At 62.3% G+C, this 138,096-nt stretch overlaps 2 protein-coding genes and 1 long non-coding RNA gene across 13 annotated transcripts; all 3 read right to left on the bottom strand.

The window, feature by feature from the left end:
* Positions 1-49,198: 49,198 nt before the first annotated feature.
* Positions 49,199-57,872, bottom strand: LOC116739481. Its single transcript, XR_004345599.1, has 3 exons — positions 55,141-57,872; positions 50,245-50,349; positions 49,199-49,593 (listed from the first exon to the last, which is right to left on the bottom strand). It is a non-coding gene; the product is annotated as an uncharacterized LOC116739481 (long non-coding RNA).
* A 5,933-nt stretch (positions 57,873-63,805) lies between these two features.
* Positions 63,806-89,246, bottom strand: MICALL2 (MICAL like 2). Of its 7 annotated transcripts, XR_004345846.1 has the most exons (18): positions 88,941-89,245; positions 80,828-80,876; positions 78,582-78,723; positions 77,642-77,799; positions 75,920-76,980; positions 74,055-74,323; positions 73,093-73,186; positions 72,102-72,256; positions 71,536-71,700; positions 70,893-70,957; positions 70,682-70,805; positions 70,478-70,568; positions 70,296-70,369; positions 69,636-69,750; positions 69,244-69,290; positions 65,957-68,891; positions 64,698-64,783; positions 63,806-64,089 (listed from the first exon to the last, which is right to left on the bottom strand). XR_004345846.1 is itself a non-coding variant. In XM_032605669.1 (17 exons), the coding sequence occupies exons 1-17, from the start codon at positions 89,081-89,083 to the stop codon at positions 68,797-68,799; spliced, it is 2,655 nt and encodes an 884-aa protein (XP_032461560.1). In that variant the 5' UTR covers positions 89,084-89,244; the 3' UTR covers positions 63,806-68,796. The 7 variants fall into 7 exon arrangements, 3 of the variants coding, with proteins under 3 accessions (XP_032461560.1, XP_032461559.1, XP_032461558.1); XR_004345845.1 differs by having other exon boundaries at positions 64,698-68,891; XM_032605669.1 differs by having other exon boundaries at positions 63,806-68,891; positions 75,920-76,675; positions 76,868-76,980; positions 88,941-89,244.
* Positions 89,247-98,551: 9,305 nt separating this feature from the next.
* INTS1 (integrator complex subunit 1) lies at positions 98,552-127,033 on the bottom strand. Of its 5 annotated transcripts, none has more exons than XM_032605790.1 (47): positions 126,696-127,033; positions 125,823-126,113; positions 123,358-123,554; positions 123,132-123,269; positions 122,725-122,884; positions 122,474-122,579; positions 122,192-122,384; positions 121,962-122,107; positions 121,726-121,867; positions 121,322-121,498; positions 120,656-120,764; positions 119,934-120,054; positions 119,429-119,506; positions 118,667-118,824; positions 117,935-118,031; positions 115,594-115,685; positions 115,354-115,414; positions 114,310-114,507; positions 113,905-114,034; positions 113,468-113,647; positions 113,226-113,375; positions 112,657-112,836; positions 112,474-112,578; positions 111,331-111,498; positions 111,144-111,255; positions 110,087-110,248; positions 109,313-109,459; positions 108,915-109,013; positions 108,546-108,670; positions 107,928-108,182; positions 107,272-107,431; positions 106,891-107,031; positions 106,551-106,725; positions 106,335-106,461; positions 105,478-105,608; positions 104,899-104,986; positions 104,580-104,806; positions 104,238-104,361; positions 103,162-103,295; positions 102,582-102,774; positions 101,958-102,085; positions 101,606-101,718; positions 100,747-100,860; positions 99,804-99,874; positions 99,363-99,454; positions 99,091-99,200; positions 98,552-98,912 (listed from the first exon to the last, which is right to left on the bottom strand). In XM_032605790.1, exons 1-47 carry the CDS (start codon positions 126,751-126,753, stop codon positions 98,797-98,799), a joined length of 6,579 nt encoding a protein of 2,192 aa, XP_032461681.1. In that variant the 5' UTR covers positions 126,754-127,033; the 3' UTR covers positions 98,552-98,796. The 5 variants fall into 5 exon arrangements, with proteins under 5 accessions (XP_032461681.1, XP_032461682.1, XP_032461684.1 ...); XM_032605791.1 differs by having other exon boundaries at positions 104,580-104,803; XM_032605793.1 differs by having other exon boundaries at positions 121,726-121,846.
* Between the last annotated feature and the right edge of the window lie 11,063 nt (positions 127,034-138,096).

The following is a 138,096-nucleotide window of genomic DNA, read 5'->3' as shown; positions in this document are numbered from 1 at the left end:
CTTCATGCAGTACTAAGTTCAGAGTCTTACTCTCTCTCCTTTTGGGTACACCATCCTGCAAATTCCAATTTGATACGCCCAGATTCTTGGCTCTCTCTGAGGTAGTTTGCCAGGTTACGTCCGGCTTCTTCCTTTCTGCCTCATGGTATGAAAAGTCTCCCAATGGCAAGTCACCTCATTTCTCCTCCATCTTTCAGGAATTTCTGTCCTTCACTGCCTGATGTCCAGTATCGTCAAAATCATTCTTTCTTGTATTTTGTCTGTTTTCTTTAAAATAGTTGTTCCAGGTGGGAAGATAAATCTAGTCCTCTTACTTTATCTTGGGTGGAAGTGGGAATCCTCAGACAGTTCCCATCACAGGAAAATCAGAGCCCAGACGTGGATCCTGGGGATGACAGTTGAACCCTGGATCGAGCCAGGCCTGAAGTTAGGGATCTATCCCAGACAGTTCAGCTCGAAGAGGCAACAAATTCCCTCTTCTCTTTAAGCTGGTCAAGCTGGCTTTCGGCCCCTTGCTACTGCCAGGTTCCTATCCAACCATTGCAGCACGAGGTGAGACATGCAGCTATAGGAGAGAGTGGGAGTGAGTGCAAGGCTGGGCCGGCTGGGACCGGTGCAGGGGCACAGAGTGCTGTGCTTCTGAAAACCCATCCTGACCAGGTGAGGAGAGTGGACGGGTCCCACGTTTCCCACTAGCAATCCTCCAAAGTTTTCTCAAAACACTTGGAATAAAGCCCAGAGTCCTCAGTCTGAACTGACATGGCCAGGCCTCTGTTGCCCCCTCTCTTGCCTCAGTGCCCCTGCCCCAGCCCCACAGGCTGCCAGCCCATGCCCACCCCAAGGCCTTTGCACCGGCTGTGCCATCTGCCAGGGTCATGCCCTTAGGTATCTGTGGGGCTCCACAGCACGCGCCCTAGATCCCCGCACAGGTCTGGGCACACAGCGAGGCAGTGCCCTTCCCCTCCTGGGGACCTTATGCCAAGGAGGGAACAAAAGGGGGGGTGGGCCCTTCAGAGGCTCCTGTGACCCCAGAACTTCCTAGAACAGGCCCACCTCCATGGGGCAGGGCCAGAGAGGCCTGGTCCCAGACCTCCAAACTGCCCTCCCGGCAAAATACCCCCATCCAGCAGAGAGGATGGGTGGGGGGAGTGAGGAAGGGAAAATAATTACTCCTCGGCCTCTAACCCTTTCCGGCAAGCGACTCAGTAATAAATAATCCCCACGTCCCTCCAGCGCGGTCCATCAGCAAGACCTCCTAATTACTTTAGGCTCACTTTGAAACCGCTTCCAGTCCCACTTTCAAATAAATAAAAAATTAACATGGGACTGGAGCAGAGACCCAGACGCAGGGATCCCAGCCCCCTCCCTGAGGTGTGCCTGAGCCGGGGTGGGCGGTGCCCCCGGGGAGCCCCATGCACACCCCCGAGGTGGGGCTCGAGGCTGGCAGTCAGGGGAAGAACTGGCTGCCCGGCACCCCTCCAACCCCGGGCCAAGGACCCACCTGTCACACCTAGGGTCTCAGCTGGGAGGCTCCCACCCTGCAGGCCATTGCCCAGGCCCTTCTGTGGTCCTAGGGCACCGTGGTCTCAGGTCAGGCCCTGGACCCAGCACCCAGCAGACGTGCTAGCCACAGCCTCTCTCCTCCCCGACCCACTTGGCCGAGCCTCTCCATCCAGGGCTCCGTTGTGCCCTCCATAAATAAGCCTGGGGGTTGACGAGCTGAGCCCTAAACGCCCCTGAAGCTCTGGCATTGAGCCCCTGCCCACCGGGGGGCCCTGACTTTCTCTCTTTGCTGGCCTGGGGACCCCACTGCCTGTGTCTGGGCCATGGCCAGGCCTCGGCTGCACCTCTGAGCCCCCCCATGGAACAGCAGCCTCTTTGGAGGAGTCTCCGGGGCAACCCGGCCCCTCCCAGCCCTGGATCGCCCGGTGGGTGGGCAGGGGCCTCCTCTGATAGTGGCCAGGTGGTGGACAGAGAGGCAGAGACCAGGCCCGTCCCCGCCTGCCCCAGCTGGCTCTGCTCAGGGCACATTCCCCCAGTCTCACAGCGCCCTGAGCTGAGGGCCGGAGGGAGACCCCGCCCAGACCCTGCCCGCTGGACATGGGGGAAGGGCCCCCGACCCACTGTCCCTGGCCTCGTGGAGCTGCAAGCCAGCTGCAGGGTGGGGACAGAGTTCGCCTCCGCCTGCGGGTCGGGACAGTGAGGGGCCATAGTGGTGGCCCGGACGCAGGGCTGGCGAACAGGGGCCGCGCAGGAGTGAGGCGGCTGGGGGCACGTGGGGCCCCTCGGCCAGACCCTCCGTGGGAGAATTAATTAAACACATCTCCCTCTGCCGCCACCGAGCGATTTCTGCTGACCTCACCAGGCCGATTAATATTTAATTAGCCTTTAGGAGGAAAGGAAAGCACTTATTAACCTGCTACGTCAATCTGTCAGCGCCGGGGCTGGGTCTCAAATGGACTGCTTGGCAGGGAAGGGGGAGAATGATGACCAGGCGGGCTGCGCTAAGATCTGAGGGCTGGGCTTAGGCCTCAGGGCCTGAGTGGGGGGGGGGGGGGGGGCAGGGGCAGGGGCAGATGGCGCCCGTCATCGGGCCGGGCGTCCTCTGAGCACCCACTCACAGGCCTGCTTCCAGCTCAGGGTCCCAGCCGCTCTGGCCCCAGTGCCTGGGGCTGACTTGTGGCGGAAGGAGCGTGGGGGGCCAGGATTGGGGGGGGGCTCCATGCTGAGGCCCCGGGAGTGGCGGGGACTGCGCCAGGCAGGGCCCTGCTGCCACAGGGGGTGATGCCAGATCTGGACAACCAGACCCGGCAGCTGCCTCTCAACGCTACCGTCGGGCGGGGGCGGGGGTGGGAGTGGGGCAGGGCTACGAAAGCCAGAAGAGTGAGCTTCGTGTGAACTCTGCTGATCTTCCAAGTCTAGGATAACAGACAGACTCCACGTTCCAAAAGCTGGGCGAGCCGGGCTGGAGCGAGTGGCCCACGCCAGCACCTGTGGCCCCAGCACACAGTAGGTCCTCAGCAGACTCCGGAGGGATGGACACACGGAAGGGTGTGGAGCGAGCCGGAGGTGGCAGACTCAGGAGGACAGCCCTGGCCACCACTGCTGCAGGGGCCTCGGCACCTGGCCCCACCCACTGCGGCTGCCAAACCCTGGCCACACCCCTACCCTCATGGTCCCTCCCACAAAGCCCCTGGACCTTGGCACGTGCTGTGTGTGCACCGAAAAGGGACTTCGGCTCTCAGCAAGCTCTGGGGAGGCCATCAGGGCCTGTGGGGCTGGAGGAGGGGGAACCCTGAGACCCCTGGAGGGTGTCCCCATGCAGACATTGCCCAGATGGGGGTTACGATCAGGGTGGGGGGGGACACCTAGGATGGGCTGCCACGGGGGGGCTGCCCAGTGCCCCTCTCTGCCAGCCAAGCACCCAGGTCCCTCCTGAGCCCAGAGCCAGGCACACGGATGACTCTGCCAGGACCTCTCTCCCCGATGCTGGCAGGTGGTGATGAAATTTTTAAATAAGACCAAAAAAATTAAAACTCCCCCGAGTTTTATTAACTAGCTAGGTAATTATAAACTGGCTTAATTAAAATCTACCCTCAGAAAGCACTGCTGGGCGGCCTGACAGGGAAGGAAGATGGGGGCGTGGCTTCCTCGTGACAAGACTCGGTTTCCCCAGGCGTAAAGTAGGGAGGATACTAACCCCTGACCCAGAAGGGCTGTTGGGAGCATTGAATGCAGAGTTCACCTGCTCAGAGAGGCCAAGGCCCCGCCCAGACGGCACAGCAGTAACTAGCAGGGCTGAACTTGACCCTGAGGAAGACAGGGGCTTCCCTTCCAGGCCTGACCCACGCAGGGGTGGGTGCAGAGGGTCCCGGAGACCCTCACAGAAAATGCAACAAGCATGCCAACGTGGTCAGCATGGGGGCCTGGGGGCCTGCAGAATCTTGCAGCCCAGGCTCATCCTCCCTGAGAAGGTGATGGCGGAGCCAGGCCTTGTAGGATGAGTGGGGCTCACTTGCTGAAGAGCAGCCGTCCTGGGGGGGCACAGCCGGTGGAGGGCGCGGCACAGGCAGGGCCCGGAGGTGTGGGTGGCCCGGAGGTTCAGGGAGGCTGCGGCTCGGTGGGAGCAGGACAGGGGGAAGCGCAAGGGGCCGGGGGAGGCCGGCTCGGAGGCCGGGCTTGGGGTCTGGGGCTCAGCCAGGGCGGGGAGAGGAGGCAGCCAGCCAGCGCCCTGGGGATATCTTGCTCTGGCGGCCTCTCTCCCTGACCAGGGCAGCCGTGAGGGCGGCGGCAGGGCCCGGGAGGGCTGGGCACAGCTTGTTGGTCCTGGGGCAGAGCTTCCAGACCGTTTGCCCAGCGTCAAGCCACTGCGGCGCTCATGGATGGGACCCTGCTGGGCCTGGAGGGACGGGACCAGGACCCCAGAGGCCCGACGCCCAGTGGGGAAAACGCGGCCGGGGAGGCGGGAGGTGCTGGGAGGACGGAGGTGTCTGGGGAGGAGTCCAGGGGCTGGGATGCAGGGAGAGAGACAGAGACAGAGAGAAAGAGACCCACCCCAGCGTGGGACGGGGAAGGTGCCCCTTGCAGAGGAGTCCCGGGGCTCCTGGTGGCCCCGAGGCTGGAGGAGGTTAGGCCCGCTCGCCCTGTCACCCCGCAGGGATTGCACGATGGGTCTTCCCCACCCCCACGCCGACTCCAGCCCTGAGAGCCCGGGGTGTCCCCACCACGGCCCCCCGACCCGTCTGCCCACCGAAAGGGAGACCTCTCCACGGCAGCCGGGGCCGCAGGGAGTCTTGGGGTCATTCAGGCCTGGGTCTACTCCTGGCTTGGCCACTGGCTGGCTGTGTGGCCTTGGGCGGGTCATCTGGCCCCAGCCTCAGTTTCCCCGCCTCCTAGGCTGCTGTGAGTACATTAGGCAGCCGGCGCACAGTAGGTACCCTCCCCAGGGACCCGCCAGCCACGGCCCCGCGCGTCCCTCAAGGCGGGGAGTCTGGGATCCCAGCCTCAAACCGCCCCCACCCCGCGGTCTCTTCCGGCGGCCGCCCCGCGGCTCATAAACCCCTGAGCTTTGATCTGTCCTCCTTCCGTCGAGCCGGAAGAGACGGGGCCTCCTCCCAGCCCAGCACCTCAGCGTCCAGCCCCCCTACACCAGTGCGTCCATTAACCTCTGCACTCCGGCCGGAAAGGGCAGCTTCAGCCCCCGCCTGTTCCCATGGGGGGCGCCCACAAGGTGGGGCTTCGAGGGCGTCCTGCGGGGCAGGGGCCCTGCCCCTGGCAGCCGTCCCAAAGGGCCCAGGGCCTTGGGTTACCGCGGATGGCAGGAGACCCAGGGCTGCAGTTCCACCTGAGAGGGTGGATGCTGACAGCCTCAGCTTGGACCCCCAGACCCTCGTCAGCCCCCAGCAGGGGCAAATTCCTTGTGGTCTGAGGGCCTCTCCTGCCCCAGGGGACCCCTTGGAGGTGCCATGGGAGAGACCCTCCAGAGTCCCTTTCTCGCCCCATGCCATCCTACCCACTCCCTGTGACCCCACCGCCCCCTTCCAGCCCCTGGCCGTCTCCCTTGGGGCTTGTTCCATCCCAGGTTGGTGGTAAGAAGCGCCCCTCGAGCCCTGCTGTCCCTGTGACAGAGGCCTCCCGCATGGGCCACTGGGGAGCTCGGCCTGGCGTCCAGCCCCACCTCGTCCTGCCCCTGGGCCCAGGGGACACCCCCGCTCCTCCCTGCTGGGTCCTACACGTGGCGGGCCCCCCTCTTCTCTGCCATCCCCCCACCATGGCTCTCACTTTGTCACAGTGGTTCTTGTCATCGTGCCTCCCAGGGGATGGGGCACCTGATCTGCGAGTGGAGTGGCAGGGTCACTGCCCTGAGGACGCATCACCCACTGAGACCCCAGACCCACCAGCTCATTCTCATGGGAGACAATGAGCTCCCCTTGCCTGGCCCGCCCGGGGCTGGGCTGGACCAAGGGCAGGGGCTCCCTGAGCCCCTCACTCCCCGTGTCTGACCCGGGTCTAGGCACAGCATCCGTAAAGCGGGGAGCAAGCCCCTCCCTGCTCACGGGGCCCGCGGCACGTCGTCCATGAACGAGCTCTCTCCCTGGGAGCGCAAGTCCAGGTGTTCAGCTTGTGTGTACGGGACACAAGCGGGGAACAAATAAACAGCCCCACTCCCGGAGCTTGGGGTCTGGAGGCGACGCAGTTGAGAAACCGACAGGCACCACGGAGGTTGTCACCAGGGGTGTGTGGAGGCCTGAGGAGGGGAGGAGGCGGGTTCAGAGCCAAGCTGGCGGCATCAGGGGACCATCACAGAGAGCCAGGAGGTGTGGGAACCCATGTGGGGTAAGGAGTCAGCCTGGGAAGAGGACAGGAGGCGGGAAGGGTCCTGGGCAGTGGAGGGGGGGCGAGCATGAGGCCGGAGAGACAGGAGAGAGGGCCGGGCCACTTCTCAGCTAAAGGTCCCTCTGGCTGCCAGGAGGAGAGGGGAGCAGAGGGGCCGTCTTCCTGCCAGGGCACCATCGTGGCCACGGGGTCTCCATCAGAGCTCACAGGGCCCAGGCCCTGCCCCCACCCCCGCAGACCTCAGGAGAAGCCTGGTCCGCTGGCTTTGCCTCTGTGCTGTGTGACTGTGGGCAAGGCCCTGCCCTCTCTGGGCTCCTGTCCCATCTGGGCCCCCTGCAGCCCCCCACCTTCTCACGGGGGCCCCCGGCTTGCACAGGCCCAAGAGGGCGCACGGATAGAGGAGGCTGCCAGCCCCCCCAGGCTGCAGCCTCGTCTCGGGGAGCACCTCCACCCCAGCCGCTGCACCCTCCACTCCCCTCAGGTCGGCTCCGTCTGCAATCGACACATTTCCCTCCTCCATATAATGCATGTTTTCCCCATTGGGTTTACAAATAACCTAAAATTTTACTGTTTTCTTTCCCTAATGAATTCTCCGAAACGTGTTACAAGCTCCCCGTTAATGAATGTGGAGCGGCAGCCCGGGTGCGCCCCGGTTTTCCGCGGCTGATTTAGCCTAGCTGCACACAGCACACAGCCCTGGCGCAGCCTGGCTCTCCGCAATTGTTGGGAATCCATTATATTGACAACATCCATTTGTGTAATTCCTGCATTAGGATTTTGTGCTAAACTGTGTTTGAAAGGCACCGCCGACCCTGATTACCTCTTTAATTGTGCTTAAAAATCCCGATTAATTCAGAGGCAAAGTCGACCACGCTGGGAAGGGGCCTTGCTGGGCCCAAGCAGGGGATGGTTCCCAGGTCCCTGGGGTGGCTGGTTCCACGGGGACCTTCCTCTGTGATGCTTCGAGCGTTCTTGAGAGCCTCCTTCAGAGCTGCCAGAGAACTCTGGATCCGAAATGGGGTGGCTGGGGGTCTGGGCGGGCGGAGAAGAATGACAGTGGCTCCTGAATGTGGAACTGGGCAGGCGACCAGGGAGCACCAGGCTCCCTGGGGAGAGCATGAGTACTGTGGCCTCCTCTTTACATGGGAGAAGGTCGAGGCAGAGACCAGGATGGCCCAGGGGGAAATCGACTAGAGGCGGAGGGAGGGAATCTCTGCCCCCCGGCGGTGCTCGGCGGAGGGAAAACTTCAGATCCCGAATCCAGCTCGCGTGCACAGTCGGGGTGACCCCAACCACCCAGACAGGGAGGCCCCTGGCTGGGGCAGGCAAGGTGACAGGCTTCTTGGGTCAGCCAGGCATTGGGGCAGAACTCGAAGGAGGGGCCTGTGGGGTGGCGGAAGCAGATGAGATGTGGCGGAAGCTCGGCAGAGACGTGGTCCAGCTGAGGCTGCCTCCAGCCCGACCCCACCTCAGGCGCTGTGTTCCCCTCTCTGGGCCCAGGGCTGGGGCACCCACGTCACTCGGTCACGATGCAGGCTGCCCCAGGGAGAGGGGTGTAAGTGCCCACGCATCTTCTCTTGGCCAGTGCAAGCAGCGCTCCGGGGAGGGGCACCCGTGAGCCACCGGCAGCTGGGAGTGGGGAGGGCCATCGTGGCCATCCTGGCCCTCACCTCCCATCACCCAGGGAGGAAACAGAGCCCTGAAATCAGGTCTGGAGCTCAGCAAGGCCGACGGCACCTGACCCCACAGGCTGCTTAGTAGAGGGCAGGCACGCACATAGGTGCACACACACGTGCGGGGTGCTCAGCGGCCGTCCTGGGGTGCAATGCTCCCATTTACAGTGTACAACTCAGGGGGTCTAGCCTGTTCACAGAACTGGGCAACCTTCAGCACAATGAATCTTAGAACACCTTCATCACCCCCCAAAGCATCCCTTTTTTCGTTAAACTTGTTCCTGAGTATTTTATTCTTTTTTTGCACACACATTTGGAAAAACCCTCTGGTGTTGGTTTCGGGAAGGGGGTTAAAACAGTCCCACGTGGTGGTGGAAGAGGCGAGGTTCAGGTAGAGGGCGAATCACCCACCAGTTAGCTGTCTTTTGCTGTAGAACATTTATCCCCAAACGTAGCAGCTTGAATCACACACACTCATTATCCCACAGTGTCCGTGGGTCAGGAGTTTGGGAGCAGCTTGGCCGGGTGGCTCTGGCCCGGGTCTCCCACGAGGCGCCGTCAGGTGTGGGCTGAGGCTGTGTCACCTGAAGGCCTTTGCAGGAGGCGCTTCCCCACGGCTGCTGGAAGGAGGCCCAGGTTCCCCACTTCGCTGACCCTGCAGGGCTGCTTGGGCTCCTGGCCACCCCCAGAGCTGGTGACCCAGAGCACCGGGCGAGCCTGCTGCGCCTCCTACCACCCGATCCCAGAATCCACACACCGTCTCCTTTGCTGCATTCTCCCCGCTGGAAGCAGGTCCCAAGTCCAGCCCACACTCGGGGGAAGGGACTCAGCCTCCACCTTTCTGTGGACGGATTTCAAAACCCGCAGAGGAGGTAGACTTGGGGAAGCGCGTGGGGAGGACCGTGACGGCACCATGGCAACTGGCGTCTCCAGGTGTTTCTGCTCCAGGCTTCAGCAGAAAACACCTAAGCCCAGTTCTGGAGCCAGAGGAGACCAAGTCGGGAGGCCTCAGGACAGGCCTGGCCCTCAGCCCTGCTCAGCCAGGGTCCCCGGGGCCCTAGGCCTCCCCTAACTCTCTGGACACTGACCTGGCTCACTGGGGTGGAGGCCCTGCCTCCCCACTGTCCCCAACAGGAGAGCGGGTCCTCCCCCGGGGTAGGCTCGCTTCTGCATCCCACAGGGATGGAAAACTTGGGCCCCTGGAGGGACCCTGTGTTTGGCCCTGACCCACAATCCTCTCCTCACATTTATAACCAAGTTTCCAGGCAGGATTCCGACAGTGATGGGTAATTAAACGGCAGGGCTCTGGGCCTCCCACCCGCTCCTGGCTGTGGCCGCGGGGTCGGACCCTCACCTTCCCAGGGCCAGGATGCCTCTTCCAGGAAGTCTCCCCCACACCGGCCGAGTTATTTACTTTCCTTAACAACCTTTTATGAGGGGCCTCGACGTGGCCTTCAGGAGAGTGGAGGAGGGCTCTGAGGTCGTCCTTTGGATGGGATTTTATTAACTGAAGTCGGCCCGTGGCAGGTGAGGCGGCAGCCCCTCCTCCCCCGGGGCCGCAGCGACCGCACACCGACCCTCCTGCTTCAGGTGTGGCATGGCTGCTCCCAGTTTAATTAAATCCTCCCTCCGCCCCCGACGGGCAGGAGACCCGTGGCAGCGCCTAACACCCAGTGCCGCCACCAGCCTCTGAACGGCAGACCTGGATTTTTAAATGAATCCATTTCCTATGTAATCAATCAAAATCAATCAATTGTATTCGATTCTACAATTAATCAATCGTATTGAGGTATAATTTCCACGTGATAGAATACTCCCACTTTCAGCGGACGGTTCGATGAGATTTGACAACCACAGGCTCCTGAAACAGCCCCGCAGTCAAGACGGGGCCCCTCTCCCCATGCAGCTCGGGGGGCCCCAGGCCGCGCGGACCACTGAGCACCTGAGAAATGGCTGGTGTCCGCCGAGGTGCACCGTGCGTGTAAAACACACTGGGTTTCCAGGACTTAGTCTGAGAAGAGAACCCCACAAAACAGCACACTAATGATTTCCATAGCGATTACCTGTTAAATGGTGACATCTGAACGTGAGTTAACACAGTGTATTATTGAAACTGACATCACCTGTCTCTGTTGCTTTTTGAACACGCCCACGAGAAAGTTTAAAACGGCATCAATGGGCTTCCCTGGTGGCGCAGTGGTTGAGAGTCCGCCTGCCGATGCAGGGGAGGCGGGTTCGTGCCCCGGTCCGGGAGGATCCCACATGCCGCGGAGCGGCTGGGCCCGTGAGCCATGGCCGCTGAGCCTGCGTGTCCGGAGCCTGTGCTCCGCAACGGGAGAGACCACGGCAGTGAGAGGCCCGCGTACCGCAAAAAAAAAAAAAAAAAAAAAAAAAAAGTTGAAACGGCATCAGTGGCTTGTGTGTTACTCCTGTTGGCCAGTCCTGGTACAGAGCAAGGTCCCCGCGCCCCAGCCCTCCCCTGGCCCGGGCACCGTACGCCTCAGAGCCCTGTGCTCCCGTCTGTGAAATGGGGACAAGGATGCTGCCGCGTGGGCTTGTCATAGGGGCTAAAGGACACCAGAGGTGATTTGTCTGCAGGAGTCCCGGCACTGGGCATGGGCACTGCACGCATGGGGGAACCCCAGCTGGGTCACTGCCCCGGCTTCCTGACCCTGCCGTCCTGTGTAAGTTCCAGAAGGTGGGACACGTCGGGGGGAACCCCTCCTCTAGACTCCCTGGAGGGAGGAGACTTGTTCATTGATGGTATTTTCAGGCGAGGCAAGGACGACATCTCCAGCAACGTCCCCCACAGCATCCGTCCCATCTCTCGCTGGGCCCCTGCCCCCTCACCTGCCTGCTGGTTCTGCCGGGAGGATTCTGGGGCACCACCTCACCCCCAGGCACAAGACCACCCCAAACAGACCCCGGTTTACACAACGCTTCTCTGAAGTAGAGCGCCTGGCTGGAAGGAAGTCAGCACCGAGGCCCCACAAGGAAGGGCCAGTGCTGACCACGGGCAGGGGCGTCTAAGCATCAGGGTGAACAAAGCGGTGACAGATCATAGCAGCTCGAGTAAAGAGTCCGCCCGTCAATGCCGACACACAGAAATAAACAGGGGAGGGAAAGCGCCTCCTTACAGAATGGCGCAAATGTAGAAAGAAATGGAATTAGAGGATTCACCTTTGGCTGCCAGCATAGAAATGATGGTTCCGGAATGAGTCGTGGATGGACGCTAAAGCCGTTGGGTGCGACGGGGAAGGAGAGAGTCAGTGCCTCCGCATATCTGCCCCCTGACAACTGCACTGATGGGTGTCCACGCGGCCTGTACCTCCTGGTATGCCGGCGAAGCCATCCCCACATCCATCACCCCAAAGTTTCCTCCTGTCTCTTGTAATCCCCCTCCCACCCCTCCATAGACTCTCCCCGAAGCCTCGGGTGACCACTAACTAACCTTCTCTGTCCCTATAGATTAGTTTGCATTTTCTATAGATTCATATAAATAGAATCAGGCAGTATGTACCTTTTTTGGTCTGGTTTATTTCACTCAAGATAATAATTTTGAGGTCCACCCGTGCGCTATTGCATCAGGCATTCATTCCTCTTGGGGGCTGAGCAGTGTTCCACTGAATGGATGTACCACAGTCTGTTTATCCACTCGCCGTGGATGGACACAGTTTTTGGCTATCACCAAGTTGTTACGAACATTTGTGTACAAGTCTGTGTGTGGGCATATGCTTTTCCTTCTCTTACGTAAATACCTAGGAGTGGAATGGTTGGGCTGTAAGAAGGACACGTATTTCACATTTTAGGACCTGCCAGACTGTTTTCCAAAGCAGCCGTACCATTTTCCACTCCTGCCAGCAAAGTGTACAAAACATTTCTTCCACATCTTCACCACCATTGGCCACGTCAACCTTCTTCTTCTTTTTTTAAATTAATTTATTTTTTGGCTGCGTTGGGTCTTTGTTGCTGCACGCGGGCTTTCTCTAGTTGCAGTGAGCGGAGGCTAATCTTCCTTGAGGTGCGCGGGCTTCTCACTGCGGTGGCTTCTCTTGTTGTGGAGCACAGGCTCTAGGCGCACGGGCTTCAGTAGTTGTGACTCACAGGCTCAGTAGTTGTGGATCGAAGGCTCTAGAGCGCAGGCTCAGTAGTTGTGGCACACGGGCTTAGTTGCTCCACGGCATGTGGGATCTTCCCGGACCTGTGGGATTGAACCTGTGTCCCTACATTGGCAGGCGGATTCTTAAACACTGCGCCACCAGGGAAGTCCCACTGCATGAATTTTAGAATCGGCATGTTGATTTCCACAGGAAGCCTGCTGGGATTGTGTTTTGGATTGCCCCAAACTGCCTCCAGGGAGCTCCGATGTGGTCACCGGCCCCTCAACAGCTATTTCTTGCTGGGCCCAGGGTGGAGCAGGGGGAGGGGGTGGAACCCCAGGTGCAAACCCTGGCTCTGTGCCCCCTTGCAGGGCAACCTGTCATTTCCTTTCTCTAAGCCTTGTGATTTGGGGACAGTGGCACTGGGGCCTAGGACTGTTGGGCCTTAAGGGTGGGGATGGTGTGGGGGCAGCAGCAGTGGGTGTGACTTCCCAGCCGGGCTCTCTGCGCTGCCCCTGCAGCCAGCCACCCTGTCCACAGGCACCACGCCAACTACAAACCGTCTGCAGCCACACCTGTTCAGTGAAGACGGTGCTTGTCAAAGACACCTCGTTTAGGTAACTGGACCCTTTCCCCAAAGCCCAGTATCCCAAAGTTCACCTGCATCCTCTGATGAAAACAGGTGAAGCCCAATAGGGGGACCTTCCCCGTGTGCCGACTCGCTCCTCCCTCATCCACCCTCTGCATCCAGCCCTGCAGCTGGACACCTGCCTGTGGCCAGGAGAGCCCACCCACCCTGGGAGCTCCTCCCCCGAGGCCCAGCTGGGCAGGGAGTGCGCTCCCACCTTCCAGACGCGAAGCTGAGCCTGGGGTTCCCATCACACGTTGGTTCCCCTCCTCTGGTCCCCCCTGCAGTCCTCGGAGCCAGGTGGGATCATCCCATCGTACCAAAGGCCCAGAGAGGTGCAGGCGTTCTCTCAAGGCTGCTCAGCCTGCGAGGGACGGGGCATACAAGCCGCCTGGCTCCCAGGTGACCCTGTGGCTGCCTAGAGGGTGCCTGCCCAGGCCCACCTGCCCCTGCCCTGCTCACCTGCCCTGTACCTGCTCTGTCTGCAGCTTCTCACCTCAGAAGAGCACCCCAGCTATTTACCATGGACTCATTTAAGTTGGTTAATTTTTAATAATGTTGAAATTTCCATGTGAATAATTCAGGTAAATTATTTATTAAAGTGCAGGATAAAGGGATCAGGAGAACTACCAGTCGACAGTGGCCCAGGAGGGCCGTCTCCGGGTTGGACAGGGGGCGTGGCCCGCCACACATGCTCCGCCCTCCGCGGCCCCCGCTGACCGCCCAGTCGCCTAATCCTGCAGCCTGGTGGCCCCTGGCTTCCCTCCCGAGCCCCCCAAGTCCACCTCCACCAGCTGCCTTGATGCCCCTGCAGCCCCCCGAATCCATCCCCAGTGGCCGGAGGGAACTTCCTATGCACAAATCTGACTGTGTCTCCCCAGGGCGAGCCCTGCAGCAGTAACCCCAGGGCTCTTGGAATGAAGCCCCAGGGACCCTGCGAGGCCCCTCAGGTCAGGCGATGTCGAGCTCCACCTGCACCCTCATGCCACACACGTGCCCACCATTCATGGAGGAAGGGACCTCCCTGGACCAAGCCCCGGGGACACCAGGCTGGTGGGGCATTTTCTGCACATCTGCCCTCCCCCGACGGGGGTTCCCTGAGCAGAGCAGGGAGATGCAGGGTTGGGGCCAGGGGCGCAGAGGCCGCCTGGGCGTCAGGAGCCACCATCCGTCCAGAGGCTCCAGCCCTGCGCCCAGGAGCTGCCCCGACACTGCTCTTTCCGTCCCACCCTCGTGTCTACTGCCTCCTCTCAACTGTCCCTCCAGAGTCCACTCTGCTTCCCAGGATGGTTCTAAAGGGTAAATCCGATCCAGTTCCTTTCCAGCTTGGAGCTTCCCCGTGACCCCGAGCACCTCTGGAGAGAAGGCCGGGCTGCTCTGCCTGTGCCCAGGCCCGGCCCCGCCCCACCCACCGCGCCCCAACGCTGCTCCACCAGGAGCACGGCCGGTCCAAAGGCAGAGGCACCGAAAGCGTAAAACAACCCAATTCTAAGGGCTTAGCTGGGGGAGTGCACATGGAGAAGCAGGCTGGCGGAATGTGTGCGTGGGGTGCGGACCACCGGGGCCGCAGAATATCGGGGGGCCTTGCTTAGAAGAGTCTGGAGTTCAGGGGGGCTCTGGGTGGGGCGGTGGGAGTGAGTGGGGAGACTGGAAGTGGAGGAGGGGCCGTAACCTGCCCTGGGGGGAACAGCCAGCCACGCTGCCTCCGGGACCCGCAGGGGTGCCTCGGCCCCTCTATCCAGGGCAGCCCCGAGCCTGGCCCCACGGAGCACCTGCTCGAGGCTGGGCATTTTCTCCATTTTCTGTGATACCTCGCAGGAACCCTGCCATGGAACAGGATCCTCCCATTTTCCAGATGAGGAAACTGAGGCCCCAGGAGGCAAACAGAGCCAGAACTGGCATCCAGGTCTACATGACGCCAACCTCCTGCTCGTGACCTGGCCCCCGCTGACCTGCACAGGCAGAGACAGGGGTACCTGGGAGAGCCCCCCGAAGGCCTCTGCATGGGACGGCGAGGGGAACCGAGGCAGAGAGCTGGGACCCACGTGGCCCCGACCAGCACAAGGGCACCTTCCAGCGCTGGCTTGGCCTGAAGCCCAGAAGCCGATCCAGCCCCCTCGCTTGGGATCTAACTTCGTGGGGGGTTGGGCTGACGGGTATCCTCGTTTTACTGGGATTCAAGTTCACAGACCCAGCCCGCCCCCTCCCACCCATCCCGGGGCCAGGGGTCTGCTGTGCCAGGCAGTGCCCCCACAGCCCCTCCACCATCCCTGAAGCCCATAGGTGCCCCTTTGGCCGCTACTTTAACCATAGCATCCGGGCAGCAGCTGTGCCGGGCAGCTTCACACTGACGACAGAGGAGGGGCTCTGGGGGGACATGCAGTCCATGCAGCGGGCCTGGCAGCTTGAGGATCACTTCCGAGTTGAACAGGTGGTGAAACCCGGGTGACCGGCCCGGTGAGGGGTGCCCAGGAAGGTGACAGGCAAGCCGCAGACGTGGCCCAAGGAGGCAGCTCCACCCCGGAACCTGGCCCTCCTCTGCCCATAGAGGAAATCCAGCCCCTGAGGTGTGTTCATCACTCAGACAAACGGCCCAGGTGAGCGCCAGGCAGCCTCACTCCTCCTGTGTTATCCCACCTGCAGGGTGAATTCCAGGGTCGGGGAGTGGGGAGAGGGGTTCCCAGAGGGTGGGGCTCCCTCTCTGTGGTCTGGCCTCGTCCACCAGGAGTCCTGGGCCCACCCCACGGACCCTGTAGCCCCGCCCCCAGCCCCACGTGTGCCCCTGGCCCCTGAGGCTCACACATCATCACTTAAGGAACCTCACCGGGACCTGACCTTCCCTGAGCTTCCAGCCCCTCACGGGGTCAGCGGTGAGCCCCCAGGGCCGTTCTGGGCCCCATGTGCCATATTGCAGCCCCCAGGGCACAGCCCAAGCTATGGCTGGAGGCAGGAGCCTGGTGAGTGGGCTGCCAGGGAGCCCAGGCTGGCCCACCTCTAGGTTCTTTGATTTCCACTGTGAGCCGGCACCCAGGATGCTGGGGCAGGGTGGGGGTGGGGCAGGCCCTTCCTCAAATTCCATCCCCCAACACCCCACCCCAGGGAGGAGGTGGAAGAGAGATGGGGGGCAGCTCGGGGCTGGAGGACCCTCGTTCCCCAGGTATTGAGGACCGACCCTGTGGGGCCCTCCTCGAGACCCTCACTCTCCTTGGGATGCCAGCCTCTCTGCCACAGCCCGGGATGTGGTCAGCTGCTTCTGCAAAGGCCCCCCAGCCCGTTCCAGGCTCTGCGTGCGCTGAGCCCTGGGGCTGCCCTACCATCACCTGTGACTTGGGGCTTCATCAGCCCTTAGCCGTCAAGGTTACGGAGCACCGTACCAGGATGTGATCGTGTAGTACGTCATATACCAGGGGTCGTATAGACACTTGAGTCCCGTGTCCTGACACCCCAGTGGCTTATTTCTCATCCACGTGGGTCTGCCCTGGGTGGTGCAGGGTACCGGACAGCTGGGGCCGGGCGGACCCTCAGAGAGCAGCCTTGTGAACGGGGCTCTGCTCCACGCAGCACGCAGGGATCCAGGGCCTCGGTCCGGCCGAGGGAAGAGAGGGCACTCCGTCCCTGGGCAGCTCTGAGCCTCAGATGCGGCATCTGTAGAGGGGGGATGAGCCCCCGCCCCTCTGGAACAGCACGGTCTCTGGGTCTCGCTCTTCCAGGGTCCTGCGGAGGCTGCAAGGGAGGGCTCTCAGGGGACCGGGGCAGGGGGAAGGGGTGGCTAGAGCCAGACGGCAGGGCTTCCATCCTGACTCCTCCAACTGCTGACCTGGGGCCTCCCTGTAAAACGGGCATAACTGCCTGCCTCACCGCGTGGGGGTGAGGTTTCCATGTGCTATAATGATCATAAATGCTGAAAATCAGAAGTATTAATAAAACAGAGCGGCAAAGTGATTATTGCTGTAACCACACCTGGGCACTGCTCCAGATTGATTTCTGGTAACAGGAAGAGATGCACCCACCAGGCCCATGGCAGGCGCTCCGGAAATATTCGTCCATCTGGGGAGGGTCCAGACCTCCCAGGTGGTCCCAGCTGGGGAGAGGGTCCCAGCTCCACCCCAGGGACCCAATCCCCCGTCAGGGCTGGACGGTGGAAGTCACACTGACCTGGGACGCAGGCGGGGTCAGAAGGGGATGGGAACTCCTGGAGACCCAGCCCCGAAGAAAATCACTCCCCATGCAGGGCCCAGGTAATAATAACAAACCATTATTAGAAATAACGATCAGTGGAACAATCAAAATTGAGCATTTGATGATTTACATGTTTTCCTTATTAAATTTTCACCCACCCTAGGAGGGAGGCACTGCTGGTACTTCCACTTACAGAGATGGGGAAACTGAGGCCCAGAGGTTCAGGACCTGCCTGAGGTCGGTCACACAGCTGGTGCTGAGATTTGAGTAGGTTTCGGGGAAGGAGCCTGCAGCCTGCTGGGAGGGGGCTCCCGGGATGACTGAGGAAGCTGACCCTGGAGAGGGGCTGATGACCCGGGTCACAGGGGCACGCGTCACCCCCGCCTCCCCACCCCAACTCTGTGGGCAGGGCCGGTGGGAGCCCACAGCCAGGCCCCGTTGAAAGACACATGCCCGTGAAAACGCATCTTATATGTTTGATTTAATCGCGGAGCACTGATCCCCCAGAGTGGGACACGACCCTGGTCATTTTGAGGAAATGAATTGCCTGGGAAAATGGAAATTGTCACTTTATTATAGGATTAAAAAATTCAATCCATTTGAATAATAATGGGAAACACGGCAAGCCCATGTCCTTCTCTCTCTCTCTTATTAACAAATGAGGTTTGACCCTCTCAGGGTCTTCTCACGGAGGGGGTGTCTCCAGAGAAAGGGTGTGGCTCCCGCATCCCAGCCTCCCCCGCCTCGGGGATCACAGAGGCCTCTCCAGCCAGGGCCACCCGCCTGGTTCCCTGGACACCCCCGCTGGCTCCAGCCTCCTGCCTTTGCCCGGGCTGCCCCTGTCCCGGACGCCAGTCCCCGCTCCGGCCGCCCGAATCCTCCCTCTGGGCTGATATCACCTCCCGCAGGCCCAGCCTGCTGGCCTTGGGAGCCATTCCTACACCCGAACTGCCAGGCGGGGTCAGCACACACGCCTCCCACCTGTCGGGGCGCCGGGACCCCACTCCTGCCTCGCCCGTCAGGGTGTTCACCTGCGATGGGTCACAGTGTCAGGACCGAGAGAGTCTGTATCACACTTGTGTGTTTCCTACTGTGGTAAAGACACATAACATGAAGTTTCCCCTCCTAACCGTTTGCAGGTGTGTGGTTCAGGGGCATCAAGTACATTCACACTGTCGTGTAACCATCACCACTGTCATCTCCAGAACTTTCCATCTTCCCAGACTGAGACTCTGCCCCCCATTAAACACTAACCCTCCATTGCCCCTCGCCTATATTGTACCTTCCCTATTAAATGATTAGGTCTGTATTATATTTCATACGTCATGTGCTACGCGATGTTATGCTATGGGACAGGGTCCCCAGCCAGCCAGCAGCCAGGACCCCGAAGTGACAAATCCTCGCTGGAGACGTAAAGGAGGGCTGCCCAGCTCTGAGGGTGCAGGACGTTGGGGAGACCCCAGCGGAAGCCGGGCGCCTCCCTGGTGGTGGTAGCTGGGCCCCGGCCCCAGAGCAGGAGGGCCTGCCTGCGGAGCTCAGGGCTGGACAGTTGGCCAGGTCGTGTCTGCACCCATCACCCCCCACCACGGGGCGCTTGCAGGGAGGGGCAGCACGCAGCGAGCCGCTGCCTTCACCTGGGCTCCAGGAGGCACTGCTGCCCTGAGGCGTTGCCACCTCCACCCCGTGACCTCACGCCACCACGGGCAGGACCCCCAAACAGGGCTGAGAGATTGCTGCTGCCGTGGGGACAAGAGGGGCTGCGGAGAGAAGCCAGGAGGCGAAGTTGGAGCACGAGGAAAGGGTGTCCCGCCCCGTGGAAACCTGCTGGGCTGGTGACTGCAGAGGGTCTGGGGGCAGACGTGGGGGTGGGGCAGGGGCTGGGTGGAGAGCTCCTCCCCCCCCCACAGAGGTGGGAGGTCACGCCGCCCTCGGGAAAGGAGAGCAAGGTGACTCTCAGGTGACCACATGCTGCCCCGGCCAACCTCTCTCCTTCCCGGAGGGGCAGGGGTGTGCTGGGCCCCAAAAGCATTGGGATGAATCTTCCTCACTGGTGTTTCCCAGGGAGAGAAAAGCCACGGAAAGCTCCGTGGTTCACGCTGGGCTCCAGGCTCTCTGGCCAGAATGATGATGGAGACCCACACGGGGCCTCGAGTTCCGCCTCTGTAGGGGGCGTCCGCTCACCCGGCCGCCTCCCACAAGTTTGCCTGGGGGGGTGGAGGTCTCCCTCCCAGCTCTGACCACGCTCACCGCACCAGGGCCAGCCAGGGTCATCTTTGGCCCCCGCATGGCCTGGCATTTACGCACTGTCCTGGCCAGGCCGAGCGCTGCCCCCTGGCACGACCCCGTTGCCAGCCTTCCTCTGGGCAGGACGTGGGGTCTCCATGGGGGGAAGCGGGTTATTGCCTTCCAGGGCGGGCTGTCCGCAGGGGCTGTGGGCAGGCGGGAGGCATCCGCCTCCGCCAGAACAAGATAATTAAAAGAGGATTCGCGGCATCAGGCCCGCCTGTCACGGGGGTGGGCCAGCGCGTCACTCTTCCCGGGCTGGGCTCACACGGCAACACTGTGGCCGAGGGCGGGTGGGGAGGGGCAGGAGGTGGCGCCCGGAACCCCCAGGGGGACCCCAGAGACTCAGCTGGTCCCCCCAGGGATGGAGTACAGACAGGGCCCCCTGGGGGCCCCCCACCCCCGACCCTGTCCTGCCAGGCCATGCCCTCGGCCCTAACCCCACGCCTCCCGCGGGAGCCTTCCCGGACTACGCTTGGCTTTCTGGCCACCCTGCCCGGCCTCTCAGAGGTGGTCCCGGCCTCAGCTCTGCTCCCCTCTGCAGGATGGACAGGGTGAACCAGTGTCCACTGGCGCCCGGCCTCCAGCCCCTCCTCGGACCTCCTTGTCGGACGTGGGAGGAGTGACATCAGCCCCAGTGGGTGCCAGTGGAACTGGGGCTGGACCCTTTTCCAGCCAAAGCCACTGGTTCACCTGTCTTTACGTCCTGAGCCAAGAGCAGAGGGCTGGGCACTGGACCTCGCCCAGGGCGGTGCTATCCTGGGCTCCTGCGGCCGCTCTGGGCTGCCCTGTCCTGCCACCCACACCAGGGTCTCCAGCCTCCTGTCAGGCCCCCGTCCCCCTCCGGGACCTCTCAGGAATCCTTTTAGCTCCTGTTACCAGACTCGGCTTTTGGGGGCTTCAAACCAGAGACCAAAAAATACACAGAGGGGTGAGAGGAAGCATACGTGTATTTTGCAGTCAGGCCATTGGCTATATTCATGTGCAAAGAATGTATTGAGCACCTACTGTATACCGGGGAGCATGGTAGGTACTGGAGTGATGGTGCCCCACAAGGTAGACGGGCCCTGTGCCCAGAGCAAGCAGTCCACAGGGACAGACACACGAAGAACATATCAACCTTGGATAAACAAATAATTGCAAGTGGTAGAAACACAGAAAATCGTCCAGCAGAGGCTCTAAAACTGCGGGTCAAGGTCCCCAAACTTAAACCAACAAAAACAGCATGAGGCTGACGAACTCTGTGGGTCAGGAATGTGGACGGGGCGCAGAGCGGACGGCCCGTCTCCGCTCCAGTGTCAGGACCAGAGCTCGAAGCCTCGAAAGCCGGGGTGACTCGGTGTTGGGGACCCAGCCGTCTGGAGGCGTCTTCCCTTACATTTCTGGGGCCCCGGCCAGCTACCGTCTGACCGTCTGGCCTCTTGGCCAGGATGCCTCCAGGTGGCTGCTGAGCATCCTCACAGCATGGCTGCAGGGTCCCGGGGACGCACTGGACCCCTGCAGGGGGGCTGGGAGGTGGAAACCGAGGCCCAGAGAGGCAACCCAGCCTGCCCAGGGTCACACAGCGAGACATGGCCGGGCTAGAAATTGGGACCCAGAGCCACGTCCCAAAGCTCCACGCTCCACCCAGGCGCTCACCCCAGGGAGAATGCCCTGACTAGCTGTGTCCTGGGCGCAATCATGGCACTTGGCAAAGTCCCAGATAACTGAACGACACCCAGCCTGGCCCCATGGAGGTCACTGGGAAGGAACAAGCAGTGCTCGTGTCTCTGGACCCCAGGCCTGGACTGGCAGAGGGCAAGGGGACGCCAAGGCCCCCTGAGACTTGGTTTCCCCAGGTGGAGCCTCGCTGGCCCTGGCTGTGAGGACAACCCCCAGGTGTGAACTGCATTAACACAATCAACCTCCCACGGAAACAGGTGCTGGGAGGGGAGAAGACAGCCCTGCTGCAGAGGTGCTCAGCTCGGGCCGACTGGCTCCAGAATCCTTGTGCCCTGTTCAACCTCGGGGTGGCCGTGGGGTCAGAAGATGTGGGCCCAGGAGCCCCAGCCCAGGAGCCGTTGGGAGATACACACACACACACACACACACACACACACACACACACACACACGCTGTCCCTGCTCAGATGAGATGGGTGGGTGGATTCCTCCCACTGAGATGGGTGGGTGGATTCCCTAAACCCAGCACTGCCTTCAGCCAGGCTGCAAGCTTCTAGAAGAAGGGCATCCCCAGGGGCCCCCAGGAGCATAAACAAGCCTGGGGGTTCCCGTGGGAGTGAGCCCGCCCCCCCAACCCCCTGGCCTCCTGGCCCAGGGCCATCCTAGGGCTGCAGCCAGGACGTGAATCCTTTCCCCAGTTCAGGCTTCTACTTCCCCTTATGTCCCGAGTGCCAGGATTTCCAGGTCCCAGAGCCCCCGCTCAGTCCTGATGCAGCCAAGACAGGTCCTGGGCCCCAGCCCTGCAAGACCGTCGCCTAGAAGGTCGGGCCCCTTGGCCGATGCAAACCCAGCTCAGGACCGAGACACACCAGCTGCGGATTCTGCCCCCAGCCCTGCTGGGGCCTGTGCAGGCCCTCCCAAACACACATGGCGGGTTTTTATTAAACTTCCTTGTCAACTGCACAAGTAATGCACGAATACATCTGGAGTGAGTTTTAAAACAAATCCCAGACACCATATCATTTCACTCATAAATACTTCAGTATACAAATGGGGCTTTAAATAATTTGCTGTTAAAATGATGTCGGTTTCTCCTATGATCAACAGCACACGCTGACAGAGCAAAGGAGGAGAGCAAGCCCGCTCCACGGCCCTGGGGACCGGTTCCTCCCCGCCCCACTTGCACCTGCGTGGTCTGTGCCTGGGGCTTCCACGTGCCGAGCTCCCTGTGTGGACTGGGGTGTGCACCCTGCCCCTCTCACTCCCAGGATTAGCGTTTCCCTGGGGCTGTTCCCAGCTCACGAAACGTCTGTCCCCAGGGCCTCCTTGGACACCTCCACGGGCGCAATTCTCCGCGGTTATAAACACCGCACTGAACATCTTTGTGCTGCAGAGGATGTGTGGTTTTTGGATCATGCCCCCAGACTCCGGATTCCACAATCAAAGCTCCCATCCCCAAATGGCTTTCCAAGAAGACACAAACACTGTTGAAACCCTCATAAATCACAGTGGGGGCAGGGGCGCTCTGAGGCAGCAAGGTCACTCTTGCCTTCGGGGTGACAGCATGTGGGAACGTGGCCTGGAAGGCTGGGGTCCGTTCCTCGGCTACCCCGGTCACTGCCTTTGCCCACGGGAGCGGCTGGGCATGTCTGCCTCCCCACTGTCAGTTTCCTTGTCTGTCAAGCGGGCATACGTCTGTGTGGGCTGTCAGTGCTGTGTCTCACGTGTGTCCTCATGGGAGGCCGACCCCCAGCACCCAGAGGGACAAAGGAGTGCCCCGTCCACTTTCGTGTGACTGCATCCACTCTGGAGGAATGCAGGAGAGGGCTGGGGAGGAGAATACCCATCCTGGGTGTGCATTAAAGTATGTTTGCACTTGTTCTCTCCTTCTCCCCCGGGGCTCAGACTGGCCCCAGGGAAGAAAGGCAGCTTTGCCAAAGCCAAGCAGGACCGCTGAGACCTCAGCGTCAGGAGCCCCAGACCTCATCTCTCCCTACCTGCTCCTTTCCTGGGGCCCAGAGAGGGCATGTGACGTGCCCAAAGGCACACAGAATCTTGCAGCAAAGCTCAGGTCCACACCCATCCCCTCAAACCCCCTGCTGGCTTCCTCTGAGCCCTGAGGTCGGCAGTTCAAGCAATCTGCCTGGCCGTGGACCAGAAGAGCCGGTGGGCGGAACACCACAGCAGCCGCCTTCCCGGGCGGCCTCCAGGTGCCAGCACCTGGCCAAGCTACACCTGTGTGAGCTCCCTGAAGCAGATGCTAACAACATCCCTGTTTCACAGTCAAGGAAACTGAGGCTGGGCCTGGCAAGGCTGGAGCAAGAACACCCAGCCAGCTGACCCTGGCCCGGGGCGAGGACTGTGGCCATGCTTCTCCCCCTGCCCACTCCCCTGCCCTGTTGGAGTGTACATTTCCGTTCACTTGCTGGGGTCCTGCCTGGGTGGGTTCCAGAGGGGAGTGCCAACTGGAATAAAATCAAGCTAGGTGAGAAATCCAGGCGGAGGGAATTGGGGGTGGGCTTGGCGGATGGAATTGTACCCTCCCCCTGGGGTACCCCAGGAGAGAGGAGGCGGGGTGGGGTGGGGAGGGATGGAGAAAGGCCCCGTCCTGGGCCCACCCCTGGTTCCTTCTGGCCCAGGTGGACACCCTGCACCCGCCTCCCTGCAGACACCCCCCCCCCCCCAGGCCAAGCCCCAGGTGCGCGGCGCCGCCGGGCGGCTCCAGCTGTCAGCCAGGCGATGAATTACACGCTGTAAGAAGGTGTAGACAGGAGCAGCTGGACGCGCCCGGGTGATGAAAAGAAGCAAATTCACTGCGCTCCCCTTGCGGGGCCTCCGGAGCGGCGGCGGGCGCCCCCTGCCGGCGGCACGCGGGACCGCCCCTCCCCGGCCCGCGCCGCGATCCCATTTCACAGGTGAGGCCACTGAGGCCCTGCGGGGGGTCGCCCAGGTACAGAGCCTCGAGAAGGGGCCCCGCGGGAGGAGGCACAGGGCAGTAGGGGGGAGCCAGTCGCTTCCTCTCAGCAGCATGAGGCCCAGTGTGCAGGGGGGATGGGGTTACCAGGGGTCAGTGTGGACGGCACAGCAAAGACAGCTGAATGGAGGCGCGGCTGAGGGGGGAGGGGAGGGTGAATGGAGACCCCTGGGGCTTCATGAACCCTCAGGTCAGGTGCAGACACTGCCTGGTTTCTTGGACCCTCCCCACTGCACCTGCTCCCGGACGTGGGAAGAGGGGTCCTTGGCGGCTCTGGGAATAGAGTAGGAAGACCCCACCACCACCCTCAGGCCGAGGCCCTCCCCACACAGACACAGCTCCAAAGACGGGAAATCAAGGGGAGCAGGGCCAAAGACCCCACAACACCTCAGCTGTGGGCTCCGCCCCCGCGTGCCCTTGCCTGCCCCCTCCTCCCAGCAGCAGGGGCAGAGGGAGGGGTCGAGAGTCAGACACACAGACAGGGTCTCGGGAACAGAGAGACGGAAACCCAGAGACATTTACACAGATGGGGCAGAGAGAGGGAAGGCATCAGCAGAGAGAGGAGGGGTTTCAGGGAAGATGTTCAAAGGGTTTTTCCCTGGGGTATTTGCACAAAGGATTTTCAAACAGTCTTTGTCTAAGACCGCCCAGGCCCAGCCCACTGCAGCCAGCAGTGACCACCCTGGGACCCAGGCAGGGTCGGCGGGCCCAGTCTTCTCTCTCAGCCCTGATACGGATGTCTGAGCACAGATATGGATACTTCTGTCCCATGCGGGCCTGGGGCACCAGGGAGGGATGAGGCTCACTTAAGGGTCTGGCACAGGCCAGCCAGCCAACACACCTGGTCTGGGCCAGAGCTCCCAGCACCCACCCTGCCCAGCTGTGGAGGTGCAGAGATGCAGTCGCGAGAAGGACATTGGAGGTGATCTTGGTCTCTGCTTGAATGCTCCCACTGACGGGGATGTCACTACTCCTAGAGGCAGCCCAAAGTGTAATTCTGGGCATCTCAGAGAATTAGAAAGTCCATTCTTATTTGAAGAGGATTACTTCTCCCTCTCAGCCCCTCTGACCCTGGTTTCCAACACTGAGCTCTGGAACCATGCACACCACAGACATCGCTTTGACATGCATTTATCAAGAACCTACTGTGTACTGGGGAATGTTGTTGGTGCCGAAGCCATTCCTTGGAAAGAGGCATTAAAGGAGAAAGCCCCACAAGGCCAGAGCAGAGGAGGCAGGGAGCGAGGGTTGACTCAGTATCCTGGTGTGCCAGATCTCAGGCACCCTCGTGACGATGTGGGGAGGGTATTATCATCACCACCACCACTATGCAGAGGAGAAAAATGAGACTCAGAGGGGTTAGGGCCCTGGGCTGGGCACCAGGCACCTGGGACAAGCCAGACCCTGCTTTAGCCACATGACGGGTTTAGGGATGATTATGTGACCTGACTGTGGCCTGGAGCCGCAGCAACCATCAAGGAGGGGCTGTGAAACATGCCAACACAGAAAGCATCAGAACTGAGAGATGGAAAGAGACTGGGTCTTGATGACATCATAGGAACTCCTGGATCAACCCATGCCTGAAGCTGGTCCTGAATTTTTTTTACTTAAGTGAAATAACAATTCCTTTTTTTGCTTAAGCCAATTTGAATTGAGTTTTCTACAGCCTAAAGAATCCTAATATCCAAGGGTTTATTGTCCATAAGAAACATTCCTAATTAAAAATGTGTGAGGGCTTCCCTGGTGGCGCAGTGGTTGAGAGTCCGCCTGCTGATGCAGGGGACACGGGTTCGTGTCCCGGTCCGGGAAGATCCCACATGCCGCAGAGCGGCTGGGCCCGTGAGCCATGGCCGCTGAGCCTGCGCGTCCGGAGCCTGTGCTCCGCAACGGGAGAGGCCACAACAGTGAGAGGCCCGCGTACCGCCAAAAAAAAAAAAAAAAAATGTGTGAGTGCTGTGGAGGGAAGTAAGGGAAGGGCCACCCACTATCATCATAACAGCCAGCATTTATCCAGTGCTTTGAATGTACTAAGTGAAGGGCTGCGAATGGATTAGCTCATTGAATCCTCACAGCAAGCCCATGAAATAGATTCTGTCACTAGCCTGTGTATTAGTTAGGACACATAATGCTAGCTGCTGTGACAAATAAACCTCCAATAAATGACACCGACTTAAAATCAGAGTTCATTACTCGCTCATGTAAAGTCCAGGTAGGTGTTTGGCAGCCTGTCTACACATGGTGATTCAGGGACCTGAGCTCCTTCCATCGTGGGGTCCCACCATCCCCCAAGGCCTTGGAATCACTGGATCTGCCCGGCCGGCCACAAGCCCGGGGGTGGGGGGGCACACTCTTGAAGGGTCTTATGGGCCAGGCCCAGAGGCAGCTTCCGTCACCTCTGCTATGTCTCATGGGCCACAACCCAGGCACGTGGCTTTTCTAACTGCAAGGGGGGTTGAGAGATGCAGTGCCCGGGAAGAGAAGGGAAAAGTCCAGTCTTGCTTTGAGAGGTCACCCAGATGCCCCAAGTCACACAGATGGGCTGGGACACAACCAGGATCCAGGATTAAAACCAGGCGATTGCTATCACCTCACTCCCATTAGGATGGCCACCGCCGGAAAAACAGAAAATACAAGTGTTGACGAGGATGTGGAGAAACTGGAACCCTTGTGCACTGTTCTGAGCATGGAAAACAGGGCAGCCGCTGTGGGAACCAGCGTGGCAGTTTCTCAGAAAGTTAAATGTAGAATTACAATATGATCCAGCCAGTCCACTCCTGGGTCTACAGCTAAAAGAACTGAAAACAGGGTCTCAAAGAGATATCTGTACACCCATATGCAAAGCAGCATTGTCCACAGTCGCCAAAACGTGGAAGGAACCCACGTGTCCATAAATGGATGAATAGTTAAGCAAAATGCGGGTCATTCACACAGCCTTAAAAAGGAATCAAATTCTGACACGTACTGCATCATGGGACGAACCTTGAGGACGTGATGCTCAGTGCAATGAGCCAGACACAAAAGGACGGACACTGTGTGGTTCCACTTCTACGAGGTCCCTGGGGGAGTCAGGGTCACAGACACAGAAGGTGAAGGGTGGGGGGCCGGGGGAGGGGGAAGGGATTCAGTGTTTAATGGGGACAGAGTCTCAGTCTGGGAAGGTGAAATGCGCCCTGGAGATGGACGGTGGTGACGCTGTCCAATGATACGAGTGTGCTTAGTGCCCCTGGACTGGACACTTAAGAATTGTGCGGGAGGTAAATTTTATGTCGTGTGTATTTCACCACAGTGAAATAAGTCAGGGGTAGGGGGAACCGGGAGCTCTTACACATCCTGTTTCCCTGCCCCCACGTCTCCTGGTCGGACCCTCTCTGGGGGGGCGAGGTGTCTCGGGGAGGCTGGTCCTGTCATCAGGGCCATTTGCGTGTGATTGCCTCTGATTCTCCAACCAGTGCCTGTTATTTTTAAGTGGTTCATTGACCCAACAGTTAATGGTTTTCATGTGGGGCAGGGGTGGTGGTTTTGAGTTGTTGTAATCTTAAGATGGTGACTTTTTTTCCCCCTCTAAGACAGAAGCCAGATGAGGACACCATTTCCCTAGCACAAGCACGCAGCTTCTAACGGGGTGCTTGTGACTTTCCACCTCTAACGGGGTGTTTTCTCGGCTTTTGTCCACTCCCGGACTGGCCGTGAACTCCGCCAGGGCAGGAGCTGTGCCAGAAACGGGCCTGGTGCAGAGCGGGAACTCAGAAAATGTTTGCTACATGGATGAAAGAGGAAAAGGGATGAAGGGCGGAACGTGGATAAATTAGGGGTGGAACGCATGTCTAGCTCCGCCCCGTGGCCCCTCCAGGGGCAGCCCCGTCTTCTGATGGCTCAGCCCTGCCGCCCGGCTGCCCTGCCCCTCCACCTCTCCCTCCCTCCGGCCCCCTTGGCTGCCCTCAGGGGCTGCGGGCTCTTCGGGACACCAGGCCGGCTTCTTCACCCTCCATGCCAGAGACAGTGGACTACGGAGCCCTCTCCCCTGCTCCCCCTCTGCCCCCTCCTCGGCCTGAAGTCGGCCAGGATGCCTCCTGGATCCGTCTTCCAGATTCCTAGCCCCACCTCCGTGTCCTTTAGATCCCGATTTTTGGAATAACCAGAGATGTGTACGTGCAAGTTGGCAATGGCTTAAAGGACTGATCGAATGTCGGGGAAGTGGCCTGGCTGTTTGCATGGCCGAGGTGATGGAGGCCGGCTTGGCCTTTCCGAGGGGCGGTTGGAGGGCCCATGGGGGCAGGTGGCTTGGGCCTCACAGGCGAGTTTGCAGCTGAGACCATCCTGAGGGTGATCACGGGGGCCTGGCATGGGGAGTGGGGTGTGGCATTTATAGGGGCCGAGGCTCAGTCTGGGAAAGCGGGAAAGTTCTGGAGACGGACGCTGATGTTGGCACGACATTGTGAATGTCCTTAAGGCCACGGGAGTGTATGCTTCAAAGAAAGCCTCTTGACGGGTGACAGCAAACCACCCTCTCCTGTCCATCCCGCGGCCGGGGCAGAGGTCACTGACCGACCCCGCACCCTTTCTGGCCGAGCCTCGGGTATCAGGTCCCTACTGCTGCTGTAACAAATTACTCCAAACTCAGTAACTCAAACCAACAAGACAAAAATAGAGAAATCTGTTTTCTTGCAGTTCTGGGGGTCAGAAGTCTAAAATGAACCCGCAGGGCCGGTTCCCTGGGAGGCTCTCATGGAGAATCCCTTGCCTTGCCTTTTGCAGCTCCTACAGGCGGCACGCACCCCTCGGCTCAGGACCCCTTCCTCCCTCTTCTTGCCTCCCTGACCATGAGGACGCTTGTACTCCATCGGCCCTACCTGGGCGATCCAGGCTCCGCCCCTCATCCCAACAGCCTTAACTCACTGACAGCTGTAAAGTTCCTTTCGCGGTGTAGGTAACATTTTCACAGGCTCTGGGGATTACGATGTGGACATCTCCTGGAGGTTAATCCACACCTGGATTAGACCTCAGACTCCCTCTTACCTCAGTGGTCCAGGAAGCCACAGCAGTCAGAGCTGGTGCTGGTGTTGACACAGCATCATGGCATACACATTCCTTGGTGTCCAGCTAGACGTTACCTGTGTTCTTACCATCAGGTAGATGATTGATAGATAAATGATATAGGTGACAGACATAGGTGATTGATGGATAAATGAGGGATGACCAATAGATGGATAAATGCTGGATCGTAATAGATGGATGGGTACATGATTGAGAGATACAGCTGGCAGATGGATAAGCGGACAGGTGATAGGTAAATGGATAGCTGGCAGGTAGGCTTCCTTCTGGATGCGCTGAAACCCTGGCTGTAGCCCCAGGTCCTCACGGAGGTGGAGGTGACCAGGGCAAAGGGCAGAGGTGGGAGAGTGAGTGGGGAGTTAGTGCTCTGCCCAGCGGGCCGAAGGGACAGCAGGAGAGACAAGGGGGTGAGGTCATTGTGCCCCGAGGCCAGCAGAGGTGCCGGACAAGATGGTGGAGGGAGGATCTGGGCCAAGGTGGGTCTGAGCCAAGTGGGGGCTTCCTACAAGCCCAGGACCGGGGGGCAAGCCTCTGAAAGCCCCAGAAGGAGACGTCGGGGGGCTGAGCTGGTCCAGGCCCGCTTTCCCCCTTATTCTCCACAGCGCCGGCAGGGTCACTCGTGGTGCCCCTCACAGAAGGGGCACAAGCTCCCGCAGCAGGGTGAGCCCAGCGGGACCTCCCCGAGCTCTCCCAAGATGGGGGGACAGGCCGCGGGGGACAGGTGACTCCCAAGAGGTGGCCCAGAGACAGAAGGGCCCAGAGGTATGTGGGGGGGAGCCCCTGGCCTGGGACCAGCCCCCCAGTCCCAGAATCACGGAGCCCGCGCGTTTGTCAGGAATTCAACTGCATGGGAGAGCCGTTATTAATTGTATAGGCTTTGCTGGTCTGGAGGCCGCGCCGCGGGTGGAATCTGGGCGGCCTCATCCCTCGGAGCCCAGGGTCAGCCTGCGGGGGCGACGTGAAGGCGCTTGTTGAGGTATTAATGAGATGTCTCTAGGTGCAAATACTAGTTTAATAGGTGTGACTTACGGGACGCCGGCCGCCACCCGCAGCTCCCCGCACGCCCGGGCCCCCCGCCTTGTTGGAATAAGTAATTAGACACTGCGGACACTCACTTAGACACTGTAATAAAGTGTCAGCTGTCACCCATGTGGTACTTAATAAAATAAAATTAAGCAGTTACGACGTTTTTGTACGCGTTGTATCTCAACCACACTGGCCCCCGCCCCCAAGGTTTTAACCCCAAGGACATGGGGAGAGCCATGCAGAGACGAGCCTGGGGGAGGTGGGGAGGTGAGGAGAGACGCCCAGGCACCCGGGACGGGGACCGGGCGGGACAGGACGGACCCGCAGGGCCGGCTGCACGGGTGAGCGACGGGAACCACGGAGGCTCCGAAGACGCCTCCCAAGGTCTGAGGTCCCTGCTTTTTCTGCTTTCCTGTCACCCGCCCCACTTGCCACCTTCGAAGCCGCCATTCCCAAAGGCCACTGAGGCCCTGGCCACGCCGGCCGGGTGCCTGGGCTGGGCTGGGCCAGGATGGCGGGCGCAGGGGCTCCCCCCGCAGAGGAAACGGGCAGGTGTGATGGGGGCTGCATAGACCCCCAAACAGCTCCACCCCCAGCCCAGAGACCAAGAGTGGGCACGTCTTGAGGACGTGTGGGGTCCGAGGACTCGGGGTCACACCTTAGCTCCACACGTGGGAACCCCCCCCAGCTCCCCTCTGCAGCTGAAACCTGCCGCGTCCCTGCATCCCACCCCCACCCCTGCTATAGAAACTGTGTTTCCTGATGACAAAAGTAATAGCCAGGGAGGTGGAGGGAGGGGGAGGGGCATCGGGCGAAGGGCAGCTCTGGAGAGCCTGACCGGGCAGGGTCACGTGGTCACCAGACCAGCCCGCCAGGACCCGGCCTGGGGCCCAGGGATCTGAGCGCCCAACCAGGGGGTTCAGACCACAGGGCACTCGGCGCCTCGGCCCCATCCAGAGGCAGCTGCCTCTCCGCGGGAGCCGCGTCCGCGGGCCCACACGCGTTCCCGCAGCGTGGGCCCCTGCACGTGTTCGGGAGGTGCTCAGCGCACCGGCCACGTGGCCAGAGACAGGAAACGACCCCAGTGCCGGGCGCGGGGGCCAGAGGCCTAGGCAGTGAGGAAAAAGCTCAGCCCACGGCCCCGTTACTCTTGACTCCGTGGGTGAGACGGCCAGGCGGGTGAACTCCAGGGCTGAGGGGGCAGGTGTGTTTCCGACGTGCTGACCGTAAGGCCCCAAGCTCGTGAGAGGGGAAGCCTGGAGGGCGGTGGACCCCGCCTGGGGACTCCGGCAGAGAAGGGCCCTTGGCCCTCCTCAACCCCCGTTCCCCCCACACCCACCCACCCCTCCTGTCCCTCACCTGCCCTGGGATGGGCCAGCCCCTCCCCAGTGCCCCGTCCATCCCTTCCCAGCCGCGGGCTGGGGGTGGGGACGCTTCCTGTCTCCGACGAGGCTCCCGGGGGGGCTTAGAGGCTAACCCAGAGCCGTGGTCACTGCAGCCTGAGGCCAAAAGGAAATTGGAAACATGGCTCATCGTGGACTTTGTGTATTCATTTTGAGCATTTTAGATACTGGACTAAACTCTCTGACCTTGATGCTGGGTCGTGCCTGCCCACCTGGCCGTCGTCCTGGCCCCGCTAACTCGGCAGCCAGGGCCTCGCATGCCGTCACGTCCACCGGGGCGCCCACTGGAGCCTGGAGCACCGAGGGGGCCCGTCAGCATCCTTGCCTCCAGCACCCGGTCAGGCCTGGGCCTTCAGCAGAGGCCGACGCAGCTGGGCGTCTCAGGGCTGGTTGGTGACAAATACGCAGGTTTTGAGAGACAGCTGATCCGAGACAAGGGCCACCTGATGCCCAGCGGGACAGTGGGCGGCCAGCCAGCTCTGTCTCTCCCACTCTCTCCTCTCCTGATGTCTCTGTCTGTCTCTGTCTCTCTTTGTCTCTCTCCTGTCTCTGTCTCTCTCTTCCTCTCTCCCTTCCCCATGTTTGTAGCTGAATCGCTATGAATTAAACTTATGCCCAGAAGATGGGTTTCCCCTGAATTCGGTGATTCTCTGACATGTCACCACCTCCCTCTTCAGATGGGGAAACTGAGGCTCCCGTGGGAAGTGTGATGAGCCCAGACCACCTGGGAGCGGCAGAAGGCGGGTGATTCCCACGCAGACCCATCTGTGGATGCCCTGGACGGCCCAGGAGCCATGGCAGGCTGGCAGTGGGCACCCCAGGGACCGTTGTGCCAATGGGGACGTCGGCGGTGCGGGACTTGGAAGGAAGGAGGTCACACCCACCCAGGCTGGGCAGAGGGGGTCCTGCCTCAGAGCCAGGGCACTGTTAGGGCACTGTTAGGACACTGAGGGTGAGGGAGGGGTGGTCCTGGAGCCCACCCCAGGCCCGGAAGCCTCCTGGACCTGTTTTCACGACCTCGGGGCCTGGCTGCGCACAGACCAGGACCCAGCAGGCCAGGCGAGCTGGGCTCCAGCCCCAGATGCCAGCTGTCCCCCACCAGCACCCTCTGGGAGCCAGGTCAGGCTGCATGGGGACCCTCCTGCTCTCCTTTCCTCTCCCTCGACCCCCAGACTCCACTCCACAGCTAGGCTGCTGTGCTGAGCTGCGTTATTGGGGTCTGAGGTTTCCCACCTGCCAGACCCTTGGCAAACGTTTTGTTGACGTCCATTGGTGCGGTCTTATTGGTCAGTTATTTGCAGGGTGTGCGGGCTCTTTCCTGGCCCAACATGGGAGGATGCAGCACCGGGGCCTGCGCAGACCCCTCCCCACAGGAGACGTGAGCCCAGGATGCGAACCCAGCCAGAGCTCTTCCCACAATGCCCTGTGGTCCTGGGCTGCAGCCGTCACCGTGCAGAATCCCTACCCAGGGCTTCCGCCCACCACACCCCTCCTGCTGTCCCCGATGCTCGGTGCAAGGGTGAGCGTGTGAAGGGTGATGCTGCAGGGCTCTCTGAGACCACGATCCCAACCCCCACCCCGGGGGAGGGGCTGCCCTCGGCCTTGCTGCAATGGCCTGAGAACCTCCCGCTCTAGGCCCCCGTCCCCCCTGGCCTGGGCTCAGACCCTCCCCTCAGGAAGCCCCTCTCACACCACCTCCCTGGGCACTGGGGGGTGGGGGGCAGGGTGCGAGGCGTGTGCCATCCTGCTTGGATCTGTGTCTCCAGGCACCTGCCAGGGGGCAGGGTGCTTCAGGGATCCCATGGCTGCCCAGTCATGACCCCACTCTTCCTGCTCCGAGGACGCTTCTCTCTCGGTCTCCAAAGTCTTCCGCCAGATAACGCTTCCCATACCCAGGGAGCTGGTCCCCAGAGCCACCCTCTCGCCACCGGGGGACGTCCCTGAGGCCTGTTGCCCGGCAACCGCCTGTGCAACCAGGGCAACCGCCATCCTGATCTCACCAAAGCCCCCGTGTTCCCACTGCGTCAGCGCCTCTTGGCCCCGGGGGCCAGGACAGAGCGGCCCGGAGCGGCAGCAGCCTCCCGTCCCATCTCTGGGACTCTTGGTTTCTCCCAGCCTCACAGGTCAAATGTCGCACTGGGGTCCACGTGGCAGCCTGATGGTGGGCGCCCTTGGCCCGGCCACAGGGCGTGTAGGACCCCAGTGGGCCTGTGGCGTCCAGCCCGGCGCTCAAGGCCCTTCAGTTATCCCTGTGAGCTGAGGGCAGGAGGGAATCTCTGCGTCGCCCTCGGCCACCCAACCCGTGAGGCAGTCGGGGTGCTCTGTCATCATCCGCCTGGGCTTTGTAAACTGTGAAGTGCCCCTGTGTCCCCATCTGGTGCCCAGGTCCCAGCCGCTGTGGAGCCCACGCAGTCAGTAATTCACAACCTGCAAAACTGTACCAACCGCCCCAGCTGCATCTGCATCAAAGTTGGTTGCAAAGAGCAATTAGCACCTCAAGCACCTCATTAATAATCAATTAATAATCGATCGATTAGCACCTCATTAATAATCAATCAATTAGCACCTCATTAATAATCAATTAAAAATCAATCGATTAGCACCTCGTTAATAATCAATTAGCACCTCGTTAATAATCAATTAATAATCAATGAGGCGCCAATTTACGCTCCGCCCAAGAGCGAATTGCAGACTCAGTTTGGCCTGTGACAGGAAGGGCTGTGGTGCCAGCCCAGGCAGAGAGCGTTCCAGAAGTGACGGGGCGGGGGCAGCTGGGGCCCTTCTCCACTCCCCTCTGCTCCCACGGAGGCGGGAAGGCTGGAGGGAGGGAGGGAAATGGATGAATGAATGAACGAGAGGGTGAATGAATGAGCTCTCACCTGTGCCGGCCAGGTGACGGCAGAGGCTCACCTGGTGGGTGCCCGGGCCCCGCTGGGGATGCGATGGGATGGCGTGCCGCACTTGGCCGCGGTGGGACCCATTGTTTCCCCCGCCCGTCATGGGGTAAGCGGGGCCTTTCCGGAGCACCTACTGGTCACGTGTTGTGCTTCACTCTTCACGCGGGGCGTCCTTCTGGCCCATTTCATAGGTGCGGACGCCAGACCCACAGAGGGTGGCGGGACCTGAGCTTGGCCCCTGGCTCCACACACCACAATCCCACATGCACCACGATGGCCCTCACGTTCTGTCCCCACCACGTGGTGGGCATCTCTTTAAGAGCCCCGTTCCTAGCACCCGACCCAGGAAGACTCGGCCTTACGAGGCGTACGAGGGTCTGGGTGTCACAGGGGGAGACTGAGGGCAGCTTGGACCCCGGCGGGGGCACTGCGGGGGCAGGACAGGGAAGGCTGTTCTTCAGGTTCAGGCGGCCCTGCTTGTCGCTGGCGGGTATAAGGATATCCCCAGCCGGGGCCACGCGGGACCTCTCCGATTCCACCCGGGGCCTGGTCCCCTCGCCACCTCCTGCCTGCACCCACCACCCTCACCGTGAGATTGAATTTACAGCGGACTCCAACACATTTCAATCCATTTATTGCAAAATTACTTTTCAATAATGATATCACCGTGCCGACTCTGTTGCGTAATGAAATTAGCATGAGATATCAGAGAGAATATAAAATTATAAGAAATATTGAAATACCTCTTCCCGTCTGTCTTCATGAGCCCCCATAGCTTAACTGGGAAGCGGGCACACCTCATGGATGGGATTGGAACGCACAGAGTGTAATTTTATAATGCCTTTTGTATAAATTAATTATAATGGTTATTGCAGCTTTCTATTATTGGATTGAAATTTCCCTCCACTGGAGCCAATTAGGGGAGAATAGGACCCTGGCTGGTGGCCCCGAGTCCCCTGGGCCCACAGAATGGAGAGGATGGGGGAGGGGCAGGAGGACAGGCCTGGGCTTTACCATCAGGCAGGTCACAGTTCAAATTTGGGCCCTGCTGTGTGTCTCCGGTAAAGCCACTTAACTTCTCTGATCTTGGGTTTCCCTGAGCTACTAAAAAAGAAACCACTAGTAACTCAGCCACGTTGCCAGAGGAGGAAACGAGCGTGTGTTCGGTGCTGGTAAAAGCTGGTGCAGCAGTTAAACGTTGCCGCATAGTTAGCAGCTCCCAAGCTCAGTGGCTTAAAGCAACAGTGAATGTCGGTTATCGCCGCAGGTCGGTCAGGAACGTGCGAGAGGCTCGGTTAAGGGTCTGGCTTAGGGTCTCCCACGGTTGCATCGGGGATCTGAAGGCTCGACCGCGGCTGGAGTCTCCCGTCCAGGTGGCTCAGGGTCAGTGCCAGCTGGTGCCCAGGGCCTCGGTTTCCCCCCCATGCGGCCCCTGCACAGTCGTGTGTCCTCACGGCATGCCGGCTGCCCTCCCTGGAGCCAGTGACCCAGAAGACCAAGGCGGACGCCGCAGTGTCCTCTGTGGCCTGTGTCGGGGTCACATGCCAACAGGTCCCCGGACTCGGATTCATCCTGTGGGGCGCTGTGCGGAGGCATCAAGAGCAGGAGGTGAGCATCCCGGGAACCACCTAAGAGGCTGGCTACTGTAACTCGCTTCTCCCCCGGGGGTTTCACGGACATGGGTCCCCACAGCTGGCTAGGGCATGCTGGCCCCGAGGGGCCTGCGTCCTTGTCTTGCCTCGAAGCGGGTGAGCCTGGGGAAACGTCTCTGGCCTCCACCAGCCCACCTGCAGGACCTGGAATTAATGAGCCTGTGGCCGGGTGTACAGCACCGAAGCCGGGTCCCTATTTCCCGTCCGCTACGGCCGGGGGTCTAGCTGTTTGCATCTCTTCTGACCAGGCCTCCTGCAGCCCCGGGAGGACCACTGTGCCTTCTGCGCGGGATGGCGCCAGGTGCCCTACGACAAGCCGGGGCCTCGGGGGCAGAGGGAGCTGGTGCTGGGGTTGAGAAGCTGGGCTGGCCGAGGTCTGAGACCTCACAAATTTGCCCACTCTGACTGAGCAGTGTGGGGCCATCCAGCCGGTCCTGGGTCCAGGTTGTTCCTCCCCCGGGGTCCCTGTGATTTCCAAAAACCATGAGGAGTCGAGGGGGACACACCAGCAGCCCCTCCTGGGTCCCCAGCAACTGGACTCTGTGACGCTCTCGACAATGGGGGTTCGGAGGCAGCCAGTGAGAGCCGAACGGGGGTCCCGTGAGTGAGACTTGAATCTGGGGGGGAGGTGGGTTGCCCTGCTTCCATCATCCTAGTGCAGGTGCAAGTGACTTATTCTCAGGAGCCCAAGAGGGCAGGGGCGGGACTGTTATGATCTCCCAGTGTCTGTGGGTCAGGACTCTGGCTTGGCATTGCCAGGCACTCCATTCGGGGGCTCAGGGCTGCGTTCTCATCTGCCAGCTCAACCGGGGAAGACACCCAGGGTGTTGGTGGTTTCCTCTCCTGGCAGGTGCAGGCTGGAGGCCCAGCTCCCTTGCTGAGGCCACTCTCAGGTCCTGCAGTCCCTGGCCACGTGGCCCCTCCCAGCATGGCAGCCTCTTCTCCAAAGCCGGCAAAAGAGGAAGTCCCAGCAGCCCATCTGCCGGAGTGACGGAGCACTTACATTATGTGACCTCACCTCGCGGGCGGGCACCACATTCTCTGGTCTGCGGTCGAGTCACAGGTCCTGCCCCCCCTCGAGGTGGAGGTCATGGTCATGGGGGCCTCTTCCCCGGAGCTGCACAGCGAGCGAGGGTGGGGCTAAAATCCAGCCCTGCCTGTCAACACCAGCCCCCCCACCGCTTTCTCTCCAGGCAGACATCTGGCTGTAGAAGGGAGGGGAGAAACAGTGGGGGAAGGAGAGGCGGGAACCCAGGCCCCAAAGCGCCTCAGAGGCCATGCCCGGGCCCGGGGATGAGGCCACGGCATCCCCACCGCGGAGGACCGGGGCACCGCTCTGGCCCCAGCATCCAGGGGTGGGGTCTCCTCAGCGGCCTCACTCTTCCGGCCTCGTCCAGAGACCAGTTCTGAGCACAGCCTAACTTATTAACGAGTACAGGGAGGAGGCCGATGACAGCCAGAGCCAGCGGCCCGACCGATGGGACACCGAGAGCGGCGAGCAGCCCCTCTGCGTCTGGACTCTAGTGCAGGACGTGCGCTTTGCGAGGGGCCCCTGCCCCTAAGCGCGCCCCAGAGAGCACGGGGTTAATTGACACGGCTGTTTGCTCCCCACCCACGGGAGTCCCCCCAGGCTGTTATCAGACTGCAGTGCCCTTTCCAGCAAGCCTCCGAGAACCCGACTCTCGGAAGAAGAGCGCCCCTTTCTGCACAGAGGGACTCCCCCAAACCCAGGAAAGCGGCAGAGGGGCCCAGAGCTCTGCTCGCCACCCATGCAGCTGAGCACCCGCCTGCCGGCCTCCAGGGGCCACGCGGCCCGTGAGGCTGAGGCCTGGCCCCAACCAGGCCCCCCAGTGCCTTCGCTCCTGCCGCCTCTGTCCAGGTCCCACATGTGGGTCCGCTCTGCAGGGTGGGTAGCCAGAGGCCCCCGGGACCCCACCCTAGGTGGGGGAGGGGAGGGGGCTGGGGGACCCTGGGAAAGGGGAAGGGACCCTTGGCACTTGCCTGACGTTGGTCCCCGTCCTCACGCTGTCCCCTCGACGGTCCTCCAGTGCTGGCCTCCCTGTTGCCCTGACCCCCACAAAGCCCATTCCAGGGCCCACCCCCGGCTCAGGGGCCTGGGCTCCACACGAACACTTCCCAGTTTATTTACTTGTTGAGCAGCTCATGTATTCACAACATTTCAGATTTTAAAAGGAGAGAAGGGGCTAGGTGTGCGCCCCAAAGAAGGCAATGGCTCTATACGAGGTCTTCATAATCACCAGAAACTGGAAACAACAAAACATCCCTGTGCAGGAGGATGGATAAATAAGCCATGGGGTATTCGTGCCGTGGAATACTGCACGGCAGTGAAAAAGACCACGGCTGCCCACGCCCGATGGACGGGTGTCACCGCACAGCTCTGAGTGAAGCGGCCTCACAGGAATTCCATGCAGGGGGTCCCGGGACAGGCCACGTTTGGTGGATTCACTGAGCTGCTCACCTGGGAAGCAGACACTTTGTGGGATGTGGCTTTTTTTTGGCCTATTTTTAAGCAGAGAAGGGTTTACAGAGAAAAGATTTCCTCTCACTCTGTGCCCAGCCACCCAGTTCCCCTCTCGCAGACAGTTAATGTTGACACTGCCCTAGGGGTCCTTCCAGAAACGTCCTGTACACGTAAGAGCACGTAAGGCTCTGCAGGTGATTGTAATGACGACTGAGCCCTAGAGCAGCCAAGACCCCCGCAGCTGCCCACGGTTTAGTGAGTCATGGCCCCCTTCACTAGGGGCCTTTGCACGTCCGTGAAGGCTTACAGAACGATGCACAAATATAAATGTACACAATTAGTCTGGGGGACAAAAGGATAAAGTTGAGCACACATTTTCATTCTGTCAGATTCAGCCAACACCAGTCTGGTATACTAACGGCCCTGAATGGACGCAGCAGGTGTCACTCAAAGGACCCGGGAAATGCAAATCATAACCTCGGTGGGATGCCGCCTCGCCCATCACTAAGGTGGCTAAAGTCAAAAAGATGATAACAAATGTCCGTGAGGATGTGGAGAAAGCGGCGGGAATGTAAAATGCTGCAGCTGTTCCTTAAAATGTTAAACGTGGAGTTACCACACCACCCAGTACTTCCACTCCTGGGTGTATTGTATTGAAACCATACATCCACACGAAAGCTAGTGTGGGAATGTTCATAGCAGCATTGATCATAACGGCCGAAGAGTGGAAATAACCCAAATGTCCATCAGCTGGTGGTGGATAAACATGGCGTAGCGTCTCCGTGAAATGGAGTATTACTCAGCCATAAAAAAGACGCGGCTCTGACACCTGCTACGCCGGGCGGAACCTTGAAATCACGAAGTGAAAGAAGCCAGCACAAAAGGTACGTGTTGTGTGATTCCATTTATAGGAAAGGTCCAGGATAGACAAATCCACAGAGACGGGAAGTAGATTAGTGTTTCCAGGGCCTGGGACGGGGGATGGGGGCAAGTGGGAACTGCCTGCCAATGAGGATGGGGTTTTCTTTAGGAGAGACAAACATGTTTTGAAATCACACAGCGGTGAGGATTGCAGCGCTCTGGGAACGTACTAGAAACCTCTGAATGGTACACCTTAGAAGGTGAACGGCACGGCATGTGAATTACACCTCCAAGCTGTTCAAAGATGCCGAAGAAGGACCCGGCTCTTGGGCTGCCGGTGCTCTGGAGCAGGCGCTGGGACCACCCTGAGCTGGGGCACCAGCACAACGGCTCAGTCCTGAGTCCCTGCAACAAGCCCCCCGGAAGCACGTCCTCCTCGGGGGACCCCCTTTACAGTGGGGTCTGAGGCCCCTGGAGCCGGGGTAAACTGAGTCAAGGAGAAAAGGCGCAAACGGGTTTTCCAAGAGGCAGGCCGTCGGGGGCGGTGAATTTTGCACCTTCGGGAGGAAATGGCAGTGAGCAGGGCCTGGGTGAGGGGGGTCGTCCTTGAGGGGCCCGACTAAGAAACACTTTCCATTATTCATGGATTTTCCAGAAAACCTGAAAGTCCCGCTGTGGGTCGTCCATGACAAACTGTCTCCAGAAACGTCTCCCAGAATCCAGCGTGACTGGCGGAGCCCGGAGAGAAACGAAGAAGCAGGTCTCTTGTCCGAAAGCAGGAAAAGGTGACACTGGAGGGCCAGCAGCCACGGCTGCTCGACCTTCAACGGCCTCCCTCCTGCTCGTCAGAAACGCTCACGATAATGCAGAGAGATGTTAAAACATTTTTATTGTAGTAAAACACACACAGCCTACAATTTACCGCCTTAACCGTTTCTAAGTGTGGAGTGCAGGGGCATTAAGCACATTCACGTGGTTGTGTGGCTGTTACCACCGTCCACCTCCAGAACTTTCTCATCTTCCCAAGCTGAGACTCTGTCCCCGTTACGCACTCACTCCCCTCCCCCTCCCCCAGCCCCTGGCACCCACCCCTCTGCTTTCTGTCTCTGTGACCCTGACTGCCCCAGGGACCTCGTAGAAGTGGGATCGCACAATGTCTGTCCTTCTGTGTCCGGCTTATTTCACTGAGCACCATGTCTTCCAGGTCCATCCACGCGGTAGCAGGTGTCAGTTTCCTTCCTTTTTAAGGCTGAGTGATATTCCATTGTGTGATGGGCCATGTCTTGTTTATGCATTCACCCATTGATGGACACTTGGGTCACTTCCACCTTTGGGCTGCTGTGAAGATAGGCACAGAAGAATCTCTTCAAGTCCCTGCTTTAAGTTCTTTGGGGTGTAGACCCAAAAGTGGAATTGCTCCTTCATATGGTGAGCCCATGTTTAATATTTTGAGGACTCGTCGTGCTGTGTTCCGCTGTGGCTGCACCGTTTTACATTCCCACCAGCAAGTGCTCCAATCCCTCTGCATGTTCATCCACACTTGCTATTTTCAATTTTACTTATGTTTTTTACAGCCATCCTAACAGGTGTAAGGCGGTACCTCACTGTAGTTTTGATTTGCGTTTCTCTAACGATTAGTGATGCTGAGCATCTTTTCATGTACTTTTGTCAATTTGTGTATTCTCTTTGGAGAAATGTCTATTCAAGTCATTGAATAAGAATATGAAATTTTCTATTGCTCACGTGTTAATTGGGTTGAGTTTTCTGTTGCTGTTGTTGAGTTATAGCTTTTTATATATTTCTGGATATTAACCTCTTATCAGATATATGATTTTTCAAATATTTTCTCCCTTCTGTGGGAGCTCTTCATTCTATTGATAGTGTCCTTTGATGTACAGAGTTTTTCATTTTGATGAATTCCAACTTGTCTACTTTTCCTTTTGTTGCCTCTGCTTTTGGTGTCATCCCCAAGAAATCATTGCCAAGAAGGTATTCCCGTTTGTTTTCTTCTAAGAGTTTTATAGTTTTGCTGTTCTGTTCAGGTCTTTGATCTACCTTGAGTTAAGGTTTGTACGTGGTGTGAGGTAAGGGTTCAACTTACCCTTACCTCAGTCTTTGGCGTGTGGATTTCCAGTTTTCCCAGCACCGTTTGTTGAAAAGACTGAAAGACTGTCTGTCCTTTGCCAGCTGAATGGTCTTGGTACCATAGTGGGTTTTATTTGTTATTTAACGTCATTCTAGGTAAAAAAAAAAATCCTTTTAGATTTCAGTTATTATCATGAATTTTACCACTCACCTTTATACGGCACAATGCAAATATGAGGACATTTAACTCATATGCAAAACCACCACATAACACAATTCGTATTTCCTCGCTCATACATCATACGTGTTCTTACCTGAAGAGTGGGCTGCGTTCGTTTGCCCAGGATGGCTGCCGTCCCCATGCTCTCCCAGAACCTTCCCGGTCAAGTGGTCGAGTCCATGTCCCCTCCCCTTGAACCTGGGTGGACCTCAGTGGCTGCTCAGCCAGCACCAGAGCGACTTCCGAGGGAAGGTCATAAAAGTGCCGAACGCTGCCAGCTTGTTCTCTTCAAAGCCAATCACCGTGCTGGGAAGGAGCCCCGCCCACACCTCACACGTGAGGGCAAAGTAAACATCTGTTACTGTTTGAAGCCACTAAGTTTGGGGATGGCTTGTTACACAGCAATGCGTAACTGATGTACCCACCAAGGACTAGGCCCTGGGACACTCCGGCATTGCAGCCACTGCTGTCCCAACAGAGGCCAGGGCGGGCTGGTGTGTGGTGGGGGAGACCAGGAAGAAGTGGGAGGATTCAGGACAAGCTTAGGAGTAGGGTCACCAAAATGGGTGGGAATGAACACGGGGAGGTGGGCAAGGCGCAGTCCTGGAGGGCTGTGAGCTGGGGGGCGGTGGCAGGGCTATTGGCTGAGCTGTGGCGTGCTGGGGGAGGACAGGCTGGGGACGGGGCATCTGGGATGCACTTTGGGACACCCCGGGGGGCAGCCAGCTGGCCATGTGGGTCTAGGGTTTGTGCCTGGGAGGTAAAGGTACAAGTCAGGGTAACTGAAGCTGTGTGTGTGGGCGAGACCCTGTCCTTCCCAGGCAGTTACGGGCTGAACTGTGTTCCCCTCCCCCTAGTTCATGTTGAAGTCCTAACCCCCCAAACCAGAGACTGTGACCTTATTTGGAAATAGGGTCCTTGCCAATGTAAGTAGTTAAGATGAGGTCCCACTGCACTGGAGTGGGGGTGGTCCCCGATGCAATGACCACTGTCCTTAGAAAGGGGGACATCTGGACACAGACATGCACTGGGAGAGGCCATGTCAGGGGAAGACAGAGATGGGGCGACGCATCCACAAGCTGAGGAACATTCGAGATGGGTGGGTCCAGCAGCAGCAGCAAGGGGAGAGCCGGGGGCCGACCCTCCCTCAGAATGTCCAGGAGGAACCCGCCCCACAGATATCTCCATTTCAGACTTCAGCCTCCAGAACTGAGAGACGACACATTTCCCTTGTTCTAAGCCACCGGATTTGTGGTTCTTGGTTCCAGCAGGAATGATCCCGGCCTCAGGGTCCCAGAGGCCCTCGATGGGGCTGCTAGGCCCATCTCAGCACCTTGAACCTGGAGCACAGCCGTGTGTCCAAGCAGCACCCTCCCCCTTCCCCCAGCAGACAGCACAGCAGCCCTGCTGAGCGCCAAGCTTCCAGGGGCAGACTAACATTGATTGAGCATCTGCCGTGTGCTTCACACATGCTTCCAACATGACGACAGACAAACTTCTATTCATCCTTCAAAGCCCAGCTCAGGAGTCACCTCCTCCACAAAGGCTTCCCTTCCCAAACTTTGGGAGTTTGGCAGCAACTCTCAAAGAGAGGGGAAGACCCCCAGCCTGCATGACCCACCTCTTATTTCCCACTGTTGGCACCTAAACAAAGGGACAGAGCAACGGAAGTTCTTCCCAAGAGGCTGTGAGCCCCCAAGAATCTTTTTTTTTTTTTTTTTTTTCCCCAAGAATCTTTTTCATCTCTGTGTCCCAGCACTTGACACAGGGGCTTGCACACAGTAGGTGCTTAATAAATGCTTGTTGGATGAATGAATGGACAGATGTTTGGTCCAGTGGAACTGGGCTGAGTCTCTGAGTTTACTCTTAAGGAGACGAACAAGTCCTCACTTGGCTAAATACAAGGAGAATGTGCTGGTTGGCGCCCTGCTATGGGCACCTGCTGTCCACCAGAATCTCAGGGGGAATCCAGAAGGGCTTCCCGGAGGAAGCGACACCTGAGACCTCTCTTTGAAGCACAGGTTTGCCCTGCCTGAGATGAGGAAAGGGAGTGAGGTGGTGGGCGACGAGACTGGCAAGGGGAAGCGGGAACTGCCCAGGGCCCCCATGACGCCCCACACTGGCAGATGCCACACCCCACGTTGCAGTCCCCACCCTCCCACAGGCCCCATCCTCAAAACCCTGGAGGGTCACCTTTGTGTACACCAAACAGGGGCCTCTGGGAGACAGAGGGCTGTGAGTGTGGGCAGGGGGCCTCTGGGCCTCCCGCCAGTCACCCTGCATAGGGCTGCTTTCCTGCGTGACCCTGAGCTTGGATGTCCCCAGGCTCCCCTGCGACCTCAGGTGACCCCTCTCCCAGCTCTGGGCCTCAGCTCACCGCCCCCCTGCCCCCAGGCCCCATCAACACAGGTCACACCGACACCCTGGTCACTTCCCCCAGCTCAACCTCTCCACCCCCAGCAGGTTTGCCCTCACTGCCCTCCTTGCCCCCAGGCCTGCAGCCTCCGTCCACCCGGAACACAGCATCAGGTGGGCGGGAGACGGCATCCCTGCCCCGCGTACATCCCGGCTCCTCCGCGGAGTCTGTTTGTTTTCATAACCAATTCAATATTTAAGACGCGGCGAGCCGCTGCCTGAGCTCGCGGGCTCCCCCTTCCTTTGTCTCCACTCCCCTCCGCCCCTGCACCTCCTGACAAACCGGGCGGTTCTGATGGAAAATTCATTAGTGGTCGGCCGCGCCCCCCCCTCGCCCTCCCGCGTTCCCAGGCAGCTCCGCGCCTGATGTGTCAGCCTCTCCATCCTGATTATCTGGAGACGCCAATTTCAAAGAGACATCTTAATAGTGATGTCAACGAATTAATTAGATGTGTTAATGAGCTAAAAGCAACCCAAATTAAATTAATGCAGTAATAAGCGCAGACAGCAAAATTAGCTCCAATTTCTCTAAATGATTGTGAACTGTACACAACACCTCATCTCGCTAGAACATCACCATCCCCCAAAGCTAATCAAGAACCCGGCGCAATTAACTGCGTAATTACAAACAGGCGCGTGCACGGGCAGGCGCACACGCACGCACACACACACACACACACACACACACACACGCGCGGGCGGGCGGGGAGGATTCCGCCTGGGCCGGCCTGGGGGTGGTGAGGGCTGTAGATCCCCCCCAGATAGCCCAGGTCACCATCCCCACCCCCATCCTTCATGGATCTGGGAGGCTCAGCCTTTCCAACGCTGAGGTGAGTGCTGTGGACCAGGCCAGGCAGGGAGAAGGGACAGCTGGAGGGCTCCCCCAGCGCCCCTGGGCATCTGCCTTGTGGTGGGGGGGGAGGGGTTTGGCCAAGGTGGAGGAGGGGCAGGGGAGGGAGGGAAGAGGGAGGAGGGGGCCGTGTCGGAGGCAGAGGAGCAGGGGAGGGGCAGCACGAGCTGAGTTGTTTATTGCTTGCATCAGAATCTGAGTTGCAACTATAAAGCTAATTGTCCAGCCCGGCTGATTTCCCACCGGGCACGGAGAGCTGCTAATAGCTTCCAAGCCGCTCAGGTACCTGATTAGCTGTAATTGCTGCTGGATACGGGAGAGGGGTGAGGACAGAAGTGGAGAAGGCGGCAGGGAGGGGGAGACAGGGTGTGGGTGCAGAGTGAGGCCAGATGGAGGGCGGGGCCGGGTGGGAGGGGCCAGGCAGGTGTAGGGGGAGGGCCGTGGCCAGAGGAGGTGAGGGAAGAGGCAGAGGTGACTTGGGCAGGGCCGGCCCCCCAGCAGCCTCTCTAAGGACCACCCCCCCATCCACACACCACGTGTGGGCCCAGGACCCAGAGCTGTACCCAGTCGGTGCCAACAGGCGGGGGCTGGAGCAGCTGCCCCCACGGGCCCCGGGCTGGCAGGCGGCTCAAGCAGGACCCCCACCCATCTCCCACCCTCCCGCCTTTTAGAAGGGTGAGTTCAGTCTCCTTAGCCAGGGAGCTTCTTGTTCATTTCTGACCGACCTGGGGAGCAGTGAAGGAGCTGACTGATTAGCCCCGCCCATCACCGCCCAACTCCCCCCACCCCGGGCACCCCGCCCCCTGGAGAATGGCTCTCCCCAGAGCAGGGCAGCGGTGGGGTCCCCAGGAGGACCACACATAGGGGTCGGGGCAGGGGGCTGAGAAGCCCTATTGGCCTACAGGCCGCCTCTTCCCCGGGCAGGAACCCTCCTCTCTCTCCCGCCCTGTCCTTCCCTCCTCATTTCCTGGGTGTTTTTCGCTCACGCATTTGTTTGTTTTTCAGCTTATTGATTCACTTAAAATATATTCATCTTGCTCCAAACTGGAAGGAAGGTGACATCACCTCATTAACCCACCGGCGGCCACAAGCTGCGCCCCCTGTGGTGGCACCTCACCAGCCCCCCCCCCCCCCCCCCCCCCCCGGGACCAAGGTGACTGTCACTCCCCTGCCCTGGCTGAGCTCCTGGGTGCTGAGCCCCTGACATGCGCACTGTTGATGGAGCTCGGGGCCCTGGGGAAGCCTGCGCACCTGAGGGCAGAGGACAGGCCCCGGGAGGTGGCTTCTGGGGGGAGAGTGTGGGTTAGTGGGGTGCCAGGCATACATGGCAGGACAATGGGGGGCTGCTGGGGCTCCTCATGAGTCCCAGAGCCAGGCCTCACCCCCTTGGCCTCCGCTTTCAAACCTGCAAAATGGGGGCATCACAGCCGTGCTTTCCAGGAGCAAAAAGGCTCAGGGTCTTCAGGGCCAGAAGACACGGCGGCCACCCGAGGCCACCCAGGCCACATGTCCACGGATGAGGCGTTGCGAAGAGCTCATGAGGGCAGGGGGGTCCGTGCCCACCTGGCGTCGGGGTGTGTGGCCCCCACGGGTCCAAATTCCCAGCCGGGGCCTCGCTCCATTCTACAGGTGGGGAGAGTGAGGCTGGGGGCCGGGGTGGGTATTGCTCAAGGTCACACCGGCCCTCGGCACGTCCCCCTCCAGGGCTGAGTGGTCACCTTTGGCGGTTGTTTGAAGATTTTATTTCCCAGCAGCAAGAAAGGATTGTTTTGCTCGGCGAGAGTTCCAATGAGCTTTCCCCTCTCTGGGCAGGGGTGAGTCCCAGAGCCCCTCCCCCCCCACCCCCGGGGGGGGGGGGGGGGAAGCAGGGGTGGGAGGGGCTGTGGGCAGGTGATGGAGAAGGGGCGGGGCCACACATCGGCCAGTCAGGTGGCTGGAAGTGGCAGCCGCGTGGCCACGCTCCATCCTCTGACACGGGCAAGTGGGCTGGGGGCTTCTGTGGATGGGGAGCGCCCTGTCGCGTCGCCCAGGTGCAGACAGGTGTATGTGTGGGCCGGCCGGCAGGCCTCGGGGAGCCTGGCGTTGGCGTGTCGGTCACACACCTGGAGGCCGCCCAGGCTCCCACAGCCCACGCCAATTAGGAACTCACTTTACATTATTTTAATTTGTCTCTGGGGCCCTGGAAGGAAAGTCATGCGATTATTATTATTATTATATTTTGGCTGGAAATTGCAGCCACCGTTATATAAATTACATATAGTTGAATCCACCAATTTTTTTTAAACCACCATGTTTTCCTTTCCCCAGCAACGGGCAGCTTCTCCTCACCACTCGCCTCTGTGCCCCTGGTGAGAACTTTCTGGCCCTGGGAGGAGGGGGGAGGCCTGCAGACCACCTGACCGCCTCACCCACAGAGGACAGGGGGCTTTGAAATCCAACCCTTGTGGGTCTGCCCCTGTGGCACCACTGCTCGCTGTGTGACCTCGAGCTAGGTGCCTACCCTCTCTGAGCCTCAGTTTTCTCATCTGTGGCAGCCTCTGCCTCAAAGGGCTGGCGTGAGGTTTAAAGGCAATAATGCCTAGAACGCCCTCAGGGTGGTGCCGGTGTTCAGCCACCCAGCCCGCAGCACGGACACCTAGTACTGGGGTCTGTTTTATCAGGTGTGGGGGACACACAGACTCAGAAATGATTGTCCTGAAAGAAGAAGTTCGTGTTAGGATCACAGAGTTCCCTGAAAACAAGAGGCCGCACACACAGGGCCACGCCAGGAAGCTCCGGGGTCAGGCAGGAGGCAGAGGCAGGGGCACTTCGGGCCAGGGGCTGTGTCCCTGGTTGTCTGGGAGCTGCCCGGAGATGAGGGCAGGTGGACCGTGGCCGGGAGGGTGCCGACCTGTGGGGAAGGGGGTGGGGCAGGCTCTGCATTAGGTGTTTGCATCTGAAAACACACTCTGGCAGGTGAGTCCTAACTGTGTCTAGGACTTGGCTGACCCCGGGGAGGGCTTAGCGAGGCCCCGAGGTCAGCGCACCAAACATACAGAAAATAAGAAAACACAGTTAACACGATGGCATGAAAGTGATACCAGTGACTGATCCCTCTGTGAGGGCTGGGAGAGGAGGCTGCGCCAGAGCACAGGTGGGCACGCCGGGGCCCGGGGGAAGCCACGTGCTTGAGGCCACCCAGGGAACTGGGCAGGGCCCGGCGAAGACCAGCCTGGGGTGGCCTCAACCTCCTTGGGCTTCGGGCTGTTGGGAGAGAGAGGGGGGAGCCTGCCGGTGGGTTGGATGTGGGTGGACGCAGGCCGTGTCGGTCTGTGCCAGGGTCCCACGAGGCCGTATCTGTGGCACACGGGTGCGTAGCCAGGGCTCCATAAGCACTCATTCTCTGGGTGACCTTGGACAAGCCCCTGCCCCCTCCAGCCCTGTCTCCCTGTCCACACTGCGGGGGATGCCATGTTGGGTCAGGGGCTAGTCTCTCAGATGGCACGTGCCCCTCGCCCTGGCACCCTTGCTTCTGGGAACGTATCCCACGATGCTCTCGGACACGGGGCCCAAGTGGTGCCCCAGCTGATCCCCGCACACCCCGTTTGGCGGTAACCGCCTGGAAACGACTCACAGAGGGGCTGGTGGGCTGGGGCTACAGACAGGACCCTGTGCCGGCCGGCAAGACGCAGGACGGACGCTGTCACTGTGGGGAAAGGGGGAGGTCAACTTTATTCCTCATACAACCACGGGGTGCTTCTGGGTACACAAGAGACCGCGGGCGGGCCTGGCAGCCTGGGATCTGCAGTGAAAGGGAAACTTACTTGTCAGCCCATCCCTTCTGTGCCCGAGATTGTTTTTTACCATGTACCTGTGTTACTTTCTTTTTAAAGAAATTTCAAGCACTTCTAAGTGTACATCCAAGAAAATTGAGAACATTTGTCCATGCAAAGATCTGCACACAGATGTTCAAAGAAGTGTGACTTACAATAGCCAAAACGTGGAGACAGCGCAAACGCCCATCACAGGATGAGTGGATAAACAAGTGTGGTCCATCGACACCAGGGAATATGATTCAGCCCCAGAAAGGAAGGAAGCACTGACCCTGCTACAACATGGATGAACCTTGAAGACGTATACACAAAAGTGAAAGAAGCCAACACAAAAGGACACATACCCCACTTATTAATAAAGTGTCCAGGGGGCTTCCCTGGTGGCACAGTGGTTGAGAGTCCGCCTGCCGATGCAGGGGACACGGGTTCGCGCCCCGGTCCGGGAAGATCCCACGTGCCGCAGAGCGGCTGGGCCCGTGAGCCATGGCCGCTGGGCCTGCGCGTCCGGAGCCTGTGCTCCGCAACGGGAGAGGCCACAACAGTGAGAGGGCCGCGTACCACAAAAAAAGAAAAAAAAAAAGTGTCCAGAATAAGCAAATCTACGTAAACAGAGAGGGCTGGGGGCTGGGGAGGAAGGGGAGCAGGGCTTCTTTCGGGGGGGCTATGATGGTGTTCTGGGGTCAGGTAGTGATGGTGATGGTCACACTGCTGTGCGCACACTGAAAACACTGAACTACACACTTTAGAGAAGACAGTTGTACTGTACAGTGTGTGAGTTTCCCAGCGCTGCTGTAACAAAGCACCACGACCTAGGTGACCTGCAACCACAGGTGCTGGAGGCCAGAAGCCTGAGCTCGAGGTGTCGGCAGGCCCAGCCTCCCTCCACACGCTCGAGGGGAGGGTCCCGACTTGCCTGCTTGCCTCCTGGGGGGCCGGGGGCACCCTCGGCTAGTGGCTGCACGGCTCCAGTCTCTGCCTGTGTCTTCCCGTGGCTTCCCCGCTTCCTGTAAGGACACCAGTCACCCTGTTTTAGGGCCCACCCTAAAGACCTCATCTCAGCTGGATTACCTCTGCAAAGACCTTATTTCCAGGCAAGGTCCCATTTACAGGTACTGGAGGTTAGGACTTCAGCATGTCTTTCAGGGGTCACAGTTCACCCCACCGCATATGTGATTTGTATCTCAATAAAGCTGTTATTTCTTCTAGAAAGTTTTAAACAACAGAATATAAAAAGAGAGAGAAGAAATATATCCCAGTGTAGGGGCACGGAGCCTGAATCAGTGGGGAGGTGACCTCACAGGGCAGACGTGACACCCCGCCAGGGAGACCTCTGCCACCCTGGGCTCTGTGATAATCTCTTGAATAACTTTCCTGAGAACAGCAGCAGTGATAACCGCATCCCTGGACTGCGTCTTGGTCCCGCCTCCTCCTCTGCCCTGACCTTCCTCTAAGGTCCGCCCCTTGCCTGCCCTTGAGCTCTGGCCCCGCCCACCCCTCCTGGCTCCTCCCTCCCCTCCCCCCGACCCCCACCCTCCCGCAGGCCTGTCAGGCGCCCATGTCCCCAGCTTGTAAAGTAACAACCTGTCACACGCACAACCTCTTTGCACCCAAAATGTTCTCTGATCTGTGTAAACTGCAGCGCTTGATATTAATACCTTTTGTTTGTGTGTCAGGGTTCTGCAGAATCTAATTAAGGCGTGTTCTCTGCGTATCCGGGGTGTTGGAACAATTCCACGGAGTAGACAATGCAAGCTGTTGACCTGCAAGATAAACTGTGCTTGCGGAGGATTTGGGGGTGGCGGGCAGGGGGCACACGGCTGTTCTTTTCTGCTGGGGCACCAGCCTCCCTGCCTACGGGTCACCCCTGTGTGTGGGTGGCAGAGGCATCTTCACTGGGGGGCGTTTATCACAGCAACGGTTTTCTGTGTGTACTTCTGTGTACACACACGTGCACACGCACAGGTGCACACGCACGTGGGAGCTGGGCCTCCCTGGCTGGGCGACTCCTGTCTCAACAGCCCTCTCCCTGCGGTGTCTGCGAGGTGCGAGTACTGACCCATTACACAGATGGGGAAGCCGAGGCCTGTGATGCATGTGTTCAGGTGGGAGCTTGGCTGACTCTGAGCAGCCACTGGGTGCCAGAACAAACCCACGTCTGGGAGGGCTGGGCCTGGGCTCGGACCGGGTCAGGTGAAGACACCCAGCCCACCCTCCAGCACAGGCCCAGGTGAAACTGTCATCCCTCCTGGACAGACGGGGAAACCGAGGCCCAGAGAGGGCAGGGGCTTGTCCATGACACACAGCGAGCTGGTGGCAGAGCTGGGCCCTTCCTGACCCTGCGGCCCACAGACTGGAGGCTGAAAATAAGTGTCCATCAGTTCGAGGACAGCTTTGGGACCCCTGGACCTGAGGCCCTGACCCCATGTGAGGTGACCTTGGCCAGCGCCCGGCCCACTGCGACTTCAGTTACCCCCGAAGGGGTAGGAAGGGGTGAGGAGAGCATCACAGCAACGCGGCCTGCCCGCCAGCCTGCCCAAGCGGCACCCAGCAGGGGCGGGTGCTGCCCAAGCAGCGCCCAGCGGGGGCGGGTGCTTGGAGCTGCCGTCATCCCTGCTCCCGTCCCAGCTCAGGACCTGCCTGCCCGCCGGTGCGGCAAATAGAGTTGTTTGCACCAGGTTGGGGTGGGGGGCGTCCTTTGGGCTTTCCTCTCCCCATCTGCAAGATGCACAGGGGATCCCAGACTCTGAGTGCCCCGAACAGAGAAAACCAGAGGCCAGGTCTGCTGAAGTCCGGGTGCGGAAAGACTCCAGGACCCGGGATGCAGGTGGAGGAGGCCACCCCGACGGGGCACACGGTGAGGACAAAGGCCTACAGACAGCCTGAGCTCGGGATTCAGGCCAGAACAGGTGTTTGGGTGAGAAAACCAGTGTGACCGTGCGTTGCGCGGGTCTGCGGCCGTGTGTGCATGTGCGTAATGGATGGGCAGGCACGCGGCTTACGTGTGCACGCAATCGGGTGCACGCAGCACCCGTGTACATCGCGTCCGGCCGTGCACGAGGAATACCTGCCTCGCGGACCCAGCAGGGCCTCGCCGCCCGCGCCCCTTAGGAAACGCCGCAGCGCCACCTGCCGGCCGCGCTCCGGCCCGCACAGAGGGCGCGGGGCGGGGCGCGAGGCCCCGCCCACCCGAGCCCCCCCCAGGCCACACCTCCCTGTGTCCCGCCCCTGGGGACGTGGCTCAGGAGGCGGCTCTGGGACCCTGACCCACTGGTGCCTCGGAGAGGCGGGCGCCTGGGTCTGGGCTTTTGAGGTCCCGGCTGAAGTGGGGACAACTGCGAGGATTAAACGCGCACCAGGGGGACAGTGAGCGCATCGCCCCGATATGGCCCCATTTCACAGATGCTGAAAACGTCACCCGCCAAGGTCCCACGGGGGACGAGGCCGAGCGGGCTTTGAGCCGGCAGCCTGGGTGCAGTGTGCATTCAGGCACGACCAGCAAACTGAGATGTATTTGTTAACTATTAACTGTTAATGAACGCATTCGCCCTCACACCGCTCTGTGGAGGTATATGCTGACAGCCGCTCCAGGAGTGAGGTGATGAGAATTGCCTGTATCCGGAAGTGACCCGGCAAGACTCACCCCCGCCTTCTGGGCAGCCTCCAGTACCTGACGTGGGCAGGAATTTGGTGGTGCGGGCGGGAACAGTAGGATTTCAGAGCAAAGTCAGTAGTGCTTGACCCCGTATAGGCCTCGGTTTCCACACTGTACAGTGGGGTGGGTACGGGGAGCTAGAATAGATATTTTCTCAGGTTCTGTCCCTGCGGCTCGCCCCCCACCCCCAAGACAGTGCAGGATGCCAGAAATCCATGAAGGACTGCGCCGTGGCAGGGACTGGGGGTTCAGGTGGTCTATCCCCTGGCCCAGCCCCCCGAGGGGTCCCTCCCGACACCCATGGCTGTCCCCGACAGGAAGTTTGAGCCCCTCTGCCGGCACCTCCTGCCCAGGGCCCTACCCCCTCCAGCCCCCTCCAAGGAGGAGGCATCTCCGAGGGTACGGGGCTGCCAGGGGCAGGTGGCGTCGCCCCGGTGCCAGCCCAGCTGAGGTCGTCAGAGGAGCCGGCAGAGCCTGGCTGAAAGCCTCTTCCGAGTGCACGGCGAGCCCTGCACGGGGCGGGGCGGGGGGGGGGGCGGGAGGTCATGCTGGGGAGACCCTGAGGTGGGGGGGCGGGGCAGCTGCTGGCCTGGCTCAGCAATATCCCTGACAGGCTTGACCTTGGGCAAGGCCCTCTGCCTGGCCTCCTCCTTTCCTGGGCCCCAGGCCCCTGTTAGCCGAACTCCTGCCCACCAGCTACCGTGTCACTCGGGGGCCAGTCACACACAACTCCATTCACACCCCAACTGTGCCCCTGATGGGCTGTGTGGCCTTAGGCAGGTCGCCTCACTGCTCTGAGCCTCAGTGGCCTGGTCTGGAAAATGAGCTGACACCTGGGCTGGCTCTGGCCAGGATGTGGGCCCAGAACCAGAGCCTGGAGCAGAGGAGGGCAGTCCTGCAGCCCCGGGTCTGACTACAGCAGGTCTCAGGAGGCCCCACCGTGCACTGGTGCAGCATCAGACGCAGGTCACTGCTGTCCACTCCGTCCTCACAACTGGCCCAAGAGTCAGGCCAGAGTGCCTTCATTTTACAGGCGGGAAAATGGAGGCTCAGGCGCTGCGACTTTCGCAAGGAAGTGACGAGTCAGCTGTAAGCGGGACTCGAAGTGGATCACTGCACCCCATCCTCAGGCCCAGGGATCCCCCAGTCTCACATCTGGCCTGGTCCGGGTACTGGACTCTGGGACTCCTGGAGAGAGGAAGTCCACACAGTTCGCAGATGCCTAGAACGTGGCTCCTCCTCCCAGACAGGGGCGCAGCTGAGCCCTTCAGCCCATTTTATGGACAGGCAGCCCAAGGCTGAGGCAGAGCTGCGGGGGAGCCCGAAGTGTGCGTGCCTCTGAAGACCACCGCCGTCTGGACACAGCATGGGCGGCACGGCCACCCGGCCCCGCTAGCACCCAGCACGTGGCACACGCGGCCCCTTTCACCACGGTCACATCCCCACACCGACGCACAGGCCCCTATGGGGCCCCAGAGAACAGGAGGAGCAGAGAGGTCGGGCACCTGCTTTCCTCCATCCTTGGGTTCAATCCCCAGCCTGCTCAGGGCAAGGAGGCCTGACACCAAGGGCTCAGAACTAATGTCCCTGCAGGCTGTAACCATTTGCCCAATCCCCCTCACACACACACGTGCACACACATATGCACACAGGTGTGCCCAGCTCACACCTGCCCACCCACCCACCACAGGTGTGCCTGCTAGTCTGAGCTAAGTCAGGTACTTACTTTTGTACGTTCAGACACTGGGCAGCCGATATAACCCTACAAACACCCACTGCAGTTGCTGGATGGATGGAAGGATAGATGGGGCAGGAGGGACAGACAGATGGACAAATGGAAGAGTGGCTGGTGGGTAGAGAGACTAAAACTAAGAGCGACCAAGTACACTGCTCACACCCCCTTGTTTCCCGGTGGAGATGGGTTACTCTGAGGCCTGCTATGAGCCCATTTCACAGATGAGGCAACAGAGGCAGGAGGTAGGAAGTGACTGGCACAGGGTCATACAGCGAGCTCTCAGTGACGCCCAGGACCTGGTCCTCAGGGAGGCACCTGCCTGGCCTAAGTGGCACAGGCGGTGTCGGCACCACAGCCACGCAGATCCCCTGAGACCACAGATGGGCACCCACTCTGGCACCTCCGGCAGTCCCGTCCCGGCGGGCCACCTCCTCCCCTGGGCCTGCATGTCAGGCCTCAGTGACCTGAGGACCTGCCCCACCCACTTCTCTAGAGCCCCTCTCACAACATGGGCCAGACGCGAGGGGCTCAGAAGCAGGGCATGGTGGGCCGAAGCCCGGGAACTCTGCCCGCCCGCGGCAATCACAGCTCAGCATTACGCGGGAGCTGGTAACTAAACACTTGGGCGTCGTCAGACACCCCAGCACGGTACCTGATGAAGTAATTACGGGAACACTACACCCCCCACTTCTCAGCCTCCCCACTGAGTGTGGAGTGGTGGCCCTGAGCTCTCCAGATCCCACCCTCACGGCCTCCACAGCGCTCCGCAGGCCCCCTCCCGCCCCCAGCTCCGTCAGCCACCCACGCCCATCCCAGCGCCCAGGCCAGAAACCGAGGTCCTCCGGGCCCGCTCCCCATCTGCTCCAGACTCAGCTCCGGAGCTGCCCACCTGCCCCTCCCCTCACCGTCCTCTGGCCACCCCAGCCCCTCTCCCCCTCCCCTCCCGTGCCCGAGTCCCGTCCACCCCACCCTAAAGGGCTGGGACGCAGCCGCTGCCCACACTGGCTTCCTGCTCTCCCCCACACCTCCTCCCCAGACAGCCAGACTCATGTTCTCAAATCCCAGATCTGATGGTGGGAACCTTCCTCCAGAAACCCACAGCCGCAGTCTAACCACGGGAAAATACTCAGACAAACCCAAATCGAGGGGCGCCCTGAAAAGTACCTGACTAGCACTCCTCCAACCTGCCAAGGTCCTCAAAAGCAATGACAGTCACAAAACAAAGGAGGCCAAGGAGACGTGAGGACGAAATGCACGTGGGATCCTGGAATAGAAAAGGGATTAGCGAAGACGAGGAAATCTAAGTAGAGCGTGGGATTATATCAGGAAGGTACCAGCCTGGGTGTCTCAGCGCTGACACCCACCGGAGTGACGTAAGGTGTTAACACGAGGGGGAATGGCGTGCGCGTGTGCAGGGACCCTCTGTGCTGTCTTTGCAACTGCTCTGAAAATCTAAACTATTGTAAAACAAAAATTTGTTTCAAAATGAGAGAGTGTACACACAAGGGATCTGATTAAAGTATGGTGAAGTGTTCACAGTTGTTTAATCTTGGGGATGGGTCAATAAGTATCTATTATATTGCTTCCTGTGTGCTTGAAATGTCTCATAATTAAACATTTAAGAAAAAACAAACCCAGATCCAATATGTCACCCTGGCCTGACACCCTCCAAAGTCTCCCTTGAACTTTAGGATTAAGTGCAAAATTCTTAATCCCGCCCACAAGACAGACCAGGACCCTCCCGTCCGCCACTCTGCCCCTGACATCACACAGGGTCTGGCCAGTCCCAGTGTCTGGCCACCTGAGGTCACGCGGGGCCCCGTGCCTTCCCTTCCGCCCAGTTCTGGCCCCTGGACCAGGCTCCCCATCTACAACTCTGGCAGGTTCAGCCTTGACAGGGAGAGGTCACAGGTCCCAGCCCACCGTGAGGTCACCTCACTGGACATCACTGGTTGTGGTTCACGAAGCCCTCCCCACCCCCAGGCCTGGGTCTGGGGGCCACCTGTGAGGCAGGCATCGTTCTCCCGTTTCACAGATGGGGAAGCTGAGGCTGCCCAGTGATCAGAGGGATGTGGGCTAGAGTCCAGAGTCTGTCCCCCGGACCAGGGCTCTCCACCACGCTACCCTCCCGGCGTGGTTTCCCACCTGTGAAATGTTCCAGGGGCCATGAACACAGCCTCCCGCCCAGCCTGGGTGGAAGAAATTGTTGGGCCCTCGTGTTCTGGGCCCTGTTACCTCTCCCCCCTCGGGTGAAGGACACCATATTAATCAATCGATCCATCAACTGATTAATTAGGCAAAAACTTCCTGAGCACCTAGTACGGGCCCAGCCCTGGGGACACAGCAGCAGCAGATCAAGGCCCTGCCGTTGCGGGGCTTGTGTTCTGTGTCAGGGCGGGTGGGGACAGTAAGGAAGCACGCACATGATGTACTGACTGGAGGAGTGTGACCGGACACAGGAGGGAGAGGGGATGCGACGTCATGGGAGGGTTCCTGGGAGACCCCCCGGAAAAACAAGACCTCCTTGGGGAGGTGAGGGAGCCAAGCAACGACTCCAGGAGGGACATCCCAGGCTGGCAAGAACAGATGCAAAGGCCCTGAGGCAGGAGCTCACCTGCCCTCCCTGAGAACAGCAGAGAGGCCGGAGCTGCTGGAGCAGAGTGAGGGGACACGAGGAGAGTGGTGAGGGCGGCTACTAACCCCAGGGCCTCCTGGGTGAAAAGCCCCCCAGGAGGACACCAGTGGTCACAGGCCACAAAAGACCAGGCTGCTGGAGTCTAAGGACTGGCCCGCTGGTGGACCCTGGGTGTCATGGGCACCAACCACACCAGGCTCATCCACCAACTTCAGAGGTGCCTCTGGTTTGGTGAATGTCCCCCCTCCACCAACCCCACCACAGGACTGGCAGGGAAATGGAGGCCGGCAGGGGTGGGACAGGAGGAGCGGCCAACAGTCTTCAGAGTCTGCACAGCCCAACTCCCGTTCTACCAAAGGGAAACCGAGGCCCAGAGGCATAAGACCTGGCTCAGATCCCTCAGGAACTCAGAACAAGCTGCTCTTGGGTCCCCTGCTCCCTTGGCCAGGTGTGTACAGGTTGGTAGGCAGGTGCGTGGCTTACCTGGTGGGTCCCCTGCTCCCTTGGCCAGGCGTGTACAGGTTGGTAGGCAGGTGCGTGGCTTACCTGGTGGGGCCCCTGCTCCCTTGGCCAGGCGTGTACAGGTTGGTAGGCAGGTGCGTGGCTTACCTGGTGGGTCCCCTGCTCCCTTGGCCAGGTGTGTACAGGTTGGTAGGCAGGTCCGTGGCTTACCTGGTGGGTCCCCTGCTCCCTTGGCCAGGTGTGTACAGGTTGGTAGGCAAGTGCGTGGCTTACCTGGTGGGTCCCCTGCTCCCTTGGCCAGGTGTGTACAGGTTGGTAGGCAGGTGCGTGGCTTACCTGATGGGTCCCCTGCTTCCTTGGCCAGGTGTGTACAGGTTGGTAGGCAGGTGCGTGGTTTACCTGGTGGGCGGGTGTCCCAAGGCACAGCAGAGAGCTTTGGTGGGAGAACTTGGCCCTGTGAGGCCAGCTGGGCCCACCTACTTGGCTTCAAGAAAGGGAAACTGAGGCCCCAAGAGGGCCTGCCCCTTCCTAAGATGCTCCAGTGCACCTGGGTCAGCTGGTCCCCCATCTTCCTGCTCTACCGCCCGGCCTCGTGACAAAAAGAAGCCTGGGCCTGGGGCTGCGGCCCACCCTGGACTCACCCTGCCCCAGCCTCCAAGGAACAATTTACCTTTCAGAGCCAGTCCAAGATATTAATTAAGATAAATCTACCTCAATTTTGAGATTCTCTTATCATGTAATTTATCAAAATTATGTTAATTATTTCTGTAGGGCAGCAAAATTATTACCTCTTTTGTGTCTGATTTGTATTAATATTCATAATTTAATAATTCAGCATCCTGGCCATCTGGTCCTGGAGCAGCTCCCTCCCCTCCCTCAGTCCCAGTCGAAGGGTCCCACCGCACCCGCCCAGTGTCCCTGGGGCTGGACCTGCCCCTCCCCGCGCCTCCGCCTCCAGCCCGGTGGCCACCGCCCCCCCACGCACACTGCCCCCGGCCCGCCCGCCCCCAGCGCCCGCAGGTTGGAGCGCAGGTACCGCGCTCACGCCGCCACCCTCGCCTGGCAGGTGAGCCAAGCTGAATTGACATTTTCCACACTCTGTGAGTTTTACACTGTAATTTGACATAATTAATGCCTACATTACTGCTGATAATTTAGCCAGTTAATTAAACTCCGAGGAGATAATTAAGGAAAGGCTACTGCTTGGATTGCTAATTGTTTTTGTCATTATTTCAGGGGCCGACAGCTGCCGGCTGAGTCATCCTGTTTTGTCAGCTGACGGGTCATGTGACACAGGGGTCCCCGGGGGGACCCCACTTCCAGGGGAGGGAGGCACGCAGCCGGCTACCTGGCTGCTGCCTGGAGCCCCGCCAAGCACTGCTGGCCAGTCCCGCCCCTCCCCCCTCCCTCCCCCTCCCCCTCCTCCCCTCCCCCTTCCCCCTCCTCCCCCTCCCTCTTACCCCCTCCCCTGCTCCTGTCGGTAGTGACAGCCACCCCCCACACCGAGCCCCACACCGAGCCCCTGCCTGAGAGTTGGCCTGGGGTCACTCGAAGGTCAGCCTGAGCAAGCAGGAGGAGGTTGGGGGGACCCCTCCCAGCCCCACATCCGAGCCCAAGGGCTGAAGTGGCCCTGGCAGCACCCCAGCCTTCTGCAATGGTCAGATAGGAGGTAGGACTTCCTGGGCCCACTGGAAGCCAGAGTAGATTATCCCACATGGCAGAGAATGATGGGGGATCGTGGGAGCAGGGGAGGGGGAGAGAGGACGGTGGGGAGGGGCTGTGAGCCCAGCTCTTTGACATTGATGGGGTGGACGGAGCTGGGTCTGGAGAAGTTCTCTGACTCTGTTCCAACCCTCCCAAGGCCCCATGCCACCCACCCACCTGGTGGCAGGTAGATCTGACACCAGAGGAAAGGGGGATCTGCTGAGCTCCCCACCCCGCCGCGGGCCACACTCCCTGGGACCAGTCACCTGCACACAGTACAGCATGGGGTGTGTCACTGTCACCCGGTGTCTCCATTTTCCAGGGAAGCCAGGGCCCTGCTCGAGGCCACACCACAGACCAGATACGGGCCCTGTGGAGGGCCCTGTGGAGGGCGGGAAGCAGGAGGACAGACGTTGATCCCAGAGCCACACTCTCCCGGATGGGCTGGGACAGCAGCTCTGCTGCCTGGGCAGGCCCTGAGGCAGTGTGTGAGTGTGCATTCAGGACCAGGTCCTCATCTTCATGGGCTCGCGGTCTGGGTGGGAGCACACACACGCCAGGGGAAAGGGCAGCTCCACGCAGCTGGGCATCCCTAGGGTGCTCAACTTGGCTATCAGAACATGCGAGACAGAGGCTCAAGCAATCCTGGTTTATTATCCCTCAGAACAAGAAGTCTACACGTAAGAAGGTTCTAGATTGGCTAATTCAGGGCTCAGCGACAGCCACGGGACGTCGGCTAAGACCCAGGACGCTTCCCTGTTTCTGCCCTGCCAGTCCCTGCTTGGTGGCCATATCTTCCCGCATGGTCCCAAGCTGGCTGCTGTGGCACCGTGAATCTCAAGTCCCACCGTGGCACCCCCCATCCCAGAAGACATCCAGCAAAGATGGGAGGGGAGCAGTGTCCCACATAATCATATTATTGTCTTCATGGGCCTAGAGAGGCCTAGAAACTCGAGGTTTTCTGCTGAGCCTCCTACTCCCTTTCCGCTATTGGCAAGAGCTTTAACTTGGACCAAAGGAACTGGCTTTCCTCTCACAGCGGAGCTCCTTTGTGCAATGCTGAATCAGTTTAGATGCCTCGCCTTGGACAAAAGTGCTCTTTTAGCAAATCCAGAACGTCCTCCCTTAGCTTTCAGGTTGGCCGCCTTCACCCCAGACTCACCTCTCTCGTATGACTTACCAAAGGCCACAAGAAGTAGTCAATGAATACCGATATTCTGAATATTTTCCTACTATTTTCACAGCCTTGATGAATTTGTGGTCTGGGATCCAAGGTACCACAGGTAACAGCTGTATCTAATTTTACGAGCTCTTCACCATGATCTCCAGCTTCCCAACCGGTACAGGAGCCTCACTGCCCGGTACCCGCTGGCCCTCCCTTAGACAATTCCACATTTGAGGTTCTGTTAGTTGTCACACCCCCACTCCTGGAAACAAATTCCAGATCATCCACAAACATCAGAAAATCTGAGTAAAGGTTTAAACAGAAAGGGGATTATTTTCCCATATGTGGTGGGTTGAATGGTGCCCCCCACCCCCCGCAAAACATCATGTCCACCCAGGACCTCAAAATGTGACTTTATTTGGAAACGGGGTCATTAGGGTGCACCCTAATGCATTGTGACTGGTGTCCTTGTAAAAAGGAGGCATCTGGACACAGATGCAGACGGGCTGACAGCCACAGGAAGCGACTGGAGGGAGACAGCCACAAACCAAGAACACCAAGGATTGCTGGCGACACCAGGAGCTGAAGAGAGGCCTGGGACAGACTCTCCCTCACAGCCTTGGAAGGAGCCAACCCCACCGACACCTTGGTTTCAGACTTCTAGCCTCCAGGGCTGCAAGAAAATTAATTTCTGGGTTTTTTTGGCTGTGCCGCACGGCTCGTGGGATCTTAGTCCCCCGACCGGGGATCGAACCCGGGCCCTCGGCAGTGGAAGTGCAGAGTCCTAACCACAGGACCGCTGGGGAATGCCCAAGTTTCTGTTTTTTTAAGCTACCAAGTTCGTGGTATTTTGTTTTGGCAGCCCTAGGAAATTCATACACCATAAGAAATCCAGAGGTAGGGAGGTTCTAGGACTAGCTAATTCAATGATGTCGTGAAAGACCCAGGTGTCTTCAATGTTTCTGCCCTGTCATCCTCAACATATCAGCCATGTTCCCCCTCATGGTCACAAAACAGCTGCTGCAGCACCATGCATCCAGACAGGGATCATCCAGCAAAAAAGAGGGTGTGTCCTGCTGGTGGCGCCTCCTTCACTGGGGATGAGAAGGGCCATGATTGGCTTGTATTAAATATGATTCATTTCCTAGGGTTGGGGAGGGGGCCATTTCCCCTGAGCCTACAGGACGGGGTGGGGTTGGGGGGCGACATCCAAACAATATAGGGAAAACCAGCAAAGTCTGCCATTGTGCACACCCAGGGTCCCGGGAGTGAGTGGCAGACGAGACTGCAGCACACAGAGGCAGGAGGGGAATGTTGTGGGGTCTCTTGGGGGCGGGGAGAAGGGGGTAGAAATAGGTCCCCTGTGGGTGACTGGGCAGCAGACCCTCGGCCCTGCCCACTGCAGCCCAGTCAGAGCTCGGCTTTGGGCACCGGCCACCCTCGCCGCCAGACAGCGTGGCCCCTGGACCCCCGGCACCATCACCCACACCCGCCCGAGGGAACCACAAAATCATCCGTGTGTGTCTCTGGCTCACCTTCAGGACTCAGGGCCCATCTGGGTCCCACAACTGCTCCCGGGTGCCGGAGAAGGCGGGGAGGGCCTGTGGCCTCAGCAAGCCTGGAAATTATCCTGTTAGGGGTTGCCTCGCCTCCCAAAAGATATGCTGAAGTCCCAACCCCCAGAAGCTATGAAATGGGGTCTTTGCAGGTGTGATTGGTCAAGATGGGCACACGCTGGACTGGGCTGGGCTGCAGTCCGATGACCGGGGTCCTTATAAGAAGAGGGGAGTCTGGACGCAGACCCGCAGGGAGAAGAGGGCCGTGCGAGGACACAGGCGGGCGGGAGCGAGGCGGCCGTGAGCCCTCAGGCAGAGGCAGCCCTGCCCACACCTCAACCCTGGACTCCTGGCCCCCAGAACTGAGAAAGGATAAACTTTCCCTCTTGTAAGCCCCCCAGCCTAGGGTGCTTGGTTACAGCTGCCCCCCACCCCGGGACACTCGGAATCCCCAGGATCCTGCGGCCTGCGTGGAGGCCTGGATGCAGACGACACTCCCCAGTGCCTTTAGAGCCCGGTGCGGCCACGCCGCGAAATTCTGAGTAGAGAGCACGTCACGCTGAGCAGCCCTGGGTGGGGTGGGGGTGACCCGAGCTGTCCCCACGTGTTCCCCCTTTCGCTGATCACGGGGTTCCCACCCAAAGCTGCTCCCCAGCCGAGTCTGAGCTGCAGCCCGAACCCCGCTCCTGACGCAGGGCCCCTGCACAGCTGCCGCCCGCATCCGTCCCGACCCCACTCACCCTGCTCGCCTCTCCTGGGCTGTCCTTTCCCGCGGAGCCCCCTCTGGGACTGCAGCTCCCTGAGCTCGCCCTCCGTGCGCCGAGCCCTCAAGGCAGGAGCTGGCCTCTGGTCTGCGGGTGGAGCCCGGCGCACGGACGGACGTGCCCGTGACCTGTTGCTGAACGAGCAGGGTGTGACGGTGCGCGCCCCACACGGAGTCGCCCCCGCAGCAACCGGAGGTTTCTCCCCCCGGGGCGGGGGTCTCGGCACGAGGGTGGACTCCCTGGAGGGTAGCGGGGAGACCCCGAGGGTTTCAGCATCTGGGGCAAGTTGGGAGCGCGGGGAGACGGCCAGAGGACCAGGGGAGAAGAAAGCTCAGAGTCGGGACACATTTTGAGAGAAAATGGACAGGGAGTGGACAGAGCGGGGCGGGGGCGGGGGGCGATGGCAGCGCCCACACCCCCAGAAGCGATGAGGAATGAGGGGACACGGAGCTGGCACAGGCAGACACCCCAAAACTGGCAAACAAGATCGTGATGAGCCGCTGACGTGGTCAGTAGCCCTGCCCACCAGAGAGAGGATGTAAGCCACGATTGCAAGGGCCGTGTGTATGATTTTGAATTTTCTAGTAGTTGCATTTAAAAGAAAAGTAAGAGGGACTTCCCTGGTGGTCCAGTAGCTAGGACTCCACGCTCCCAATGCAGGGGGCGCAGGTTGGATCCCTGGTCAGGGAACTAGATCCCGCATGCCGCAACTAAAGATCCTGCATGCGGCCAACCAAATAAATAAACATAAAAAAAAGATAAGAGATGAGACTAGTTTTGATAACATATCTTAGTGAACCCGATATATGTGAAATGTGTCCATCTCAACATGTGATCAATATCTAATTCTATAAGCGAGCTGTCATATCCTTTCTGTGGGCTCGGTGTTGGAAATCCCGCGTATCTCTCACACTGAGGACGCGTCTTACCTCGGACCGGCTGCACCGCAGGTGCCCGATGGTCACACGTGTTGCGCCCGCTGTCACCATCCTCCAGGGCCATCTGAACGCCCCCTCTTCCACGGACTGACAGGGAGGGGCTCTGGCGGAACTCAAGGCACAGCAGAGCATCTTTTGCTCCCAGGAAGCCCAGCAGACCAGGCCCCATCCTCAACGTCACACCTATGTTCGCCCACCAGCCCACCCTCTGTCCCCCAGCCCTGGGGACCTTCCTTCCTGGACTTCTGCCCTCCTCCCTGTGCCCTCGCTGGCCCCTCGGCTTGTCCCTCACTGTGCCACCAATTCCTGCATCTTCCCACCCCCCGCCCCGTCCTAGACACAGCATTTTACAGCTAAAACTGCCCCCATCCCGAGCGGAGCCTCGGGCCCTGACCCCAGCCCCCCTCACACCCCCCACGCGCTCACAGAGGGGGTGGGTCCACCCCAGGCGCTGGCCCCAGAGCCTGACGCCTCCGCGCACCCGTCCTATCACCTCTTTCCAGAAAGTTCTCCCTCATCAATAAATGAGAATAGAAATGGCCCATATGGAAATATTGTCAAAACCACTGATTAAGTTTTACACAACCAGTGCCAGAGCAAACGAAAAGGTTTTAACTTTTTAATTTAAGGAAAGAGGAATCTGATATAATTTCAATTTGTGATGAGATAAGATGTCCTCTAGTCTGTGTTTCGATTGGATTTTACATCCTCGCGGACTCCGCGAAGTGTCAGCTGCGGGCGAAGGTGCGGGGGATGCTTGTTATTAACAGCGTAACGGGCCGGGCGTTCACGCCATCGGCTTCATCGGCATCTCCTGGGCCCACCTGAGAGACCTCGTTAGCGCAGAGCCTGGAACTCCGGCCTGGGACGGGAGGGCTTGGGGAGGCACCTAGGTGGACCCGCAGAGGGGCTCTCAGGACCTGCCCTGGCCACCTGGGCACAGGCCGCTGCTGGGGCGGGGGGAGGTAGGGGGCGGAGGCCCAGGGTAGGGGGAGCCCAGAAATCAGAACTCCTGACTTGGGGGTGGATGGGAGCCGAAGCACCCTGGGGGGTGGGGGGAGGTCCCAGTCTGCAGCACAAGCCTGGTAGGAGGAGGGGCTGGGAGCCCTGTCCTCTGGCTGCACCCCTCCCGGGGGTTGGGGGCCTGCTGGGCCGAGGGCATGCAACCACCCCGAGCTCACGTCCACCACCCACTGCACAGCTCCGGGTACACGGGCTCCAGAATGCCGTGACCTGACCGCACGGCCGCAACGTCCCCTTTGGGGCTTCATGAGCCCCCAACCACTCGTGTGCACGCCCCTGGGCCTACCCCGCGTCCACCACGGGCAGGGAGGTCCCTCCCAGGGCAGGACAGGCCCCCCGTGGGAAGCCAACGGGGAGGCCCGCGGGTCCCGGGGAGGCCCCTCCCCTGAGCAGGCCCAGCTCGACCCCTGGGCGCCCTCTGTGATTCGGCTATGAAGGCACAGCCAGCCCTGGGGTCAGTGGCCCAGGAGGTACCTGGTGGGTGGGAGGAAGCCGGGTCACACCTCGATGTGTCACGTAGAGACCTGGGCAGCCCTTTCTTTCCGGGACCCCGAGAGATGCTGGGATGTGAAGACATAAAGACCACACAGAGATTCTGTTTGTGGGGCGACTGTGGCTCCCGCCCGCGCTCAGCCAAACAGGGCTCCTCCCCTGGGGAGCTCCCAAACGGGAGGGGGCCCTCGCTGGGGGAGTCCAGGCTCTGCTCCCCGCACCTCCCAGACGGAGGCCAATGACACCAAAACCCAGGCCCCGCCCATGCCCCTGCTTCCCGGGGGGCCAACCCCTGTGTCCCCATCCCAGTGGCCCCCCTCTGCCAGCTCTGCCCAGCCAAGGACAGCCCTGCTGTCCCCTCCTCCTCCTGCATCTGTCCTTTGTGCTGTGTGACCCAGGGAAGGCCCTTGCCCTCTCTGGGCCTCAACCCTTTCCTCTGGGAAAGGAGGGGAGTTGGCTGGGGTGTGGGCACAGGGAGCTCAGGCACCATCCATGGGAAGGGCCAGGCCAGCCTCAGTTGTCACAGACCGAGACCACTAACCTGTGCACACCCCCTGGCCTCCCCCCAGGCCCTGGCTGAGGGGGGAGGCTGGGACCAGCCAGTGGGGGATGCAGGTGTGAAGGAGGCAGGTGGGGACACCCCCCGGGGTCTCACAATTACTTACAGCCACTGGGGCCTCATGTGCCCGCTAATCCCCTGCTCCTGGCCAGGGGCCGTGTCAGATGGGGGTCACCTAAGGGAGCCCCTCTCTCTGACGCTCTGGGGGTGGGGGCCCACAGGCTGTGCAGACCCCTGCACAGGTGCGGGGTTGACAGCAGGTGGAAACTGAGGCCGGGGACGGGGTCGCGGCATCCCGCGGGCCAAGCTCCCTCTGGGCCTGGGAGGCAGGGCCACCAGCTTTGAGATGTCCCAGAAAGCCCCAGAGCTCTTGAACCCCTTCCTGCATCCTTCCCATCTCTCTCAGGTCCAAGCAGGGTGGGAGGGGCCTGCTGTGTGCCCTCCCACACCCCGTGGGCGCTCTGCCCACCTGAGCCCACGTACTTCTCCAGCCCCGGTGGGCCCCAACCACAGCAGGTCTGCGCCCGGCCCGGGGTTCAGGCAGGCTCTGTCCCCAGGGTCTGTGGACACCCAGCAGCATCGCTATTCCCCTTCCCAGGTGAGAAAACTCGAGACCGGAAAGGCCAGCGAGTGGTCCAGCGTCACAGCTTGAGATGCAGGTTTCATTTGTTCACTCACTCACCGGACAGTGCGCTGAGCTCCACCGCGTGCCAGGCCCCGTCCCGCGAGCTGGGGACACAGCCCAGCTCCCTGACTGGGGGACGTGGAGTATCCATCTCCGAAGACAAAACCCCAAAATTCCGAAGGTGACCTCCAAGTGCTGCAAGCAGCCCGGGCGACGGGCCGTCCGGGGCTCAGGGGAGCCTCTCCGAGGACAGGCCTGTCTAAGGAGCCAGGCTTGTGGATGGCGGGGTTCCAGGCGGAGGGGCTGCGAGGGCAGGGCCTGCGGCACGTCTTCCTGGACCGCAGCGGGCCGCAGAGCAGAGGCAGCAGTGGGAGGCCAGGGTGGAGGGACGGCGGGAAGCCGGCCAGCTTCCCCGGGGCAGCCAGGAGCCCCTGCTGGGTCACCCCCCACCCTGAGTTCCCAACGGCCCAGACCCTCCACACGGCCAGGTCTTAGTCCGAGGGTCGCCTCTGCCCTGAACGTCCTTCAGTTCAGGCCCCAGGCCCTCGGGGCTGCGGGGTGTGTGTGGGCGTGAGGGGCGCTGCCCAGGGAACGGCCCTCCCTGACCCAACCCCCACCCCGGACCCCGTCCACGGATGGGAACATGGTTCCACTGGGCCATGTCTGGGGAAAGGCCCTGATACGTATTCAGCACCACCTGTGCGCACAGGCGGGATCTCAGAACCCCAGGAACCACTCAGCAGACAGGGGCTTGCGTCCGGCTGGGCCCCCACTCGGTGCTGTGCCCTGCCGTGCCCGGCACCCCTCTGGGGTGTGGACCCCCTTGCAGTTGTCAGGGTCCCTGGGGTGGGTGAGCACTGGTTGAATCTCTTCCAAGTTGGGGGGCAGCAGTGAAGCCAGGACCCACCTGCACCCTCAAGGGTGGTCCCAGGGTCCCCCCTGCCCTGCCCCCTGGCTGAATGGACGTTGCACGACCTGGTAACTTCCCTGCCCCTGAGGACACCTCCGTGCTTGTCCTGCCGTGACCGGGTTGTACGGGGCGTGAAGGCGCTGGGCCCCCGGTGGACAGCGAGGACACCCTGCTGGCGGCCTGGGGCCTGGGGACGTGACCACCAGAAGGGGCTGTGCTACCCTAAGCCCACCCAGCACCCCCGGGACGGCCTCTGGGGTCCCAGGGAGCAGCCGTGATGGAGGGCAGCGTGTGTGTCCCCAGCAGGACCAGCCCCAGTTGCCCACAGCCTAATGAGCTGGATAATACACGGTCGGTGGAATCCTCCCTGCCCTGTCTTAAAGATGCCTCGCACACCCCAGCCCACCCGGGCTCCCAGGACCACGTGGAGGGCGCAGCCCTGGGAGTGCTGGAGGCGGCCTCATGCTCCAGTCCCAGGCCACAGCTAACTTGCTGTGTGGCTCCAAGGGGGTTGCCTTGCCTCTCTGAGCCTCAGTTTCCTTATCAGTAAAATGGAGCTCCTTTCCTTAGTGGCCCTCTGCTGCCCCCTGGTGGTGAAGAGGCCACATTGCCGCAGGTCCCAGGCGGGGCATGCCTGGAAGGACAGCGTGGGGGAGGCCGGGTCTCAGCTAAAGGGTCAGGCAGGCTGGTCCAGGCTGCCCTCCACGGCCCTCCTCCTAACACGCAAGTCCCACCAGGGCCTCTGCTCAGAACCGCCTGAGGAAGGAAGCCAAGCTGCCCCACCTGGCCAAGTCCCTGCACGGTCCAGGCCCCACTGACCACGCAGGGCCACCCATCTCCCTCTATCACCCCACCCTCCGGGGGGGGCTCACTGTGATGGAGGGCAGCAGACAGTTTCTGAGCTCCTCCACCATCACTGCCGGTCCAGACACAGCCACGTGACCCCATCAACCTCACAGGCAACAAGCAACCCACCGGTCACCAAAGGCTCAGAGAGGGCAGGGCCCTAGCCCAAGGCCACACAGCCGAGCAGCACAGACATGACTGTGAATCCATCTCCACGCCAGGCAGCTGCCCTCCTTGCCCCAGATCACATCCTGACCTCAAGTTCCAAAAATCCCCACCTGAGCCCCTCCAACACCCAGTAAAGAAAGCAGGAGTAGTGAGAGCTCCTGGGGCCCAACACACTCGGCCAGGACCTCCCAGCTCTGTCCCTAGCAGGACCCACGGGTCAGGACCCGGCCTGAAACCCGGTGGGGAGGACTGGCACTTCGCCATCGCTGAGGGTCCAACGGGACCACCATGAAGGGCTCTGCGGTGCAGACAGCACAGGAAGACACAGCTACAGCTGCCGTACACAGCTGAGGAAGCTGGCGCCCGGAGGGGAGGTTACTCTGCAGGTCTCCCGAGGGTGGGGGGCAGCGCTGCTGAGGACTCAGGGCTGGGCCGCAAGGAGACTCTGCTCCCTCAGTCCTTCCCTGCACGGCTGTGGGCCCCCACCAGAAGTCGGGAAGGGCGGTGGGCCCCATTCCCTTGCTGGACGCCAGGAATTCGGTCCCGGGGTCCAGCTGGCCTCCGTCCTAAAGGTCAAAGTCACAGATCTTGACTGCAATCCCCACATGGGGGTAGGGCCAGCACCGACTGCAGCTTCCACCGACCTGCCCTGTCCCAGTTCCTGTAAGGCTCATGTCCAGCCTGTCCACGCAGCCGGGTCAGGAACGGCTAAAATGCCCGTGTCAGAGGGCCCGAGCCAAGCCCAGAGGGTCAGCGTCTTCTCAAGGCCATGGGCACATCCACGCTGGTGCAGAAATGGAACGTGGCCAAGACCCCTGGGCTGCCCAGGAGCACGTGACCACATGGGAGAGGGAACCCAGGCCACATGGTCAGTTTCTTTATTGAGGCTGCTCAGACCCCACAGAGAGGGTGGTGCAGGTCCCACCACGTTCCTACCCCACCCGCGTGAGGGTCCTGGAGCCCCACCAGGCAGCTACTCGGGGGTCCTGCTTCTGCTCTTCGGGGACCAGATGCTGGACAAGCGGAACCTGGGCTTCTTCCTCTGCTCCCCACCACTCCTCTGCAGGTCTGGGGGACAGACACAGATGGGTCACTCGCCCACCTGATGGCTAGTGCCCTGCGGCCTTCCCTGCCACCCACAGAGCCTCCCAGGCCCCAGCAGAGCCCAACCCTCTGCCCTCCCCGGGGGAACCACCGTGCGCCTGCCCTTAGAGTGTCCACTGGGCTGGGCACGGCTGGAGAGCAAAGCAGTCCCCTCACCCTGACCACAGGGCCATCCGTGCTTCTTGGATCCCTCAAGCGATGGGGAACTCACTCCCTTAGGGTGAGCCTGCCATGTGGGTCCCAGCACCCACTCCTACAGGAGGCCCAACTCCCCCGGGGTCCAGCCCAGCCTCGACCTCCCACGCCACCCAGTCACCCATCTTCCGGATCATGTTGTGCAGGATCTCGTCCTCCTGCTGCTCCCTGAAAGAGAACGGCCGTGAGGACCACGCCCGCGGCGGGCCTGCGCCCACCCAACACCGGGGCACCTGCCCTCTCACCCGCCCATAAGCCACACACTGGCACCACCCTCTCCCCTCCCAGGGCAGGTGCCTGCCCCCTCAGGGCCCAGCCCCTCAGCAGTGGCCTGGGGACAGGAGGGGCCTGGGTGCACAAGAGGCCTCGAGGGGGAGAAACTCGAATACAGGCCTCTGGCCCCACCTGCAAGGTGTACGTGGCGGGAATCCCCCTCCCGATGGGCTCCGCCCCCCCCCCCCCCCCCCCCCCCCGGGCCCCAAGGCCCTGCCCTCCCCCGGGCTCCGCCCTCACCTGAGCCGGTCCTCATCCAGGAGGTCGATGATGTCACTGCGGTCATTGACGGTATTCACGTACTGGTTCAGCAGGTCCTGCTCCCGCTGCCGGTCCTGGGGGGACTTCAGAGCCTCTGCAGGGACAGCTGGTATCAGCCGTAGCCCTGCTGTCCCCACCCTGCTCAGGGACACAGTGACCCCACTCCCCAAGGGTCAGGTCCTCCACTGGAGGAGGGGGTGGGGTCTTGGGGCCTATGGTGGGCTCTTGGCAACGCCGGTTGAATGAATAAGTGAATGTATGAATAAGTGAGTGAATGAATGAATGAGTAAACACACAGCCGTATCAGAGACTGGGCACTCACTACCCGCCCCCTGCACACATTAACTCAGTCCTCACAACAGCTGAAGGAGGCGGCGCTAGAACTGCCCCCACTTTGCAGGGATGAAACTCAAGCACAGAGAGGTTGAGTGACTCAGCCAAGGACACACAGCCAGGAAGTGGAGGAGCTGAAACTCCACCGCGGCTCGAGAGAGTGTGCCATGATCGCCTCCTCCTGGCAGCCACCCGTGAGAGGGACTTGGAAAGCCGCACCCGTACCCGCCTCCTGGGACTGAGCCCCCCTCACACTCCCTCCCACCTCCGCTGCCCTGGGCTCCACGCTGGGCGCGGGGGACGCACCCGGCTTGGCCATCAGCCGGCGCAGCTCCCCCTCGATGTCCAGCTGCTGCTCCTCCAGGCGCTGGTCCCTGGCCCTGCCGAGGTGACACGGATGTGAGCCCGGCCCGGCCACTGGCCTCCCCGCGCCAGACAGGCCCATGCGGGGAGGAGCGCTTTCCGGAGGCCTCAGGGGAACCACTCACTTGTACATCAGCTCAGACTCCAGCCGCAGCAGCAGCTGCTTCTCGTGGATGAGCCGGAACCAGTCCACCATGAGGGCATCCTCCGAGGCGTCTGCGGAGAGGGGCTGGCTGGGCACGGGGCAGGCGGGCCTGCGCGGGGGCGGGGCCGGGTCCCAGGGTGGAGCTGGCAGAGGGATTTGCAGAGGGGGTCCGCCCAGGGCTCACCCTCCTCGGCCGCACGCAGGCGCTTCTCCAGCTCCACACCCCGGAGCTCCAGGGCATCCAGCTGCCTCTCGATGTCCTGCACCTGCCGCTGGATCTCCTCCTGGGGCACGTAGTCAGGGTGCAGCTGGGGATGAGGGCGTGGTGAGGGGGGTGGGGGCGGGGGGCCCCCCGGGGCTGAGCCCCTCACCCACCTGCACCCTAGCCTACTCACCCTGACCGGGGAGGGCACTGACTCGCCAGGCGGAACAGGGATGCCGGCCGGGCCCGAGGGCCTCCCTGGAGAAGGGGCAGGACAGGCCTCTTCAGGCACCAGGCCCAACGTGACCCAGGCGTGGTCTGGACGGGGGCCCGACCCCCCCACCCAGCCCCATCCTCCCGGGACACCCCCTGCGCCCCGGCTTCCCTGCTGTACCCAGCAGGCTCCTGGGCAGCCCCGGCTGGTGTCCAAAGGGCGAGAGCTCACAGACAGACCCAGGCCCCGTCCCCGAAGTCCCTGTGCCCACCTGGGCCCCTGCCCTCCTCCAGGTCAGCAGCATCGGACACCCTGCCAGCACCCCGGCCACCCTTCCCACCAGCTGCCCGGAGCAAATGCTCCATCGTCGCCGAGCGTCTGCGGACTCAGGCACCAGGAGGCAGGTGAGGCCTCTGCTTAGTCCACTGTCCCTACCCTGAAAGGACCCGGGGCGCAGCCACCTCCAGGTGCGCAAGGCTGCTCGCCCCCAGGCTCGTCTTCCCTCCATTCTAGGCTCCGTGGGCTCCTATACATCCTCCAAATCCCCGCCGGGCACATCCTCCTAGAGGAGCCCCCCTCATCTGCACCCCAAGGAGGAACCGGGCGGCGTGCCTGGGCTGACCTGGTTCACCCTGGGGAGGGGCTTTCTCCTCCTTCTTCCGGCTCCAGGCAGGGGCTTCCTTCCCCGAGGGCTCCGGCTGAAGCCAGCTGCCAGAAACGTCTAGGCTGGCAGGGACCGCCAGCTTCCTGCGGCGGGATGGGGACTGGAAGGGGGAGGGGGATGCAGCTGCCCACGGGTGGGGGACAGAGTCACATGTCAGGTCAGCAGGCCCGGCGCCCTCCCCCAACTGCTTCCCTGAGCTGGGCCCCCCCAGAGGGGCACCAACACGGGGGTCAGCCCTCAGCCACATCCTGCCCGACGGGAGGGGTCAGAATCCTGACCCTCAACAGCACACAGGGAAACGAGCCCAGTAGGTTGGTGACCTGTGCAAGGACGGCTGAGTGCTAAGAACAGACACGCACAGTCACGCACGTGCACAGGCATGCACACACGCGTTACACATACATACCCACCCGCCAGGACCACCAGCTCCCCTGGCCAAGCAGGGCCACTGCCCCCAAGGAGAGGACCACCTAGACCCGGGCTGTCTGGCTGGGGACGGCCGGGGGACTTCTGTCTGGCATTACCTAGGAGGCTGGCCCCGGCCGGGCCTGGTGTCCTGTCCACTCGCACAGGGGTCAGGGTGACGCGGACACCCCCCTCGGAGCTCCCAGAGACCTTCTGGGGTGCGTGACCCGCCCTCGGCTGTCCCAGGACCTGAGGCTCCTTCAGCTCCAGAGCCCTGAATGGAAGGCCAGAGGTCAGGGGAGGGGGGACAGGCTGCCCAGCACCCCGGTGCAGACAAGTCAGGGGGATGCATGCTGGCCCGAAGGAGGGGCCTCGTGGTGCCCCTCGGGCTCACGTCCCTGACTCTCCCACCTCCTGGAGCACAGGTGCATGTTGACAGGTGTGAGCACGTGTTCAGGTACCCACAGCCGATGCACACATGGGCACCGGCCCCACCCCTACCTGAGACCCCGAGCACGCGTGACGGACCCCCGCGGGGCACACACAGGGCAGCCGCCACGCACAGCGGACCCGGACCGACATGGGCTCAGTCGCCTGTGTGACCCCAGCGGCTGTGACCTCATCCACGGAAGGCTGCAGTGGCCTTCTCTCCCTCTCCATCCTAACTGAGCTTTCTGGGGGGGCCGTCCCCTCCCCACAGCGAATGGGGGTCCCAGCCCAGCACCGGGGTCAGGCCTGGTGGGCGCACACCAGCGAACGTGCTCGCATTCCCCAGGGCCTCCAGACTGGTTCAGAGCGAGGATACCGAGGGTCCTGATGGACCCTCCCTGACTTGCAAGTCCAGTTACACGAGGGCGCTTGGCCTGGGTCACTCAGGCCGGCAGGAACTGGTTTCTGTTTCTACAGCTGACACGCACGGCGAGATGTGCACACAGCCCTGCTGTGGATGTCAGTTGGTGGGTGTGTGTGTGTGCTGTCATTCACCTGCAAGCACGTGTGAAGCGCCTACTGTGTGCCAGGCCCTGTGCTTGCCCCGGACACAGGCTCCTGTGTGTACAAACCCACGGCACGAGCATAGGTCCAGCGCCCAGCAGACCACCCACCGCTCACCTCTCAGCGGGGCTTTTCTTCTCCACGGGCTTCAGGCGGGCCCTCCATCCTGCCGGCCCGTCCTCCTGGCCCTCCTGGGGGCTGGCACTCGGGCCTGGGTGGGGGTGAGGGGGGGTGGTCTGCTGGGAAAGGCTGCACCCCTTCTTCCTGCTGCCATCCCACCCTCAGGTACCCCTGTGGCCAACCTGGCTCCCGGGAAGGAGCCACTGGCTGAGCTGCGGACAGGATTCCACCCTGTGCTGTGTGTGCCTGGGAGATTCAATTCACTGCCCCTCTCTGGGCCCCAACTTCCCCTGCTGCCAAACAGGCAAGGGTATGGCGGTGAGCCCCAGGGATGCAGACCGGCTGTGTGTGGGGCGGTGATGACCTGCAGGCCTCCTTGGTGCAGGGGGGAGTGGCCTCCAGGCTGGAGGCTCAGCCACGGGAAAGAGTGGGAAGAATGCTTTGCGTGCTGCGTGCTGCCAGCTCAGTGATACCACGGGTGCCCCTAAGAGACAGCCCCAGCACCCAGAAAGGACCAACTCTGCAGTTCCGCAGAAAGTGTCCAAAACAGCCCAGGGCCCAAGGCCAGGGCAGTCAGGGGGGCTTCAGGGCCTTCAGAGCACAGGGCCACCGTCGCCAGGACAGGGCAGTGACGACAGACGCACACGGACAGCGGCGGCAAACCCCGCAGGAGAGGGGGGACTCCACAGAGTGCGGCAAAGCGGGAGGGCAGCACGCATGGGCACCGGCCCCACCCCTACCGGGCGCCATCACCAGGGAACAGCAGCGCGGCAGGGGCCGGGCCACGGGGCGTCCGGCAGGCGGGTGATGGTGACACAGGGTGACGCATCCCCAGGCGGGACCCCGGGAGCCAGACTGTGCGTCAGCAAACTGCAGGCCGGGGAGCAGAGTGGCCACGACGCACGGCGACAGCCTGGGTGCAGTGACCCCAGCTCCGCCCGTGACGTGGGGGCCCTTACCCTCGGCCCGCGGGGCCTCCGGCTTCAGCCTGGAGCCAGCACCCGCCCCGACGGCCCCTGAGGGTGCAGCCGAGGCTTTCCTGCCCGCCTGGGGCGGCGCGGACACCAGCGAGGTGCCGCCTGCACTCCGGGGGGCCGGCGGCGCGGTCCTCGCAGCGGGGCTAAGGGCCTGCGGAGACGCCGACTGTGGCCGCGTGGCTGCTGGACTTGCTCCTGGCCCTTCGGACCTGGGATGGGAGTTGGGCGCAGGGCCAGTGGCGAGGGAGGGCCTGTGGGTGAGGGCGCAGGTGTCGGGCATGGCTGCATCCGGAAGCCCCCCCACGACCCCCAGGCAGAAGCCCCTCAGCCTCCGCTGGCAGCTGCTCCCCAGTGCCCACCCTCCCCTCCCGAGGGATGAGGCGGGCTGTAGGCAGACGTCACTCTCCTGTTCAAGCCCAGTATCGGCTGACATTAACACCCCCCCAGACCCACCGTGCCTAGGGCGCTGCCGTGGGGTCTGCCCCCCGGGGCCTCCCTCCTCCACCCACCCGCCTGCCCAGGAGCAGCTGGGCCTTCAGCATGGAGGCCGAGCTCCATCCTGAGCCTCATCCAGGAGGCCCGCACACGGCCACACTGCGTCCCCTCACGTGCGCACGTGCCGGAAGTAAGGCTGTCGACAGGGCCCCCGGGCACCTCCGCGAGCCAGGGCAGCTCCTCCGGGTGCCCCGGGCCCCTTATGCGACCAAGTTCTCTCCCCCTGCTCCTCCCCCATCCCAGGCTGGGCTCCCAGGAGGGGCTGGGCTCCCAGGAGGGGCTGGGCTCCCAGGGGGAGCTGGGCCAGATGCGCCCCCAGGGAGCACTCCCAGCAGAGTCCTTTACACACCCTCACTCCTGACAGCCTCGGACAGCCCTCAGCGCTGGGGTGGCAGGCGGGCCCGCTGTCCCCCGCCCTGTGCCCTCCCTGGGAGCCCCTGGCACCACCCGCTGGCCCGGCGGGGGTCACAGCATCAGCAGCTCCTAGGCAAGGCAGTGGGCGCAGCCCTGTCGCCAGCCCGGTGTGGAACCTTGCTGGGCGACTGTAGCAGGGCCAATGGTGTCCCCCCAGATTCCCACCCCCCAGAAGCTCAGGGTGTGACCTGATTTGGAAGCAGGCTCTTGGCAGGTAAAATCAAGTTAGGACGAGGTCATCCTGGACTAGGGAGGCCCTGACACCGAAAACAAGCACGAAAAGGAGAGGACAGACGCACAGAGAGGAGGCCGTGAAGACAGAAGAGACGCGAGTCGAGGGCCGCGGGCGCCCCCAGGAGCTGGAAGAGGCAGAGGGAGCCCCCGCGGGCCTGCGGAGGGAGTGGCCCTGCCCACACCTGGAGCTCCAACTTTGGGCCTCCAGCTCTGTGAAGGAATAAGGTCCGCTGTTCCAGCCACCCAGGCTCGGTGCTGTGTCCAGCAGCCCCAGGACAGCAGCACGGCGACCCGCCTTCACCCCGTCACCCCGTCAGCTCCGTGTCCATTGTGCAGAAGGCACGAGGCCCTGGGCAGCCTGGGGGGCTCGGACCACCCCCGGCCTCAGTTTCCTCATCTGTGAAATGTGTCCTCACGTAGGACTGGGTGTGGCCAGGCCCTGGGCGGCAGCGTCACTGCACCCGTGCCCCCAAGCACGTCAGACCGGCTCTACAGTGTACAGCCGCGTCCCCGTCCTGCCGGCCACCTGGCACTCTGCTCCCTTGTCTACGTTGCCACATTTCCCAGGTGAGGACACTGTGGCAGGGCACAGGCAGCCCCGCCGTCACACAGCCCCGCAGGGCCAGAGCCCAGAAGCCCTCCCCGGCCGCCCCAGCCCCTCTGGCCTCCAGGCTCGCACCCCCTGCCCCTCCTTCTCCACCCACCTGCTGGGCGCCTGAGCGCCAGCTGCCCCCAGCTCGTGGAGGGCCTGGCGGAGGATGCTCAGCGCCTGTTCCCTGCTGCCGTCCCTGGAAGGAGCGTCCACCGCAGCTGGGGCCCCGCCAGCCGGGCCAGCACGGGGGGCGGCTCCAGGCGTCTGGAAGAACCTCTCCCGGGCCTGCTGCGTCCTGGAGGACGATGGGGTCCAGGCCGGGGCGCTCGCTGGGACCGGAGACGCTGGCCCTGAGCTGAGCTTGGTCTGAGGGGCTGCCCCTCGGGGGGTTACCCGGCCTTGTGGTGTGGCCGGGCGGGAGTCCCGGGCACTCGGGGTCACGGCGGAACGAGGGCTGCCTGCCGGCGACGACCACCCCGTCGGAGAGCTGTTGGTCACGTGAGTGCTGGCCTTGCCACCCATGGGGCCCACCGAGAGCCTGGCCCCGGCTGGGCTCCCCGCGTGGACGTGGGAGCAGGCGGTGGCCGGCGGGTAACCTTTGGCAGTCGGGCTGCCCACAGCGGGCTCCCACGCGGGCGGCCTGGCCTGTGGCCCTGCGTCTCTCTGCCCGCTCGCCTCCTGGGCCTTCTTCGGGGAGCCAGGGGTCTTGGAGTCCGTGGCCAGGGCTCCAGGCCGCCTGGGGGCCAAGCCCGGCAACGTGGGGCCAGCAGAGGCGGTTCCAGGGTGGTGGCCAGAGCAGACGAAGACGCCGGGCTCTGCTGTGGCCTTGTAGGCCCCCGAGTGCAGCGTGTTGGAGCACTGCTTACACCTGGGGTGGGCGGGGAAACCGGAGGGGGCTCCAGCCACAGGCGTGTTCCCTCCCGCCTCCCCAGGGCAGGCACACGTGGATCCCGGGTGCCCTCGTACGGGTGGCAGCTCACTCAACGCACACCTCTTCTCCCAGGCTCCCCCGGGGCCCTCATCAGGGCTGCTCATCCCATCAGCACGCACACGGGCCCACCTGAAGCAGCTCCGGTGGTACAGCCTCCCATCTGCCAAGTGCCGCTGTACAAGGTGCACGTGCTTCCCGCAGACGCCACAGGTGCTGCTGACAGAGCCAACCGCAGCCTGGCCCTGCCAGGGGAGCCATTGACAGGCCTGCCCCACCTTCCCTCCTCACGGCCGCCCCGTCAGAGATTCCACCGTACAGACCGGAGAGTGTTGGTCCCAGAGGAGGCCCGTGCCCAGGCCGCCCGACTCTGCGTGCAGGGTCTCCAGCCTGGCCCAAGGGCAGGGGGCTGGGGGCTGACTTTGGGGGTCTCCGGAGGCCAGGAGACAGATTCTGGCACCTCCTATTCCCACCCCAAGGTGCAGAAATCCTACCCAATCCCCAGTGCCCCGCCCCAAGTCATCACCCTGTCCCATCTCCACCTCTGAAAAGTGGGGCAACCGTACCTCACTTTCCAGGGCTGGCCTGGGAGTGAAAGACATGCCCACATGCTCTCCTGGCCCTACGGGGTGGGGGGTGGCCTAGGCAAGACACCCGCTCGGGGCCCTACTTGGCCTTCAGGGCCTCCCTGGCCTCGGTTTACCTATCTGTACAACGGGGATCATATCCTGACCACCACTTGGGGAGTCAGTCCAGGGGGCAGCTGAGGCCGTGTCTGAAACCTGAGGGGACCCCACCCCACCCTGGGCACTGTGGGTTAGGGACACACTCAGGCCCAAGAGCCCGACTCAGTAGAAGCTGGTGGAAAACCCAAGAACCAGAGGGAGGGCGGGCCAGGGTGCTTACAGCCTTCCGCTGGACGGTGGGGTTTGTGCTGACCGGAGACAGCGGCTGCCCCCGGGCTGGGGTGGGCGAAGGCCTGGCAGGTTGGGACGGGGCCTTCTTTCCAGACTGTTCCTCACTGGCGTCCGACAGGGGCCTCTTCACGCCGGCCATGCCCCCAACTGGCACGAGACATACAGAGTCAGGGGCCCCGGCCCCGCATGCTGGCTCTGAAAGACTCTGGGGCCACCCCTGGTCCAGGTTCCCTGGAGGCACCAGTGCCCAGCCTGGGACCTGGAGCAGGGGGTGGGGATGGGCGGCCCCTGCTCTCTGGGGGCCGGGGAGGGGGGAGGGGTAGCCCCAGCGAGCATCCATTCCCAGCAGGGGCCTGGCCTGCCCCACCTCCTCCCCTCCCCTCAGAGAGCCCTGATCTGAGGTCAGGGAAAAGGCACTTTCTGTTTCTCCACCAAGCAGGGCTCTAAGGCAGGCTGGCCGTGTGCCCAGAGCGATTCCGGGGATTTCTAAGCCCGGGTGAGGCGTGTTGGGCTGGGACGGGGGCTGGCGCTCAGCTGCTGGCACACAAAGTGGCTGGAATGATGAAGCCAGGCCGGCCCCTCCCCTGCCCGGCCGCCAGGGCCAGCTGACCGTCAGCACCACGTGGGGGCCTCTGCGGCAGGGCCTGGGAGCCCACGCGGGTCAGCCGCGCCGCCCGAGGCAAGAGCTGTGCGCACAGAGAGGGAAAGGCATGGAGCTGGCTGTCGGCCCAGTGGACAGGGAGGCTGACGGCTGAGCCTGCTCCAGCGGGGGCAATGGGAGGCCTGGGGGCCTGGACCCCGCTTTTCACTTGCAGTTCTCACTTGCAGCAGGACGTGGAGGAGGTGGCGGCACCGGCACCCGGGGCAGTGCTGGGTGCGGGCTGGGGGGCCGGGTGCGGACCCAAGAGGGAGGGCATGCAGGCACTCACTGGGGGAGCGCCCGTGGAAGTAGTTGTAGTACTGGGACACGTAGGTCAGAATGCTCAGCCGGTCGGGCACCTTCAGGGCCACCATGTCCTCGGCGTCCAGCAAGGCCGGGATGCCCAGCTGCTCCTCAGCCACGCGGAAGGCCTGGGGGGGCGTGGTCAGCGGGGTGGGCTGGGAGGCCCCTCCCCCACCTCAGCCAGGCCACCGGCTCCCACCCCACCCCTGGAGGGAAGGTGGGAGGGGCCCGAGGCCCGCATGGCCTCCCTGGCCTCGGTTTACCCGTCTGTACCACGGAGAGTACAGCCCAATCACAGGATTGAAGGAGCTCTGGGGCCCATCCCGGTGGGTCCTCGGTAACAGCAGCTGAGGCCACGGCCCGGTCCTGAGGGGGCCTTGCCCAGCTCGGGCTATCTGCTCTGGGACTTCAGCCCCAGGTCACCGTGGAGACCCCCTCAATGGCCCCCACACCCGTAAATCTGTACGGCCCTGGCCGACACCGACCTTACAGGTCAGGGGGCAGCTTTCTCCATGGGAGGAGCCTTCCCCAGCCCAGGGGAGACACCTGTGTCCTAGGAGACAAAGCCCGGCAAGGGACACTCACTGGGCAGGGGGTGGGGGTGGGGGTAGGGGTGTACTCCCCGCCCCGGGGGAGTATGCAGATCTCTGCTGCTGCTTCTTCCCCACCCCCGCCACAGCTGATTCCTCTGCCCCGACTCTGCAGTGGCCTGTGGAGGCTCCTCCCCCTCCCCTCCCTCCCTCCCCCCTCCCCTCCCCTCCCTCCCCTCCCTCCCTCCCCCCTCCCCTCCTCTCCCCTCCCTCCCCTCCCTCCCCCATCCCCTCCCTTCCCTCCCTCCCTCCTCCCTCCCTCCCCTCCTCCCCTCCCTCCCCTCCCCTCCCTCCCTCCTCCCCTCCCCTCCTCTCCCTCCCTCCTCCCCCATCCCCTCCCTCCCCTCCCCTGCCCTGCCAGCCCAGCAGGGCTCCTGCCTTCACACTCTAGCCCTCCCCTAAACTACCACGACCCCCACCTCAATCTTTGTGCGTCTAAGACGAGGCCCCTGGGCTCCCAGACCCCAGGCCCCAGCAGTGACCACCCCGCCACACTAGGATCAAAGCTCTCCTATTGCCTCTGACTCCTTCAAAATATCGACTTGGCCAAAAAGTTCGTTTGGGTTTTTCTGTAGGATCTTATAGTAAAACCTGAACGAACTTTTCAGCCAACCCAATATACCCAGAAGCTGGCCACTCCGGCCGCCAGCGCCGGCCCCCTAACCCCACCCTGCTCTCTGCACAGAGCCTGTGGAACCGGAGCGCTCCTATAGCACAGCAGCCTTCAGAGAAGAAGCCAAGTCCCCCCACACCCCAGCCTCCCCGCCGCCCATCCACCCTCTGTCCCAGCCTCCACCCCAGCCACCCGCCCCTCAGCTCCTGCCGTACCCACAAGCTTGGTGCCCTCCAGCCCCAGAGGCTTCACCCCGGCAGCCCCCTCTCCTTGTCTTCACCCAGCGTCCCTGCCCCTCACCACGCCCCCACCCCACCTCTTCCCCGCGGCTCCCGTTCCTGCCCACACGCTAGCCGTGCTCAGCGTGGTCCGACGACCCTGTCACGGTGGACACACCCTACTCGGAGCCATCCACGCGTGGCTAGCGAGTGCCTGAAACGCGAATGTGCCATTTTATTTCATCTCAGTTGAGTTAAATTTAACTTCCACTCGCCAGCGCGGCGGGTGCTGCCCCCAGACTCGCAGACCTGACGGGGGCGGGCATCCTGCTCACGGCTGCACCCCAGCAGGGACCACAACGGAAGCGCAGAGAACACGGGCCAAGTTTCTGCGCATCAGCCCCGTGGGGTCATGGAGCTCATTTTGCAGCAGGGAAGCTGAGGCCGGCTAGGACTTGAACCCAGCCAGCCTGAGAGCGGGTCCATCCCAGGACCCACCCGGGGGCCCTGCCGCAGAGCCACCTCTGAGCCTGCTCTGCCTTGGGTGGGAAGGAGGGTCCGGCCCTCCCCTCCCCTCCCCACCGAGAAAAAGAGGGACCAGGAGGCCTGGCTACGAGATCTGGGGCTGTTCTGGGGAGCTGGGGTTGCCCAGCTCGGGACAGGCCGTAGAGCCCAGCGGCGAGTGCCCGGCCTCCCCCTGCCCCCCTGTGGGCAGCAGTGACTCTGCGGCTACCCCGGGGGAGGTTGTGCCCACTCGGGTCCCTGGGACACAGGCTGGGGACGGCGCAAACCGGGCCGAGAAGGCACTCACCAGTTTGTTGTTCTCGTAAATGTTTTCCTTCCTGAGGGCATCGAAGTTTCTGGAAAATTTAAACACAAGTGTTCAAAGTAGCTCAGGGTCCAAGAAGGGAGGGGCCACAAGGGCCTCAGAGGTCATCTTGCCCAAAGGGGGAAACTGAGGCCAGGGGTGGAGCAGTGAAGGTACGAGGTCACACAACGACCAAGAGGAGGGTAGGGCTGGGCACCAGGCCTCAGGTTCTGGCCCTGCTCTGGGCCCGGGGATGCCGTCCAGCACCTCCCGAGACCTGGACCCCAACGGCCCACACAGGCCCTCAGCTGCAGACTCCACCCCTCGCCCTGCAGAGGCCGAGCCCCACCTCTGCGCCGCCCAGTTAGGTGTAGCTGGAAGCAGGCCCTGGGTGGCCAGCTCAGGGTGGGCTGCTTCCCCCTGGGCAGCTCACGGGCCTGGTGGGTCACGGGAGGCCGATGTCCTGGAGTTGAGGGGCTCCTGTGGGCGGAGCTCCACACTGCCCACTGGTCAGGGCGAGCCGGGCCCTCGTTCCACTTCCTGGTTCCCACTACTTGCTTTATTTACCCAGTGCCTCCCATGAGCGCTGCTGTGCTCAGCTCCTTAAAAGTACCAACTCGCACCTGCAGGCGCCGTCAATGCCCACCTCTCACAGGTGAGGCGATGTGGCAGAGAGGCTCCGTGACTTGCCTGAGGTCACACGGTGGGAAAACAGGACCAGAGCAGCGCCTCGGCCCCAGCGTCCAGGCGTTTGGGGGTCGAACGTGCCCACCAGGTGCCCAGCCGTCCTCCCGAGGGGGCAGACCCTCAAGGCTGAGAATATTAGAGCCCCGGGTGCCTCCCACACACACTTGACCATAGGGGTGCAGGGGCCCCAGGCCCGGCCAGAATGGTAGGCCTCCCCGGAGAGGCCAGGAGCACAGCGATGGTTCCGAAAGGAGGCGAAGCCCAGCGCCAGCTCCAGGCCGGTCCCGGCACTCCACACACACGCCCCGCACAGCACACCCGGGAGGACGCTCTGACCGGAAAACAGCCAGACCCCAGCAGGCGGCCGGCCCAGCGCGGGACGTTCGGCTACGCGGCCCAACGCCTTCGGGTGGGCTGGTTAAATACAGATCTGTCTGTCTGTTCATGTGCTGGGCGGCAGCCTTGCCGCTTTGGGGTCAACTGGCTTGTTCCGGAAGCCTCGGAGAGGGAGAGAGAGCTGGGGGCGGGGCAGGGGGCCCGCATCCCGACTCATCCCGGCCGTGCTGTCTGACCCGGGCGGGCCCCCTCTTCTCTTGGGGCCTCAGGGTCCCCATCTTAAGAGGGTGACCACAGCTTCTCATGGTGAATTCGAGGGCGCTGGCCCAAGGCCGGGCAGGTGGCAGGCAGAGCGGGGAGGGGAGACCTTGCGGCCACCTGGCCTAGGATGGCCTGGCTCCCAGCCCTGACCGTGCACTGACCCCACCTCCCTGACCCTGCAACACCCCCGGGAGGCCTATTACACAGATGAGCAAACTGAGGCTGGGGCAGCGGCTGGCCCTTGGCCAGACATTGAGGGTGGGAGGAGGACAAGGGCTGCGGTTTGCCCACCTCCCGCCTCAGGGGCCCCATCGGCCTCCAGCTGCCGTCCATCAACCTGCCCGGCTCTTTGGGAAACCTCCCAGTTTCCGCCTGGACCACCTCCCAGGTAACGTGTTCCAGATGTGAGACCACCCCAGGAGAACAGAGGGTGCTTTGTGCCCGGGACAGGACGGCGGACAGACCCGTCTGCGGGGGACAAATGACCGGAAGAGTGGGCGGGTGGGCGTGGCAGCCCGGCATCCAGCGACGGCCATGGGCACGTGGAGTGGCTGGGCTCCGTCCGCCGCCCCGGGGGCTCTCAGCCGTGCGGGCCCCTCCATCCTCAGCGACTGGGGTCTCGGGAGCGCCTCTCCCTCCCTCCCCCCACCACCTCTTTGAAAGCTCAATCTCTTCTCCAGACCTACCCAGGGTCACTGACCGAAACGGCCGTGTCCTCAGCAAGATGCCCGGCGCTGGAGGGCAGGATAACAAGGTCTGTTTTGTCTCCAAACAAGAAAGAGAAGGAAGCCCTCTGCCCCCCGCGTTGGCCTCGGTCCCCCCGGGGGCCGCAAGGGCTCCGTCTTGCGATCTGGGGCAGCCAGCTGCCCCCAGCGCCCTCTCCGCCTGCAGACCCAGAGTGAGGGTCTCAGGGCTCAGCGTAAACTGGGGCACCCACGACGCAGTGCCAGCCCCCCTGAGCAGGGTCAAAGGCACGATGGCCAGAGGGTGCAGAACTGCCCTTCCACTCAAGTTCAAGGAACACCACCCTCAGCACCAAAGCCAAGCTGCCTCCCAGGACCCGCAAGGCGCCATGGCTGGGCCGGACTACCCTGGCCAGTCCTAGGACTACCCCGCCCCTCCCAGCCTGAGCTCCCTCCGCGCGCCCCCGGGGCCTTGGCTCGCTGCTCTCTGTGCCCAGAGTGGCCCTGCCCATCTCCCGAGGCCTGAGCTCACGTCCCCTCGGCAGGGGGTTCCGCCAGCATCAACTTGGTCCCTGAGAGCTGCGGGCCAGAGCTCTGAGGCCAGCGGAGACGGGTGAGGGGTCAGAGCTGCCTCGCAAATCCCCTCTGAGAGCGCCAAGGAGGGGCCCGCCCGTCCCCGTCAGGAAGTCCACAGGACCAGGTTTCCGCCAGCAGGCGACCCCCCGGTGGGATGGGCTGAAGTGTCCCCCAAAAGAGGCCCGATGGAGTCCTAACCCCCACAACCTCAGGACGTGACCTTATTTGGAAACAGGGACTTTACAGAATCAAGTTAAAGTGGGCCACTGGGGGGCCCTAATCCAAAATGACTGGTGTCCTCACACACAGGGGAAATTTGGACGCAGAGATGTGCAGAGAGAGAGGACGAGGCAGAGGCCTGGGGAGCAGACAGCGTCTGCACACCCAGGGCGGAGGCCCCAGAAGGAAGCAGCCCTGCTGACACCCGCCCTGGGCTCCTGGACGGAACGGGTGGAAGACTCCTTCTGTCGTCTCAGCTGCCCATTTGCAGGACCGTGATCAGCAGGCCTCGCGGGCTGACACCTCGGGCTGACCTCAGGGAGGTGGCCGGCTTGCGTTTAAGGCCTTGCGGGATCAAACTGCGTCAGCACCTTCATCTGAGAACCTGCGCACCGGCGGGCGGGGACCCAGGGCACCTGCCCCACGTAGATCATTTTTTCAGGTGAACTCCTGTATTTAAAATCAGGGATATTCTTGGAATTCCCTGGTGGTCCAGTGGTTAAAACTCCGCGCTTCCACTGCAGGGGGCACGGGTTCGATCCCTGGTCGGGGAACTAAGATCCCACAAGCCGCTTGGTGTGGTCAAAAATAAAAATAAATAAATAAAAATCAGGTGTGCTCTGCTCCGACCCCAAGGTACCTGCCTGGGGCCAGGCACACAGCTGGCACTCTGTGAACGCTGCCGATGAGGTAGTTTGTCCAGGGCTTGCTGAGCGGGGGGCCTTCGGGGGCATTTGTTTACTCTTCCGGCACCGGCCTAATGAATGTGCTCACTGGGTCTGTGCGCCCTGCCCTGGCCGGCGCCGGGCCTGGCTGAGAGAGCCCGAGGCACGCACGGCCCCTCCCGGCCTACTTCCCGCCGGCCACAGCTGACCAGGGCTGCTGACCTCCTCCTGCCCCCAACGCCTCGGGGGCTCTTGGGAATGTGTACCCCCTTCCAAATTCCTGGAGAGCGACCTCACGCTGTTTATTTCCTGGAACTAAATGCAACTACATGGGGGTGGGTGCTGGGACTGGGGGCGGAGTGGGGTGCGGGGGGAGATGACAGAAGCCCAGCCTCTTTTCCAGGCATCCCCAGCACATCTGGAGTTAATCCCACCGGGAAGGGGAGCAGAGAAGGTGAGAGACAGACAGACAGACAGAGAGGCTGAAATACAGATGGAGGGAGACATGGGTACCAAAGTGCCCAGAGATGAGACAGGAGAGCCCAAAGGGCAGAAGTGCGGGGGCGGGGCTCAGGGACAGAGACACCAAGGCAGACACCCTGCAAGAGGCCAGGGGAGAGGGAGGACAGAGCCAGGGAGGAGTGGACGGAGGAGGTGCCCGAGGCGAGGCGGGGAGGAAAGGTCCCCCCTGCTGTAGGCCTTCCTCAGGCTGGCGCAGACCCCGACCCCAACCCCAGGGCCCAGCCAGGAGGGGTCAGCCCGGGGCTCCTGCCGTGGCCTAAGGGGGAGTCATGGGGGCGCTGGGCCCGAGCCCCTTTGCAGCCACAGGCCCTCAGGCCAAGAACAGAGGCCTCTGTCCCCAGGCAGCTTCCTGCTGACCACGAAGCCAGCGTCGGGGGGGAGGCCAGCCTGTACCCAGGGCCCAGCCCCCTCTGCTCTGGCCCAGAAAGCAGCTTCTGGGTGCGGGCCTCTGGGGGTGAGTCTCTTGACACCCCACGACGGGCGCGTCTCCAAGAGCAGCCAGGGAGCCACCCCCAACTTGTGGCCCAGCCTGGCGGGGACCCCAGAGCTGCAGGGAAAGGTCAGGTCACCCCCCACGGGACTGAGGAGTGGGGGAGGCCCAGCGAGTTTACACAGAACCCACTTCCTAAGCCCCGACCCCTCTGCGGCTCCCACAGAGGGCCGGGCTCCAGCACCCCTCCCGCCCCAACGGCCCTGGAGAAGGAAGCCCAGCCCCTGCCTCTGGGAAGGGCTGCGGCCCTGGCCCTGGCGTCTGGCCTGCCCACCCTCCTCCCGCCCTCCCGGCCTCCTGGAGCTTCAGTCCCTCCTGGTCTGGCTAGAGGGGAAGGAACACTCCAGCCCCACAGGTTTACTGCCGGGAGCAGGAAGGCTGTGTTTGTTTTGAGCAGTTCCTGCTCTCACCTGGCTGCTGGGCTGCTCAGGCGGATGTGGTGTCACTGGGGAAACAGACCCTGCGGGCGGGCGGGCACCTCCAGGCCCATCTGAGAAACCTACAGCTATGGGGTGGGCACCTACAGCTATGGGGTGGGCACCTACAGCTATGGGGTGGGCCTGGCGGGCCGGCCAGGGGCGGGGATGGGCCGGGCGGATCCCTGGGTGAGCCTGAGACCCGCACACCTGTCCATGTCCCCGGTGGTGTGGGGCAGGGGGGGCGACCACTGCAGGGCACAGGTAAACTCGCAGATCCCGGTGGACAGAGCCAGCAGGAGGACAGCCAGGCAGCTGGAGCTCCCACCCGGCAGGCTCAGCGCCCAGCTCCTCTTTCACGGCCGCTCCCCTCCACTGGGGGCCAGGAGGAAACAGGCTCACAGGAGCAGAGAAAGGGAAGGACTTCCTGGTGGCAAAGCTAGGAGTCAGGGAGACAGGATGTCCACTTTCCTGCTGCTGGAGGGTCTTCACAGGATGGGGGGGGCTGGGGCTGAGTGTCACCGGGTCTGAGCTCGGGGGCTCCCCCGGGAGCACGGCCACCCCACGAGGTTCCTGCGTGTTTCCTCCCCCTCGCGCAGCACTGGGGGCCGGTGGGGTGGCTCAGGGCTTCTCGGTGCGACCACCCCTCCCCCAGCCACCAACATGCCCAGAGGCATCGCCGGGACCAGAGGTGGCGGAAGGGTATCTAAGGCATAGACAAGGGCCCGTGACACACATGGGCCCACACACACGGGATTCGACCAGCCAGTATCTGTGGAGCCCCTTCTGGGCCCCGCCACGTATGGGAGCCTGACTGGTTCTCCGCAAACTGGGCGCCTTAGAATAACAGAAGTTTATTCTGTCCCTCCCAGCCTGGAGACCAGAAGTCTGACATCAAGGTGTGAGCAGGGCCAAGCTCCCTGTGGAAGCTCAGGGGCAGACTGTATTCCTTGCCCCTCCCAGCCTCTGGTGGCCTTCCCTGACTGTGGCCACGTGCCTCCATCTCCGCCCCCGTGGCCTCCTCCTCCCCTTGCCTGCTGCTCCCAGGCACCTGCAGAGCCCTCACCTGGCAGCAAGGGCCATACTTGCTGGGCCCCAAGAGGACCTCCCTCATCCACAGACCTCCGACTGCGTGCTGTCAACTACCGAGCGCTTGTCACGTGCCAGACGTCGTCCAGGCACCGGGGACACAGCAGTGAACAAAGCAGACAGATGTCCCCACCCTCTGGAGCCGAAAGTCCAGTGGGGGCAGGTGACCAAGCCAGCAGTGAGTGCGATAACTTCCCCACCGAGTGCGAGGGTGCGGCCGCCTCCTCCCGTGTCCTCCCTGCCCAGCCTTCCCCACCCTCTGGAGCTGCCTGAGCTTCTGTTCCTTTATCTGTTTGCTGTCTGTTCCCAAAGCGTCCCTCCCCGAGGCAGGGGCCAAGGCCACAGTGCTGCGCATACAGCAGGCGCTCAATAATGGTTATGTGAACTGCTGTAAGACACCAGCTTGTGCCAACACGTGGACACACCCACATGTGCACGCCTGTCATCACCCGCCGCGGGCAGTGCGTGCTGGGACAGGTGTGCGCGCGCGCACACACACACACACACACACACACACACACACACACACAGGCCTCTAACCCCAGCACAGCTGGGAACAGATGGAAGCTCCCGGGGCTCGGAAAGGCCCCAAATCTCCATTTACACCCGCGCGGAGTCCTGAGGTTGCTGGCCTGGCAGAGGGCGGCACCCTCCTTCCCGCCAACGGCAGACTTCTCCTGCTGACCCGGTGCGGGCTGCCTGGGGTCAGCCACCAGCCAGCCTCCCGGGGACCCTGCCTGCCCCAGGCTCCACTGCCAGTCCGTCTCCCAGTCTCCCAGTCTCCATGACCACGCGCCCCAGCCCCCCACAATCAAAGCTCAGCTTCGGGTGTTCAGAGGGTAAGCGCATGCTGCCCCGATATCTGGCTCTGAGGGCAGCTAAGGCAAATCCGAGGCAGGGAGCAGAGAGGGCTCCCCGCGGCTGCACAGATGCATTTCACAACCCCAGGCGGGAGGAGGAAAACCCTGCAGGCCTCTTTCTTAAGACTAGCTTCCCCATAGAGGGCGGTGCTTGGGGACAATCCCTGGGGGTACAGCGGACATCTGGGTGCAGGGGAGGAGCCCCATGTACCAGCCCTGGTTCTGCCTGACATGCTCTGTGTCCTGAACAAGGCTGTCTCCTCTCTGGGTCTCAGTTTCCCCGTCTATACAGCAAGAGGCCCAAGGGCGGCATTGAGAAGGTGCTGCCTCTGGCTGCTCCCAGCCAGAGCCCTTCCTGGCAAACACGCTCCACCTACCCCTGGTTCCAGCCATGACTTCTCAGGAGAACACTTTTAACATTTAACAAACAGCATGCTTTTTCCAGGAGGCGTCTTCCAAGGACACCCTTCCTGAGCGTCCATCCGCCCAGCCCAGGCACCCTCCCTGGCAGCTTTACTCATTGTGAATTCTCACGAGGCAGGGGGGCCAGGGCCTCACAGCACAGAGCTGTCCCAGCAAGCCGGGTCCCAGTCCCAGCCAAAGAGCGTCTGCTGAGTGAATAACAGACGGAGCGGGTCCAGGGCGGGGACAAGATCTGGCAACAAGGCAGGGCCAACCTCCCAGCCTCGACCCCTAGACCCTCCTGGGGGGAGACGACCTAGCCCCCTCCCCTCCCCACCTCCCATCTTATGCCCCATCACCCTAGGGTAAGGAGGCCCGGCCAAGGGGACCTGGGGGGTGGGTGTCTCAAGCTTCCTGCTCTGCATTGGCCCCCTCCCCCGCAGTGACCCTGGGCTGCATTCCTAAAGGTGCCGGAACAGGCTGGCGGACGGCCAGTAAGTACCACACAGTAAGACCCGAGTGCCCCCCAGCCCCTGATCTGGTAGGTAAGTCCCAGGACAGTGGGGATCTCTGCAGAATATGCTGGCCCTTTCCCAGGGAGACCGACGGGGAGGGCTGGCTGTGGCCGGAGCCCAGGACGCTGGCCTGAGTCATGGACTGACTAAGCCAGCGGGGGCGGCCGGACGTCCTGGCTCCGGCCCAGCTCCACTTGGTGGCCGGGCAAACTGAGGCCCTGCAGGGGCCACGGGGCGGGCGTGCCTGCAGGGTCCGGCTCCGCCCGGCCCCGGAGCGTCCCACCAGGCCCCGGGCCGGGAGTTCTGACCGCGGCCCATTGCCCCGCCTCCCGTCCGAGCAGCCTGGCCTCAGTTTCCCCGCCGGAGGCCGGCGCGCGGGGAGCGGGCGCACTCACATGAGGTCGGGCCGGTGGCGGTGCAGGATGGCGCAGAAGGCCAGGCCGTCGCGGAACGACGTGGTCATGTTGGTGATGCTCACGTCCCGGTAGCCCTCGCACTGCTGCCGGCACCACTGCTGCAGCGCTGTGATGGCCGCCATGAGGGCAGCGGCGTCCGCCCGGCCGGCGCCGGGGCTCCGAAAGCGCTCCCGGGGGCTGCGGCCCGGCCCGAGCCCGGGGCAGACGAGGAGCCCGCCCCAGAGCGCCGGGAGGACTACGAGCCGGCGTGAGCGCGGCGGGAGTCGGCCGCCAGCCCCTGCCCCCGGCAAGGCCGCGCCTCCGCCACCACAAGGCCCCGCCCTCCAGGCGCCGCTCCTCCCTGCCACGCCCCCGCCACACAAGGCCCCGCCCCATCAGGTCCCACTCCTCCTGGCCAGGCTCCGCCCCGGAAAGGCCCCGCTCCCGAGCCAGGGCCGGCCCAGGCCCCACCAGGCCAGGGGAAGGCTCCCGCCTCGAACAGGCCCCGCCCCCCATAGACCACGCCCAAGGCCCCGCCCGCCGCTTGCCTCCCACCCTCCCAGGGGTCCGCGGGAGGCTTCAAGACTTTCTTTTCAAAGCCTCCGCCACCCCACCCTCCTGGAGCAGTGCGGTCAAGGCCACTTTACAGACGGGGAAACTGAGATCTGCCCGAGGTGCAGCCGGGCAGGCGGGCCGGTGTCCCCCACCCCCGCCCGGAGCGCAGCAGGAACGCCCGTCGCATTTCTGGGCTTTGAAAGGACTTTCCCATCCACCCTCTCTTGCCGGCGGGCATGTGAATCTACCGCATTCACGGAAGAGGCGGCGGAGGCTGGGGAAGGGGCATGGTGCCCGAGGTGGCCCTGCGGGTGGGGCAACTCCCTCCAGGAGTCTCCCCGCCTGCGGCCTGTGCGCACGGGCTGCTCCTTGCGCCTGAGACCCCTCGGGGGTTCTTGGTGTCCTGATCTGTTTCCCAGTTTTCCACTTTGAGCACCTGTGACCCAAGTCATTACAGAAAAGTACCCCTTGTGGGGACCTCAGTTATTGGGCTGCTCCCCTCCACATTCTCAGGGAAACCTGTCTGTGGGCATGCGGACAGACAGCCAGAAACACTGACACCAGACAAGTGAAGTGACCCCGCCCACCCGGCCGCAGGCCCAGGGCTTGTCCAGACAGGGCCTGGCAGGAGGGAAGGTGTTTTCCTGAGATAGGCCTGGCAGGGGGACAGGGTGGCTTCTGTGCCCACTTGCAGGAGCGGAGACAGTCTTCCAGTCCAGAGCCAGCTCTTTCCTGCAGCTGGACCCTGTGGTGGCGAGCTCCCTGTCACAGGGGGCAAGCAGGTGCTAGACAGGGAGCCGCTGTGACCTGGGACTGTCACTGGCTGTGGATGCTGCCCTGACCTGCTGGGGTTTCCCAGCTAGAGGACAAAGGGCAATGTCCTGTCAGTTCAGTTGGACTGGTGGCTAGTCCCAGAACCAGGAGCCAAGTGGGTTTTCCTGACCCCCAGGGCAGCGTTTAGGAGAACTGGAAAAGCGGGTGAGGTCGGGTAAGGCCAAGGTCAAGAAGCGGGGGGGGGGGGGGGGGGGGGGGGGGGTGGGGAAGGTCGGTGGTGACAGGGCTGGACGAGAGGCAGACAGGGCGGGGGGCTCAGAGTGAAGAGGACGAGGTGGCCAGAGCTCTGATTCTGAGGAGTTTAAGCTGCACGCTTGCCCCCACTGGCCACCACGTGGCCACCTCTGGGGACAGTGACTTGGGAGGCGGCATTTGTGGTGGTGTGCCCATCAGCACCTCACACATAGCACATCCTCTGCCGGCCCTGCTCCTCTCCAGGGGCCCCAATCCAGGACACCCCCAGCCTGCCCACTTCTCCCCACTGCGGCCACCAACATCTTGCTCCTGGCCACTGGCCAGTCTCCCTCGGCTCCCTCCTGCCCTCTGACCACCAGAGTCCACCCCTCCCCAGCAGCCAAGGGATCTTTCTAGAAAGCCAGTTGGACAAGCCCTTCCTTGCTTGGCCTCTGCAGCGCTCTGAATGAAGTCGTCTGGGCCCCTTATCACATCTCCAGCTGCTCCCTGGCCTGCCCTGCCCTGCTGGCCTCAGAACCTCCACCCCTCTCGCCTCCTGCACTCAGCCACTCCTGGTCCTCCCAGACCTCCAAGCAGCCCCACCCACAGCCGGCCCATGACGTCCTGCCAGCTGCTGGGGCCACAAGCCTGGGCAAGCTCCTTGGCCCCTGTCCTCTCACTGCCCACATCCCATCCTGCAGGAAGCTGACCACTGCCACCACCTCCACAGCCACCAGCTCCCGTGAGCCTGGGTTTCTACAGGAATCTTCTAACCATGGCTCTGCCTCTGGCTTGCCACCTGCAGTCTATTCTCAACACAAAATCTTTGATGACCACGGGAGCCAGAACTCGCCCCTGCCACTTCTCCAGCCCCTCCTCCTCACAAGGAAAGCACCGTCCTCAGCATGGGCCATTGTTACCTCTCCCATCTCCCCTCCTACGACCGCCCCAGGACCTCAGCCCTTGCCATTTCCTATGCCTGGTCCGATGTTTCCAGCCTCCCTTGCAGGTCGGTGGGGCTGTTGTGGCTGAGTTCTGGCCAATGGAGGTGATGGATGCACCTCACACTCTAAATCTTCCCTGGTCTGCTGGCCGGAGGCAAAGGACCTACTAGATGATGGGGCCACAGGTGGACGAGCTTGGACACTGCAGGGTCAGGCAGAAGGTCATCACTGACCGGGGACATCCAGATTGGCCTCTGGGTGAGTGAGAAATGCAGGCTGGGTCCAGTTGCTGGAACTTTGGGACCTATTTGTTACAGCAGCTAGCATCCTTACCCTGACTGATACACATACACAGATAAACGCAAAATTGCCCCTGTGACAGTGCTCCAAGGGACAACACAATGCCATTAGATGGTGAAGAAGGGGCCCTTGTCTTGGTCCAGAGGCTGGAGATGCCTTCCCTGGGGAGGGCACATGAGAACTGAGACCTGAAGGGTAAATGGGAATTGGCTTGTCACAGAGGAAAGGGAAGAGTGTCCCAGGCAGAGGCCCTGCAGCAGGAGTATCGGAGGAATGGAGGAACTGGGCAGGAGGCGGGGTGCGGCTGGAGAAAGGGTCGGGAGGGCTTCTAGCATTTTCACACCCATTTTCTCACTTAATGCTTAAAGCCACTCTTTAAAAGTGGGTTGACCCTACCCATTCTGCAGCTCAAAAAATTAGGTTCTGAGGAGAGAGGAGGCCAGTGGATCAGCCAGGCAGAGCTGGGACCTAGGACCCGGCACGGTGGAGGGCCCGAGGAACCCGGGTCAGCCCGGGCCGCTGCCCTGCCCGAGCGGTTGCCCTTGTCTGGGTCAGAGCTTCCAGGCCAGGTGGTCTCAATTTCCCCCGCTCCTGCTTTCCAGCACGTGTTCAGACCCCTCGGTGATGATGGGGGCCCCTCCCCGGGAGGAAGGCTGGCAAGGACATTGCTGGGGACCCAGGGAGGATCGGGACCAGGGCAGCACTAATTTGCATCCAAAAAGCCAGCTCCTGGAGGATGCACCGACTACTGGGCCCCTAGAATGGTTCTTGGTAGTGGGAATGGGCACGACACCTTGGAGTGGTGGGGTCTGTAGACCCTTTAACTGGTAGATTGAACCCCAAGTAACAGATTTGACCAAGGCTGATGGCCAGAGCTGGAACATAATCGGAGGCGCCTGTCCAAACACAGCAGACCTGGCGGTGCCCTGAGCCTTCAAGGCAGAGCAGGGAAACCAGGAGAGGCTGTGGGGGGCGAGAGAAAGAAGTGGGGAGGCATCCACCCATGCGGCCCTTCCCGCAGGACTTCTCAGAGCCTTCATGCCCTGCCGTGCACCGTGGCTCCCAAGGGAGCGGCCACGCTACACAGGGGTTCCCAAACTGACTTGCCCACAGAACCTCTGCTGCAGGGGTGTCTCGGGAAACGAGTGCCACACAGAACAGAACCGGGAGCCCTGGCTTGTGCAAAAGACATACTTGGACTCCAGCGGGCAGGTCCGGGTTGGCAGCCTCGCTCAGCAGCTTCGCCCTGTCACCCTCACTTCTCTGAGCCTTCACAGCAAGGTGGGGGCCCTCATCCCCAGTGGCACCAGGCTGAGCTGTGGAAATGCGGCTCCCTGCCGCAGTAACAGTGTTACCTAGCCAGGTAATTGTGATCGATGCCGCTTGTCTTTACATTGATTGGTCTGGACTGGTTAAGGATATCATTCACGTCACCATCGCACCCTGAGCACCTCACCTTTAATAAGTGAAAAAGGTAAATAGTGCTATCTAGGTTTGGCTTTCCTCAAGCTCCATCCATGAAATTAATTTTCATGGCCACTGTGGTTGTGAGAGACGAATGCCGGAGGGTGGTAAGCAGAGCCCCCCAGAGGGATGCCAGCCCCTTGCCACCTGCAGCGGAACCACCTTGGGGGGTCACGCTGGCTTCACAGCAGAGCATACAAGGGGTGTCCCCTCATTCCCCAGTTCCCAAGGCCATGGTTGGGTCAGCCAACAGCTCACGCAGGCAGCTGTGGACGCCCGCACCGCAGGCAGGAGGGAGCTGGAAGCTGCGACACCCCATTTTAAGGGGCCACCCGTTAATTAATTAGGCCCAATGAATAATGCATGCCGCCTTGTGCATATTTATACGGCGTGCTATGGATGGTATACGTTCTAGTCCGAACACCTCACAAATAATTCACAACCCACTCCTTCCCCGGGCTCCGGGGGAACCTGGCCGGTGCTTCGGCTGGGGCTCGTGGGTTGCTTCCAACAGCCAAATTTTACATTTCATTATAAATGGCTTTGCTGGGCATGTCGGTAACTTTTACATTTCCATCCACTTTATTATTAATGGCTTTCCCGAACTGTAGCAGCCCAACGCTGCACACAATGCGTTATAAATATTTGATCCGGCATCTATAGTCTGCCATTTATCATTTATAACGGGTTACAAAAACACTATAAAACATTTACTGCACATTTATAGATCATTTTTGGCTACCATGACGATGTGTTACAAATACATTATTAATCCTTCTCATGCCATTTATAGGAACCCTTTGTAATGGGGCCTGGCCCTCCTGTCCCATTAGCAGCGCGCAGGGGCTGGCAGGGGTGCCAGGGAGCAGGACCAGGGCGGAAGGAAGCCTAGCCCTGCCTCCAGTAGCTGTGTGTCCTTGGCCAGATCACAGCACCTCTCTGTTCATAAAGCAGGTCACATGACAGGCACCCTTCACTGAGCACTTCCTCCGTGCTCACGGTCCCCTGAGACTCAGGCGTTATTTTCACACCCCTTTTACAGATATGGAAGCAGAGGCGAGTGGTTTGCCCAAGGCCATAGTCAGGGAGCACTGAGCTGGCCTCAGAGCCCTGGGGTGCCTCCAGAGTTACCTGCCCCAGGTCCGGGGGTGAGAGGTCAGTCAAGGCTGCCCCTGGCCTTGAAAGGAGCGGGACTGGCAGCCTCCAGGGGTGGAACACAGAGACTCGGGGTGAGGGCGCCCGGAGTGGGGGGACCCAGGGTGGGTGGCCTGGGGCGGGGGGACCTGCACTCTGGCCTCTGACCTGGTAGCCCCCCAGCTCCTGCCGCCACGTGCTTTGCCATCCCAAAGGCTCTCCTGGCTCACGCTCTGGCCTGTGGGCGCCTGGAGCGCCGTCTGTGATGTGGACCCGGGATGAAGGGGTCCAAGGGGTCTTTGGGACCCAGCGTCTCGGGAGGCGCCCAGGAGTCTGGCCCAGGTGTGCCAAGCAGGTGGCAGTCAGCAGCTGCTTCCTCCATCACAGGGGTCAGTGGGGCCCTGGGCTCTGCAGCCAGAAGTCCCGCCCCATCCCACTCCTCTCCTCGCACGCGGCCTGTGACCACTCACTGGACAAACGGCTGCTGAGCCCCCCAGGCCACACTTTATACCCAGAGGGCACAGACAGGAGACCGGGGCTGTGGGCTCACCACCCACACGTGATGAGAGCTCTGGGCCCCGACGTAAGCTGACAAGCTGAGTCCTCACCTGGAAAACTGCTGCTCACCCTCCAGCTCCTCCTCGATCCTCCACCTTCTTGAAATAGCCCTTCCCAACTCCCCCAGGCACGAGCCTTGTGGGGTCTGACCTCTGGTCCCCCTGGGGGCCCCGCCTGGGCCTGGACTGGGGAGAGGGCTCCAGGGTGAGACCTGGACTCCAGTTCTGTCCGCCTGTCCTCCTTCCCCAGGGAGGGATGGGGCGGGCAGGCCCTGGGAGAGCCCTCAAGCCACACCCCTCCCTGCCAAGACACCCGAAGTAACCCCACCACGGCCTGGGTCAGAGTTTTAAGTGGCTCTGTGGGAGGAAACAGAGGAGAGGGGAGGGTCCTGGTTCAGGACCCCTGGGCAGTTCTACCCCATGTGACCTTGGACAACTAACTGGGCCTTACTGCCTTCATCTGTGAATTGGGGCCATAAGCCAGCCCTCCCAGGGCGAACGTGGGGGCCCTGGTGCTGGGAACCCTCATGGGGAGACCTGGGGGCCCTGGGGCCCCAGCTGCCCACGCCTCTCTGGCCCTCTGCCCAGCTGCTGGCTGTCTGGCCTGTTTGAAGGTCAGGGTTCACCCCTTCCCAGGACTGAACGTGAAGGAAACAGGCGAGCTCATCACCATGGCAACGCCGCACCTGGTCCCACCCTTCCCCACCTGCTGAAGCTGGTTGATGGGGTGCCCTTTGATCCTCCCTGGGGGGCCTCCGCTCCCCCAGAGCAAAGGGGACTGTGGGGTCCAGGCGGGACGCCTCGTTTTCTTGTCAGTGGGTGAGCGCAGTCCCCCTTAACAAGAGGGAGGCTGAGGCCCAGAGAGGGGAGCTCAGCTGCCAGGGTCATGTGCCAGGACAGAAGCCTAGGTGGGCTCCGCCCCGCCCCCTCCACCTCTCCTCCTTCCTGACACTCAAGGAGCCCCTTCCCCAGCCTGACCTTGGACGGCTCAACTTCCCAGGCCTCGCAGGCTGTGAGCCAGGCGAGAGCAGCCCCTGCGGAGAGCCTGGGGCTGGGGGCCGGGGTGGGACACACGGGCTGACCTCACGTCTTCGCCCCGGCCCCCCCGCCCGACCCCACCCCGGCTCCCGCCAGGTCCGGGGCTTCGGGCTCTTGGAGACTGGACTTCACTTCCTCCCTCGCCTGCTCTGCACACCCCAGGCCAGGCAGACCCTGGCTGGATTGACAACTCCAACCACCCAGCCAGACCCCCCACCTCCCAGCGTGGCATAGAACAACAAACAGAACACACAGCCCCTGCGGGGAGAAGGCACCTGACCCTGGGTGCCAGAAGCCTTCCTGGAGGAGGTGCCACAGGAGCTGAGAGCCGATGGAGTGGGAGCTGGCACAGGGGGCAGTGAGGGGGGAGAGCAAAGGCCCCGTGCAAAGGCCCTGTGGCAGGAGAGAACATGGCAAGCTTGGGCTTCGCAGTGGACGTGGCTGGGTGCTGAGCTGAGGCAGAAGAGTTGGGATCCAGAAGGTTCTACCTGGCTGTGCTCCTGTACCTTGGGCCTCCCCGCTCAGCAACCAAGCCCCACTGCGCTCTGCGGGGCACAGGCTCCGGGTTCAGGCCCACACAGGGAGCTGGCACTCCAGCTCCCCACTCACGCTGTGTAGACAGGAGCAGGTCAGGTGGCCTTGACCCCGAGGGGGCTCACCTGGCCTCCACAAGCCCACACTCACCCCACACACATGCACACCCACGCCCTTCCCGCCATCCACTGGGACCCCTGGGCCCCTTCTCCCCGAGGCCCTGGGCTGGGCGCACCTGTGTAAGATGGAGCCGGCTGGATGGTGTTCACGGCAACGGGGACCATCCAAGGAGCGCTGCCCTGCACGCCCTCTCTACCCGCGCCCTCCACACACCACCGCCCATTCCCACGGGCCGTCCCCAAGGGTCCCGCTGCGCCCCCCCACCTGCCTGGCAACGCTGCAGCGCCCAGGCTGGCAAGTGCGGGTTCCGTGGGTATCGCCCGTGCACCAGCCACCCGCCCGCACCCCTGCCAGGATGTCTGCCTTTGCCCGCAGAAAGGTGAAGGTGGAGGGTGCTTGGCATCCCCGCTCCCCCAGAGCCAGGCCGCGGCCCACCCCCAGGCTCCCCCAAGCCTCGGCCCTGACATGGGTGGGACTAGGCAGGAAGGTGGTCCAAGGGCTCTCCCCCAGAGCCTGCCTCTCTGCCTGCTGGGCCCTCACACAGCCCAGTGTCACGGGTGAACTGCCCCAGCCCCCATCCTCCCAAACCCCAGGGGCCCTGTGCTCCCCTAGCTCTGGGTGAGGCAGTGGCACTTTGGGGCATGCGGGTGTCCCAACAGCTGTCACCCAAGCCCAGATGGGCAGGGCCGTGGCATCCTACGAGTGGCATGGCACTTCCTGGTAGGGCACCCAGGGCAGGAGGCAGGAGGGAGCCCTTCGGCTCCATGTCCCTCTCTGCAAGGACTGCAGTGGGGCAGGAGCTGCCAAAGGCCAGTTCCACGTGCCCCTGAGCAGGAGCCACACGACGGGGGCCAAGAAACAAGCCAGGCAGGACAGGAGGGCCTGGGGCTCCACCACGGAACCGGCAGGATCTGGGTTACTGAAGGGCTGTCGCGCGGGCAGCGGCATGGTGGCCGACCCGTCAGGGGCTCAGGGGAGCAGGGAGGCTGGCAAGGCCGGGGCCGACCAGGGGCCTGTGGGGCTAGGGGCACAGCCCTGCCCCTGGTGGGCATGGAAGCAGTGACCACCCCCCACCCCACAAGGGTCTGTCCAGCCTCAAGCAGGCGGGACTGAAGAGCCTGGGTCTGTCTTTAGCCTCAGCGCCCCCTGGTGGCCCCAGCTGAGGAGCCGGGTAGACGGGGACCCTGCGGGGGGAGGGGGGGGGCACGCACCGGAACCCGGGGGCCATCGGGGAGACTGGGGCTCTGCCAAGCGCTGGGTGCCAACGGGAGCAATGGGAGGGAGGGGCGGGATGCCATCTGCGTCCAGCCTGGATGGGGTTGGGACAGCACTGCCCCCAGAGATGAGGACACTGGCCTGGAGTAACCAGTGCCGCCTGGGGGGACCCCGGGGCCCTCACTGGAGGGAGCACTGCCCCCTGCCCTCAGAGTCGCCAGGCCAAGTTCTGGGGCAGAGCCCCGCCCCTGTCCCCTGCCCCAGCACCGCAGCTCCGAGGGGGATGCGCCCCTCGGTGGCTGCACTGAGCCAGCCCTCACCCCGCGGCCAGCACGTGGGGGGCTTCCTGGAGCGATGCCCGAAGCTGAGGGTCTCGGGGAGCTGAGGTCCTTTCTGGGGTGGGAGAGAAGATTGCTCTGCCGACCCCCAGCGAGGCCCGCTCCCTCCGGGAGTTGACGAGGCCGAGCCCGTGAGCAGAGAACTCAGGGGCAGGGGGCGCCTGGGCACTGTCAGCTCTCCCCCAACCCCGATGCTGCCTGAAAGTGGGGAGCTGGGTGGAGGGCAGGGAGGAAAGGCCGAGACTGTGCCCAGCAGGCGGGCGCCCTCCTGTCTCCAGATGGACACCGCCACGTGCCTGCCCAGGTGCAGGCAGGCTGGCCGGGCCCTGGGGGCAGGGCTCCAAGCTCCCAGGTCCCACTCACTCCCGGGGTCTCCAAGGAGGCAAACCACACAGGCAGCAGCATCGCGGAGTTCAAAACGTTTCATTTGAACCCAGCCTCTCGCCTCAACTCGCTAGGATGTCAGCATCCCCTCCCAGCTGGGCTGTGCCCTCGTCACTCCGCAGGCGGGACAGCTTCCGGGGCAGACGGCGCCCACACTGCTGGCCGGGACGGCTGGGCGTGGGCTCCGAGTACTGGCCCTGCCTGTCTTGGTGCTCCCGGAGGAGACCACCAGGGGACCAGGCGTGCAGTCGGGCTGCGGCCCGGCTCACATCACAGCCTCCATGTGCAGGATCCTCAGGGCCTCGGAGATCTGGGCGCTGGTATCCATCTGGCCATACATGCCCACCAGGAAGGCCCGGTGCAGCAGCACGGCTGCGTGCTCTGGGGACAGACGAAGATCCCGTCAGGCTGCACTGCCCTGACATCCTGGCTGCGGCGGCCAGGTCACCGGGCAGCTCTCAGAAGTGGAGCCTCTGGCCTTTCCCCGAGAGCCTGGCCCCCGGCGCCGAGGCCTCCGGGGTCGCCAGGGCCTGGGTGGGTGGGGTCGGGGCAGACTCACCGTGGCAAAGGAGGGTGTACTCCGGCAGGTTCCGGAGGGCCGTCTGCGCTACTTCGAAGTCCCGGCTGCCCAGGCAGTACATGAACGTGGGCAGGAAGTCGGCTGCGATGCTGGAAGAGCCACGTGCGCAGGTTGGCACCTCCCCCCGTGCCAAGACGGCCAAGGCCCCGACGCCTCCCCAGAGCCCCGCGCCGGGCCCCACCGGACAGGAGGAGTGGGAGGCCTGGCCCAGGGCACCGGGCGGCCCGTGGTGGCGGGTGACGCCGGCTCACCTGGGGTTGCTCTGGATGGAGCGCAGGGCCAGGCTGAAGGCCAGGCTGCGGCAGGACTCCTCAGCTGAGCTCATCAGCCGCTGCAGACTGGTCTGCGGGGGCGGCGGTGGTGTCAGCAGGGCCACCCTCCCGCCCAGGGGACCCCGCTCCCTAGGCCTCCAGCCCCCTCCACACGCCCGTCACCCATGAAGCACATAGGAGGCCCAGCGCAGAGCGGAGGAGCGGCCGCCTCAGTTCTGGGCGGGACTGAGCATACGGGGCGGGGCCGCACTCAGACGTGGCACCCGCCCCCAAAGCCCAGCCGCTGCGGGCTGAGCTGGGTGCCCAGCAGGAAGGAGGGTGGGGGCGGCGTCCCTGTTCGGGGCCCAGCGTGCCTTTGCCCTCCCGCCCCAGCCTCTGACACGTGTCCCAGTTCCTCCGGGCACATGGCAGCTCCCGCACCGAGAAGAAGCCCAGGATCTCGGGTCTCCGCCGGGACATCTCGTCCACGTCGCTCAGAACCTCCAACAGATCTAAAATGGGTAGAAAGCGTGTTGTTGAGGGCCGGGCTGCAGCTGCTGGGCTCGGGGGCGAACCTGTCCCCCACACAGCCCAGAGGCAGGAGTGGTGGAGTCCTGGGGCCAGAGCCCGCTGCCCCACAGCACACCCGCCGAGCAGGGACCCTGGCCTGGCCTCAGCACAGGCTCTGGTGGAAGGACCTGGTTCTACAGGTGTAGCACGGCTGCTCATAATGTCAGCGCCGGTGCCTCCTGGAGCTCCCACAGCATCCCTGGTGCTTGCTCAGGCCAGGGGGCCCCCAGCACCTTGGGACAGAAAGCACTGGGGGTTCCGCTCACTTCCCAACTACCGAGCCAGCGACCCCAAACCGGAGGTGCTGGTCGACCAGGCTTTCAGAGGTTTCTGAGGGGCCCAGGGATCTGCACCTGCTCCGCGCCCCCCGGATGTCTGCCCCGAAGCCACACTGCACAGACATGGCCCTGCCCCTCCCCGCAGGTGGCCACCCGGGCCCTCGGCTCCCCCGTAGGGGACCAGGGGCTGTCGGCCAGCTCCCCGCCAGGCCCCTCTTCCTCGGTATCTACGGGGACTCCAGGGGGCTCCCCAGCGCCACTGGCCAGCAGAGGAGCCGCCCCCAGTCTCCAGCCCCGCTTCTCCCTCCAACCCCCGCTCTACCCACCCCTATTCCCACTCTGAGGAAAGAGCCCAGCCCCTCCCGGGACCTGGCAGGGGCCCTGCTGTCTTCTGGATGCCCCCCCCCCCAACCCCCAGGAGAAGCCTGGACGGCCAAGGGCCGCTGTGGGACCCAGGATGCTGCAGGGACAGAAAGGGAGGCCACCACCCACCGCGGGGCCAACTGGGCCTGGGGGAGCCAAACCCCCAAACTTACCCTCGACCGTCTGGCCCCGGGAAAGCCTCTTCACATAGGGGGCCACTTCAGCTGCGGTCAGAGGGGTGAAGAGGGAGATGCTGACCAGAGGCAGGGGGCCAGCCGAGCTCTCGTCTGCAAGACAGGAGACCAGTGCTGTCGGGTGGAGACGAGGACGGCCCGCCCCAGGCCACCGTCCAGAGGGCCCGAGAGCCCCGGACACACTCGACACCGAGGCCGTGGGATCCATGTGCGTAAGCGAGGGGCAGCCTCGCTGAACAGCGCCCGGAATCACACCAGACCCCCAAAGGTGCGGCCCCTGCCCTGGGCTGAGCACGGTGCCTGGTACACAACGGGCACTCAATAAATGTGCTAAAACGACGAGCCTGCTGGGAGCTGCCTGGGAGACGCGGCACTTCTCTCTCGAGCCTCTCACCCACCACACTGCGCGTGGCCTTCCCTGCTGCCCCTGGCACACAGCAGGTGCTCAATAAAGGCGCCTGCGTGCAGAGCACTGTGCTAGGCGCGTCCGTGGACGGCCAAGAGTCACACTCAACACCAGCGACTTGGCAAAACCAGGGCAGAATGGCCGTGAAGGGCCAGCACTGGACCTGGGCCCCCGGGCACTCGGCCCATTCACAAATCCACCGCATGCCCGCTAGACACGATGCTGCAGGTGCCGGGTCGCCCCACTGTAGGGGCCCCAGGGTGGGGACGGGGACAGAGAACAGAGGGGCCTGGTTGGTCCCACAGAGGGCAGGTGCTGTAGGTCTCGCTGGCCACAACACGACTCGGTGCTTTGCGCGTGTCACGGACCCAGGGCCAACGATGCCCGAGGGACGCCCAGGGCAGTCCAGCCCGCAGCCCCGGCCCCACTCACCCTCGCCCTCTTCGTCCAGGCCTCGGTCAGCCCTGCCGTCCCTGCTGGGAAGGCTCAGCCCCGCCAGGAGTGACTTGAGCATCACCAGGTCACTGCTGTCGAAGGACAGGTCACTGGGGGAGCAAGGTTCTCTGTGAGGACCATGCCACAGGTGGGAGGCAGGCAGGGCCCCGTGGGCAGGGGCTCAGGAGGTGCCCCGGGGGCCGAGGGAGGAGGAAGCCAGCTCAGAATGGCCCCGGCGCCGTGGGCAGTGTCTATCCCCGCCAGCACGCCCCTTGGGAGCTCCCAGCCCTGAGCACCGCCACGACGGGACCCTGGCCGGAGAGGAGCCGTGCCAGACGCGCACACTCACTGGAGCGCGTCGGAGTGTTTCTGCAGGAAGGCGATGGCGGCCGGGGCATTGCAGGTGATATACTTGTGGGTGAACTGCACGAACTTGCTGATGAAGGGGGCCAGGTGGCGGGAGGACTTCCTGTAGTTCTGCAGAGGGAAGCGCGAGGGGGGAAGCATCCCGTCTTGCCCGCGTCGCTCCCCCTGGAGCCTCACAGCACGCCCTGGACACCGCCGACGCCGCCCTCTGCCGGGCAGCACGTTAAGGTCCCTAAGGGTCAGGAGTCGCCTCGTCCCTCATGAACCCTGAGGAGCGTGGGGTCTCCCCAGGCACGTGAGCAGCTGGGGGCCTTCCCCGGGTGAAGCTATCAGACGGGCAGGTGGCCTGGCCGTGCCCCTGATGCAGCCAAGGGCTGTGCCCTCACCCAGCCGCCACAGGTGGACAAGGGGACGGACCCTCAGTCCTGGTCAGGAAGACAGGGGCTGCCAGAGTCGTGGGAGCAGAAGGGGCACGAGCTGAATGGGGAGAGCTCAGAATGGTGGAGGGAGCAGGCAGGGCGAGCAGGGGCACCGGCTGAGAGGGGCACAGGGAGAGGGACCGGGCACTGGGGACGCCCGGGCCCCCGAGGGTGGGTGGGGCACCCACCAGCAGCAGGCGGAGAAAGGAGAGCAGGCAGTCCCACAGCGCCCCCTGGTGCTCGCTCTGGAACACGTGCGGCTGCAGCAGCTCCAGGATGCCCAGCACGTGCAGGAAGAAGGTCAGGTGGCTCTGCTGCCGGAACTCCTGGAAGTTGAGGTGGCTGCGGCCGTGCAGGAGGGCGGCGATCATGGGCAGGTGCCTGGGGGCGACGTGTGCGCTCGGTGGTCCTGGGCCGTCTCCCCCGGCCCCCCTCCCCGCCCCCCGCTCCGAGGGCCGACATCAACTTGCACTTGGAGACCACCCAGAGCCCGCTAACCCCCACCTCACGTGATGTCCTGGGCCACTCACCTGACCCACCCTCTCCCGCGTCCACCAGGCCCCTACCCCTGAGACTCAGCTCAGGAAGCAGCCGAGGCCCTGGCTGCCCGTGGCGACACCACCACGGTGTCCGTCCACCTGCTCTTAGCCGCAGAGCCCACCTTACAGCAACGCCTGATGTGGGAGCCGCTCCAGGCTGGGGCGGGGAGGGCACCCTGACAGCGAGCTGTGCCCACTCGGGCTGCAGGTGGGACAGGCCAGGCGGTACCTGAGCAACAGGATGGGGTGGGCCACAGCCAGCTTCCGACAGGCCACGTTGGCGTCGGCCACTCGGTTCTCGGCCGCCCGGGAGTCACTGGTGTCCGCGAGGAGGGTGACGAAGCGGTGAATGAGGCCGTCCAGCTGGGAGGGACGGGGGTGGTCAGAGCTGGGGCCGCCTGCAGCCCTCGCACCCTACCTGTCCGCCCCCCGCCGAGTCCGCCGCCCACCGCCGCAGGGGCTACGATGGGGCTCCCCGGGCAGTCTGCGGCCTGCTCCAAGGCCCCCAGACCCCAAGGCCCTGGTGTGGCCCCTAAGGACCTGTGCAGCGACCCAGAGACGCCTGTTCCCCCAGTGCCTTCTGCTGCTCTTGGGGCTCAAGAGGCCGTGGCCAGAGCTCCCAGCCAAGCTCAGCACATGGTGTGTGAGGTCACCCTCTCCGCACAAACAGGATAAAAGCCCTGTTAGCTTGGACGAGAAAAACCAACCTTACAGATATAGCATAATTTCACGAGTGCAAAACAAGTAACACACTAAAGTGGAAGGAAGCACAACTGGAAAAACATCAACTTCCCTCCCCGTCCCGGGAAGCAGGGCAAGCAGCAGATCCGACTCCAGGGTCCAGCCCAGGGAACACGGGCAGGGGGCCCACCAGACCCCCCTTCCCCCGCCATCACCCAAGGGAGGTGAAGGCAGATGCCACGCAGACCCGCGCACGGAGGACCCACGCTGGGCCAAAGGCCAGCACCACGGCAGGCAGCCGGGAAGGGATGGGGGTGCTGGGACGCATGCAACACCGTCACACACGCACCACCCGGCCTGTTGCAGTCAACGGTCCCTTATCAGGGAACGAGGGGGGACACCCACTCTCCTCGGCTCCACACCCAGAGGACTTCTTGGAGGAGGAAAAGATCGTTTCCAGACCCTTCGAGAGGTCGGACAGGCGAGGGCGGCAGGGCAGGCTCTGCCCTCAGATGTGCCATCGACACTCACCAGGCGCCTGTTTTATCTTTAGACCTGAGAAGTTAGCATTTCTACCTCCAAGTGAAGGACAAAGGCGGCCCCAGTGACCCCGGAGGGCTTTACCTTGCAGACGCTGCTGCTGGCGGCCCCTTCGCTGTGCAGCAGGACGCCAGGCACAGGCACCCGGAGGTCTGGCCGCTGCAGGTAGAGGTACACGAGCAGGTCTCGGCAATGCCTGCCCAGCATGCTGCGAGAGACCAGAGACCAGACTCGGGGTGGCCACGGGACCGGGGAGCCGCTGTTCCCACTGCGTGCAGAGCTGGCGTGCCAGGCCCCTCGGCCCTACCCCACCCCCGCTGGCGGCCTGGGCTCGCTTCCACGGTGCTCACGTCTGAGCGGCGGCCTCCCAGCACAAGGGCAAGGGGACAGGCGGGGGCTCCGGAGCCCGGGGTCCCGCACCCTCACCTGTCAGCCCACTGCTGGATGCAGCTCGTCAGGTGCGCCGTCACCTTCCTGACGCCCTCGTCACCACCGCGGCAGCAGCTGAGCAGCAGGGGCAGGCGGGCCTGGAGAAGGCTGCAGGCGCTGCTGTCCCCGTCCTGGCTCCTGGCCTCTGCCTCCGCCAGGATCAGCTCCGCCAGGCCGATGAGCTCCGGGGCCTGGACGCGCAGCACCAGCTCCTCCCGCCGCTTCTGCAGCCAGGCACCGCCGGTCAGACCCGGGCGCGTCTCGCCACGTCCGCCCGCCACCCCACCCTGTGGGCGGGGGACACCCCAAAACCTGCCTGAGGGGTGCGCTGGTCCCTGCCCTGCCAGATTCGAGGAATGTGGATGCAGGCCCAGAGGAAGTCCAGGGAGGCCGAGGGGTCAAACCTGGAGGAAGCGAGGGGACCTGGCTGAGCACCAGGCGTGTCTCCAGGCAGAGGGAGGCGGGGGGTGGGGCCCAGGTCAGCTGTCAGGGGCCGCGGGCCGCCCCACCTGACCCCTCTGCAGCTCACAGTGGCAAAGCTAAGGTCGGTCCCGCCCCGCCCCACGCTCGCAGCCGCGCACAGGGGCCTCTGGCACCCCCGCAGCACAGCACAGACGCCAGCCATTCACGCGACCGGAGGACAGGGAAGCCGACTGTCTGCCTGCTGGTCACCCAGAGAAGGGACACCGGGCCAGGCAAGAGGGCCTCGGTTCCTGAGGACGCCGGGGGAAGGGTGCTGGATCAGATCCCTCCCACCAAGGCCCCCGACACTGCCCTCTGAACTCGGCTCCTGGAGGAGTCTGGGCAGGGCGGCTGCCACATGGCACCCCAAGGCCCACGCTGCCTGTGGCAGGAACAGACCTGCCGGTGGGGGACAGAGGTCTGGGGGACTCACCTCTGCTCCCGGTTCTTGCCCAGCAGGATGTGGATACACTGGTGCAGCGTGGACCAGTTGGACTGGTGCGTGAGCAGGGCTAAGAGGTAGGGTCGGAAAGACGGCACCTGCGGGCCAGGATGGCCTTTGCCCTGGGGAGGGAGGAAACCTGGGATGGTCCCCGCCGGGCTGACGGCTCTGCCAGGTAGCGTCAGCAGGTGACAGCCCACGTGTGCCAGCACAGAGCAGAGGAAGGTGTCCGTTTCGAGGCAGACCCGAGGCTCCCGCCCGGGAAGCCACCCAGCCCGGCCGGTCACTCCGCAGATTAAGCGCGGGCTGAACCGAATCCACTCCTCAGAGACCAGGAGACACGCGAGCAAAACCCTGGGGGTGGGAACACCTGGGCAGGCGGGGGGCGCGGGAGCGTGACCGCCTCTCTCAGAAGCGCAGACCCACCAGCACGCGGCGGGATCACAGGCAGGGGATGCCCAGCCCCTCCCCGGCCATCTGGTCAGCGTTTCCTCACCTTCCCCACGGCCAGGTGAGCTAGGGGACCCCACCACCCCCGCAGAGCCCTGACGTGGGCTCCGACCCCTCTGAGGACCCCACCCCTCGTCACGGGGTGCTAAGCTCCACTCCCCCTACCGCCTCGTGCCCCGTGAGGACCTGAGCCCACAAAGGACCAACCCACCCACCCCCCCGCCCGCCTCCGTGGCCAGATCTGGCCAGTTGTGGTGACCCACTCAGAGGAAACATGGGACCTGTCTGGCCACTGAGACTCTGGCCTCGGATCTGCTGGAACTGAAAGAGAGCCAACCCCACCCTGGGGCTGCCGGGCGGACTGTGGGCCCAGGGCGCCGTGCGCGAACGAGGCCCACCTTTGTGCTCTGGGAGAACAGCAGCCGCTGCTGCAGGTCAGGGCAGCTGCTGACCACCTCGGGGTCCAGCATCTCCAGCCAGTCGACAAGGAGCCCCGAGCAGGGTCCCAGCCACACAGCCTCCAGGCTGCAGGGAAGGTGGGGTGGGCTCAGACACGGCCGGCCAGGGCCGCCCCCCGCTCCCCCTCCCAGCCGGCCACCGCCCCGCCGGCTCACCTGCAGCCGTCAGAGTCCTGCTTCCCCAGGGCCGGGGGCTCCCCCTTCTCCTGCAGCAGCAGTGAGCTCACCACGGACACGGGCCCCGAGGCCGGGAAGGTGGAGGCAGCGGAGAAGATCGCGGCCAGCAGCTCCTCCAGGTGAGGCGACCTCACGGCAACCAGACCCCGGAGGACTGAGGGTGGGGCAGAGAGGGCCCCTGTGTCACTCCAGCTCGGGGGGCCACCGGACGCGAGGACAGAGAGCCCCGCCCCTGGGCCCTGTTCTGGGGGCGCCCAGGAGAGGGACCTGTATGCGGGGCGGCGAGGCGGGGTCTTTGGGGCGCCCGGGGCTCGAGTACCTTTGCTGATAAGCTCGGGCTCCACGTCACACCCCTCCCCAGACTTGAGGGTGGCCGCGATGGCGCGGATGGTGGAGCTGACCACTTCCGGGTCCCCGCGGAACGTCAGGGCCTCTGCCAGGTGCAGGAACCCGCTCCGCACTGCAGGGGAGCGCTGTGTGACCCACGGGACTCTTGCCAGGGGTGCCGGGCAGGCGACTCCCCTCGGTTCCCACACATACGCTCCCCCCTGGGGGGCCTTCCCAGTGCCCCGACCCCCAAACCTCTGGGCCCCACTCACCCTGATGCCACCCGGGACCCATCAGGGAACAAGGCCCCGGTCCCCCCGACGCGACGGCCAAGAGCCCAGGACCCCCGCCGGCACCATTAACCCTGCCTCACCATCGCTGATCCGGCGCCGTGCCGAGTACTGGGCGGCAAACAGCTTGAGCTGGGCCTGCAGAGGCCCGGCCTCCACGGCGGGGCTGTCCAGCCACTGCAGGGTCTGCACGAGCACTTTGAGGAAGCGCGACGAGAAGCCGGTGTCCTGGGGCACACAGCGCTGGGGACAGCGCAGCACGGCTCAGACAGGACCAGGGCCGGGCGGAACCATCCCGCCTGCCACAGCAGGGGCCCCTCCAGCGCCCATACCCACAGCCCATGAGGGGTCTGCTGCCTCCTGTCCTCACAGGGCTCAGAGAGAAACGACCAAGGAGGTAGCACACACGTGGGCACGCACAGGGGCAAGTAAGGCGAACGTGGCAAAACTACCGAAACCAGGTGGGGGACGTGGTGAAAGCCCAACATGCTCACGGGAAGCTTCTGTCACAGGAGCAGGGGACGTACCCCCAGACCCGCAGCAAAAGCTGCGTCTCTTCACTTAGGGGCAAGAGCTGAGGCCACGGGACAGCGTCAGGGCACCCGGTCAGCCGGGGCCCGAGCAGGCCTGGCCACAGGAGCCCCGAGCCTGGGGGACGGGACGGGGGCCTTGGCCACGCGAGGCAGAGCCCGGGCGCGGGGACTCGGGGAGCGAGGCGCAGGGCCGTGCCAGGGCCTACCTGGTACTGGCAGAGCTGGCGCATCAGAGGGCAGGCGAGGAAGTGGTTCTGGTGCATGACCATGACCAGGGCGCCGCCGTGCGGGGAGTTCAGCAGGGTGGCGAGGGCCTGCAGGAGGCGCACCGCGACGCCTGGCACCTCGGGGCTCCCCTGGCGGACTCGCGCCAGCTCCCGGCCCAGGGCCTGCTGCAGCGCCAGGGCTACAGGGCGCGCGCTGGAGCTCTGCCACCGCGGGCTCGGGCTCAGCGGGAAGATCTGGAGAGAGGCAGCCATCAGGACCACGCGGCTGCCAGGTGGGGCCTTCCCCAGAGCCCTCCTCTCAGCCCACACCCCGACCCCACAGAGGCTGCCGGCAGTTGGCACTGGCGTGCCCGGTCCCCAGCAGACTCTCCTGAGGGGCGTGGGGTGGGGGCCAAGGACTGGGACGAGGCCCATGGCAACAGGCCCAGGAAAGGCACACACGTGCGCATACGGGCGTGTAAGCGTGAAGATGGAAAGCGCACACCGCTGCTCTGCAGCGCCTGTCACCATGAGGAGGGGGCGAGAACACACGTGCCCAGGGAACCCCTGGCTGTGGATTCCAGGCGGGAGGAGGGGCCGGGGCAGAGGGGGCCGTACCTGCAGGAGCATGCTGGCCAGGTCGTCCTCGGGGCCCAGAACCCGCACCTGTGTCACGGCCCGGGGCCTGCCCTGGCCCGGTGGCTGCTCCGGGCTGCTCTTGGGTTTCGGTGCCTCCGTGCTGTCTGCAGGGAAGGAAGAGCAGGGCGGCTGAGAGGCCATCACGGCCAGCTGTGGCGGGGACCATGCCGACCACGGCCGGGCTCGCCCGGCGGCCCACCGCCCAGAGAGGAGCGGGCTCCCAGGCCCTGCAGAGGGCTCTCTCCCCGGGACCCCCAGCCTCGCCCGTGGGCCCATAAGCAGGAGCCCGGACGCCGGGCAGAAGCAGACGCTTCCCGAGTGGCCGTGCGAGCCGGGATGGGTGGGTACCTCGCCGGACGGGCAGGGAGGCTGTGAGCAGGGAGTGGAAAGTCTGGCCTCCGGACGCCCCTCGCTCGTGCTGGACCTCGACCAGGTGAGCCATGTAATCTGCAGGGGGGCAGCCACAGGTAAACACGGGCCCCCAGGGAGGAGGGAAGCCCTCCGCACGGTGCCCGCAGAGCTCCAAGCCTCCCCAGGACCCGGGAAGCTGGGCGACAGGCTCTTTCCACAGAGAATCAGGCAGCGCCCGCAGCTCCCTCCACCCTCCAACCCGAGGGGTGGACGCAGCTCCACCCTCCTGCTCGCAGTCCCTGCCCTGGGGCTGTTCCACTCCACCCACAGCCTGGCTCTCCAACCGCAGCCCCACGGCGGGCCCGGGGTGTTCGGGCGAGGACCCCGGCTCTCACTCTTGTCCATGATGTTCTGCTCCAGGGTCTGGGGGTCGTGGGCCACCGCCTGGTCCAGATACTGGAGAAGTTTGCTCATACTGGACACAGGGATGCCGAAGGACTGCACGAACAGCAGCAGCTGCTGGGGCTCCAGGTCCTGCAGGGCTGAGGGTGGCTCTCACTCAGCGACTGCCACCTGGTGACCCTGGCCCGCGGGGCCTGGCGGGGCCCAGGGCCCAGAGGGCAGCTCCAAGTGTGGCTGCTGGGTCCTCAGGCCCCCCACCCTGCGTCCTGAGGCTGCGGGCCAGCCCTGCGCTCCCTCCAGCTCAGAGTCAAGGCTCCCCTGAGTGTGTCCTGCTGCGCTTCCCAAGCCAAGCCACCCCCCAAACTGCCCGGCCTGCCACCCCTGCTGGATACCATGCTGACCACGGGCGGATGCCCTTCCTCCTCACTGCGGACTGCCCGGGGCCACTCTGCACCCCAGAACCAGCTCGGAGGCCCCAGCCCCTCCTCCTCCCCTCCGAATCCCTGGACCACTTGGTCTTCTTCGTTCCTCCTCCAGCACCACTTCTCACTGGAGGCTCTCAGCCTCCCCGCCTGACCACAAGGGCCTGCGGGCACCTGTCAGGGCACTGACAGCGCCACAAACATCTGCTGAATAACAGACGCCCCGGAACCCACCAGAGGCCCCCGAGCCGTCCTCTCTCACGGGCAACAGCTAGAACACACACCCAGGCCCACAGCAGGAGGCAAGGCCCGGTTCTGCCCTCTCGAGCCGCGCCCAAGCCGTACCGGCGTCCACCAGGCGCGGAACCTCCGAGCGGATCATGCGCAACTTCAGCCAGTCGGGCAGCAGCAGCGCCTCTTCCGACGTGTCCACCAAGAAGGCCGTGGGCAGGGGCTTCTTCTCCGGGAACCAGATGTCCAGCAGCGCCTGGAACTCGCCGTCACCAGCTTCGGGAGAGACGACAGGGCAAGCACCAGGGCCGCCTCAGCGAGGCCTTCCCAGACCTCGCCACCCTAGGAGCTCCGGCCGCACTGAAGGCTGAAGGCCAAGGCCAGCACGTCCTCGGTTTACAGGTGCGAACTGGGGCTTCAGAGGATGGAGGAGAATCTACCAAGAGCTGAGCGCGGCCCGGCGACAGAGGCTCTGCACAGTTGACTTGTGTAATCCTCACAACCGCGGCGTCGGCCCGCCTCGGCTGAGGAAACGGAAGTGCAGAGCTGGCCCGGCCGCCCAGGGGACGGTGCGAGGCTGGGGCCAGCAGGCTCTCTGGGCTCTGTGGGCTTGGCCAAACCGGCTCCTTCCAGGGCTCAGGCTGCGCAAAGCCCCGGGCAGCCAGCAGGCCAGGCCGGCACAAGGCCAGCCTCCCCTGGACACAAGTAAGTGGCAGAGCAGCCCACAGCGTCAGCCACGGAGGAGGGAAGGAGAGGCTGCCAGGCAGAGAGGTTGCAGGAGGCCGGAGGATCAGCCGGCTCTGGACACAGCCCACGGCCAGCGAGCCGAGGGCCACACCCCAGGCCTGTGGAGAGGACCTGGGGCTCACTGCTCTGGGCACCAGCGTCCCCTCGGCTGGAGAGCCCGGTGTGGACACCTCCACCTCCGGAAACCACAGTGCAAAGAGGAGCAGGCACAGAGGTGCCCAGCAATACCCGCGTGCACCTCACGACAGGACAGCGTGTGGGCTGAGGAGGCAAGGAGTCTGGACACCCCAGCCTGTGGATCGGAAGGGTCGGCAGTGCACGGGGTCCCGCCACGTGGAGGCTCTCGCGTGCGCCCCCAGGACGGGCAGGGAAGGGGGTCCACCGCCACGGGAGACCCAGGCCCCACCGCCCGCGGGCTGCTCACCGCGGGGCGGCCCCAGCGTCAGGAGGATGACCATGGCGTGGACCACCAGGATGTGCATGGTGGCCGTCTCCCCACTAGTCCAGCGCAGGAAGACCTGGTCTTGCGACTCCGACTGGAGGGAGAGGAGGCGGTGAGCGGGCCGAGGCGAGGGCCACGGGGCCGGGCCCGGGGCGCCCGCCCGCCTTACCCAGCTGTAGACCTCCTCGCCCTCCTTGCTCTTGCGCATGCGCTGCACGTGGCGGGAGAAGATGGAGAGCAGGGCGGCCAGCACGGCGTCCGACCTGGCGCCGCAGGAGCGCTTGGAGAACAGGTGGGACATGATGGTGGAGCGCTCCACGATGAGCCGGGCCACGTCCTGGGGGAGCGCGGCATCAGAGGGCGTGGGGCCCCCTCCAGCCGCGCCTGGCCAACAGCCCCATCCCCTCGGAAGGCCGCCCCAATGCCACGTCCGCTCTGTACAACCACCCCCCGCCACCGGGCAGCAGGCCGATGACGGACGGAAGGGCCCACGCGCAGGGAGAGCCCCGCAGCCGCGCAGGGCTGTCAAGTGCCAAGCGGGCGGGAGGGGCAGCAAGAAGTGACAGGCTCCCTGGAGAGGGCCGGCCCCGCTCGCTCGGAGAGGAGCGCGAGGCATGGGGCACGGCGCCATCTGCCCTCGAGCGACAGTAACACACGCTTCTCAAGACCCAAAGGGAAAGGCCGTCTGCAAACAGCCGGACACCACGTTTACTTGAAACCTACAGCAGTGACGCGGGGCAGGCTGGCCCCTGGACCAGACTCAGAAGGGCGAGGCCTCCAGCCCCAGACTTTTATTACCGTCCAGCCCCTCGACGAGGAACCCAGGCTTGGACAGAATCCCCCCGCCCACCGACCTCTGTCTTCAGCCCGTTCCCTCACTCCGTCCACTCACTCATTCTACAAAGACCCAGGGCCTCCATCACTGTCAGCTGACACGCTAACAGGGGAGCAAGGTCAGAAGAAAGACGGCCGGAAGAGAGGAAGACGAAGTAGAAAACGGGCATGTGCTCAGCTCACAGGGCCTCCCCAGCAGGGAGCGGGATGCAGGCCCCAGCCGCAGACTCCTGGGCTGGCCTCCTGCCCCTTGGCCTCCTGGGTTGGCCAAGCCACGCCTCCCCCAGCCCAGAGCCACAGAGGCGACCAGGCCTGGATGATCACAAGGGCACTGGGGGCTCCTGCCCTCGACCCCTGCTCCGGACAGAGGGTCACCGGCAAGGCAGCTGGGCGCTCAGAGCCCACAGCCGAGGTGTGGCCCTGCTGGCCCTGCATCCTGACTGGTCTGGTCGGTGTCCCCCAGCCCTGCCCCCCTCACCAGGGCCAGGTCGCTGTGCTGGCTCTGCTCCTCCACGGGCGTGTGCTGGGACAGGTAGACCAGGTAGGCACTGATGGTCTGCGGGTCCGTCTCCATGTGGATGGCCTGGGGAGTGGGGGGGAGGGAGGGCGTGTGAGCGCATGCCCGGCAGTGCAGCCCGCCGCCCGCCCCGCGGCCCCTCACCTGCTGCAGCGCCAGGGCGGTGGTGGTCCTGACGCTGTCGAACAGAGGCAGCCTGGGCAGGTCTCGCAGCAGCCATTGGTAGCCCTGCAGCGCGTCCGTGTCGCCCGAGTCCTCCTCCGTGGGGGGCTCCTTCTCCTCCCCGTCACGCAGGCTGCCCTCCGAGAGCACCAGGGACAGGCCCTGCAAGCAGACACGCGCCGTTCTCGGGGCCACCACTCCCTCAGAGCCACGCGCGAGGGCCGCTACCCGGCAGAGGCGTGGTGCGCCGGGAGCGACCTCACCTGGGGCGGAAGGGGCACGGGCCGGCTCCCCTGGAAAACCGTCGCCAGCGCCTCGGGAAGCACGGCAGGCGGCCACTGAGCTGCTCTCGGGACGCTTCCCAGTACCACCCAGGGAGGGGGCCCACACGGGGAAAAAGGTCTCTGAGCCCTGCGAAGCTCATGACTGCAGCCTTTCTGTGCCCAGGAGTCAGCCAGAATACAAGTCTGGGTGAGCAAAAATTCCCATCTTAACAAAAACGGGGAGAGCAGGGGTGCGCGGGGAGGAGCGGGTCAGACCGGCCGCCTCACCTTCGTGGCCAGCACCCGGGAAGCCACCTGGGAGGAGCCGAGGCGCCGCAGGAAGTAGTCCAGCACCTCACACGTGGTCTGCTCGTCGGCCCTGGGGCCCAGCAGCAGGTCCTGCAGGCGGCCCAGCAGTTGCCGCTGCTTCTGCTGCCTCTGCAGGGACAGGGGCCCCTCAGGGTGGGTCTCCAGGGCCGGGGGGGGGGGGGGGGGGCGGGGGCGGGGCTGGGGCGGGGCTGGGCGCCCACCTGCCGCTTCTTGGCCTTCTGCTCTCTGCTCTCGCCCTCCTCCTCCTCCTCCCCGGAGGCGGGCTCGTCGGCAGCGTCGTGCAGCAGGAACTCGCACAGGCACTGCACGGGCAGCACGTCCAGGGAGCCCTCGCTGGACTGCACCAGGTCGGCCAGCCAGGGCATGGACTGGGAGGAAGCCTGGGCGGGGCGGCAGCCGCACGGCTTCTTCCGGCTAAGCCTGCCGCGGCCCCCCGACCCACCTGCCCGCCCCCAGCGAGGACTCCCGAGGCGGCCCTGTGTGTGCCCGGGAGCCCGTCGCCATGCAGCCCTGTCTCCGGGTGTGCCCTCTTCTGGCCACGGTCTCAGCTAACGCCGCAGCGCACTGACGCCCCTAGAAGGTTCCCCGCCCGCCCGCCTGCAGCCAGCCTCCTCTCCCAGACCACAGCGGGACTCACCTGCCTCTGGATGATGTTGAGGAGGAAGTCCGGGTTCCGGCTCCGACACAGCAGGTGCCCGAGGCGGAGGGACTGGTTGAGGCCTTTCACCTGATCCAGGACGTGAGGGGGAGGCCTCCGGGGCGGCCCTCTGAAAGTTCCACATGACCCAAGCGTGTCGAAGCCGCAAGCGCACTGCTCCCCAGTCGACAGTGCCGGGTGAGGGCGGGGCCGCCTGCCTCCCACCTGTGGGCAGCTGCCCGTCTTCCCCGAGGCCCGCGGTCCCTCCCCTCCTGGCCCAGCCACGGGGGGCTCTCGGCTCCACCATCGCCCAGCCGCGCGGAGGACCAGGACAGCGGCCAGGACGCGGCACCCCCGCCCGCCCCTGCCAGCCCGGGCCCGGCCCGAGCTCCGCGCCGCGCATACTGGGGCTCAAGGCTGGTGAGCTGGGACAGCAGCAGGCTGCTGCTCTCAGTGATGGTCTGCTTGGTGGACGCAGCGGCCAGGTGCCCCTCGAACGCCAGGATCTCCTGCTTCTCTCGCTGCGAGACCTGCAGCTCTCGGGTGACCATCTCAGTCCGGGTCTCCTCGTCCGTCAGGGTGCACGGTGGGTACGAGTAATTGCTGGGGACCAAGCAGGAGGAACCTGTCGCTGGGCCACCAGAGGCTGGCTGCCACCAGGCGGCGCTCAGGGTCGGGGGTCAGAACTTAGGGCGGCGTCCCTCGCCCAGGCCCAGCTCGAGCCGTCAGGCTGTGGAAGGGACCCGGGGGGGAGGGGGGGAAGCGTCGGCAACATGGTCACAGTCAGACCCCCATGAGGGAGGCGGGCAGCCCTCAGAGCCCACAGCCGGCCACCCTCTCTTCCCACACAGCTGAGTGCTGGTGCCTCCAAAATCAGCCAACGTGTCAGGATCCTGGACCCGAGCGGCGTCTGCCCGGGATGGCCACATGGGACCCCTGGACCCTTTCCAACAGGCCAGGTGGCCCAGGGCACACAGGGCACCCCAGGCTGACTCACGGCTTCAAAGACACACGTGGCTTTCTGGGGGCACAAACAGCTGGACTCCTGTCACGTGTTCAAAATCTAACCTAGCTTCCTGAGACAGCCACAGGACGGCCCGGACAGGTGCAGCCTCGGGCCGCACCCAGACCCCACGGTTCCCACACGCCACGGCCTCAGGCTCCGCTCCACCTCAGCCAGCGTCCCGCGGCGACCCTCGCTGCCCCCGAGTGCGCCGGCAGGCTGCACCCATCCCCGCTGCAGGAGCACAGCACACACACGCGTGCCGCCCAGGAGGGCCCAGGGCCCCACAGCACATGGCGTCGCTTGATCCCACTGCCCCCAGTCCAGCGAGGGGGCAGCCGCGCAGAGTAGGGAGACCGCAGAGCAGCGGGAGGCCCAGCGCGCCCCGCTCCCAGCGTAGCACCGGTGGGCCCGCCCTCCCGGTCCCAGAGCGGCAAGCCACTTACTTGGTCATCACCATCTCCATGAGCATCTTCAGTGTGGGGTACTCCTCCCAGGCGGCCAGGCCTAGGGAGCAAGGCGACAGCAGGTGGTAGCTGGGACTCCCGGCCGAAGACCCACCCCCTCCCACGCCCATCCTCCAGTGCCCAGCCAGGCTCTGCTCCAGGTCCCGACATGCAGGACGCCCAGAAGAGGGAAAGGTCAACACCGGCCCAGGGGACCACGGCTGGCCAGAGGGGGCTCACCGATGTTCTCTGGGTTGAACGCGGCGATGACCAGCAGTAGGGGCCACGCCTTCCAGTAGAGGGTGGAGATGGCGAGGTTCGGAGGCTGGTACCTGGGACGCAAGGTGTCGATGGCTCAGCCTCGGGCCAGGAGGTCCTGGACGGGAACGGGTCCAGGCCATGGCGGCAGCCGCTTCACAGACCCGAACGTCAGCACTGGAGCCTCAGTAACTCCTCTCTGGGACTTGCAGCCCCAGGATGTGCATGGCTGTATCCAGCACACCGCTCAGGCCCACACCCCAGCCCTGGGCTCCGGGACACGTGCCCTACTTCCCTCAGCCTTGGCCTCCCACCCTACAGCGCGGGAACAGGGGAAAGTGCTAACTACTGTTGTCATTCTCTGCGTCAGAAAACCAGAAAACACCCCAGTATCCGTCAACGCGTAACCATAACTTTCAAAAGCAACACATCGTGCTATCGTAATAACAGTCCTTTCAGATGATGCGACCGAAAGCAGCTAAGAAGCTGTTAGGAAAAATGAAATAAATCTGATATGATGACTTGGCAACACTCCCCAAACTCGTCTACAGCTTGGACACAGTCCCCCCACAATCCTGGTTGGCTTTTTTGTGGAAATTGACCAGATGACCCTAAAATTCACATGGAAACGCGAAGACCCAGAAAAGCCAAAATAATGTTGAAAAAGAATAAAATTGGAGGACCCACACTTCCCAATTTCAAAACCCAGCACAAAGTTACAGTAATGAAGACAGAAGTGTGGGCGTGAGGACAGGCATCTAGGTCAATGGAACAGAACTGAGGATCCAGAAATAAACCTGTATGTTTAAGGTCAACTGGTTACCCATAAAGGACAATGATTCATCCGCATGAAACAATGAAGTCAGAGCCGCACCTCACACCGTATACAAAAATAAATTCAAACTGGATAACAGATCTAAACGTTAAGGCTAAAACCATAAAACTCTCAGGAGAAAACACAGGAATAGATCTTTGACACCTTAGATGAGGCAATGGTTTCTTACGCGTGACACGAAGACCCAAGAAACCGAAGAAAAATGAACTGCACCCTATCAGGATTAAAAAGCTTTTGTGTCTCAAACGGCACTAAGAAGGGAAATATCTACAAATTATAGGTGTGTTAAGGGTCTCACTCCAGAACCTATAAAGAGCCCTCACAATCCAACAACAAATATTCAAACAACCCAGTTAAAACTGGGCAAAGGACTCAGATAGACATCTCTCCAAAGAAGGTGTTCAAACAGCCACAAGCACGTGAAAAGCTGCTCGATGTCACTAGCGATTACAGAAATGGAAATCAAAGCCAAAATGAGGGACTTCCCTGGCGGTCCACTGGTTAGGGCTCTGCACTTCCACTGCAGGGGGCACAGGTCTGATCCCTGGTCAGGGAACCAAGATCCCACATGCTGCGGCCAAAAAAGAAAAAAAGCCGAAATGAGATGCCACTTCACACCCACTAAAACGACTAAAATAAAAAGATGGACCATCAGTCTCAGCAAAGATGTGGAGAAACAGGAACCCTCGGACCCTCTGCTGGGAAAGTGAAACGGTGCAGCCGCTGTGGGAAAGTCTGGTGGTTCCACAAAAGGTTAAACACGTGACCCAGCAATTCTACTCCTGGGTATCCTCGCGAGAACTGAAAACATACATCCTCACAAAAACGTATCCGTGGAGTTGCCAGCAGCATGGTTAACAACAGTGGAAACAACCTAAGTGGGCGTCAACCAGCAGACAGATCAACAAAACGCAGTGCCTGCGCTTGGCCACAGGGAGGGACAGAGTACAGGGGCAAAAACTAAAAGTCGGAGGGACCCCGCACACGTGGCGCTCAGTGCAAGGAGCCAGCCACACAGGACCACGCGCTTTATGACTCTGTTTACATAAAGTGTCCGAAAACGTCCAATCCACAGGGACAGAGTTGATTCGTGGGGTCTAAGGCCTGTGGGTTTGGGGGCGGGGGGACGGGGAGCCACAGTTGGCGGGAACAGGTTCCTTAAGGGGACGTGGTTCTAAAGTTAGGCTGGCAATGGCTGCACAACCCCACGAATGTACTAAAAGCACCAAATCACAAACTTTAGACGAGTGAAACCTATGAGAAATGAGAGCCGTATCTCAGTCAAGCGGCTTAAGGAAACAGCACGAGCTCACTGCTGCCTAGAAAACACCGTGAACGTGTTCACACGCAGGAAACAAGCATCTAAGTGACAAAGACCAAAAAGGGAGCAGGTCAGAGACCCAGGTGACGGCAGTCAACCAGGCCTTGGGTCGTTCGCCGCACGGCCCAGCCTCGTGGGAGTCTGTGGACAGGCCCCTGGAGCCTTACCCAGGCGGGAGCTGGATGTTCTCCGGGTGATGGTAGGTGCACAGGTTCAGAACAGCGTCGATCAGCTGGATCCTCTCCACCTTCAGCACTTCCACATCTGAAAACCAGAAACCACACACGGCTCACTCGGTGGATGTCCAGGCCCAGACTCAGGCTGTGGACATCAGAGAGCGAGGAGACGGGGCAGCAGGGGCCGGGGACGACACGGGCACACGGCAGGATGCAATGACACACAGCCAGCGTGAGCTGGCCTGGGGAGCCGGGGCCCGTCTCCACCACGTGGCACCCGAGCTGGAGGGGAGCAGGCAGGACCGTGGGCAGCACAGCGCCGCTGGGCTCGGGGCAGGGCCGAGACGCGACCACGCCCGTTTCTGGAGCAGAAGCGCCAGGGCAGAGCCCCCGGGGAGGCAGCGAGCCCCGCCACACTGAAGGGTCCGCTCCAGGCCCATCGGCAACGGGACACACGTACGCTCTAGAACAGGGACTGCTCTGCACAAGGCCACCGCAGTGGCCCGTTAAAGAGGCGAGAGACACACACTCCTGCCGAAGTTCAACCACATGGGAATGGGCACAAGTCCAGGGTGAGCTCCAGAATTAGCCTAAGGACTAGGGTGCCGTCCAAGACACACGCACAGCCTGATGTCCGATGCCCATGAGGTCAGCAGCGGGGGTGGAGCCCAGTGGCAGGAGGCCGTCACCCACAGGGGGCGGGACAAAGCCCGAGGCCCTCACCGTCGGCCTGCACGGCTGCAGCCCGCTTCACCAGGTGGTCGGCCAGCTCCAAGGCATCGGCGGGGCCCAGTGGAAGCTCCCGTGACAGCCCGATGACCAGGATGCGCATCAGCGTGTCCTCCAGGATGGGAACCTCTGAGCAGAGGCGGAGGAAGAAGCTGCGGGCACAGCAGGGAGAGGCTGGGCTGGCGGGAGCCCACCCCAAACCCGCCGGGGCCGCCCACCCCCACGGCGGGCGAGGAGGGAGCAGCCGCCCACCCTCCCCGTGGCCACTTGTGCCCGATGCCCCTGTGGACCACGCCCCGCCGTCCTGAGGAGGGATGTGAAGGGAGCCCAGCCTCGTCCCGCAGCCCCCGAGCTGTGACACGAGACGGGCGTGGAGCACAGGCGGGTGTGAGATGAGCACGCTGACCGGGCCCACAGTGGGGACGGACGGGAGTGGCCTGTCAGCACAGGGCAGGGTGTCCCCAGGCTCAGGGGACAGAGCACGACACTGGCTGAGGGAGGAAACACGCGCGTGCAGCTGCTTGGAAGCGAGGAGGGGCAGGGAGCTGGGGAGTCCCAGGGCACAGGCACCGGCTGAGTCCCCGGGAGGGCTGCAGGTGATGTAGCAGAGACACCACACCCTTGGGAAAAGCGGCACAGGGTGTGCCAGGCGGGACAGGGACGGTGACCCTGACCAAGACCAGGCAGTCTCTGGGCTGGCTTCAGTGAGCCTGGCCTGGGCAGCCCTCGTGGCCCAGGGCCGGAAGGCGTGCTCACTTGCGGTCACTCTCGGGTGGCCAGTTGTCCCATTTGTAGTAGGTCTCGGGCTGCTCTGTGAAGAGCACCTTGTGAAGGCTGCAGGGTGGAGAGAGGCATCAGGGTTGGAGTAGACAGGGCCCCCCGCCAACCCTGTCAGCCCCCACGGGCTGCGAAGCCGCACGTGCAGAGGGACCGCCCGATTCTTGAGCTCGGCAGCCCCATGGCACCTCTGGAGGGCCTCCAGCCACCCCCCAATAAGGCCTGGGCGGCTGGCAGGTGACAGAGCCCCCCAGCAGGGGGCTCCCAACCCTGGTCAGACGGGACCCCACCTCCCCTTGTAGGAGAAGGCTCTGCCCGAGGCCCTGACACCACACAAGGGTCGGCTGCTGCCCACCAGCCCCTCTGGTTCCTAAGAGGCTAGTGCGAGCCGGTGGCCTGTCACCTATGAGGTGAGCCCTGTCACTCGTCACCAGTCAGACCAGGGAGTGGCTGCTCATCCCGAGCAGAAGAGCAGCGGCCGTACCAGTGCACGTAGTCCTTGGGGGCGAGCTTGCTGATGGAGGGGACGACGGTGTGCAGCCACCAGACGGCGTCCCGCTGGATTGCGGCGATCTGGTTCTGGAAGGAGCGCAGCACCTCCAGGTCTGCGGGGTACAAGACAGTTACAGAGCCCGCACGGCAGCCAGAGGGTCTAGCTCAAGGCCAGGCGCAGGAAGGAGGCCTGGGCGGCACAAGCATTCCGCACCGTCTGCAGGTGAGGAAGGCAGACCGGAGACGGAGTGGGGAACTCGGCTAGGATAAGGTTCAGTGAACACCTGACCACCCTCACAGGCCCAGGGCAACTCGGGGAACTGAAACCCTCAGGTTCCAAGTGTCCTTCCAGCCAATCGCTTAAGGGGCCTGTGCAGCCAGGCCTCCCCAGGATCAGCCATGAACCAAAGCCGGCTGACCCGAACACCACCGCCCTGCTTCCCCACCTACCCCTGGCCCAAGGGCCACGAGCCCGAAATGCCTTCACAACGGCACCAGGATCCACGTGAACAAACCATCCAAGCAGAGAACGGGCCTGGACCAGGAGCTGGTGTTCTCAGCCCAGATGGGAGGAACAGGAACCAGCAGGTTCCACAAGCTCCCTCGGTCTCTCGGAGCTGTGCCGTGGGAGCGCCCCTTCCCGCTCCCTGCCTGGGCCTCGGGGACGGCCTACAGCCGCGGAAGCACCCACCATTGCCAGGCCCGGAGCCTTACTCTTTTTCTCTCCTTTGTCCCAGGCGATGCCGGCCTCCTTCACCTGGGCCGTGATGCCCAGCATCATGGACACGGCCAGCACGTCTGTGATGTGCACCACAAAGCGCTCCTGCAAGCACAGCCCAGCTCAGCGGGGTCTGCATCCCTTGCCCAGGTCCTGGGCACACGAGCCACCGGGACAGGAGGACGCTGGACGGAAGGAGGCCTTGGGACCAAGAACCGGCCAGCAGCAAGGCCAGGCCGGGCCACAGGCAGGGAGGAGGCTCAGCCAACAGAGCTGGACGAAGCCCGCCCTCCCGAGAAGAGGACCACCCCGTGGGCTGTCTGCCGACCTGCCCACATGGCACTCAAGACCCTCCACCCCCGGCCCCAAGTCCTGCTCTCCAGCGGCACCTCCCGCTGCCCCCAAACACCCCAAAATCTACGGCCCTCTGTGCACCATCTGCGTCGCCCTGGCTGCCCCAGCCCCGAGGTCACCGGCTCCCCTGGGGGCACCCGGCCAGTCCCTCCTTGGACCTCGCAGGATGCAGCCCCCGCTGCCTCCGGGATGGGCCACCGTGCACACGGGGCACCAATCACAGCCAGGTGCACTCCGGACAGCGCAGGGGAAACCGCTGGGCGGGACCCGAGCACTAGGCAACCCGCACGGGCCTGGGGGCCGCCCACCTTGAACTCCATGTCCAGGTACTGGGGCTCCTTGCGCTCCTGCATGAGCCCCAGGCAGAAGGCCTGGAAGTTGATCTCGTGCTTCGTCTGCTTGATGATCTCGCGCAGCAGGGCCCGCGAGGCCCGCAGGTAGTCGTCCTTGTTGGTCAGCAGGTCCTGGAACACCATGGCCAGGAACTGGGGGACAGAGAGCGCCAGCAGCTGCCGGGGCCGCCCGCCAGCTTCCGTCCTCACCAGGCTGCGGGAGGTCTTCCCGGAGCCCCCGGACGAGGCCCCCGCCAGCTCCCGCTGCACGCCCAGGCCCGGCCCCCCGCCCCCCCACCCCCGAGCCTCTCGCACACGGCTTGGCACCACGCCGGGCGCGGGGCGGGAGTCGTGGGCGCGAGGCCACGCCAGGCTCGCACCTTGGGCGCCTGGGCAGAGCTGTGTTGCAGCACGGCGTACAGGGTCTGCATGTTGTTCGGGTTCCGGGCGTTGGAGAGCTCGTTGAAGATCACGAACTTGATGGTGGTGCCCAGGTTGTCCCTGTGCGCGTTCAGCAGCTCCCTGGACGCGGGCCAAGCGCCGGAGTGGCTGGGCGGCCCCCGCCTGCCGCCCCCCGCCCCGCGCCCCCCGCCCCGCGCCCCCCCGCCGGGCGCACCTGACGCAGAGCGTGTAGTGGTTGAGCAGGACCTTGGGCTTCAGGCGGATCTTGATCAGGTGGGAGATGACGTCCACGTCCTCGGGGCCGTGCGTGCCGCAGTTCATGCACACGGACATGAGCAGGTCCTGGGCCGGCCGCGTCAGCTGTGGGGCGGCCGGGGCGGGGGCGACGCGTCAGCCCCGCGGCCTGGCCCGCCGGCAGGGCCCCGCGCGCACGGCGCCCCTCACCTTGGGGTTCTGCAGCCACATCTCCAGCTTCTGCACCGCCATCAGCCGCACCTCCTTGTAGCCGCAGGTGGAGGTGAGCAGCCGCAGCAGGTTCCGCGAGACGCTGTCGATGGGCTGCCGCCGGGTGAGCTGGTCGCGTAGCACGTCGAGGACGTACTCCTCCACGCTCTCCGCCAGCTCCTCGTACCTAGGCCAGAGGGGGGAAGGCAGGCGGGCGGGAAGGCGGCGCGCGGGCCCTCCGCGGGGCGGGGCCTGGCAGGGCGGGGCGCGCAGTGCACCTACCTGGGCATGGGCTGGCCCTCCTGATCCGGGCTGAGCTTCTCCTCCGCGATCAGCAGCTCCGTCTGGCTGTCCTCCTCCTCTGTGAGGGAGGGGTGGGGGCTGCTCCCTGCACACGAGCGGCTCATGGATACGTGCGCCCAGCTGGCCCTCAGGCACCCACGCCCCCGGTGGTGCCTGGCGCCGCGGAGGGAGGCGAACCGCCCCGGCCCCTCCCGCGGGGAACCCCGGCCCGGCCGCCCAGCCTCTCTCACCGGCACTGAGTTCCCCTCCGCTGCGCCCCGCCTCCCCCTGCAGCAGCACACTCTTGGGGGGCATCTTGGTGTTAAAGGCCGTCTGGATGTTGTCCACAAAGGTCTTGCAGTGCGGGCTGTCCACCCAGATCCGCTCCCCCAGAGAGTCTTCGATGTACACCTGTGAGGACGAGGCCTGCACCTCCTGCCTGCCCTCTGCCACGTCCCAGCGGCGCCGCGGGAACGAGCGAGCCGGGTGCTTCCCCAGGGCCCCAGCGGACAGGAGCAGGGCCGCCAGACACAGCCCTCCAGGAAGAACGCGTTCAATTGCCCCTCTCTCGCCCCGGGGCTCCAGCGGCGCAGCCCACCTCCCACGGCCCTGTGCCCCCTTCACCGCAGCGGCGACCTCCTGGGAGAGGCCCACTCACCTTGACAAAGATCTCGGGCCAGTTCTCATCCTCCTCGTACGCGGCCATGAGGAGGCTGCAGGCCAGCACGGACACCAGGCTGTTCCCCTTGGCCTTGAAGTTGATGGAGGCGTCCCGCCGCAGGAGGCTGCACAGAGCCTGCAAGAGACGGCGTGGTGGCCGGGGAGGCCCATCTTGCCTCCACCTGCCCCTTCCCAGGATGGAGGAGGGGACGCCCGGCCCTCACCTCGATGACCCCCTCCGTGGCGAAGATGTTGGGCTTGATCTTGGCCAGGTACATGAGGCTCAGGTACAGGGTGCTGTCCGGCTTGGCCCGCGTGACCTTCAGCTGCTTCACGGCCCCGCACAGCACTCCCTCCAGCCTGTCGTCGTTGCCCTCCAGCTCGGCCGCCTCGATCTCATCCAGCAGCACCGCAGGCGGGACTGGCGGGGGAGACGGGGCCCTGTCAGGCAGGCAGCTCCGCGCAGAGGCTCGCGGGGGCCCCAGGCCACGGGCTGACTGGGCCAACCACCAGAGACCGGCCGGCGAGGGTCTCAGGGCTGAGCCGGTCTCCCAGGAGGCCGACGCCGGGCAGATGCTGCCCCGACCCGCGGGAACGACCAAGACCACGAAGGGTCGGCCTTAGCCAGGTGCCACCACGGCCCTCTCGCCACACCCACACGGCTACCCAAGGGTGATCTGTTCTTGAGACACCTACTTTCCTACAAGTTGGACATTTTTCCTAAGCTTTTAAGTTAGCCAGCACGATGCACCCACAGCCTTCCTTCTCTTCTGTCGTGGCCGCTTCTTTGCCGTCCCTCCCTGGGTCTGTCCCGCAGAGGCTTTTCTGCTCTGTCTTTGCAAGGAACCCACTGGGGGCTTCGAACCTCTTCCTACACAGCTGCCCTCTGCTCTGCTCTCCACCCCTTTCCTCTTCACTTCCGTGCGCGCGTCCTCTGTCCCCCACCTTCCTTCTCCGACGGGAACCGCAGCTCCGGCACAGCCCCTGCCCGCACTTGAGTCCACGCTCCTCTGAGGGTCCCTCTCAGCTGGGCTTCGGCTCCAACCCATGTTTGCTCTGCGCTGCGTTTGTGACTGTTGCGTTCTACCTATTTTCTCACTTCCATTACGATATCTTCTCTGACCCAAGGGGTTTTTTAGGATTGTGTTTTTGGATACCCAAACAATGGAAGGAGGCGTTGTTACTGATTTCTAACTTAACTGCACTGAAGACAGAGAATTCAACAGTAGCCCCTGAGTGCCTTCTGTGTGCCGGGGAAAATGACAAATAGGCAGGAAAGATGGACCAGAGCTACGGAACGTCCTGGCCGTGGAGATGTTCCAAGCACCACATGCTACAAGTAGCTCAAGTCAGCCTTTTCTCCGTTCTGCTAAAGGTGTTTGTAAAATACGTTATCGTTCTGGACGTGCTTTTCAGAATCGTATTCCATCCAACCTTCAAAGCCACCTTTTCTGGGAGTCACGCAATGGTAAAACAATACCGAAGCACAGCCAGCAGCGCAGACGACCGTGGCCTGAGTCAGGACTCGGCCCCGCAAGCGCTTCCAGGCCTGACGGGCACCAGCCACCAGCGGAGGGCCCTGAACCGAGGGTCTGACTCAGCTCCCAAAGCACTGCTCCAGCCCCGTCCTCCGCCTCGGCTCTGGCCACTGCGTGCCCCGTTCCCCAAGCACAGGTCCCGCTCCAGGACGCGGGCCTCCCCTCAGTGGTTTCTCCTCCAACAGCCTGCACTGCCTGTTAAGATCCCATCCAGCCTTTCAGGCTCAGTTTCACGCTCCGGTTCCCTGATGGGCCTTCCCTCTCCGGACGCTGTCCCGTGAGCACCTGTACGCTCAACACCTGGGACTGGTGTGATGTTTAACAGACCTGATCTACAGGGCCTCGTGGGGCCACTAGAAATAATCAACGGAAAGATGGTACAGAAAAGTAAGGGAACGTTAGGGGCACACAAAATTAAAAGCTTTCGTGTAAACAGCGGGCTTGTGGATCAGCTATAATCTGTCTTTAATGCTGTCGTGTTACCTTTCCAGCTAAGAAAATAAGAGCAGGGAGGTAAGGCCTTCATTGTCAGGAGCCGGGAGAAAGGAGGAGGCAGCACAAACCTCCTCGTCCCGGGGGGAGAGCGGTCCTCACGAGACGTACAGGCTACGAGAACAGCACCTGTCTGGGTGCGCTGCCCTGTACCCCCCATGCTCAGAGCAGAGCCCGTCACCGTGGAGCGAGCCCGTTCCCAGAGGGCAGGCGCTGGCGGCCCCCAGGAGTGCATCAGCCTCACACCAGCTCCGCCCCCGGAGCTGGGACAATGGAAATCCGTACAAGGCTTTCCAATCCAGGAGGCCCTGGCACGTGCCCTGTCTGCTTCACAGAGAAGGCCACCGGGACGCGCGCCATCAACGCTGCTCCCGCTACGTGGCAGCAGCCCATTCGGGCCCCAGATCTACCTGTGCCGTCTTGCCCTGAGCGACACAAGCACTTCCCATCGCTGTCACAGAATCTGAAGCACAGTGGGGTGAAGGCACCCTTACGAGAGGTGCTTTGAAAAACAAACTTGCAGATGACTCCTGGCCTCCATTCTCCAAAGAACCTACACTCCACCTACAGTGCTAAGCCAGAAGTGGCCGTTCCAAACCCCTGGTGCACAGACAAGGCGTGGGCTACATCCTCTGGGGGACGTCAGGGGCTGACTTTACCTTCAATCGGGACCACAGACGGTTCCTTAATCGAGGGAGAGATAGCACGTTTCTCTGCCACTGCGGCCTCAGCCAGGCGTCCCAGGGCACTCAGAGGGGGTGTGGAGGAGAGTTTTGGGCGCTTGGTGAGCCCGGTCAGGGCCGAGGCGCCCGCCAGAGCAGCCGCAGCATCCCGCTTGCGCTCCGAGGGCAGGCTGGAAGGGGCAGGCTTCAGCAGGGTGGATGCCGTTTTCGATTCAGTGGCCTGACCCTTCGAGCCCAGAGCAATGAAGTCTCCTGGAGGAGGGTGCCCTGCAGAGAAGAGACATGGAGAAACGGGCACCTTCACACAGTGGCCGAGGTGGAAAGGGTGTCCGAGACCAACTCCAACCTCCTGTGATTTCCGAGGGGATTAAACAAGGGCTGGGGGAGGCAAGAAACCAGTCACCCAGCAAGTCCACGGCAGAGCTGGGACCGTATGACGGAAGCAACGACAGCCAGCCACACAGAGCTTACTACAGACCAGGCCACCTCTTGTGGACAAGTGTCAGTCCCCTTAACCCTCAACGAGTTTCTGGAACAGGCAGCGTTACTCTCACTTTACAGCTGAGGACAACCAGGCACAGAGAGGTTAAGTAACGTGCCCAAGGCCACACAGCTTGGAGTGGCAAAGCGCGGGGCTGAGGCCAGTCTGGCTCCAGCCTGCTTTTAGCCACTGTGTTTGTGCTGCCCCCTCCTCCCGGCTCGCGACTCCCAGAGCCGCCGGGACCAAGGGCTGCCCTTCGAGACCCCATTCCTGGAAACCGCGTTCGGCTCGGAGTAAACGAAGCCGCGACCCGACAGAGGAGCCAGGCCGGAAGCCCCGAAGCCGCGCCGCCGGGAGAGGTCGCGCACCCGAAGGCTTGGCCGCAGCGCTGGGCCTGCGGACGGTGGTGGGCTTGGCCCGGTTCATTCTGTCCCCGTCCCTTCGCCGCCGCTCGCTGCCGACGCCTCACTCCGGAGAAGACCAGCGCAAGTCAGTCGTCCGCCGTTCGCCCATTCATTCGGATCCACCGTCCGGGGTTGGGGTTCGGGGCGAACGGCCAGCCCCGCAGCGCTCAGCCACTCCCGAAGGGGCCGCGCGACCCCGCCTCCCCGCCTCGGACCCCGGGAGGGTGTATCTCGCCGGCAGCCGCTGCCCAATCACTCCTAGTGATGGCCCATCGCACCGGCTCCCCGCCACCGCCCCGGCCGCCCCGGAACCGGATGCTGCCCTCGGAGCCCGACTTCCGGAACACCCGGCAGCAAAACTGCGCGGCGGGGTTGGGGGGACGGCGAGGAAGCGAGAGGGTCCGCGGAGCCTGCAGCGCTCTCTGGCGGCGGGAGGCCGGCGGGGCCTCGCAGCCGCTGATATCTACCTGGCGAGGCGGACGCTGTCACCCCCTCCTGCAGGTGAGGCTGACCTTAGAAAGTGACGTGCCCAAGGACAGACAGACAGGAAGGGTGGCCTCGGATGCTAACCCATACGTGCTGGAACTTTAGAGTCCTCTCCCATTTGTGGGTAAAAGGGCAGGTTCTGGGTCCCCTGGTGGGGTCCAGAAGGGAGCCCAGCAGCCGCGAGTGGGCAAAGCCGGCAGAAGAGCGGGGGCCCAGGTGAGGCCAGGCCCTCATCAGAGCAGCGCGGAGGGCATCCATCAGCCTCAGTTTGCCGGCCTGCGCAGTGGGTCACGGTGATATTCACCAGGTCTGCTCAGTGGCAGAGGATTTGGGGTCCATGCTCAGACCCTCGCGTCCTCTTCTTACTGGGGGTCTTCATGTCGTCCCGGGGCTCTGCACCCCGCCACTTGCAGCGGGCAGCCTCCCTCGAGGGCAGCCCTGATGGGTCCCTGCAGAGCGGAGCGGGGTCCCTGCGCGAAGGGCAAGGTGGTCCCAACAGAGCAAGTGCGTCAGAAAGGCAGCATCGCAGACAAACGAAGCCGGACGTGGGCCAAAGCTGTGAAATGGATTTTACTCAGTAACGACTGCGGCGGGGAAAGCGCTGCGTTTTAAAGGGAGAAGGAGGGGCCGGGCCCAGGTGAAAACTCGCAGCCGGTGACGTGATGTCTGGGCGTGACGCTCGCGGGCCAGAGGCCACCGGAGGCATTAGGGCAGGCGGCCTCACCGACCTCAAGCCACTGAGACTCGGACCAAGAGCTCAGGCCGTGCTTGCCTGCAGCCTGGCGTGCAGAAGGGCCCGACTTCGGGAATGTGTTCCTCGTCCTCTCTCCACCCTGAAGCCCCCACCAGCCACCAGCCAAGATAGCGCGCCATCTTGGAAGCTCTCCCACCCATCGCAGCGTGGAGCAGAGACAGCCCTGCCCAAATTGCAGACGAGCAAAACCGCGATTGTTACTATTGTAGGTCACTAAGGTTTAAAAAACCTTTTGGGGACATAATTTCAAACTTATGGAAAATTTGGAAGAATAGTACAAAGAATTCCCATATATCCCTCACCCTGTACCCTAAAGGTTCACATCTTACTATCGTTGATTTATTCACTTCTCTCCGTTCGGATTTTTTTCCCTGAATTATTTAAGAATTGCAGAAGAGTCCCCTTAACTCCTAAATTCTTGAGTGTATATTTTCTAAAAATAAGACATTCTGTTATGTAACAACAACAGTACAATTATCAAATCAAGAAATTAACATCAAAACAATACTCTTCATTATGCTAAGGCCTTATTAAGACTTTGTCGGGACTTCCCTCGTGGCACAGCGGATAAGACTCCATGCTCCCAATGCAGGGGGCCCAGGTTTGACCCCTGGTCAGGGAACGCGATCCCGTGGGCTGCAACTAAGAGTTTGTGTGCTGCAACTAATGAGCTGGCAAGCCACAACAAGGAGCCTGCCTGCCACAAGTAAGACCTGGTGCAACCAAATAAATAAATAAATATTAAAAAAAAAAAAGATTTTGTCAGTTGCTCCTATAATACCCCTATGGGAGGCCATCCAGGACCCTGCAGTGCACTCCATTGTCATACGTCCCAGAGACCCTTTCGTCTACAGCAGTCCCTGAATCCTCCTTGGTCGTTCACGACCTTGACAGGCCTCCTTGTCCAGGACTGCTATTCTGTAGAATTCCCCTCAATTCGGGTTTGTCCAATGCGGCCTCGTGAATAGGTCCAGGTTATGCACTTTTGGCAGGAATGTCGTGGTGATGCTAAATTCTTCTCTGTACATCTTATCAGGAGCTACATGATGTTAATTAAGCCCATTACTGGCAAAGTTAATTGGATTACTTGGTTAAGGTGGTGCCTGCTGGATTTCTCCTTTGTAACAAAGGAGAAATTTTTTTGCCTTTGTAACAAAGAAGTGCGTGAGAGATAAGTGGGACATGCCTTGAGACTGGACAGATGTCTTCTTCCCCCTCGAACTTTTACCAGCTCAGTTTCAGCACCCTGGATGGCTTGAGCCAGAATCAGTGATGATGATGGTGGTGGTGATGGTGATGGTGGTGATGTGATGGTGGTGATGTGATGGTGGTGATTGTGATGGTGATGGTGGTGATGGTGATGGTGATGATGGTGATGGTGGTGATGGTGATGGTCATGGTGATGATGGTGATGATGGTGGTGGTGATGGTGGTGATGGTGATGGTGATGGTCATGATGGTGATGATGATGGTGGTGGTGATGATGGTGATGGTGGTGATGGTGATGATGCTGATGATGGTGATGGTGATGATGGTGATAGTGATGATGATGGTGGTGGCGATGGTGATGATGGTGGTGGCGATGGTGATGATGGTGATGATGGTGATGGTGATGGTGGTGATGATGGTGATGGTGGTGATGATGATGGTCATGGTGATGATGGTGATGATGGTGGTGATGGTGGTGATGGTGATGATGGTGATGGTGATGGTGATGGTGGTGATGGTGATGATGGTGATGATGGTGATAGTGATGATGATGGTGGTGATGGTGATGATGGTGGTGGTGATGGTGATGATGGTGGTGGTGATGGTGATGGTGGTGATGGTGACGATGATGGTCATGGTGATGATGGTGATGATGGTGATGATGGTGATGGTGATGGTGATGATGGTGATGGTGGTGATGGTGATGATGGTGGTGGTGATGGTGGTGATGGTGATGGTGGTGATGATGATGGTCATGGTGATGATGGTGATGGTGGTGGCGATGGTGGTGATGGTGATGGTGGTGATGATGGTGGTGATGGTGATGATGGTGATGGTGATGGTGATGATGGTGATGGTGATAATGGTGGTGGTGATGGTGATGATGGTGATGGTGATGGTGATGGTGATGGCGGTGATGGTGATGATGGTGATGGTGGTGGTGATGATGGTGATGGTGATGATGGTGGTGGTGATGGTGATGGTGATGGTGGTGATGATGATGGTCATGGTGATGATGGTGATGGTGGTGGCGATGGTGGTGATGGTGATGGTGGTGATGATGGTGGTGGTGATGGTGATGGCGGTGGTTTGTGATGATGAGGATGATGGTGATGGAGATGGTGGCGATGGTGGTGATGGTGATGGTGATGGTGGTGATGGTGGTGATGGCGATGGTGGTGATGGAGATGGTGGCGATGGTGGTGATGGTGATGGTGGTGATGGAGATGGTGGCGATGGTGATGGTGGTGATGGTGATGATGGTGGTGGCGATGGTGGTTTGTGATGAGGATGACGGTGATGGAGATGGTGGTGATGGTGGTGATGGTGATGGTGATGGTGGTTTGTGATGATGAGGATGATGGTGATGGAGATGGTGGTGATGGTGGTGATGATGTTGGTGTTGACCGGGAAGAGCTGCTCTTCTTTCCCGTATTCTTTCTGCATTCCTGAGCTGGCATTCTAATGTCAGGAAGAGCTGTCCTGTCTTCTCCATTTATTCACTTATTTCCCCATCGGTTTGGACGCTTGGCTTCTTTATTCAGCCGATCATAATCCTTTACTCTTACTATTTATTTGATGCTCAGATTGTCTGAGGTTTGGTCAGCGGGGGCCTCACCCAGCAGGTTCCTGCCTTCTTTTGATGTGACTCTTGAAACACTTCCTTGCTTCCCTCCCTTTCTTACTTTTCAAAGCCACTAAGTTTTGAGGTTGTTACACAGGAATGAATAACTGATACAGATGGCTCAGAGGGAGGATGGAAAGAGTGAAGGACAGATGAAGGATGGAGCAGGGGAGGTGACACTCAGTGAGTGAAGAATGGTACCCGCCACCTCAGAGGGGAAGACAGGTGGGGGGAGGACAGGTGGGGGGAGGGACACAGGGGTGGGCAGACCGCTAGGGGATGAGTTTGGGTGGGTGCATCAAGAAATGCCCCCTCTGCATCAGCCTCCTGGCGGCCTCCCCAACCTGCCCCATCAAGGCTGCCCCTGGTGGCTCTGGAGAGACCCTCCTTTCAAACCTTCGAGTGGGAGCTGGTCTGCGGCTGCTGCAGACAGCTGAGTTCTAGGAAGACCGTCAAAGAGAGCCATCAAACCAGGGCCAGGTTCCAGCAGACACTCTGCCCAGTGCCGGCCTTCCTCCGGGGGGCGTGCAGCCGGCCCCCATGCTCTGTGAACTCACGACCATTGTGGGGAGGGGGGGACGTCTAATGAGAGGCTCCATTCTGTGAGCTGTGCCCAACCCCTGACCCAGCCACCATTCCTAGGATTTGACCCCAACTGTGCAGAAATGTAGGTACCAGGTTGATCTTCTAGGAGATCCAGTGTCCAGCCACCTGGACTGATCAGTGCAGCCATGGGGCATCCCGACAACACACTTCTCAGAAGCTTCTGCAGAAGGACCACATGGACCCTTCTGTGATGAAACAGCCCAATCGGTGGTGAAGGGAAAGAAGCCATTCGTGCACCAGCATGTAGGAAGTGACCACATCCATCTAAAAGTGGGAAAAGTCTGGAACGAAACACACCCAGTGGTCCCCATGGTTACAGGGATGGGCGGGGCAGCCATGCAAGCCGTCCTCTCTGTGTGGTTCATTTTTGCAATTATGTGAATGTCCCAGAAAAAGAAGTTTCCATTAGGGAATGAAGAGCAGTGTGCTTGCCCTGTGGGATCCTCCCGCAGGGGCTGCTCAGGCCCCAGCCTCCCTCTCTGTCCCAGGACGGGACAGGCATGGTCCAGGCTGGCACTTACGGTGCGGGTCCTCCCCGGAATGCTTCCTCCATCCTCTTTCTCACCGGACACGACCTCTTCTTCCTTCCAAACCCAGCCTCCCAGCTCAGTCGCTTCCTCCGTGAAGTCCTCAGGGGTTCCCCTGCCAGGGCAGGTGGCGGCCACTCTCCTGCTGGCACCTTCCCACAGCGATTCGCATGCCTGTGCGGCTGTGCTCGAGCAGTGCCCCCAAGGGACAGCGCCTGGCCATTGCAGAATGCAGCCTGCCTGCCTGCCTGAACGTTCTGGACAAGCCCCAAGGCTGGGGTCGGGGTCATGGAGGTCAGAGGTCAAGGGGTAGATGGAGGGGTCTTTCCCTCGGGAGATTCTGGGGCAGCAGCAGGCCAGGGACTCAGATGCACAAGCGGCATTGGAGGACTGTCCCCCACGACGCCGCCCGTCCACTCGGAGGATCGACCACGCCTGGTCCGGGAGAAAGGAAGACGCTGCGGAGGGGCAGCGAGGGGCCACCAAGCAGCCCACCCAGGATTCTGAGTCCCGCGGGGCCCAGGAATCTGCGTTCCACAATCTCCCCGAATATGCAGGGTCTCCAGACCTCCCTGAGACCCCACTGCGTTAGCTTCCTGGAGAAGCACCTCAGGCCGGGAGGCAGAACCACAGACATTTCCTCACACAGTCCTGGAGGCTGGACGTTGAGATCAGGTGTCCCAGGGCCACGCTCCCTCCAAAGGCTCTGGGGGAGGGTCCCTCCGGCCTCTTCCAGCTCCTGGGGGCCCTAGGCTCCTGAACTCGGGCCGCGTCCTCCGTCTCTGCTGCCGACTTCCCAGGCCTCCCCTCTCTGCATGTGTCCTTTTCTCTCCGTGGATTTAGGGCCACGCTAACCCAGGATGATCTCAGCTCGAGATCCTTACCCAAATTATAGCCACAAAGACCCTATTTCCCAACAAGGTCCATTCTGAGGGTCCTGGTGGCGTGTGTTTTGGGGCCTCCTTCCCACTGACAGCAGCTGCAGGATCCCGGTCTGCGTGGCCAGCCGCTCCCCCTTCCATCCCACCCAGCACCCCAGCCTTCTCGCCGTCCCTGGGACACACCAGGCTCCTGTCTCAGGGCCTCTGCTCGGGCTCTTTCTATGTCAGGAAGCCCAGGTGCTGCCATCCTAGCTCCCAGAACCACAGCCCAGCCCCCTATGGGAACTGCTGCCCCCAAAAGCTCCCTTTAGAACCCTTGCCGCCCCCGAGATCCTATGACTTACCTACCGGTCTCACTTTTAAGGCCTGCTTCCCACCTGACTCAGCCCCCAGCAGCACCTGGCCTGTGTGTCCCCTGCCCGGTCCAGGGCTGCAGGCCACACTCAGTCATCGTGGGCGGGGTGAGTGGACTAGGTGTGCAAAGCCCCGGAGCAGAGGGAGACCCCAAGCAGAGAAGCCACCACGGTCGGGAGCTGGGTTCAGCCTGGAGGGACACGTCCGGCAGGCAAGCCCAGGCCTCTGACCCCTGTAGTCCCAGGTCATCTGTACTGTGACCCGGAGCCACGCAAGAGCCTTGCCCCCCAGGCTCCGGACCTAGCGACTGCATGAGGGGCATGCATGTCTGCCGGGCCCCCCGTGGCTCCATGGGGGGAAGGAACCCACCGGTGCCAGGGCTGGGTTGCTGCAGGTGGGCATCAGAAGTGAGAGGGACCAGCCCAGGCCCCTGGGGGGCGGGAGGGCGGTGCGGAGGGCAGGGCGCAGCTGTGTGAGTCTAACGGCCTCTGGGCAGGAAGCAGCTGCTCCCGGCTAGGGACCTGGGCCCCAAGCTGGGCTCCAGCCCGGGCGGTGTCTCCGGCCTTAGGTGTCCTTGCCCGGGTCAGGGGTCCCCAGCCCAGCCAGGCCCGGCCCTTCCCAGCACTCACGGTGGGGGGAGTGGGATTTGGGTACCCCCTGGAGCGGCCACAGAGGGGCCGGGGGCTGGTCGGCTCCCAGCTACCTGGTCTCCTAAATTTAGAAACTGCCTCACCCGCACTGGAAGCCCCGTCAGCCTGGTGACTGGGTTTCAAAGCCATGAGTCAGTGTTCGTGGGGACTCAGACACCCGCGGCTGGGCAGGGGCAGCTGGGTGCCCATCTGCTCTCACGTGGAGCGTTCGGGAATTTCCTCCGGGAATGAACAGTCCTGTCCAGAGCGCGTAGCCCTGGAATCTGCCCATGTGATGCCGCTGCAGGGAGGCCAGGCCGGGAAGACGGGTGCCCCGGGCGCCCCCGGCCTGAAGCCGGCTTTGGGGGCCAAGAGCTGGGACTGTGCCGGGCAGATCCTGGCCGGGAGCGGAAGCCCCAGGGGCCGCCTCTGGCCGGAGGTGGGGAAGCGCTTTCCAACAATTGTCTGAAAATAGAACGGACTGGCTCCCAAGGAAAGGAGTCCCTGCCCCGGGAAGGGAGCACATGGGAGCAGGAAGCCTACCGAGCAGGGAGGGGCTCCCCGCCTCCCACCCGGGGAGGCCCCGAGGCCTCGGTTTCTCGCTTGGGGAAGTGGAGCTGAGGAAGCAGGCCTGGGGTGCAGCCCGCCCCCCGCCCCACGCATGGCTCAGAGGGCGCGCTTCCTGCCAGGCCCCAGCTGTGTCGCTGCTTTGCCCCCCTCGTCCAGTGAGGGCCGGAGGCCTGGCACACTCTGCGGAGTTCAGCAGTCCCCCGACCCGGGCACCAGGGCCCCAGGACCAGGCTGGGCACTCCCGGGACGAGGCTGAGCCCAGGGCCCGCTTCTGCTGCAAAAGCAGATCCACCTCGGCACACAATCCACCTCGGGACACGCTGTTTCCACGCCTTCCAAAGACCGCGAGGGGGCAGGAGGCTCGTGTCACCCACAGAGAGCAGGGCACAGGAGCCAGCTGCCCCTGAATGGGGGCGCGGGGGTGCTGGACCTTTCTTCCTTCAGAACCCTGGGGTTCCAGGGAGCGCAGTTGGAGAACCAGTGCAAGGGGACTAAGGAGTAGGGACCCCCAGGCCCAGCCCCGCGTTCTCTCCCATCCTAAGGCTGCTGCAGCGGGATGGAGGGCACCGCGACAATGACTGCGTCCCTCCCGGCCTGTCCGGGGCAGCCCGGATTTCACCTCTTACGTCTCACTGTCCCGACCCTCCCTCAAAATCTCCCCAACACCGCCAGTGGGGTGGCTACGCAGGATTTAGCTTCCTTGTTTGGGTTTGTCAAGTTTCCTGCAAAGAGCGTATATTAGGTTTGAAATTAGAAAAACACCCTCAGGCACTTTTTAAAAATTAAATTTATTTATTAATTTTTGTCTGCGTTGGGTTTTCGTTGCTGCAGGCGGGCTTTCTCTAGTTGCGGTGAGCGGGGGCGACTCTTCCTTGTGGTGCGCAGGCTTCTCATTGCGGTGGCTTCTCTTGTGGCAGAGCACGGGCTCTAGGCACATGGGCTCCAGTAGTTGTGGCTCGCAGGCTCTAGAGCACAGGCTCAGTAGTTGTGGCGCACGGGCTTAGTTGCTCTGCAGCATGTGGGATCTTCCCGGACCAAGGCTCGAACCCGTGTCCCCTGCATTGGCAGGCACATTCTTAACCACTGTGCCACCAGGGAGGCCCTCATGCACTTTTCTTAAAAGCAAATACATACATAAATAAAAGTCCCAGAGATTCTAACACACATCCCAGTCCCACTTTTCCCCGTCGACACGTTTCTTCGAGAAGCACCACCACAAACTCATACTATGTCATGTGTTCAAACTTTGGCTCAGAAATTAGGGACAGATGTTCCCAGGTCGTCTTGGCCCACCATGACGTTCTCAAGCTGAGGAAACGCCTGCCAATGGAGGGAGAGGAGGCCCAGCCTCCAGGTGGTTGACATCCAGACTGCATTGGTCATGGGATGGATTATTCACAGCCCGGGTTATTATCTCTCCTGGTCCAGGGCTAACTGGGCTCAGCTGGGCGGTTCTTGTGTGTGTGCATGGTGGGGGGAGAGGCAGGTGCAGACATGGGCCGCAGGTGTCCGCGTTTCGTCTGGCCACAGGCTGGGACCTTTGCGGTGGCACCTGCACGTGGCTTGGGCTTCCTCACTCCATGGCACCGGGTTTCCGGGTCAGGAGGTCTGAGAGACAGAGCCAGGCAAAATGATAGTAAGACGAATGTGCTTGGCCTTCTTCCAGCATTCCTGGCACAGAGCTCAAAGCCCTTGGAATTTCCTGAGGGACAGGGCTGTCTTTGGTTATTCCTAACAAGCCCCTTTGGACCACACCTGAGTTTATGCTAATGAGGCGACTCAGGTTGGGGCCCCTAGCCAGCCGCTGGTGGAACCCACCCTGTGATGAGAGGGTTGGAACTTTCAGCTGCACCCCACCCACCCCTGACTCCAAGGAGGGGAGGGGCACTGGAGATGGAGTTCAATGGCCAATGGCCAGTGGCTGGATCGATCTTGTGTACGTAAAAATACTTGATGAAAACTCTAGAAGGAGATATCCTAGGAGCGTCCGGGTTGGCGTACACAAGGTGTGCGGGGAGGGCGGCTGCTCCAGGAGGGTGTGGGGCTCTGCACCCCAACCCGGCTCTGCGCACGCCTTGCCTTGTGTGCCCCGTCCATTGCGCTCTTCCTGAGCTGAAGCCTCTGCGATGCACCTGTCCTGAGTATAATGATTTCCCATGTTCTGTGCTTTGTTCACATAGTGAATTATTGAACCTGAGGTCAGGTTCATGGGAATCCCTGAATCTGTAGTCAGCCAGGTAGACTGGAGGGAGCCCGGGGACCCGGGGCTCAGAACAGGCACCTGAAATTGTGGAGGGACCTCTTGGGACCGAGCCCTCACCCAGAGGAGTTACTGGTGGAGTTGAATCGAGCCGTAGGATGCCCCGTTGGTGTCGGAGAGTCACAGGATTGGTTGGTGTTTGGAAAAACCAAGCAGTTCCTTTTATGACCTACCTGCCTGGACGGCACGGCACTTCCACTGTCCTCTGTGGGTCGGAGCTGTCACGAAGGCCTGGCCCGGTTTCCGGGGAGAGGACACCCGCTCCACTAGTTGGAGGACGATGTTTTCGGGGCTGTCCCGGGGCACACGGCGCTACAGTCGTGAAAGCGTGACTTGGCGATTGGCCCGCTGCTGACCACGGCATCCGGTAACGAGCCTTGCCCGCAGGTTGGTGGACGCGTGGGCTGTTTCAGTTTGGGGAGATTACAAATAAGGCCAGAATAAACACCTGTGCACAGGCCTGTCACTTGGACCGACTTCACTGCACCCAAATACCCGGGCGTGGTTCTCTGTCCTCCTTAACTTGGAGGTGACAAAGCTGTCTTGCTGGGTTCTTCAGCGGGGGTTGCGGGGGGGTGGCTGAGGAATACAGCTAAGTGCCTCACCCTGTGTCTGGGGCAGAAAAGGACTCAAAGCGCAGCTATTAATATCCTTGTTGTTGTGGGAGGGTGGGGAGAGACAGGTGACTTGCATTTCCCCCTAGCAGTTCCTTAACATTTTGTACTGGATAATTCTTTGTTTTCTGGGGCCATCCTGTACACTGTAGGACGTTTAGCAGCATCCCTGGCCTCGACCCACTAGGTGCCAGTAGCAATTTTTTTCTTGGTAGAACAGGGGGAAGAACCATTCAGAATTTACTCTTAAAGAGCCCACAGCATCTGCAGGGAAAACTACAGGCGTTTCTCCGCAGATCGCACATACACAAGGCATTATTGGCTTCACAGGTGAGAGAGCCTCTGGTGTGTTCTCTGTAACAAAATCCACATCACCGTGTAAACAGGTACCATTGTCGTGTTCACTTACGATTCCAGAAGGAAAGGCACGATTTGGCAAAAAAAAAAAAAAATAATAATAATAATTTTGTTTTTGGATCCTAAAGTCAAGTGCAATTATTGAGAGATGTACTTCTGACAACAGTCTTCTGTCACTTCTCCAAGCTGTGACAGCCAAGAATACAAAAATGTGTCCTGTCTCGGCCAAGTGTCCCCCAGGCCAAATCATCCTGGATGAGAACCCCTGCCCTCCAGCGTCTCTAAATTCCAAGGGCAGGAAAGGCTATTTATTTGCAGAATAAAAGGCACGTCTCCTGGGGTGAGGGAGGGAACGTAGCGTAGCACGGCTCTCCCTGCCCCAAGGGTACCTGGTAAGAACCCGGTATCAGAGCCGTGGTCACTGCTGGCCCCCCCCTTTGTAATTCACAGGCCCTCAGACAAGGGAACCATCAAGTTCAGTGACACACTGGTGG

This window comes from Phocoena sinus, chromosome 15, assembly GCF_008692025.1.
Source record: "Phocoena sinus isolate mPhoSin1 chromosome 15, mPhoSin1.pri, whole genome shotgun sequence".
Taxonomy (NCBI): Eukaryota; Metazoa; Chordata; class Mammalia; order Artiodactyla; family Phocoenidae; genus Phocoena; species Phocoena sinus.
Note: the sequence above shows the minus strand (reverse complement) of the source record. Positions and strands in the feature narration are given on the sequence as shown.

What these genes read in the sequence shown, in the direction of transcription:
- INTS1 (XM_032605790.1), bottom strand. Translation starts at nt 126,753, where the DNA reads ATGAACCGGGCCAAGCCCACCACCGTCCGCAGGCCCAGCGCTGCGGCC. An exon ending in CAGGACTCTGACGGCTGCAG is followed by an intron (nt 106,462 to 106,550) that starts GTGAGCCGGCGG and finishes CCTTCCCTGCAG; the next exon opens with CCTGGAGGCTGTGTGGCTGG. An exon ending in AGATCCTGGGCTTCTTCTCG is followed by an intron (nt 99,455 to 99,803) that starts GTGCGGGAGCTG and finishes CCGCCCCCGCAG; the next exon opens with ACCAGTCTGCAGCGGCTGAT.
- MICALL2 (XM_032605667.1), bottom strand. Translation starts at nt 89,083, where the DNA reads ATGGCGGCCATCACAGCGCTGCAGCAGTGGTGCCGGCAGCAGTGCGAG. An exon ending in CGCCACCGGCCCGACCTCAT is followed by an intron (nt 80,877 to 88,940) that starts GTGAGTGCGCCC and finishes TAAATTTTCCAG; the next exon opens with AAACTTCGATGCCCTCAGGA. An exon ending in GGCGCTCAGGCGCCCAGCAG is followed by an intron (nt 74,324 to 75,919) that starts GTGGGTGGAGAA and finishes CCTCACCCACAG; the next exon opens with GCCCTCCCTCGCCACTGGCC.